General features: G+C 38.9%; 3 protein-coding genes across 6 annotated transcripts; 2 read left to right on the forward strand and 1 right to left on the reverse strand.

The window, feature by feature from the left end:
- The first annotated feature begins 7605 nt into the window (after positions 1-7605).
- On the forward strand, positions 7606-21142 carry LOC143018509 (uncharacterized). The gene is made up of 2 exons (XM_076173913.1): positions 7606-9845; positions 13645-21142. Exon 1 carries the CDS (start codon positions 7919-7921, stop codon positions 8294-8296), a length of 378 nt encoding a protein of 125 aa, XP_076030028.1. The 5' UTR covers positions 7606-7918; the 3' UTR covers positions 8297-9845; positions 13645-21142.
- A 1590-nt stretch (positions 21143-22732) lies between these two features.
- On the reverse strand, positions 22733-50208 carry LOC143018513 (protein LSM12-like). The gene is made up of 6 exons (XM_076173919.1): positions 50021-50208; positions 42758-42894; positions 42438-42547; positions 28983-29127; positions 25859-26016; positions 22733-22775 (listed from the first exon to the last, which is right to left on the reverse strand). The coding sequence occupies exons 1-5, from the start codon at positions 50139-50141 to the stop codon at positions 25915-25917; spliced, it is 615 nt and encodes a 204-aa protein (XP_076030034.1). The 5' UTR covers positions 50142-50208; the 3' UTR covers positions 22733-22775; positions 25859-25914.
- A 90-nt stretch (positions 50209-50298) lies between these two features.
- On the forward strand, positions 50299-114712 carry LOC143018512 (uncharacterized). 4 transcript variants are annotated; one of them, XM_076173914.1, is made up of 14 exons: positions 50299-50440; positions 50550-50701; positions 66582-66677; positions 67421-67524; positions 67643-67766; positions 77886-77993; positions 88967-89043; positions 93816-94008; positions 95988-96127; positions 101142-101339; positions 107728-107910; positions 111680-111814; positions 112388-112516; positions 112645-114712. In XM_076173914.1, exons 3-14 carry the CDS (start codon positions 66587-66589, stop codon positions 112684-112686), a joined length of 1524 nt encoding a protein of 507 aa, XP_076030029.1. In that variant the 5' UTR covers positions 50299-50440; positions 50550-50701; positions 66582-66586; the 3' UTR covers positions 112687-114712. The 4 variants fall into 4 exon arrangements, with proteins under 4 accessions (XP_076030029.1, XP_076030032.1, XP_076030030.1 ...); XM_076173917.1 differs by lacking the exon at positions 107728-107910; XM_076173915.1 differs by lacking the exon at positions 50550-50701.
- The last annotated feature ends 16992 nt before the right edge of the window (positions 114713-131704 follow it).

Consider the following 131704-nt stretch of genomic DNA (forward strand, 5'->3'; position numbering starts at 1 on the left):
GGTAGGCTATTGCACAAATACCTAAACACTATTTTTGCATAGAGCCAAGAATGGGATATCAATTTCAATACCAAAAAATGCAAAATACTGGAAATTGGCTGCAAAAGATAACCCTTAAACTATTTCTTGGAGAGAGAATCCATTACAAAAGCCCTTTGAGCAAATATATGAGCAAATATATCATTCATCTTTATCCTTCTACATTAATTCTAGTCTTTTTTTCCATATTTTTCATAATTGTACCCTAAACTACTGCAAAATTTGCCGACTAGAAACCAGCAATAGCTTTTGAGCTTTTCCATAGGTTTTTCTGGTAAGAAATTTTGGATTGCTGTCTGTGTATGTTTCTATGTCATTTGGAGAAGTACAGCAGAAGAGCAGTTGCTGGTTGTTAGCTCTTATGTGAAAAAGTGGAGGAAAAACAGTCAAAGTTGATTTTAAGAAAGTTTGGGTCTGTTCCAGAAATAAGAAGCTATGCCTCTAGATGAAGATGGATTTGAGGACGGGTAGAGGGGGGACAATTACAAAGGATTACGAAGGATTACAAAGGCGGAGCATGCCGACAGGAGACCTTTTGGTCCATATCTAGGTCGGATGCGAAAAAAAAAATCATAATAATAATAATAGAATAATAAAAAAAAAAACTATAATAATGTATGCAACAAACAAAATACATAAATAAATGCATAGGTATAGTTGAATAGCAAACAAACAGGTAAACAGTAAATAATAATAAATTGGCACATAACTAATAATAAATGAAAATCAAACGACAAATGATAACAAAGCAAAAACAAATAATATAAAATAAATTATAATCATTACAGCATCTTGCTTAGGTGTTTATCTAAATTATTCTTAAAGCTTCGAACTGAACTACATTGCACTACCTGTGCAGGAAGTTTATTCCATTCATTAACTACACGGTTGGCAAAGTTGTTTCTACCTACTTCCAAATTGAATCTATTTCCGGATAGTTTGAGACCATTGTTTCTTGTCTGATTCTCATTCAATGTGAACATTTTGTCACTTTTGATGTTGTCAATTCCCTTTAGAATCTTAAAGACCTGTATCAAATCACCTCTGAGTCAACGCTTTTTTAGGGAAAACAGATTCATATGTTTTAGTCGATTTTCGTATGATTTATTTTTAATATTTGGAATCAGTTTTGTGGCTCGCCGTTGTACTTTTTCCAGTCTGTCAATGTCTTTAATGAGATTCGGTGACCATACAGAAACAGCATATTCCAAATGTGGACGAACTAACGATTTATATAGTTTGTTAATGAGTGATGGACTTTTGAAATCAAAAGATCGCGCAATCAGTCCTAGAATCTTATTTGCTTTCTCAGAGGCTGAAATACACTGCTTGGATGATTTGAGGTCGTTACTGATAATTAAGCCGAGATCTTTTTCACTATCCACTTTTGTTAACGAATTTCCAAATAACTTGTAATCGTACTTACTGTTGTTTTTACCTATGTGCATTACCTTGCATTTACTCGTGTTAGATTTCATTAGCCACTTTTCAGACCATTGCTGTAATTTATCTAAATCTTCTTGAATATCTAATTGGTTTAAGTGATCATTTGCTATTCCGCACAGTTTTGTATCATCAGCAAATATGGAAACAGTAGATTTTAGTCCATGGTCTATATCATTTATATATACTATGAATAGAAGTGGCCCAAGAACGGAACCCTGAGGAACTCCACTTGTAACATTTTTCCATCTAGAAGTTTTTCCATTTAAAACAACTCTTTGTTTTCGACCATTCAACCAATTACTAGTCCAACTTAATAGGCCACCACTTATTCCGTGTAAAGCTAATTTAGTAAGTAGTCTTTCGTGTGGGACGGTATCAAAAGCTTTTGCAAAGTCTAGATATATTAAATCTATATTGATTCTTTTGTCATAATCGATATAACTGTGTTGTAGAATTCGAGTAAGTTAGTCACGCAAGAACGTTTCCATCTGAAACCATGCTGGCTATCATTTATCAAACGGTTACTTTCTAAATGATGTTCGATAGCATCTCTGATGATAGTTTCCATTATTTTTCCTACGATTGAAGTCAAACTTATAGGCCTATAGTTATTTGTTGTTGTTTTTTGTCACCTTTTATGAATATGGGAATAACGTTAGCTAGCCTCCATTCTCTTGGGACATCTCCGGATATGATGGATTTCTTGAAAATAATTTATAATGGAACAACAATCTCATTTTTAATTTCTTTAAGAGTCTTGGATGCCAACCGTCAGGCCCTGGTGTTTTATTAACTTTGAGTTTATCTATACACCATTTATTTTTTTCTTTTGTTATATTTACCGTAGTGAGTAAGTTTACCCTAGACTTTTCACAGGTTTCAGTTTGGAGTTCACTTTGAGGTGTTTCGTTTACGAATACCGAGCTAAAATAATTGTTTAAGATATTACACATTCCTTCATTTGAATATTCAAGTTGACCGTCAGCAGATAATAGTGGACCAATGTGATTCCTAACAACCTTTTAATCTCTAATGTAACTATAGAATTCTTTGGGATTCTCTTTGGATTTATCAGCGATGTTCATTTCGTATTGTCGTTTTCTTTTTCTTGTTGTTGTTGTTTTTTAAATCTCTCTGTATTGTTACATAACTTTCATAGTCATTAGATGCACCCGAGCACTTATATTTCTTATAAGCCTGTCTCTTTTTAGCAATACTTTTTTCAGTTTCTTTGTCGAGCCACTTTGGGCGAGACTGATTTGGGGGACGTCTGTCCTTAAAAGGAATGTAAGTTTGAATCATCTTAGTGAGCGTATTTTGAAATATTTCCCACATCTGATCTACAGGTCTTTCGTTTAATTTTGCCTCCCAATCTGTAAGCTGAAGCTCCTGACGTAGTCCTATGAACTGAGCTTTACTGAAATCGGGTATTTTAGAAACACAAGTATCTATTCTAAAAAAAATTAGGAGTTTGAATCTAAGTTGTGATCGCTTTTTGCAATAGATTCACCGACTTCTACATCAGTTACCATGCTTTCGCGGCTAGTGATCAATAGATCGAGTAAGTTTCCATATCTTGTGGGCTCTTTTACATGCTGAATTAAGTAATTGTCACCAAGAAAATCAATCTAGCGACTACCTATATGGCCATGTTCAAGGGTCATCCAATCAATGTCAGTAAAATTGAAATCATCCATTATCAATAAATCCCGGTTGCAGAAACTAGACGGTTCTTGAAATAACAGTTTGTCGTCTGCTAATGATAATGTCTTTGGCCTATATATTACACCTATATTCATTTTTTGTCCATTTGGGTTAACTCAACCCACAAACTATCGTATGCATCTTGTTTCACTTTCTCTAAAACAAGCGTGAACATTGTTTTTAACGTACAACAGAACACCCCTACCTTTCTTGTGGTTTCTATCCCGATGAAAGTGTTTAAATCCCGCAATATTAAATTGCAGGTCCTCATCGTTGGTCCCAATACACAACTTCACCATACCTGGGATCACAGGCTCCTTACCTTAATACACACTTTACCTTATCCATGTATGCCATTCATTGCCCTCGGCAGCTTTCCTCATCCCCGTTAGTGTTTTCCACACTGCTCTCCCAAATATATAAACAAGACAGTAAAAATTAATCTAAATCAGAGGAGGTTATCAACTTATATGTATCAATAAGAGGCTCCAGTTTATTGGTGTCTATTGACATATACTTTACAAATGAGGATGTTTCAATGACTCATGACTACATCGCTCTAATTTCATTTTTCTTGTTAGTCCAGCATGTGCCTTGTGTCCTACTTCTCAGCTCAATGCAGTTCTGACTTGAACTGTCTTGAAAAACTATTTAATTATAACAAATATTGTAACAAACATTGAGTAGAATCATTCATGAATCCAGTTCACAAATGTGGATATCAAAATAAAAAACTATTATACTGAAAAATGCATGTCCATTGTCCCCAGTATGATCTTCCTATGCAACGATAAAATATGAAGCTGACTGTTTCAATAATTCACATGTAACACAAGTAAAATAGTATTTTGATCTCTGGTCAGCTTTTCTAATATTGAAATACTTTAAATATAATGTACTTTCTTCAGGTCATGTTTTTCACAGGCACAAAATTCATACAAAAAAAGTTACATACACATGTTTGCGTGTGTATATATATATATATCACGTTAAAACCACTGTTGGAGTAGAAAAAAATGAAAACGGGGAATCTATATATTTCTATTGCAAACTGCAATCCTCTTCAGTAGATACAATTAAGAGAGAGCGTGCTACTTAAGTAGCACCCTTGACATGAGAAAGGGGAACATGGGAAGAGGTCTCTACCCTCGGCTCACTCCGTACGTGAGGTCAGGAGGCAAATGTGTTTTTAATAGGTTGGTGATCAAAAGTCCGGAAATTATATCCGGGGACCATTGCCCCTTTGAAATATTCATATTGGGCAATGGTCCCCGGATATAATTTCCGGACTTTTTATCACCAACCTATTAAAAACACATTTGCTCCTAACCTCACATACGGAGTGAGCCGAGGGTAGAGACCTCTTCCCATGTTCCCCTTTCTCATGTCAAGGGTGCTACTTAAGTAGCACGCTCTCTCTTAATTGTATCTACTGAAGAGGATTGCAGTTTGCAATCGAAATATATAGATTCCCCGTTTCCAGTCTTTTCTACTCCAACAGTGGTTTTCACGTGATTGACAAATGTGATTACATTTTTCACCTGTAATATATATATATATATATATATATATATATATATATATATATATAGTATATATGTACGCATGTATGTCTATATTATGTATGTATATATATATATATATATATATGTATCATTGTATGTATATATGCATATACGACCAAGTACCTGTAAATGGTAAACCCACAAGATGGACAGCTGAGAGAATTATCTTCCCACCTGTCTCCAAAACCCATCAACGCTCTTACCTCCACCTCTACATATACAACTAGTCGTCGACTTACGACCACTTTGAGTTATCATGCAATATAAAATATATTTTCCGCCACTGCCCGTGGGCCGCACTCACGTGACTCACCTAATCAGTCTTACGGCAGCAAAGGTCCCGTGCATATCTTGTGTTTACAACCTCTCGGTATTTTCCACTTCTACCACTTGAAATGTCAAAGAGAAAGACTGGTGCTTCTGTCGATAGACCAATCAAGAAAGAGAGGAAGGCTACTGATTTAGAGCTGAAAATGAAGGTCATCAAGCAATTTGGAAAAATGTTAATACCACAACACAGGACCTACAGCTCCCTCCACCGTTCCAGTATCCTGACGGACAAAAGGTGTATATTGGAAGTTCTAAGTCAGCGATACTAGCCAAACAACGGGCCCATTCACGAAATGGAGAAATTACTGATGCTGTGGACTGAAGACCAGATTCGGAAACACATGCCCCTAAGCCTTATAACCATCCAGACAAATGCTATGAATGTGTTCTAGACTTTCCAGGAACGAGTAGGTATGGACTGCACTGGTACTTTTAAACAAAAAATACTGGATGTTTTATTTATAGGAAGGAATAGAGTTTAATTTTATCTCTTTCGCAATGCGTGCCCCACGAGACTGTAGCTTGACTGTAGCGATTCGCCAGGGTCCCGAGGAGAGCGATTGGAGGATCAGGGTACGGAAAGAGTCGGCTACTGAGCCAGATGTCCACGCGTCGGGCAGCTAGGACGTGGAGAGGCTCTGTGGCGATGACTGCGGCTTCGAGGAGGCGACGAAAGAGAGATGACTAATAGGAAAGGTGTTCTTCGTTGGGTTCCGAGGCGATCAGCGCTTCCGACATTTTCTGTCGGCTCCTATATACCAACAAGCGAGACTCGAGGAAGCCTGGCCAGCTTACGTCCTGCGCGCAAATTGGCCGCCAGCGTCGGTGCTCTGTACCATAACTCACAGACGCTACTTTCGGGTACGCACCTTAACCCGCCCCGGCCTATCTCGTGTTGTGCACACCGAATGGCTAAGGGCGAGCCGCCGTGAAACGCAGCTAGTTTAGTCGAGGACAACTGCCTAACATATACTGTATTAAAAAAAAACGCACTATATTGCATGTATTGCAGTTTATATATATATATATATATATATATATATATATATATATATATATATATATATACACTGTTAAACATAACACCATTTTAGCATTTTGATACATTAATTTCCATACCAAGATTTTAAAATTTCTAACACTAGACCTCATTTCAGGGGGGTGGGCTGATACAAACCTTCCAGTCCTCCATTTTTAAAAATGGAAGACTATGAAAGTCTTGTATTTGCCCACCCCCCTGAAATGAGATCTACTGTTAGAAATTTTTGAAATATTAGTAAGAAAATTAATCAGTGTCAAAATGCTGTTGTGTTTAACACAATATATATATATGTATTTATACTAAACTGCTCTGCTCATAATAACTGCTCTCCAAAACTCCATTTATCACACGTTGCCTTAAATGCAGTTGTCATTTGTTTGCACTATATAGACTTTTAGACCATTCCATTGGTCTATGCATCTGTACAGAAAAGAGAATATCTTTTTTAATCTTTGAAGCATTAGATTTTCTTAGTTTATGATTATGCCCTCTTGAGGTTCTCCTGTCCCATACCAAGAGATCATCTCCGTCTGATTTGTTCCCATTTGGCTCTAAAAACTACAATAATTTCACTTCTTATTCTTCAGTCTTCCAAAATTGGCAGTCCCATTGTTTTTTATCTTTCACTAGATTATCTGCCAGGCTAAGGACCATTTTGGTACCTATTTTATTATTGATTTTATTTATTAATTTTTTTCCGCTTGATTATATCCTTTTCTTGTTCGGTGACCCCACTGATACATATTCAAGCCTGGGCCTGATTAGGTTTTCTATGAGCTTTTTCATATTTGCTTCATCCATGTAATGAAAAGCATACCTACAGTAGTTTTTTTGTTGTTTTTTATTAGATTTCCCCAACAATTTTATTTGTTTCTCAAGAGACATGTTGTCCGTGACCACAACCCCATGGTCTTTGTCTATACTGGCTTCGTCTATCTCTGCTACCCATGATATATGTAACAGATGGCCTTTTTGTGCTAGATCCCATTTTGTATATGTACACACACACATTCACACTTGTTGGTTACACAACTTTCCCTTTTTTCTTCTTCTTTTTTTGGTCTATTAATTTAATTGCCCATAATGTCAGGAGCAGAGAGTGAGAGAAATTGAGAGACACAAAGAGAGAGAGTGTATTTACATGGCCATAAACTCACTTTACACATATTTCTTCATTGTATATACAAAGTAGCACTATAACTTACATGGCCTACCATAATATGGGTAGAGATGGTCTTCATGTGTGAGAGCTCAGAAAAAGTATTAGTAGTACTCTTCTAAGTCAGTGAATCATGGAAACTACTGGTGCAGTACCAGCACTGGTATCAGGTTGTGGTGTGGTGATGACCTGGAAGACTGTGTTGGAAAAAAATATATATATATATATATATATATATATATATATATATATATATATATATATATATATATATATATATATATATATATATATATATATATACTCATACACACAGGGTGTTTGGGATAGATTGATAATTTTTTATCTTCTATCATTTCAGAACCATATGAAGGATTTAATAGCGGTAAAATGCAATGGATAGCTGATTCTGTGTACTACTGGTGAGTGTGAGAGCTAGACAGTATGGACAACTGGAAAGCACCAGAATATTGGAAGAGAGTGACCTGCATCATGATGATTAAAAAATTTGGAAATCTTAGCTTCAGCTCAGCCCTCCTTGAATATCATGACATGTGAGCTGGGGAATTGCGATGGAGATGTGGAAGCAGTGGCTGGCAGGAAGGATCATAGCAGGCATTCTGACTCTGCACAATGAAATCCATCAAGAAGCTGCAAAAAAAGATGCAGCAAGATCCAGGCAAGGCAATGTGGACCTTGGCAAGAGAGATGGGCATTGGAATGATGACTATGAAGAAAGCACTGAACAAGGATCTTTGCTACTCCTCATACAAGAGGCACAAGGGCCAACTACTCACTGCCAAGGGCCAAGAGAACTGCCTCACAAAAGCCAAGAAACTCCTCAACAAGGTCAAACACTCATTTGAGCTGGGGGTGCTCTGGTTCTTCTCAGGACCAGTTGCACAATACATAGAACAACAGGTGGCTAGCCTACAGTCTGCACGAAGCCCCGCACTTCATGAAGACCAGGTTCCCTCAAACTGTGAAGGTCTTTGTATGTGTTTCCAGTGAAGGTCATGTCATGGTGCCCAACATCTTTGAAGAGGGACTCAGACTCACTTCAGATACCTATATTGAATTGCTGTCCACTGTTGTCAAATGCTGGGAGGAGAGGGTGGCTGCGGGAAGACTATACGTGTGGCAGCAGGACTCAGCTCCGTGAAAACCCAGAAGTGGCTGTTTGAGAACTTCTGCGACTTCACCAGTCCCAACATCTGGCCCCCCAACTCGCCTGATTGCAACCCTATGGAGTATTATGTGTGGGGCATAGTTGAAAAAGACACCAATTGTACTGCCTGTAACACCAATGATGAGCTGATTGCCAGGATCAAACTAGTGTTCAGGCGTCACTCAAAGTACACCATGAAGGCCGCATGCTGCAAGTTCAGGTCCCAACTGGAAGCCATGGTGGGGGCTCAGGGCAGCTTCTTTGAGTGAGCTGTATTTGGCAAAAGATCCTTTAAGAGATGCACTTTGAATTTTGAGAATACGTACATAAATTTTTGGCAAAGATATGACATTTTTCTTTCCTTTCCAAAAAAGTGTCAAATATATCCGAAACACCTTGTATAAAAGCTTTCCACCAACATACTCCTAATGTTAATTTCTCTTAGTCTCCTGAGGTGTTTATTGTATTGATGAGATGGTTTGATGTAGTGTCAATGTTGAGTTAAAAAGTTATGCACATTGTCTCAAACCTGGGAAAATTTAAGTTCTTTCATCATACCTTGTCACTCTTGTCATCACTGGTCTGAACTCAGTGTCATGGGAGATAAGACTACTATTTACACTTTCACTAGCTTGGGGTTAGCGGTAGCAGCTCCTGCACTAAGTGCTGCTACTCTCCAAAAGGAAATTGCCAATCCCAGATATAATGCATCCATCCTTTTTTACCTTTGTTGGGAATGTAGCCCCATGGGCTGGTACTTGTTTCCTAGATTTAAACTAAGAGATCTCAAGAATAAGCTGGTTTTTGTTACTAGTTTTCAGGATGTTGCAAAACAAGTTCCAATGAAGGTGATTCAAAGAATTAATAGTGAGGATCCATTTGTAAATAAACTTGCCTGATTGTATTCCTAATTTACCTGTTGATCACTTCTTGCAACAAGATATTTTAGATACACAGGCCCTATTTCATATATACACAGGCCCTATTTCAGAACTATCTGAATACAATGTATTGCTCCCTCTATGTGGTTGATGCTTTTGGAGAGATCAACGATGGAAGCCTGTCGATGGTGGCTGTAAGTTAAAAGGTGGAAATGCAGCTGGCATCTGCAACATTAACGTGGAGGTATTGAAAGCTGGAGGTGAGGCAATTATCTGTGGGTTGCATGCTGTACTGTATGCTGTCTGGCAGTTCAGTACCATTCCCTCTGAATAAAAAAAGGGTTTGGTCGTCCGTTTCTGGAAGAGGAAAAGGGACTGAAAGGATTGCAACAACTACCATGGTATTAAACTACTCAGGGTGTCAGGTAGGGTGCTTGCCCATCTATTTCTGACACAGGTTCATTCATATCTGCTATGTTTCAGAGGCCTGAGCAATCTGGGTTCACAACAGGTAAGCCAGGTCCTGGAGCTGCAACGTCTACGTCGTGGGACCACCCCCCAACCCCAAGAGTTGGGGGCCAATCAGCAGCAACCACCCCTGGCCATCAGCTCTACGCAGATGGCACCGATCCCCAAGGAGGAGCTATGCCTACCTGGGGGAGTACCACAATCCTTTTTTCCAACATACAATGTTACGTTTTTTCTGCACTGAGGGGTGATTTTCCGGCGATCACCCCTCTTCTTCTACTTTTAGCCGGAGATGTAGAGAGCAATCCTGGGCCCACCACAAAATACACATGCCCAACATGCTCTAAACCCATTACTTCGAGCAGACAGACAAAGGGCTCAGTTCAGTGCAATATGTGCAAAAACTGGGCCCACCTCACTTGTACAACACTTGCTGACACAAACCAATACACAAACACTTGGACATGTTCTACCTGCCCTCCAGTAACCCCACTCCCACCTCCCCAACCACAGCCAACACCCTTACCCACTCCCAATTTCCCTTTGCCCTTACCCCCGATTAGTACTCCCCTTCCTTTGTCCCCGATCTCTCCTTTCCCCCCTCTGACCCAGATCCTACACCTTCCCCACTACCACCCCAACCTCAACCCCAAACGGCAACATACAACACATACAAAACACACAACATCAACATATTACAACACAACATTGACGGCATTAACACTAAAAAACATGAACTTGAACACTTTCTTAAACAACACAACATACACATTGCGATTTTACAAGAAACAAAACTAAGACACTCACACAAAACACCATCATTTCATAATTACACCACCATCAGACAAGACCGGACTGACGGCAATGGCGGTGGACTCATCACCCTGATCCACCACTCCATCTGTTTTGTGGACACAAGTGCCACAACCAAAATTCTCCTCCCTACCACAGATAACACAACAGAAACCCAATCCATTCGTATCCGCACAGGCAACAATTCAACACTGACAATAGTTAACATGTACATTCCCCCCCAATCATCCCCCACAGTTCCAAACACCTTCAGACCTCAACTTAGCCAACTAACCTCAATCCCCAACCTGATCATGGGTGGTGACTTCAACGCCAAGTCGTCTGCCTGGTATGTTGACAACCCTGACACAGACAGAGGGCTTGATATACAGACTCAATTCGACTCATTGACTATCATGAACAACACGCATAATCATACACATATCCCATACCAAGCCCTCTACACTCCCTCCTCTCCTGATATCACCTTTTGCTCCCCCTGCCTAACCCCAACAACATCATGGAGAGTGGTCGGAGCCCTTGGCTCTGACCACCTTCCAATCATCATCACCACCAAAACAAGATGCACCCCAGCTGGCCACAGACACACTTACACCAATTACAAGAGAGCTAACTGGGAAGCTTTTACTGAAGAGACAGAACAACATTTTGAAACACTTAACAGTACACCAATCACAAACATAAACAATGCTGTGCACACTTTTAATACAATCATACAAAACGCAGACAAGAGATACATCCCTAGAGGCAACAGAAAATCACACAACCCCAACTTCACACCAGAAATCCAAGGCCTCATCAGACAACGTGACACACTTAAACACGATACCCCCACACCTATCCCTCAAAACATAGCAGACCAAATACAAACACTAAACACTGTGATTGCCAATAAAATACATGAACAAAAAACACAAAATTGGCAAAACTTTATCAATACACTTGATCACAAAACAAACACCAGCAAATTGTACAAAACACTCAACAGCATCACACTATCCAACACTAACACTACACGCTCTCACGCAGCAATAATCACAACAACAGATAATCTACCCTCAAACAGACAACAAGCAAACGCACTCATACGTCATTTTGCAGAGACGAGCCATCTTACATCTCAGCCTGACGACCTACGCACCATTCGACGTAAGAAAGACTTCTCCACAGACTCAGACTATACACCCTTCATAGACAGTCAGACAAAACTCATAATGCATAATCTCAAGCACTCATCTGCCTGTGGCCCTGATAACATAAGCAACATCCACCTAAAACACATTGGACCACAAGGTATACACGCACTCACAAACATTGCAAACTACAGCTATTCACACAACACTATACCCGACATCTGGAAGCATGGTCAAATAATCACCATTCCAAAACCGAACAAAGACCCAACAATCCCAACATCGCACCGCCCAATCACACTTCTCTGCACCCCCTCTAAAGTCATTGAACGCCTAATACTTAAACTTGTCACACCATATATTCCCCTTGCTGACTCACAACACGGTTTTAGGCCACTACACTCCACAAACACTCTTCTGACAAACCTCACACAAAGAATTTTAGATGGCATCAATTCAGATAGGCCCCACCACAGAACACTTCTTATAACATTGGACATTAGTAAAGCTTTTGATGCTATCCCCCGCCACAACCTAACAAATAAAATATATAACACAGACATGCACAATAACACCAAAAGATGGCTGGCCAATTATCTGGCAGGCAGGAATGCTCATGTGTCATATAATGGCCAATCATCGCACATCAGAAACATTAAGAACGGAGTACCACAGGGCTCAGTTCTATCCCCCACATTATTTAATCTATACATGCATGACTTACCCACACCAGACACCTCAGAAATACAAATCTCTTCCTACGCAGACGACATAACAATCACATGCACACATCGTAACACAGACAAAGCTGCAGAAATAATCCAGCCTTACCTTGACACACTCAACACATGGTTCATCACAAACAGACTCAAAATAGCTCCAACCAAATCTACAGCAACACTTCTCACCAACTGGACAAAAGAACACAAATACATACCTCATCTCTACATCAACAACACTCTAATACCACACACAAACACACCGAAAATTCTTGGTGTAACATACGATACATCCATGTCTTTCAAACAACACCTCACAAACATAAAAAATGCACACCTAGACTTAACGCACTTAAGTCAATCACTGGAACAACATTTGGACAAAACAAAGAAACTAATATAACAATATACAAACAATGCATACGCTCAGTGATGAATTATGCGAGTCCTGCATGGGCTCCTAATCTCAGCGAGACACACCACAACACCCTTCAAATCATACAAAACAAAGCCCTAAAAACAATTACAGGCTGCACAAATACAACACCTACAGACCATTTACACCATGAAACAAAAGTCCTCAAAGTCAAGGACCACCTCAACATGAGGGGCACACAAACACTTGCTGCAGCCACCACAAACACATCACACCCGCTACACTACATAGCAGAACACCCACACACACCAAGAAACATTAAAACTACACCCAAAGACCTTTATTACGCACAGATACTCTCTTCTCTTCCTCCACAACCACCAAATACCAGCCTCCGGAAACATATTCATAATCATATCACTCACCGCTCCATTAACACACTGAAAGACAACACACTGCTGCATGCCAGACCCCCTGATATCCACCCTTCTGAATCCTCTCTCCCACGAAAGGACAGAGTCCACTTGGCCAGACTGCGATGCGGTCACCACCCAGCACTTCTAAGCTACCAGAAGAGGCTGGACGACCGTGTTGTGAACAGCTGCCCAGGATGTAACACTTCACCCCATACCATACAACACATAATGGAAGACTGCATTATACACAATCATGCACGCAAACAACACAACATACACTCTATAAAGGATTTGTGGGAAAACCCAGTTTCGGCTGTGGCCTTCCTTGGGGAGATGGGACAGCTCGGACAGACAGTCTAGGGAACGACAACAACAACAACAACAGGTAAGCCAGCAACTAATCAGATCCTATTACTTGTGTTTTCGTGAAGCACTGACTTAGTTTCAGCAGTGGTTTCTTACAATTTATGTTGATTTCAAGAAGGCATTATGGGGGTGTTCCAAGATCTGCAGATCTGAGGGATTCCTGCAAGGAATATCAATTTATGTCTGGCTTACACTCTGGGACAGAGAGTACTATATAATATGGAGGTGTGTTAGGCTTCTTTCCTCCTCTTAACTCACAAGTGAGGATAGAGTGCATTGTCTAGGTATTGGATAGAATAGTTGCATTTATTGGCAACACTCAGTTTAATGACCTCATCTCTGCTGATGATGCTGTCCTTGTACAGTTGTTGGTCCTAGTTACAGTCTTCAAACCATTGCACAGAGAGGCAAGACTGCTTGGACTCCAGGTCTCCTGGGCTAAGACCAAAGTCCAGATATTTGCAGGATTACTGGATAACACATTTGTCTGCCCATGCATGTGGCAAAGGATATTGAGGTCTTAGAAAGTTTCACATATGGTCGTGTAGTACATAGCAGTGGTGGGTCATGTCAGGAAATACTTCAAAGGATTGGCATTGCCTGAGTTGTTATTGACACACTCAACTGGAGTATATAGTATTGTCAATATCTATGCAGAGGGATTTAGATTCAAATCTTCAAGTCATTTGTGCTCCTTGTCCTGCTGTATAGCTGTGGGACATAGACATTAAACGCTGATTTGAAGAGGTATCTCAATGTCTTTGGTAGGAAGTGCCTTCAGAGAATCATGGGGTATCCCTGGAATGACATTGTATCAAACAAGACAGTACTGTGAAACTCGGTCTAGGCCTATTAATAGCATAATTTGTAAACATCATCTCCAGCTATATTGGGCATATGGTATGTTTCCTTGATGTTAGTCCCACTCAAAGGGTTGTCTCCAAAGAAACAACCTCCTGATGGAAGAGAAAAAGGGGATGACCACAGAATTCATGGCTGGGGACGAGTTGATCAAACCTGTCAAGAGTTGTTTCAAGTGGGAAAGGTGTCTGTATGAGAACTTACTCAGAGAGATTGTAGGGACTAGCAACAGTGTGTAAGTGAAGCAACGTGCTCCCTGGCATATGCTCTCGGTTGATGATGTGGAATGTCTGACAAAGGAACAGTTATAGTGGGTTGGCTAGCAAGGTTGTTTAATGTGTGCTTAAGGGAGGGATGTATACCATTGGATTGGAAGAATGCATGTTTAGTTCCACTAAACAAGGGAAAAGGATAAGTCAATCTGTTGCCCCTGGTCTCTCTTGTAGACCTGGAGTCTCCAGGAAAATGGCATCAGCCTCTGGGCAGGACCATAAGTCACTTGGGGAAGATATATTGTCATTGTTTGGGGATTCTTAGAATGGTGTATTGTAGTCTAAGGTGTTTTGCATTCTCTGTGTGGTGGTTGCACCTGGGGCAGTTTGAATCTATGACAAAGTCTATTTTGTGTTTGCACTGTCTTAAAGCTGGATGGTGTCCTGAATGTAGTCAAGCCAGTGAGGTTCTAGTCAAGTATGGGAGGATTTTCTCTTATGTGTCTAAGGGTTGTTGTTGGTGTACTGAGTTTAGTGGTCTTTCTTGAAGGGCTCCTTTGGTGATTCTGTGTGTTATGTGTTTTTGAGTGGATGTTTTGTGTGGTATAGGTGATAGGTTGTTATAGATGTTTGAATAGTATGCTGCTGTAGTTTTTTCGTGTCCTGTTGATGGAGCTAGCAAGATGTAGTGTAAAAGCTGTCTGTTGTGTGGGATTCTGGCAAAATTTGTATTCTTGTCATTTTCATATGGTGTTCTATTGGAAGGATTTTGGTTTCTGTATATGTCCATTATGGGTGGTTTTGGTGTACCGTTATTGCTCTCAGTGCTCTATTCTGTAGTGTTTGTGAATTATTTGTGTTTGTCTTGCTGATTGTTAGGAACCATGCTGTGGAGGTATAGTCAAGAACGGTTCTTATAAATTGCTCATAGATGGTTATTAGTTTCTGTTGTCCAAAGTCAGTGCTACTTTTCTTTTTATCTTTTAAGTCGTTGATATGCGGGCTGAAAGTCAAGCAAGTATGAAATGTGAGGCCCAGAATTTTTAAGTTCTTTTCCAGGGGAAGCATTTGGCCATTTAATTTTACTTTAGGGTGATTTTTTTTACTCATGGTTGTATGGAGTGAGCAATACTACTGTTGATTTCTAAGGTGAATCTTCCATTCTGGTCTTTTTTGACCTATTGTTTTAGTTTGTTCAAGCAGGTTTGGGTATTCTTTGCTGCTATTTTGTATTTACTGTGCTGGGTTATTATTGTCAAATCATATATGAAAAACACTTGTGTTTAGTTCTGGTTCTGGACTTTGTAAATCACTCATAAAGAAATTGAACAGTAATGGTGAAAGTATTGCACCTTGACAAACTCCATTGCATAGCATTTTTGTACCTGAGATTTGGTTGTTTTGGGTTACTCCGCATTGTCTTCCTGTCATAAGACTGGTTAAACGCTTCTTGTCATTGTAATGTTTGTCTCAATGTTTATTTTGGAGAATGTATATCAAGGGACCTTGTCAAAAGCCTTGCTTACATCTATAATACGACAACCATAACTGTTCTTTCTAATGGACCTTTTTTTTTTATCAAAGCCTTCCAGCACGTGTGATGTTTGTAAGCAAAAATAAATATATAAATGTAAAAGCTTTAGAGGAATGAGACTGGTAAGTGCATGGATTAGAGGATTAAGAGAGGAAATGAGGGAGTCATTGGGAAATAGTAAAGGTTTGGCAATACATAAAAAAAATTGTAATTGGGCAGATATCTGAACATTTTTTTTGGCAAAAGGATGTCTTTTGGACTTTTATAAATTTGGAGATAGCATATGACAGGGTTGAAGAATGTTATGGGATTCAATGCATATTTATGGGATAGGGGAAAGTGTGCTGAAGGCAGTCAAAATTTAAGATCAAGGTTTTAAGAAGCATGATGGGGTTATGAGGATGGATAGAGTGAGAAATGAAGAGGTGAGGCAGAGTGGAGACAAAAGAGAGCTGACAAGTAGAGTTGATCAAAGAATACTGGGGTGGTTTGGGAAGAGGGAAAGAATGGTTGAAGACTAGCAAAAAGTGTGGAAAGCAGAGGTAGATGAAGTGAACTTGAGGTGAAAATTGAGAATGGCGCTAATGCAGTTCCCTGGATTTAAGGCTAGGACTCACTAGCACTCCCAAGTCTTTTTCATATTCATTTTCCTCTAAAATGGTGTTGTCTAAGTTATACCTATTTTCTGGGTTGTGTAAACCTACATGTAACACAATGCAGTCTGAGATATTGAAGTTCATTGGCCCTTTCACTGACCATGCCAACAATATGTTAAGATCTAACTGCAGTATCCCAGCATCTTCCCCTGATCTAATATAGCATCCTACTTTAGTGTTATCCAGAAATTTAGATCTTTGTCCAAGTTGTTTATACACATAATGAACAATAACAGACCCAAAACCAAGCCCTGGGGAAACCCACTAGTTACACTCCCCCAGTTTGGGCTTTACACCATTAATGGTGACCAGCTCTTTTCTGTCACTGATCCATGCTTTAATCCATTCAAACACTCTTCCTCCTATGCCTTGACTAGGCTACCTCCCTTATAAAGGGGACAGAGCCAGTGTATGTATGAATGTGCAGTCTTCCTCCATTCACTCCTATCCTTGCAATCTTCCCTGCTTGACATTCCTTGTGTGCATCCTCATTCTTTCCATATGCCCAAACCACTTCAGCACTTTTTTATATACTCATTCCACCTGTTCTCCAACCCACCATATTTCTCACTCTATCCATCCTTGTGACATTTACGATCCTCCTCAAACACTCCCTTTTCAGCATCTCTTAAAACCCAGTGTTTTAGGTGCAATTATTCCTTTGCACAATCTTCTCTTTGCATTAATTCCCAAAAACCTATTTCTTCTGAAAATTTTCATTTCACCCAGATATTTCTTTCCTTTATAATTCACCTCTACAGCCACTCCTCTTGTTCACTGCCACACATGACCCCAAGCATGTGACAAACTTGTGAAAATTTTTACCCTATTCCAGCCCATTTCAAGCAACAGTACAGTATTAGTTTGCAAATCTTAACATGAGAACCATAAGTCTTCTCTCTTGAAATGTTGCAAAAACAGACTGATATACTAGGGTTTCCTTTGAAGGTAATTTCATCTGGGATTGGACAAAGTTTCTGGTTCTTGTAGCAGTGGTAAATCACACTTGTTTAACTAGGTGTTGGCCATTGAAAGAAACATTAACCTCTTGAATACAATGATGTCTATGTATGCATTATGAGCCCTGAGTGGGGTATACAAGAATGCCGATGTCAGGTTCCAGATTATATTTATTTGGTTGTAGCTGAGTAACCCCAATATTCTGTGAACAGGCTTCATCATACTTTTCTGTGATGTTATATTTATTCAGGGTGAAAGAGAATGAGTATAACAGCAGTAACTTTATATTTTGTAATGCACGTATTGTGATGCATTATGGTACATCAGGCAACCTAATGTGCACATGAATATTTGACTTGTATTGAAGAGGTTAATAATTAATCTCTGGGTACCAGCTCCTTGCGGCCACACCTCCAGGTGGAAGTGGGAGGTTGTAAGTTACTCTGGTTGATGGGCTGGTGGTTGATTCCTCTACTGGGGCACTGTGCCTTTGGAGGTCTAGACTCCTTCCAATATCTCTATGATGTCACTTGAGGGTGCAGCTCCTCAACACCCACTGCATGGCTTCCAACAAATTAAAGAAAGTAATGTGATGTGATATGGTTTAACGTCACAAACTCCCCCCCTACCAGAAGGCTAGGACGGTGCCCCTCACAAAGGACTTTATAGCGTGGAATTTAATGAACCATGCCCTTGGTTCAACTTCGCTGGTGGCAGGGTTTAAACCGCCATCCCCTCGACCTTCGCCGCAAGTGACGACGACCTAACCCACTCAGCCAGCGAGCTTCCTAAAGAAAGTAATACACCAACATATTATTCATACAAATACACACATACCAAAAGGCTTTCCCCCATTATAAAGTGAGTAATCTAGCTAAACCATACACCCATCTAAATTCCATCTCAGCACCTCATGGTTAAAGGGTCATCTCTCTCCCCTGCCACACTACTTAGGTCATAGGTAATGCAGCAAGATGCAGTGCTTCCATGGCTAGAGCTGATTTACTCCCACTCATTCATTATATAACAAACCTACCCCCTTCATCAACTTGAAAAAATTCATGGAGCAGGAAAGATCATTTCTCATCAGCTCTGTAAATTTATCCTCAGAAACAAACTCTAACTCAGAGATGCATGTGAGAATAACAGACTGGCAGGCAGACACATGCATGCGCACACACACACACAAATGGAGGAAAAGAGATAGAACCCTATGAGCATTGCTCCAACACTGTACAATAGGTAAATACATACACACACACACACACAAAATCCACAAGATTCCATGAACTTACCCAACTCTCACATTACATAAAAACACAGCCCACCAAATGCAACAAGAAAACATCAGCAGCAATCTACTCAAAACAACAACAATTTATCTATCAGTACCCTACAAACCTTCCATACAATTCTATGCAAAAAGAGATCACAAAACAACCGTTCTTAGATAACGATGTCAAACTCCCCTAGAAATCACTCCCAAAACAAGGAAGACAAATACATTGGTACACATATGTGCAAGTCACCACTCTCCCAATGAAACAATCCCAGTGCAGAATCAGTCGGCCAACAGACACCAAATGTCCTGCATGCAACTGCCACATAGAAGACACGAGAGCATAGTATACTACACTGTCCACCACTCACTCCAGACAGCTCAACAAAATCTCCTCACTGAGTGACTTAGGGTTTGTACTGGTACCTTTTGCTGGCTTCCTGAGGGCTATGGGTCTACTGCATGAGACAACCTGGGCAACAGATTGAGTAATTCATCCCATCACGGTTGACAGAAAAAAAAAGAAAAAAAAAAGCAAAGATTAAATTACAACTGGTACAGGAAATATAAACAAGTTTCTAATTCATTAACTTTTAGCAGAAAGAGAAGCTTTGTCCAGCTTCCTTTCCAGCCAAGTTTGTTTATTTCTTTGATTGCTTCACCAAGTTTGAATGATATTCACTATCTTTTTTAGGACCACCTATACTTCCTTTCTTTCATATTCTATTTGTCACACTTCTCACTCTTTAGAATAACATGTTTGAGGTAAAAAATTATGGGAATGATGAAAGTGATAAAAGCTACGAAAATATGAGCGCAAGCTGCCTCTCCTCTGCTATGGCCATTTGACTGAATTACCCACCCTTCATGACTGATGCAAAATAAAAATTCCCTTAGGATGATGTCCCCACAATATACAATAAAACCGTCTTTCGCTTGACTGCACTATAGATCTATAGTTCCAAGGTTTATCACATGCTGTGGGAAAGATTCACATAAATGTTTGCATGTGGTTGTGTGCACGGAAAGTACAAGAACAACCAAATGGAGTCTTCTTTGTGCATGGATTACCTCAGAGCACTGCAATGATGTCTGTAGATCAGTATTAAATAAAAGTACAAATCATCCCCTGAATTCCTAAATAAATGGGAGTGAGAGAAAAACTCCTCCTTGATTAACTTACAACTTTTCTGTCACCTGTCCTCTTTTTGATGAAAATGATCATTCACTCAATGTCCTGCTTTCCTGGGTGAAGTGTGTGTGTGTGTGTATTTACCTGGTTGTATTTTACGTGCAGGGGAGCTATGCTCGTGGTGTCCCGTCTTCATATCTCATTTTATCTAGTGTGTGTGTGTGTGTGTGTGTGTGTGTGTGTGTGTGTGTGTGTGTGTGTGTGTGTCCAAGAATGTATGAGTATATATGTATATGTGTGTGCACATGCATACACATGTGGATTTGCACATATATCTTCAAATTTATACATACATACTATATACATATATGTATATCAAATATATATAACATACATGTATATAAATGTATATACATACAAATATATATAAATACATAGAAAAATATATATATAAATACATATATACACATACATCATATACATATATATATATATATATATATATGGATACACATATATACACACAAATACATTTATGGTGTGTGTGTGTGTTTGTGTGATTCCCCATGGTCTCTGATCATGTGTTGGACTCATGATTGACAGCTATTACCCTCCCGGATGAGAGCTCAGAGCTCGTATATGACCGATCTATGGGTAATGCTGTGACCTTACACACACACACACACAACCAACTCCCTGTTCACGAGAGCTGAAGTAACAGCTCACAGTGCAGCAACACTAAAATTACTTCAGCCCTGGACAGGATTCAAACTGATCGCTGGAGTAGTAGTTGCAAATGCTACCACTGCACTGTCAAGCAGTGTGTGTGTGTGTGTATATATATATATATATGTATATATATTTATATATATTTATATGTGTGTATATATGTATATATATATATATATTTATATATTTATATATATATTTATATATAGTTATATGTGTGTATATATATATTATATATATATTATATATATATATATGTATGATGTAAGCGGAATAGGAATCACAGGAGTCTTAGTCTTGAGTTTATTCCTGACTAGTTTTGCAGGTATGCTTTTTCAAAGGAATAGGTTTACAAACGGGCTGTGGGCATTATATACATGGGGTGTACCTCACCACCTCCCCGAGTTACCATAGTTGGTGACGAGTGTGAACATTACATTGTGGCTAACGTAACAATGATGAAATTTATAATTAAATATGATAACACTAATAACAAAGAAATTAATAGTGTTATCATATTTAATTATAAATTTCATCATTGTTACGTTAGCCACAATGTAATGTTCACACTCGTCACCAACTATGGTAACTCGGGGAGGTGGTGAGGTACACCCCATGTATATAATGCCCACAGCCCGTTTGTAAACCTATTCCTTTGAAAAAGCATACCTGCAAAACTAGTCAGGAATAAACTCAAGACTAAGACTCCTGTGTTTCCTATTCCGCTTACATCAACCTGTCAGAATGTCTCAATATATATGTATATATATGTATATATATATATATGTGTGTGTGTGTATATACATATATGTATATATATATATATATATCTATGTATATATATATATATATACATATACATATATGTACATATGTGTGTATGTATATATAATATATACACACATATGTATATATATATATATATATATATATATGTATACATATATATGTATATATATACATATCTACACACATATATAAACATACACAATGTGTATATATACAAATATATATATTCATATACATATGTACACATGAATAGGTGAGTTCAAATCCATATGCATGCAATATGTACATGTATTTTTTAATATATATATACATACACACATATATTGCTTACCAATATATAATATAAATTCCATATTATATATATATATATATACATTATATATATATATATATATATATATATATATATATATATATATAAATATAAGTACATACATGTATATACATATATGTATACATATTCATATATATATATATATATATATAATACACAACATATATATGCATTATATGTTTTTTAAATATATATCATATATAAAAATATATATCATATATATGTATATACACATATTCTTTTCTCTTTTCAAATATATTTAATCTGAACACAATGATAGTATTACTTTGTCAGTTTTGCAACTTCGTGCAAATCGAAAAAAATAAAATAAAAATAATAATAATAATAATAATAACAAAATAAAAAATAAAAATAATAATGATAATAATAATAATTAACATTTTATTTTCCAACCCAACAGAATGTCTTAAGTAATCACTTGACTGCGTGATGGTTCCTTTCTTCCATCACTCCTTTGCCTTTATTAAATTGATTAACCTTTTTTTCACTTTTTTTTTTCTTAACTTGCATTGGTTGTTTTGCTGACAGTAGAAGAGAGCAGCTGAGGTCTGGCCTAGAGCTCCTAATTAGACAGTGCAAGCAGGGTAGTAAAGGACTTGCACTGTTTAATCTGTATACTAGACACTTCCTCTCTCCATCTTTCCTGTAAAGAAAATTAAATTTTGTTCTACAAAGTGTCTTCACTTAGAAACATATAACTAAATGCAATCCTTTCCAATCCTTTTCTCCATTCAGTATAAAGGAATATTGAAATAAACATGCCAAATATCAAACATAGGAACTTCCTCTTTTTGCATGAAATGAGGCATAATATATATATACACATACACACACACACACACATATATATATATATATATATATATATATATATATATATATACACTTAATGTGCATGGATGTGGTACAGATGAGAGTAAAAGGGAAGAGATAGGCAGTATATTTGTGAAGAAAGATGGATATATTGAGAAAGATATATTGATATGTTGGCATTGAGTGAAACAAGTTGAAAGGGAGGGGTGAGTTTGAGTTTGGGAGTGTAGTTGGATCTTAGAAGTGAAGAGAGGATGAGGGAGAGAAGGGGTGGTTATACTAGTAAGTGAAGAGATAGGTAAGTGTGAGGTGGAGTGGAAGGAGGTTTCTTCAAGGTTAATGTGGATGAAGGTGAAACTGGGAAGGGAGACGTGGGTTTTTTGTAAGTGCATATGGATCTGGTAGTGAGAAGAATGTACAAGAAAGGGAAGCTTTTTGGATAGACTTAAATAAGTGCATAGAGGGATTAGGGAGAAATGTCAATGTAGTGGTATTGGGAGACCTAAATGCTAGGGTAGGAAATGAACCAATTGACGGAGTGGTTGGTAAGTGTGGAGTTCCAGTAAAAAATCATAGTGGAAAGTTGATGGTGGAGATGTGCCTAGAAAAAGAGTTACATACATATACCACAGGATTTTTCCCCCTTACACAGGGGGTAGCCAAAAAGAGAAAGGCATAGAAATCACTCCCACCCATTTCATTTCCCATATATTCCACTCCCCTCCACCCTCCTATCTTGGCACCTCCTGGATGACCGGTCATCCCTGCATCCTGTCCACTGCCCTGGGTCAGAAGCAGTGTCGCAAGACACAGCACATCCACAGCAAGGCCGCTTCATAAATTCAGCGATCCCCCCCTCTCCGTCCCCTCATGCAGGAAAAGAGAAGATGGGGAGAAATCCCTTTGGACTCCATAAATTTTTTTCTCATACATACTTCCTCACCCCCCATCTACCCACTCCCCCTCATGCATCACAGCCTCATCTATACACAACCCTTCTCCATTCACCCCTATCTTCTGTCCTCTCCCATCCTTCCTCTCTTTTGTAAAGCCCCTTTCACCCCATCCATCCATCTCATCCTACGACGCCCCCTCATATTCACTCCTTCCACCTCCGCCTTCCACACTTCTTTTACTAATCTTTCTTCAGTCATTCTTTCCATGTGTCCAAACCATCCTAATATTCTTTAATCAAGCCTATCTCCCAGCTCCTTTTCCACCCCTGTTCTCCCCCTCATTTCTCACTCTATCTAGCCTAGTAACCCCTATCATACTCCTCAGACATTTCATCTCAAACACATTCAAACTCCTTCTCTCTTCCTCTCTCATGTTCCATGTTTCTGCCCCGTACATTGCTGTTGGCACAATCACTCCTTCATATAACCTCCACTTAGCATCCATTCCCAAATGTCTACAGTGTTTCGGAAGAAAGTCAAGCATAAGTACACATGGGAGAGGGTGGTAGATGGAAGAGTGATAGAGAATTAATGGACTATATAGTGGTACCCAGGAATATAGTAGGAAGAGTTAAGGATGTACATGTTCTGAGGGGAGAGAGTGGAGGAACATCAGATCTTTTTTTTGGTGAAGGAAAGTTGAGAGTAGATGATAGAGGAAGAAAGAGGAAAACCACAGAAGATAGGGAGGTGCTTAAAGTGAACTGCTTAAATGAGAAAGAAAAAGAGGAGTACAAGAAGAAGCTGAGAGAGAAGTGGGAGGGAGTGAAGGATAGAGTAGAACTAGGAGTGGAGGAATGGGGATGGTTCAAGGAGGGAGTCACAAGGTGTACAAAGTTGGTGTGTGGAATAAGGATGGGAGGAAATAGAAGGAAGGGTAGTGAGTAGTGGGATGAGGAAGCAAAGAAGGTCATAGAAGAGATGCAAGCTTTCACAGATTGATTACAAAATAGGACGAGTCATATGAGAGGTACAAAGAAAAGAGAAGTAAAACACAAGATAAAGGAGGCAAAGAGAGCAGATGTGAAATGGGGTAAGAGTATGACATAAAATTTTGTAAGTAATAAAAAGATGTTTTGGAAAGGAATTAAGAGAGGAAGAGGAGGCAAATCAAGTAGAGAAGAAAAGGTAAAAGGTGCAGATGGAGAGATGATAATGGAAGAGATGGCAGTAAGAGGAAGATGGGTAGAGTGTTTTAGAGAGTTCTGTCAATTTTATCTTAGCTCCTAGTAGTTGAAGGATACCCCCACTATCCATATCAGAGGGAATGCAACAAGACCGCGCACATCCACAGCAGGGTTCCATTACTTCATATACACAGCAACCTTCGTCCCCTCGTGCGAAAATAGTGAAGACAAAGAAAAATCCCTTTGTGCCGCATAAATTTATAGTCCATTCCCAACCATTCTCTGTTACCACCTATCTCTTGCCTTCTTCCTTCCCTGTTCAACAGAGGCTCCCATCACCTCATTAATCCATCTCATTCTTGGTCTTCCCCTTAAGATCAAGATCACTTCATCCACATTTGCCTTCCACCCTTTTTGCTCGTCTTTCCTCACTCATTCTTTGAATGAGTAATGTGAGTATATACATATTAAATACAAGTTCCTTCTGTAAAACTGATGATGTACACAACATACATACATACATATACCAAGGCTTTTTCCCCCTTACAAGGGAGGTAGCCAAAAAGGAAAAGGCATAAAATCATTCCCACCCATTCCATCCCTAAATACACTCCACACCCCTCCCTCTTATCTTAGCACCTCCTGGATGACGGGTCATCCCTGCACCTTGTCCACTGCCCTGGGTCAGAAGCAGTGTCGCAAGACACAGCACATCCACAGCAAGGCCGCTTCACTAACAGTTAAACTAATACATTCCTCACTATAACTCACATTTTGGTAAATTCAAAATTATACAAACATTAAAATGGAATATAGATATATTTTCTTACCAAGACTACTCTCACATGATCAGCACTAACGATGCATACACAATGGAAAAAAAGACCTAAGTTGACTGTGCTACAGGTTGTGCTTCAGGTACAACTTGGGAACTGGTTCCATTATTGAGACGAACTGCTTGCTGTTGGTCCTTGTGATGTTTCTCCACCTATAAAATACATTACAATTAACTGTGAGCTTTAAAGTTGCTAAAATCTACTTGATGGGGCATAAACAATCTGGTCTTAAATTAGACCCATCAACATCACTTAAATGAACACACTACTATAAAATAAATGACAACTTTAAGTACCTGAAAAGCAAACGCTCACAAGAAAAACATTCAGCCATATTACTATGGCTTGTTGATTCTTTGACCAACATTAACTACACCACAGGCAGGTAAGACAATCTCCACCAAACTGGACTCATAATACTAATACACACCACACTCCTCTCCAACAAAACAAAAACTAAACAATCACTATCAGACAACTGAGCAGAAATAATCACAATCCAAACACAAATAAGGAAAACATACATCATAAACATCTACATACCAACCTCCACATTATCCCCCAAGGCTAAATTCCTCAACTCTTGACTTCCCAATGCAATAATGAATCATATACTGGCAGGTGATATGACATGAAAAATAATCAGTAATCATTATACCAGTCTACACAACCGTCACCTCACAAGAAAACATCTAGTAGACAACATATTAATCATTGACAGAAGAAATCACTTGCCACCTTGCATTTTTAGAAGTCATGTACACATTGACAAAACAATCAACCATGAACACACAAATAAGTTTCCCAATACACTCCATCCATTATTTACTGTATTTGTTATTTAACATATTCATTAATGATCGGCAGTGGACAGGATGCAGGGATGACCTGTCATCCAGGAGGTGCCAAGATAAGAGGGAGGGAGGAGGGTGGAGGGGAGTGGAATATATAGGAAATGGAATGGGTGGGAGTGGTTTCTATGCCTTTTTCTTTTTGGCTACCCCCCATGTAAGGGAGAAAAAGCCTTTGGTATATGTATGTATGTATTAATGATTGATTAGTAAGTAATACTAATTTTTGTTTTACCTTTTCTTCTCTACTTGATTCACCTCCTCTTCCACTCTTAATTCCTTTCCAAAACATCTTTTTATTACTTACAAAATTTTCTGTTATACTCTTGCCCCATTTCACATCTGCTTTCCTCTTTGCCTCCTTTATCTTGCATTTTACTTCACTTTTCTTTGTACCTCTCATATGACTCTCTCGTCCTATTTTGTAACCAATCTGTGAAAGCTTGTTTCTCCTCTTCTACAACCTTCTTTGCTTCCTCATTCCACCTCTCACTACCCTTCCTCTATTTCCTCCCATCCTCCTTGTTCCACACACCAGCTTTGCACTCCTTGTGACTCCCTCCTTGAACCATCCCCATTCCTCCACTCCTAGTTCTACTCTATCCTTCACTCCCTCCCACTTCTCTCTCAGCTTCTTCTTGTACTCCTCTTTTTCTTTCTCATTTAAGCAGTTCACTTTAAGCACCTCCCTATCTTCTGTGGTTTTCCTCTTTCTCCATCTATCCTCCACTCTCCCAACTTTCCTTCCACCAAAAAATTACCTGATATTCCCCCACACTATCCCCTTCGAATATATACAACATTAACTCTTCCTACTATTACTCATACATACACCAAAGGCTTTTTTCTCTCTTATAAGGGAAGTAGCCAAAAAACAAAGTCATAAAAACCACTCCCACCTATCCCATCCCTATTGCACTCCACTTACACCACTATCTTTCCTCCCTCTTATCTTGGCACCTCCTGAATGATGAGTCATCCCTGCATCTCGTCCACTGCCCTGGGTCAGAAGGAGTGTCACATGACACAGCACATCCACAGCAAGGCCACTTCATTAAATTGGTGACCCCCCCTCTCTGTCACCCCTCATACAGAAAAGGAGAAGATGGGGAGAAATCCCTTCGGACTGTGTCAAATTACTTCTCCTACATACTCCCTCACCACCCATCCCCCACCCATTCCATCTCATATATCACAGCATCATCCACATACAACCCTTCTCCATTCACCCCTATCTTCTGTCCTCTCCCATCCTTCCTCAACAGACATTCTCCTCTTTCCCAAAGCCCCTTTTATCCCATCCATCCATCTCATCCTAGGTCAACCCCTCATATTCACTCCTTCCACACCTCTTTTACTAGTCTTTCTTCACTCATTCTTTCCATGTGTCCAAACCATCCCAACACTCTTTCATTAACCCTAACTCCCAACTCCTTTTCCACCCTTGTTCTCCTTCTCACCTCCTCATTTCTCACTCTATCCAGCCTAGTAACCCCTATCATACTTCTCAGACACCTCATCAACTCAATAGACCTAATAAAATTAAATTATGGGAAAACATCAAACAAATCTACATACACACATGTACAAAAATGATGTTTCCACCATTTGTTGTCCCTTCCATCTTAGCTATTTATGGATGAAGGGTCACCCTTGTCCCCCACCCACTGCTCAAGTCAGAAACAATGCAGCATGGCCTAGCACCTCCACAGTAGGGCCTGATAGCCACTGCTGGCTTACCCTCTTCATTTCATTTCATGGCAAACATCCTCCCCCTCCCTTTTATCTACTTGAGAAATTACAGAGCTGATAAGAAGACATCCCTTAGGGCCACATCAATTTCTCATACATTCACAACCACTCTCCACTCACACCTATCGCTTATCCTTTCTTTTCTATCCTTGACAGACTTTCCTCTTGCACCCTATGCACCCATGAACTCCATTCTTGGTCTTACCCTCAATATTCCTCCAACCAAATCTACCTTTCACTGCTCTGTAAATCCTTGAGTGGATAGGGATGGGGGTGAGGGGGATTGTCATATGATGCTGTCAAGGTGCTGTATCAAGTGTGAGACAATATAATATGGGGTGTACGATGGTTGCATCTGGGGCATTTTGTTTATGTGGCCAGGCTATTCTGTGCTGGTATTGTTAAAGTGTTGGACAGCAAAGGGTTTGTCTATGTTTTGACTCAGCTACCCCACCTTAAATGGGGGAAGAGGCCCTAAAAAAAAAAATTAAGTACATAAACTATGTAATACTTACAATTTTCTTGATGTGATTAACTGCTTTCGCACTACCTTCTTTCTTTGGGTCTTTCTCACCCACATTGTTTACAAGGTAGGGTGGTACGATTACCACTTGGTCCATCACCACAATGTTGGCCCCTCGCCAAGAGACTTCATCTATCCTAAAGATACACATCAGAAAGAAGAAATTCAAACAAATGTCATGACCTAATTCTATTACCCACCCCTATAGCATAAACATTTTCTACACCACCCCACCATTATAAAACAAACACATCTTCACTCAATCTGATAATTCTAAATTATTTCAGCATCATTGTCCCACAGGATACCTCATAACAATCATGAATATTTTCACAATTTGTCTGGCATAACCAATCAACATTATTATCCCATCATGCATTTATAATGAGTTACTGACATCCTTACACTAATAGACACACCAGAACCCAATGGTACCACTGTCTCCCTTGGGTACTACTCCTTGCCTTAATCTTGAAGTGCAGAGTATCAGTCAAAAGCCATCAAGTCCATCTTCTCAAAGAATTAAATCATTTACACTTCACTACAACAGATATCATCTGTAACCTATAACCTTCACCCAACCAAAGTTTTCATAAAGTGCAGCTACTACTATCAACTCAGCATGCACCTGCAATATATATATATATATATATATATATATATATATATATATATATATATATATATATATATATATATATATATATGTGTGTGTGTGTGTTTGTGTGTGTGTATATATATATTAGGGTGTAGTGTCACAACCAATTTTGAGGCACATTTCAGGTTTTGTAGAGCAGAGCAGACCATCCAAAATTTGGAAATGAAGAAAAAAAAAAAAAAATGAAAAAACATAATACCCCCTCTTTTGGTGGCCAAATTTTGCTTAAAAATTAGTTTCTCCTTGGGATTAGGCTGGTTGTATTCAGTTATTACAGTTTTCGTCTCTGGAGCTAGAAATGAGCAATTTCCTTACAGGAAGAAAATTCACATTTTACCTCATTATGTTTCTAAGGCTTAAACAATTTTAGATTGAGGAATTCCTCGTTTGTAAACTACTCGGAGGGCACTATAAATTACTCAGTGTGTGATAAATTTCTGAGATATTTACAGAGTATTTCCTATGGAAAGGTATGTCTTCACCTTTTTGAATGTATTATAGATTCCCTTCCTATGCCTCCTTGCTCCTTATCAGGCAGTCATTAATTGGTTTACTGTAGATGAGCTAATACACATCTCCCATCTTTGTGGCAAGCTGTTTGTCATTAGTTATGAATAATTTTTAGTCTACTGTGATTTTCTTGGTTGTGGTAAGAAAAAATGGGAAGGTTATATTCTTTTGACAAGGTGCTAAAACAGAAAAAAGTGAGTAAAGTGTAATTCTTATTTTTACTGGGTAAAGTTATCTGTACCTATTACCTTTTCTTCTCTATTTGATTTGCCTCTTCCTCTCTTAATTTCCTTCCAATACACATTTTTATTACTTTCAAAATTTTTATCATACTCTTACCCCATTTCACATCTGCTTTCCTCTTTGCCTCCTTGATCTTGTACTTTACTTCTCTTCTCTTTGTACCTCTCATATGATTCTCTCATCCTATTTTGTAACCAATCTGTGAATGCTCATTTCTTCTCCTCTACAACCTTCTTTGCTTCATCATCCCACCACTCACTACCCTTCCTTCTATTTCCTCCCATCCTCCTTGTTCCACACACCAACTTTGCACACCTTATGACATCCTCCTTGTTTCACACACCAACTTTGCACACCTTATGACATCCTCCTTGAGACATCCCCATTCCTACTCCACTCCTTGTTCTACTCTATCATTCACTCCCACTCTTCTCTCAGCTTCTTCTTGTACTCCTCTTTTTCTTTCTCATTTAAGCAGTTTACTCAAAGCACCTCCCTACCTTGTCCTTTTCCTCTTCTCCATCTATCCTCCACTCTCAATTTACCTTCCACCAAAAAATTATCTGATATTCCTCCATGCTCTCCCCTTAGAACATGTATATCCAAAACTCTCTATAGTCCATTAAAGCCCTATCTACCACCATTCCATCCATCACCCTCTCCCATGTGTACTTATGCTTTATTTTCTTCCTACTGTATTTGCTATAATCAACTCTCTACACACATCTCCACCATAATCTCTCCATTACGATTTATTCCTGAGCTCCACACTTCCCAACCACTCCATCTATTGGTTCATCTCCTACCCTAGCAGTGAGATCTCCCAATACCATAACATTGATATTTCTATCTAAACTCTCAATGCACTCATTTAAATCTCTCCAGAAAGCCTCCCTTTCCTCTACCCTCTTCTCACTACCAGGCCCATATGCACTTACAAAGACCCACATCTACCTTCCCAGTTTCACCTTCCTCCACATTAACCTTAATGAAACCTCCTTCCACTCAACCACATGTTTACCTATCTCCTCACTAGTATAACCATCCCTTCTCTCCCTCATCCTCTCTTCACTCCTGACACCCTCACAACTACACTACCAAACTAAAACACCCCTCCCTTTCAACTTAGTTTTTTTATTATTTTTATTTCTTTCTTTTCTTTAGGGTGCTACTGAGAGTAGGATGCCTAGTCCTATCCCCATCCCTTTTTTGTCGCCTTTTACAGCTCAAGTTGGAGCACTCGGTGGCAGTATTTTTTTCCCCTACCACAGAGTTTGGCAAAAAAGGAAATAAATAATCAGAGAAGTGATAAAGGACAGTATTAAGTGTGGGTGGACAGCATAACGGAGGGACAGTCACAATAAAATAAAGTAGCATCATTTCTCTATGAATAGAGATTTCCTCTGTCACAGACAAATGATGTGTGGCTCTGGTCTGTAGGGGTGCCCTGTATAAACCCTAAAATATCAGCTGCATGCTACTGAGCAACTTTTAACCCCATTATAACATGCAGCCAACATCCTAGTTAGGGATTCTGTATATAAAAGAAAATAAATCCAAGAGCTACAAAGATGTTATTCCTGAAGCATCCAAGGCCGGGTTAGGGCACTGTTACTTGCAGTAAAGGTCGAGGGGATGGTGGTTCGAATCCTGCCACCAGCGAGGTTGAACCAAGGACATGGTTCATTAAATTCCATGCTACAAAGTCCTCTATGAGGGGCACCATCCTAGCCTTCTGGTAGGGGGGAGTTTGTGACGTACCATATCATCCAAGGCCCTTACTGAGATTTGGAAAAAAGCCAGGATTCCAGTTCAGCTGATCAAGAATGTTAAAACCAAATTGCTCTGACTGGTGGAAGAAGCATCCATAGTATCAAAACAAGGAACAAATGCAAGTAAGAGTAAGAAGTTTATTTCATCACTAGATCAACTTTTTTATATAATAGGCTGCCAGTGTGCTGATCTCTGTGACTGCAAGTGTGAAAAGAACATGAAAATGCCATGCCGAGAACATGAATTTCTTACTGACCAAAGAACTGGACATTACATAAATATTGGACTGGATGTAAAATCAAGTCAAATGACTAGTAAAAGAGGTGTGGAAGGCAGATGTGGAGGGAGTGAACATGAAGGGATGTCCTAGGATGAGGTGGATGGATGGGGTGAAGGGGGCTTTGTGGAAGTGGGGAATGTCTGTTGAGGAAGGACGGGAAAGGACAGAAGACAGGGGTGAATGGAGAATGGTTGTATATGGATGATGTGATGCATGAGGTGGAATGAGCAGGGGGATGTGGGGTGAGGTAGTATGTGTGATCAAATTTTGACGCAGCCCGAAGGGATTTCTCCCCGACTTCTCCTTTATGCATGGGGGGGGGAGGGCGGAGAGAGGGGGTCGCTGATTTGATGAAGCGACCTAGCTGTGGATATGCTGTGTCTTGCGACACTGCTTCTGACCCAGGGCAGTGGACAAGGTGCAGGGATGACCCGTCATCCGGGAGGTGCAAAGATGAGAGGGAGGGTGGAGGGGTGTGGAGTGTATTCAGGGATGGAATGGGTGGGAGTGATTCTATACCTTTTCCTTTTTGGCTACCTCCCTTGTAAGGGGGAAAAAGCCTTGGTATATGTATGTATGTACAGTGCTCGACAAAAGTTCGCGGCGCCTCAGCGAATCTAAACAAAAATGCACAAAAATGTAATTAATCATTATATTTATTGGATTTTTACTCACCTAATACTTGGTTGGGAGTCCTTTGCACTTTAACACAGCCTCAAGACGACGTGGAAGTGAAGGAGCTAGGTTGTGGAGGGTTGTAGGCTCAAAATTATCCCCGATTTCCTGAATGGCTGCCTCGAGCTTGGGTATAGAGCTGACATCTTTGCCTTGTAACCTCTTCTTTATAATGTGCCACAAATTTTCAATTGGGTTCAAATCAGGGTTATTACCTGGCCAGTCCTTTATAAAGTTCACTTCACAGTCGTTGAGCCAAGTAGTGATGGATTTAGCAGTGTGGCAGGGGGCACCGTCCTGCTGAAAAACTGTGGCACCTGTTTTTTCAAATGATTCAGGTAAATTTTCACACAGAAGCTCCAAGTACACGTTTTGGTTCACTTTTAAGTTCTTGGGTAACACTACTAATGACCCCAAGCCCTTGCCGCTGAAACAGCCCCACACCATTAAAGTATCAGGGAATTTGACAGTACCCTTGACGTACTGAGGGTCAAGCGGGTCACTTCCATGTCGCCGGTACACCTTTGCACCACGGTTACAGGTGACACCGAAGGTGGCCTCGTCAGACCACAAAACGTCAAGCCAGTCATCCTCAGTCCAGTGAGAGTATTTCTTGGCAAATTCAATCCTTCTGGCTTTCTGCTTCTTGGTGACAAGTGGCTTAGCAACAGGCTGGTGACTCACGTACCCAAGCTCATGCACCCTTCGTGACACTGTCCTCACAGACACCTCACCAAACACCCCAGGGTTCTGTTCCCTAGAGGCATCTCCTCGTAAGACAGCAAGGGTAGTGAAGGAACAGAACCCTGGGGTGTTTGGTGAGGTGTCTGTGAGGACAGTGTCACGAAGGGTGCATGAGCTTGGGTACGTGAGTCACCAGCCTGTTGCTAAGCCACTTGTCACCAAGAAGCAGAAAGCCAGAAGGATTGAATTTGCCAAGAAATACTCTCACTGGACTGAGGACGACTGGCTTGACGTTTTGTGGTCTGACGAGGCCACCTTCAGTGTCACCTGTAACCGTGGTGCAAAGGTGTACCGGCGACATGGAAGTGACCCGCTTGACCCTCAGTACATCAAGGGTACTGTCAAATTCCCTGATACTTTAATGGTGTGGGGCTGTTTCAGCGGCAAGGGCTTGGGATCATTAGTAGTGTTACCCAAGAACTTAAAAGTGAACCAAAACGTGTACTTGGAGCTTCTGTGTGAAAATTTACCTGAATCATTTGAAAAAACAGGTGCCACAGTTTTTAAGCAGGACGGTGCCCCCTGCCACACTGCTAAATCCATCACTACTTGGCTCAATGACTGTGAAGTGAACTTTATAAAGGACTGGCCAGGTAATAACCCTGATTTGAACCCAATTGAAAATTTGTGGCACATTATAAAGAAGAGGTTACAAGGCAAAGACGTCAGCTCTATACCCAAGCTCGAGGCAGCCATTCAGGAAATCGGGGATAATTTTGAGCCTACAACTCTCCACAACCTAGCTGCTTCACTTCCATGTCGTCTTGAGGCTGTGTTAAAGTGCAAAGGACTCCCAACCAAGTATTAGGTGAGTAAAAATCCAATAAATATAATGATTAATTACATTTTTGTGCATTTTTGTTTAGATTCGCTGAGGCGCCGCGAACTTTTGTCGAGCACTGTATATATATATATATTATATATATAAAAGGTAAAATCAGAGAAGGTCAAATTCAGGAAATAAGAGAAGAGTTGCAAAAAGAAAAGAGGGTAGAGGAAACTCCAATTTCAGATGAAGCCTTGGATGAAGAAATCTTATCATCCGATATTTCTGAAGATGAATGGAAGAAAGTCTTTGCAACAACAGAAAACAATATCATACCAATACCAATAATTGTCATGGAAGTAGATTGGTAATCTGTGTCAAAGAGAGCTGCTGTTGTTATTAGCAGTGCAGCCCTATTCGATTATCGTATTATAAATTCAGAAGCCAACTCCCATGTAATTGACCATCACAAAGTCTGGAAGGCACAACAGAAGTTATGGAGGAATTTTACTGAATCTGAATGTTCGGGAGATAAGAAAATTACTGCTGTTTTTGCTGCTGGTATAAAGCAAAAGAAATTCAAGCTCACTATGTGCTTATAGAACCTGGTACTTTCTATTTAGATCATCTAACTATTGGACGAGGAACAGGTGTAGGTACTGCAGCTGGACCAATGAAATGGCTTGTTGAAAATTATATTAAAGATGAGATAAAGGCAGTGGGAGCTGACAGCACGGCAACTAATACTGGCTACAAGAATGGAGCCATAAGAGGGCTGGAATGTCAATTACATCGTCCTTTACAGTGGATCATCTGCAGCTTGCATCTAAATGAGCTTCTTTTGAGGCACCTGTGCAGGAAATATGTTGGTCCTATTGAAAGTGGAACTCAATGGAAAGGACCACTTCATAAAGCCTTATCCATCTGTGAAACTACCAGTACCACCAAATGGTTTTCAATGTATTGCTAAAAGAGCTCCTTTTCCAGTGTAGACTTGAATGAGCTTAGTCAGGACCAAGCTTACCTGTACAGAATTATCAGTGCTTTATTGCAAGATGATTGAAGGAAATATTGAACTTGGAGCATTGTTTACACCCTCAACCACATCTCCACCTTGAAGCTCTCCCCTAAATTCTCTAGACCCTATTGTATCATTGGACAGATGTCAACAAAAGTTAAAGCACTCAGGTTGCATGATCTCACAGAGACCATATTGCACAAAGACCATATCAAAAGAGTTCCCCATGGCCTCGACATAAAGAATGTTCCTTCACCAATTCATAATACCCCTACAACAGAGGACCATCTCCAATCCTCTCCATTGCTTCCTCCTATTCCTCTCCCATGTTACAATCTTCACAGTCAAGCCACAGCTAAGAGTACATTTTGCCTTGGTGAACGGAAATTATATCTATTTCCACATGTTCTTGAATAAAGTAAATTTCATTTTAATCATTACTATTTACCAATACCACCATTGCTCAAACACTATGTGTATTTATCTTTATGTAAAAATTCTTGTATTAGTTCTTATCTTCCTTGAGTATCAACCTCACTGTGGTCAGTGAGTGGTAGCTGAGCCAAGCATCTGTTGCAAGATGGCTGAAGGAAATATTCAAACCCATAGATGTCCAGTATGCACACACTCATGCATTAGCTACAAGATATCAGATCATGACCTCTCCAGAGAACTCCCATGGGACCACCTATTGTGTTGAACCTCACCATGGTCATTTTGGCTGAGTGTAAGAGGACACCTGCAAGTGCCACTGCCTACTGCAAGTCATCATATGACTGATATATTTTTAATATATGTTCCATGCTTGTATAGATATATAACCTATGCATGGATACATGTCTATAATCAGTTCATGTATTGTACATTGTTGAAGTAGAGTAAGCAGTTGTTGTTGTTGTTGTCGTTCCCTAGACTGTCTGTCCGAGCAGTCCCGTCTCCCCAAGGAAGGCCACAGCCGAAACTGGGTTTTCCCACAAATCCTTTATAGAGTGTATGTTGTGTTGTTTGCATGCATGATTGTGTATAATGCAGTCTTCCATTATGTGTTGTATGGTATGGGGTGAAGTGTTACATCCTGGGCAGCTGTTCACAACACGGTCGTCCAGCCTCTTCTGGTAGCTTAGAAGTGCTGGGTGGTGACCGCATCGCAGTCTGGCCAAGTGGACTCTGTCCTTTCGTGGGAGAGAGGATTCAGAAGGGTGGATATCAGGGGGTCTGGCATGCAGCAGTGTGTTGTCTTTCAGTGTGTTAATGGAGCGGTGAGTGATGTGATTATGAATATGTTTCCGGAGGCTGGTATTTGGTGGTTGTGGAGGAAGAGAAGAGAGTATCTGTGCGTAATAAAGGTCTTTGGGTGTAGTTTTAATGTTTCTTGGTGTGTGTGGGTGTTCTGCTATGTAGTGTAGCGGGTGTGATGTGTTTGTGGTGGCTGCAGCAAGTGTTTGTGTGCCTCTCATGTCGAGGTGGTCCTTGACTTTGAGGACTTTTGTTTCATGGTGTAAATGGTCTGTAGGTGATGTATTTGTGCAGCCTGTAATTGTTTTTAGGGCTTTGTTTTGTATGATTTGAAGGGTGTTGTGGTGCGTCTCACTGAGATTAGGAGCCCATGCAGGACTCGCATAATTCATCACTGAGCGTATGCATTGTTTGTATATTGTTATATTAGTTTCTTTGTTTTGTCCAAATGTTGTTCCTGTGATTGACTTAAGTGCGTTAAGTCTAGGTGTGCATTTGTTTTTTATGTTTGTGAGGTGTTGTTTGAAAGACATGGATGTATCGTATGTTACACCAAGAATTTTCGGTGTGTTTGTGTGTGGTATTAGAGTGTTGTTGATGTAGAGATGAGGTATGTATTTGTGTTCTTTTGTCCAGTTGGTGAGAAGTGTTGCTGTAGATTTGGTTGGAGCTATTTTGAGTCTGTTTGTGATGAACCATGTGTTGAGTGTGTCAAGGTAAGGCTGGATTATTTCTGCAGCTTTGTCTGTGTTACGATGTGTGCATGTGATTGTTATGTCGTCTGCGTAGGAAGAGATTTGTATTTCTGAGGTGTCTGGCGTGGGTAAGTCATGCATGTATAGATTAAATAGTGTGGGGGATAGAACTGAGCCCTGTGGTACTCCGTTCTTAATGTTTCTGATGTGCGATGATTGGCCATTATATGACACATGAGCATTCCTGCCTGCCAGATAATTGGCCAGCCATCTTTTGGTGTTATTGTGCATGTCTGTGTTATATATTTTATTTGTTAGGTTGTGGCGGGGGATAGCATCAAAAGCTTTACTAATGTCCAATGTTATAAGAAGTGTTCTGTGGTGGGGCCTATCTGAATTGATGCCATCAAAAATTCTTTGTGTGAGGTTTGTCAGAAGAGTGTTTGTGGAGTGTAGTGGCCTAAAGCCGTGTTGTGAGTCAGCAAGGGGAATATATGGTGTGACAAGTTTAAGTATTAGGCGTTCAATGACTTTAGAGGGGGTGCAGAGAAGTGTGATTGGGCGGTGCGATGTTGGGATTGTTGGGTCTTTGTTCGGTTTTGGAATGGTGATTATTTTACCATGCTTCCAGATGTCGGGTATAGTGTTGTGTGAATAGCTGTAGTTTGCAATGTTTGTGAGTGCGTGTATACCTTGTGGTCCAATGTGTTTTAGGTGGATGTTGCTTATGTTATCAGGGCCACAGGCAGATGAGTGCTTGAGATTATGCATTATGAGTTTTGTCTGACTGTCTATGAAGGGTGTATAGTCTGAGTCTGTGGGGAAGTCTTTCTTACGTCGAATGGTGCGTCGGTCATCAGGGTGAGATGTAAGATGGCTCGTCTGTGCAAAATGACGTATGAGTGCGTTTGCTTGTTGTCTGTTTGAGGGTAGATTATCTGTTGTTGTGATTACTGCTGCGTGAGAGCGTGTAGTGTTAGTGTTGGATAGTGTGATGCTGTTGAGTGTTTTGTACAATTTGCTGGTGTTTGTTTTGTGATCAAGTGTATTGATAAAGTTTTGCCAATTTTGTGTTTTTTGTTCATGTATTTTATTGGCAATCACAGAGTTTAGTGTTTGTATTTGGTCTGCTATGTTTTGAGGGATAGGTGTGGGGGTATCGTGTTTAAGTGTGTCACGTTGTCTGATGAGGTCTTGGATTTCTGGTGTGAAGTTGGGGTTGTGTGATTTTCTGTTGCCTCTAGGGATGTATCTCTTGTCTGCGTTTTGTATGATTGTATTAAAAGCGTGCACAGCATTGTTTATGTTTGTGATTGGTGTATTGTTAAGTGTTTCAAAATGTTGTTCTGTCTCTTCAGTAAAGGCTTCCCAGTTAGCTCTCTTGTAATTGGTGTAAGTGTGTCTGTGGCCAGCTGGGGTGCATCTTGTTTTGGTGGTGATGATGATTGGAAGGTGGTCAGAGCCAAGGGCTCCGACCACTCTCCATGATGTTGTTGGGGTTAGGCAGGGGGAGCAAAAGGTGATATCAGGAGAGGAGGGAGTGTAGAGGGCTTGGTATGGGATATGTGTATGATTATGCGTGTTGTTCATGATAGTCAATGAGTCGAATTGAGTCTGTATATCAAGCCCTCTGTCTGTGTCAGGGTTGTCGACAAACCAGGCCGACGACTTGGCGTTGAAGTCACCACCCATGATCAGGTTGGGGATTGAGGTTAGTTGGCTGAGTTGAGGTCTGAAGGTGTTTGGAACTGTGGGGGATGATTGGGGGGGAAGAGTAAGCAGTAGATAGTAGAGAATAAATTATATAACATTTTTATTTGGCAAGAGCCACCATTTATATATAAATAGCACCATTGGCAATCACCAGTGTTTTCCTTGTGATTCGAGATGTAGACCAGCCTAGATAGAGTTAAAGAAAACAAACCACAACTTCGTTTGTCTCAATGCCTCCAAAACCAATGTAGACAACAAACAAATCTACAGCTATTAGAAGTGGTATAATTGATGATGCTCTCCTACATATGAAACCAGGGCCAATTTCTCATGCAAGATGGCTCACCAATACCAGCAAAATATGTCGACTTTATATGGCAAAAAAAAAACTAAGAATGACTTGTATGTCTCACAGAGTTTGTCATGTATCATTATGGGCCCAGTTGATTTCACATAAAATTCTCTCTGAAATGTACAGAGGGATCTAAACATCTGGAACAGATCAATCTTTTGCAAATACTTTAACCTGCCAGTGAAGCCATAGCATGGCTAACAATCCAAAGGAATCCCAACTGAGCCCAACCTGAGAACATCCTTTTAACAATGCTGGCAGACTTGATCAGAAGAACAGGAAATTACTTATTGACACAATCATGAAGATCAGAGAAGTTCCTGTGCATGAGGAAGAGATATGTGATTTCAGGCCACCGAAAAATAGACAAGGCTGCTAAGAACCTAACAGTTCTATTTCCCCCTGATTAAAGAGGAGTGCAGAAATGAGCCACTCCTTACAATGCATATATCTAATGCAGACCTGCAAAATATTGTCAACGAGCCACTCTCTAGGTGTGGAGCAGTGTGTGCGAACAGTGATGAAAGCTTCTGGTGAAGTTTATGGAAAAGAAGCCACAGATGGCTACATTCAGGCGGTATTAAAATACCATGACTTCATGCCATCGTTTAAGACAAAGCATGATTTTAATGTATCAATTGACAAATAGTATGTATCAGTTAGATAATAAAAGTTGAACTCCTCATTTGTAATCATCCTTCAGTTAAACTCAACTCTAATGTATTTAGAAGCACTTATAACAACAAAACAACAACTCTGATGGTGTATATCTTTCTGGCTGGAGAGAGAGAGAGACATAGAGAAAAAAATCAACTTTTTCCCACTATGAAATGTGTACTCAAGTGTACAAAACCTGATATGTGCATGCTGATTTATTGGAACTTGTTTATCGATGACCCTAATATATACAGTATATATATATATATATATATATGTATATATATATATATATATATACACATGTATATATATAAATATTTTCACCTTACCAGACATCTACATTTAACATGCATATCAACCGAACATGCACCTAAATTAACATTTGGACCAGTACTTCTCCAATGATGAATAAAATTGTCCAGCATAACTCACAGCAGAATCCTTTAATGTGCCAATAATAACCCAATGCTCCAAAGGAGACTATTAAATTCAACCTCATGCACTGCTGCCCTTTATCTACTTAATCAAATGCCATTACAGCCACAACAAATATCAAGCACCTGGAGCACAGTCCTTCACCAATAATCACATATATCACTATATTACAATCATGGGTGAACAAACAATACACTACAAATAGTACCCCTTGAAAACATGTCCAAGACCATGACCCACATACCTAGTACAAAACAATGTAAAAAATCTTATGAAACTATTGCTGATACATCAGAAAATAAAATTATAATTTTCACCAACTACTTTGGTTATATAAATAAATTAATATACACATATACCATATATATATATATATATATATATATATATATATATATATATATATACACATACATACACATACATACACACACTTAAGTTTAAATATTATGTTGTAACCAGTGTGTAAATATATATATATATCTATATGCAAACACACACACATATATATACATATACATATATATATATACATGCTAATAAATACTAGTGACTAGTGTTCAATTGTGCATGAGTGATAACTGCGAAAGAAAAATGTTATGAAGCAAAGTGCTTTCACATATTTACATCTTTAGTCCAAAGGGATGAAATGGGTGGGAGTGTTTTTATGCCTTTCCCTTTTTGGCTACCTCCCTTGGAAGGGGGGAAAAGCCTTGGTAGATGATGATGATGACTTGTACTTTGCATTGAAGATGTAAATATACAAAAGTGCTTTGCTTTGTTAAGTTATTCATTCCAAGTGATTACTCTTGCATGTGTGTGCGAGTGTGTGTGCATGTGTGTGTGTGTGTGTGTATATATATATATATATATATATATATATATATACAAATATATATATATATATATATATATATATATATATATATATACACATATATATGTATGTATGTGTGTGTGTGTATACAGTGAATCCCCAGTATTCGCAAGGGACAGATTCCAAGACCCATCACAAATGGCGACAAATCGCAGATAACGGACATGCCCCTTAAAATGCTTTAAAATACCTTTTTTATAGTACAAATCTTGTTTTAATTTTTTCATATTACTGTATGATGGAAATAATCTTTAATACTTCATTTTTAAAGTTAACTTTTAAATATAACAATAGATTTTAATAATATTGTAGTAAAATAGACCTGTACTCACCAATAATGAAAAATTGACTGAATCTTGTGCCCTGTTTGGCTACTCTCAAATTGATGCTGGAGATACTGGCATCATACGTCACATTTTCATTGTTGATATCTAAATTCAATATTGGCTTATATACTGTATACTGCTCTTCTGATCCTTTTTAATTAATAAATAAATTTAGAAATTCAATAACAATTTCTGAGCTATAAATTAGGAAAATAAATGTTTTTATGGTTTCAAGTACTTGATCAGAGAATACGTATTAGTTTCCATGAGAAAAGTTGCGGATATGCGGGGTTGTGAATAGTGAGTCGCGGATATGTGGGGTCATGAACAGTGAGTCACAGGTAGGCAGGGATCCACTGATTATATATATATATATATATATATATATATATATATATATATATTTATACACACACACTCTTAGCTTAAATTATATTAGAATGTTGCAATACAATATGCCCTCATCTTGACATAGAATAGGCTTACGTTTTTCTGATGGTGAGGAAAAGTTTTTGACCGTCTGGCGTGACTCCTGACTGCATGGCCTGAAGTAATTTCTGCTTCTCGTCTATGCTACGTTTGGCTCGATTATTAAGCTGCAAACGCAGGGAGTTGCCTTAATGACATACACTGGAAAACCCACTTCAAACCTCAAACCTTGCTCTTCACAAAGACATTGGGCATAACTACACCAGCTCAATATCACACTTAAAAGACCACACATTGCACCAAAAGCACAAATATACAGATATAAATGCATACAAAAGTAATATACATAGTCATCTATATCTATGATGTCAACTCACCTTGCCTAAATTGAGGGAGGGCAAGCTGGGCAAGGCTGCCACTGGTGCTTCCTTCATTACTGTGACTTGAGATACATAACTGAGGTTAACCAATCGTATATCGAACATGGATGGTCGACCACTACTGGATGGACATTCTGTGAGGCTTTCGTTAAGGAATAAACACATAATCCGAGAAGCAATTTTTACTAATTTGATAAATAATGATAATTGTTACCTTCAGTTTCACTGACTGGAAAGTCAAAGTCCCAAAGTGGCTCCAACAGTCTTGGCCAACACCAGAGATTTATCTGTGAAGAAACACTGGACTGTCGGTGTTGTTTTACTATGGTCACTCATTTCTTACAGAATATGGGGAGCGACTAGTTGTTAGCTTTCCTTATGTTATAAAGGTGGGGTAAAAATATAGTTTAAGTCAATAAATAGAGATATCTTGGGCCCAGTCCCGAGAAGAGTGCCAGGGTGAATGTGGCCATGGGCTTTCAAGATAAGCTCAAGTCTAATGATTTCAAACATCTGTACTACAAAACTACCAGATGCAGGTACCTATTGTTGGTCTCATCCTGCAAACTTAAATCATAAAAACTACTTGTAGTTTGATACAACATAATCCTGGTAAGACTTTTCTAGTTGGAAAAGAAAAGAAGGGGGAAAAAAAAGAAGAAAAAAAGTATGTCTTCAAGCTTTTTCAATAACCCAGTAACTAGCACTGGATACCTGCAATTGTTGATCATCCAAAATTTGACAGAATCATCCCCCTGCTGCCTATCTTAAAAACATGTAAACATCATCACCTTGAGATAGAGGTGCAGTGATATCCTTACAGCCCTGGCCCAAGACCTATCAACTTCAACTGTACTTACGTCATCTTCTGTAAGATGAGCTGACAATGCTTCCTTTCTTCGCCTTCTAATATATGCTAGTGACATACAAGAGTCCCACACAAAGATAACACAGAAGTCCAATATTTCCTCCCAAGGAGATCTATGAGCTGACCTTAGACTTTTTTTTTCTTTTTTTTTAGGGGGGGAGGCAGCGGCTGCAGGTTTCCCATCAATGAAACTGGGCAACAATCATTATCATTCAATAACCTATGGAGAATACACTTACCACAGACTCTGGAAATAATAAATAAATAAATCAATCAATAATTAGGTTCAGTGTATATATCATCCACTACTTAATCTAGATTTATTTGCCACACATAAAAAAATATACCCATAAACACAAAGGGGTGGAAATGATGAAACCCTTATGAGGTACACACACACACATATATATATATATACATACATACATACTCCAACGGCTTTCCCCTCCTTAAAAGGGAGATAGCCACAAAACAAAGTCATAAAATCCACTCCCATCCATTCCATCCCCACATACTCCACTCCCATTCACCCCTCTCTCCCTCTTATCTTGGCTCTTCCTGGAGGACAGGTCATCCCTATCTTGCTCACTGCCCTGGATCAGAAGCAATGTAGCAAGACACAGTAAATCCACAGCAAGGCTGCTTCTTTTAATCCGTGACCCCCCTCTCCGTCCCCTCATGCAGAAAAAGAGAAGATGGGGAGAAATCCATTCAGGTACCTGTAATTGGTCCCAAATGGGTTTTAATGTGTATTTACCAAATTGTAGTATACAGGAGAGGAACAATATCATAGGGTCCCATCAACTATTCTCAAATTTATCACATCTAACTTCAAATTCATGTATGGTTCCAACCTGGGCTCTGCTTGCATTGTATGATTCCCAACAACTTGTGAAACAAATTTATACCTTCCAAACCATATAATATAAAGCACTGAGAATACCAACAGGATTAATTAAAACTAATCCAATGAAACACCAGCACATAGAAACAAAAAAAAATCCCCACCACATGGAGATGGTAGGCATAGTTCTATACAAGATTCCTCAACCTTACTCACCCATTTCATTACATCACACAAGTAAAACCAACTAAACACAACAAGCAAAATATGCATACATACACTCAACAGCTTACTACCCACACATCTACAACAACCTACCACCTGCATCACACAACACATCCATTCAAAAACACATCACTCCTGTATCACGAGACAAGCACTCCAAGGCTGACCATCAAATGCTCTTTTACATTAGCCTCAGAAAAATTTCTCCAGGACAAGAGCCACACCAGTAGTTACCCTCAAGTTGACAGCCAAAATCTAAAGGACAATCAAGAAAGAAGCAAATGTGAAGGCCCTGCAATGAGATATGAAACATCTCGATAATTGAGGTAACAAGTGGCTGCTACCATTTAATGTGGATAAGTGTTAGACGATACACACAGGCCATAAAAACCAAGAGGCTGACTACCAGCTAATAGGAAACATGCTTAACAAGACACCACAGGAAAAGCACCTGGGAATCATGGTGTCAAGCAACCTAAAGTTCTTGGTATATATTGCAAAGGTAGCTGCCAAGGCAAACAGTTGGCTGTGTGCAATAAAGAAATATTTTAGTGTGCTCACAGAAGAGATCCTGGTACCACCCTAGTTTTTCACTGGTCTGCCCAATATAGACTATGCAGCACACTCCTGGTCTTCACACTTGGTGAGGGCAGACCCTGAAAAAGAGTGCAGAGAAGTGCAACCAAGTTGATACCAGACCTAACCAGACTATCTTATGAAGATAGGTGCCAATGCCTTGGTTTGCAGACACTGGAGGTCAGAAGAACCATGGGTGACATGATTAAACATATAGACTCATACATGAATATGAAAACATACCTTACACTAGGTTCTTCCAACAACACAAACAACCTAAGAGGGGCACTCCCTGAAGTTCTCCAAGCCTGACCACTGACGGACATCATTAAAAGAGAACTGGTTTGCCATCAGTCACAGAGAAATGGAATCCACTCCCCAAGTGTTATAAATGCCCCTACAAGAGCCACATTTAAAACAAGATATGACAGACATGCTGGACTAGTCTAACTACGCTGGCCAACACGTCTTAGAGATGGGGGGGATATACAAGAAGTCTCTTCCTATTTCCCCACTATCTGTTCATGGGTAAGCACAATTGTGTTCAGGTCATCATCCACCACTGAGATAATACCAACACAGAATAGGCCTGAGGTAAGAGCAAACTGAACATAGATCAGAGGCAAGCATAGGATTTGGCCAGCAAATTCAAAGCATAATTACAGTTTACAAAGAACTCATATGAACCAAAACTTACTTTACTTTCCCTGCATGTTTCTGAGCAATGAGAAATCATAGACATCCTACAGTCATTACAAAACAAAACACTAAGAATAACAGAATGCACAAAAACAACCTAAATTGACCCCCTGCACTCAGAACCCAAGGTTCTTCCCATAGCACATAAAAATGATAGACAAGCAATCCTATATCTGAGCCCTTTATATATCCTTCTCATTACATCACAAAGCACAGCCAATCAGACTCACAAAATATCAATCAATCAAATCAGCCATCCTGAGTCCACTGCTGAACAAAGGCCTCTTACATAACATTCCATAACTCACACGATAGTGCCAACTTCTGCTACATCACTCCTGCAAATTTCTCTATCTTGTCTCTCCACCTTGTCTGGTCTCCCTCTTGCATACTTCCAATCTCATGGCATCCACTCAATAGCACACTTGTTCCACTGCTCATTATTCATTCACACTAATTTACCTTCGCAATTCCACTTCCTCTCTTTCACTACCTCCACTATATCTTTCACTCCAGTCAACTCTCTCACCCAACTTACTCTCTTTCAGTCTCTCAGTGCTATTCCCACCATTAATATCTCCATTCTCCTTAGTTTTGGCTCCATCACTATGCATGAGAAATCACATGAACTTGTGATTTTAAATATGCAGAATAACCACCAAGGAAAATAATAAATTGATGACCAAGCGCTTTCATCAATTTAAGACATCCTCAGGGTACATACAATGGTGAAACAAACATGAGTATATATACAAAGTGGGAGGCAATAGATGGGAACAGGAAAAGGTTGTAAGGGAGTCTCTCATGGTTAATCCATAACATTTGCGGCAGCAGACATTTGGGCCACCACTTTTTTAACAATAAAATTATCAAGTTTGTACATTCCTTGACTTAAATTTAAGTTGTTGACAAATGTATCTTTAATCTGATGGGATTCTATTATATTTCTAGTCAAATATGACTTATTTCTAACAATTTCTTTGGCACCCTCCCAATTAATGCAATGATTAAAATCCCTTAAATGAACAAATAATGTGTTAGACATTTGACCACTCCTGACGCTATACTGATGTTGTTTTAACCTTATTTTTAATTCTTTTCCAGTCTGACCTATATAGCATGTCACAATTTTTACATGGAATTGAATAAATACATCCTTCTTCCTTATCAGGAGAGTTTTTAATTAAAAGGCTTCTAACTGTATTGGAGTTCTTAAATGCTACTTGAATGTTGAAAGTCTGAATATGAAGTACTTTGATGAAATTCTCATGAAAAGGAAGAACAAATAAGTTCCTTACATTAAAGGTTTTACTGGCATTTTCCTCATAGAAAGATCTTTTTGACAGTTTACAAGAATTACCTACGAGGTGCTTAGGATATTTTTATTTTGAAGCAATGTCATATTCTTAAGAATTCATCATCCAAAAACTCTGAACTACAAATTCTATATGCTCTAAGGAACATTGATGATAACACTGACATTTTTCTCCTGTAATAACAAGACAAATAAAAATGTACATATGAAAGGACATTGGTGGGTTTTCTGTAGATATCAAATTTGAAAGACCTTTCATTTCTGTACATCATTACATCAAGGAAAGGTAAATGATAACTTTTTTTCTATTTCCATGGTGAATTTGATAGATGAGACCAAGGCATTAAGTTTAGATAAAAACAAAGTAGGATTATCATTGTCACTCCAAATATATATATATCATCAATGTATCTATACCATAAGAACATATGAATGAAGGAGACTGCAAGAGACCATAAGGCCTACACTAGGCAGCTCCATAAAGTTGTCTAATCGTTTCTTAAAACAACTTATGGTTTCAGTGCTTACTACATGGTTACTAAGTCTATTCCATTTGTCAACCACCCTATTAGTAAACCAATTCTTGCCTATTTCCTTCTTAAATCTAAATTTGTCCAGTTTATAACCATTACTGCAAGTCCTGCCCTGTTGTTATGATGACTTTGTTTGCATCACCTTTGAACACCTCTATTAGATCACCCTGCACTCTGCGTCTTTTGAGAGTGTAAGTTAAGGTGCCTAAGCCTCTCTTCGTAAGGCAAATTTCTGAGTCCATGTATCATTTTTCTCTGTACTGATTCTAGTGAATTGATGTCCATTCTATAAGACGGAGACCAAAACTGTACCACATAGTCAAGGATGGGTCTAACTATTGCTAGATAGAGTTTAATAATTACCTCTGCATTTCTATTCATTACCGTCCTAGCAATGAAACCTAATGCTCTGTTAGCTTTAGTTCTGACGCTAATGCACTGTTTCCTGGTTTTAACCCCTTCCATACGGGGCCGCACACGTAGGCGTCATGGGGAGCGAGTGTATTCGTGAGGCTGCCATATCGGCGTCTTGATTATATTTATTGTAGTCGCCCCTCCATAATGACATTCTTTCTAATTCTTTTGTAATCGCATTTTCTATGGTTATCAAAATTCACGGGTGAAGAGAGAACGATCGATACAAGCGGTGACTATATTTTATGATGCGAGTATTATTACGACACGTCGTACGGCTGGCATTGGCTGCTGCCACCGAGATCTAAGTCCATGACGCCTACGTGTGCGGCACCGTATGGAAGGGGTTAAGATCCAGACTCACTAGAACTCCCAAGTCTCTCTCGCACTCAGTTTTCCCTAAAAGCATGTTATCTGTAACATTATGGGGGAGAATTTTAGGTAATAACTTAAGTTTCAAAAAATTCTATGTAAAGATTGCTGAGAACTGGAGAAAGTGGGTTGCCCATAACCATACCAAATTTTTGTTAGGAATATTTCCCATCAAACACAAACTTTGAATCAACAATACATAATCTAATTAAATCAACGATAGTGGTGGTAGGTATAGCAACTCATGTTTCTTCAGTTCTTCTTCAAGGAACATCAATAAATCAGAAACAGGGACATCAGTAAATAACAAAGTAACATTATATGATGTTACTTTATGGCCTTTAGGGATAGGTTAGGTTAGACCAATTTATTAGATTTCTATTAGTTCGCCTTCGACAACAAACAAAAACAAATATGGCGTCTCAAACTTCACCAACTTTCAAATTGTTGCTAGTTTACCACTTTAAGCAACTTTTTTGTTATTCATTTCTGCCAAGAAAAATATACACAATAATATAATTTACATAATTAATATCTAATTTTCTATTGATATATTGTTTAGGCATGCACTTCTTTAGATTTACCTATTTGGCTCTTCTACACAAACACCTCACCCTACAATCCCACTTTCATCCTCTCCAGACAGCAGCACGTTATGTCCTCCTTGAATAACATGCGGGCCAAGCAAGGAACTGTTCCTGATTATCTGGGGTTGTTGATCTCCTGCATAAGCGACCTGGGGCAATGGATTGATCCATGTTTCACTGCCTAACTCAATTCCAATAAATTCTTGCCAACGAGTCTTTTAAACCACTCCAATCAGCGTTGCGAGTATTTATTTCCCAAAACCACTAGATAACCTCTATAATTTACAAAATGTGAAGTACTTGTTTTACTCTAATTCCTGATGATTCTACTTAGTTATATGGCACTTCTTCAACTGCAAAGGGATAAATGTTCACTACCCACCAGCACTACTATTACTGGGATGTGGATGGAGTACTTCATTCAACAATGTTTATGTACTATCTTCACATGTAACACTTAACACATTCCTTCCTAGATCAAGTTCAATACAATCTCAAGTTTAGTAATCCTAAAGTTCCATCAACAGAAAGGAAAAATCAGCTTTAAAATATTCAAAGTAATTTCAACATTTATTTACTCTTGCAACAGTTATGTTCATGCAAGAACAATTTGGTTGTCAGCCGTCTTCTTTAAATATGCTCATTTGTTCTTAAAACAATCAGTAAAGCATCTATCCGATCACATGGGTTAAATTCATCCACATATGTGTAAACATGATATACTTAACTACAAGAAGACGACTACAAATGTAGAGGTTAAGGTGAAAAGAACAATCAATAAATAGTTATAGCAAATAGTTGTACCACCTAATTATACGAAAGGATACTCAAAGTAAGGATCTTCACGTGCGAATCAAAGGCCAATACTTCTCCCTGTAGCTCTTCTCGAAAACAAGTTTTACAGCTTACAAAGCTGCCGATGTTGAAATATTCGCTACTATCAGCCATTTTGCCTCTCTGGGTTCAAGATGTTCAGGATGTTTATTGTTGTGAAAAACAAAATGTATCGGCGCTCCAATAGACAAACAAATACTCCATGTATACGCTCTGATCCTTAAACGTATAAGATTTAATTCTTATTACAAAATGTAAACAAACTGAACACATTGTTTTCTAAACGTTTCACAAGAGCAGCAGGACGATGAAAATAGACAAATGATTTGAGAGAATTAAATATTTAGGATATTAAGAAAAAGAAAAAATATCACCGAACAAAATTTAAATTAATAAATCGGTAACGAGATAAGGTAAGGGTGAAGTAATAAATATGAGGTAGAAACATGATTGGGTAAAGGTGAATGCAGTACCTATTTATTTACGACCGAATTACTTACCTGATTTACTTTATTCGGTTAGGAGGGTTTATCATCTCACCAGGCCAACGCGCAGTGTCCGCCTCCTGAATTTCTCAGCCCTCACTAAGTTTTGCCCGTCTGGACGTCCAGGGAAGCCTTCCAGTTTGGATTGGGGATCACAAGAAGTTTATATTTCCTCACTTTCTCGATTAGGTAAGCTCGGTTAGGACTTGGGAATTTATCCAGCTGGTGTTTGAAAGAGTCCACTGAGCAACCCTCTTATCTCTGACCTCTCCTAGGGTGCAGTGAAGACTTTAGCCTTTCTGAGTAACTGATATTTTAAATGTTCAATATTTTTAGTGGATTGTCTCTGGATTTTCTCTAACAGATTTATTTCATTTAGCACTGCTTGTATTCCATAGTTGGGAACAGTAGTCATTTTGCTGAAAGAATACATTTTTATCAATGTTCTCCATCCCTTTTGCTTTTAGGTCTTCTCTTTGCCTTCTTTTTTCCAATTTCATACACCTGTCCTCATAGTTAAGGTCTTTGGATCCAGAACTAATTTGCCATTTGATTTCCATTTGTCTCTAAACTTTACCTAATTCCAGTATGTCCTTTCTACAATACAGGAATCATATAACATAAAACATTCAACTCCTTCATCCATGTCATTTATATGGCAAACATGATTGGAGCCAGCACCAACCCTTGTGGAACACCACTTTACACTTATCATTTCTTCCCAATTCAAGTATTTGTCTCTAATTACTACCCTCATTTTTCTCCCAGTAAGGAAGTCTTCCCTCCATTCTAATAATTTACCTCTGATGCCACCTATTGATTCTAATTTTCTTATTAATTTCTTGTGTGGTACTTTGTCAAATGCTTTTTGTAGGTCTAGATAGGCACAGTCTACCCATCCATCCCTCTCTTGTATTATATCTATTAGTCTCAAGTAGAAGCAGATCAGGTTTGTTGTACATGATCTTCTTTGTCTAAATCCAAATGATTTGGGTTTAATATAGATTTTTCTTCCAGGTGTTTAACTGTAGTTAGTTGGATTTTCCTTGTTTCTTCTTGTATATATCAGTACAATGTTTGCATTTTTCCAGTCTTGTGTTACCTTTCTTTCTTTGAGCAAGCATTTGATTATAGTGTATATTTTCTCTGTTAATTCTTGTACGCATTCTTTCAGTATCCAATTTGCAATTCCATCCAGACCATGTGATTTTCTGACATCAAGGTTTTTTATTTGGTCACTGATTTCCTTCTTTGTTACAGTTATTTCCTTCATTGGGGGGGATTTCTGTCTCTCTATTCCCTCAAAGTTAGGTGTGTTCTCAATTGTGAATACCGATTTGAAGTGGTTGATCATAATTTCTGCCATTTCTTGTTCTTTATATTCATGACTTCCTTGGCACAGCTTTTCTATTTCTTTTGTTTTTTAGTTTACCATTCACATATCTGTAAAATAGTTTAGGTTGTTCCTTGCATTTTTCTATCATTTCTTTTTCATAATTTCTCTTTTCTTCTCTGCATATTTTTACATAATTGATTCTTAGTTTGATGTATGTTTGCCATTTGCTATTTTTATTTATTTACTTATATATATATATTTTTTTTTCCATTTTTTCCAGGCTTTGTCTCTTTTATCCTTAGCTTCACTATATTTTTTGTTGTACCAGTTCTTTATGTATGCTCTTTCTTGATTTTGTTGTGGTACATATTTGTTCACCCCCTCATTATAAATTTCTTTTAGTATATTCCATTTCTCTTCCATCCTTGTTTCTTCCTTTAGGAATTTTTCCCAGTTTAATTTTTTTTTTACATTGGTCTTCATATTCTATGTTTCTCATTTCTTCTTAGGTCTATTTGCTCTTTTAATTCAAATTCTATTAGTACATGGTCACTCTTTTCCTACGGCAAGTAAGTAAGACATCCTTAGCTTGCAAGTGTCTTGCACTGTTTTCATTGTATTCTAAGAAGACACTTTTGTCAATGTTCTCTATCTTTTTCTGGTTTTTGTACATTTCAATAAGGTTTCCTCTCAGCCTTCTTTTTTCTAATGTTGTGAGTCCAATTTTTTTTACATTGGTCCTCATTGTTAAGGTTTTTAGATCCAGAACTAATTTTGTCATTTGTGTCTGAACTTTCTCCAATTCTGGTATGTCCTTTCCATAATATGGAGACCAACTTTACACAGTATATTCCAGGTATGGCCTTACTATGGAACAGTTTAGTGCCTTACATACCTCAGTGTCCATTGTATGAAAATTTTCTATAAGGCCAACTATCCAGTTACCTTTTGCCACTGTCTTAGCAATATGCTGTGCCAGTTTAAGGTTCAATAAGGCAAAAATTCTCAAATCTAACCATGTCTGTTTGGTAGTGTAAAAAAAATATATATATACTGGTATATATAGTTTGGCCACTGGGTTTCACCTTAATTTTGACAACTTTGTCACCCCAGATTTCACTTAGAGTCTGTTGTGTTTGTACTCTTGATATATGTGTATATATATATATATATATATATATATATCGCTATAAAGTAATGTCGTAGCACATTGATAAAATAAACTTTTTATCCCACAGTCGGAGAAAAGAAGACACTAATGTCGAACGTTCTGTATATTTCGATCACTAACTGTGACCCTCTTCAGCAGAATGAATACATAGTGGAAGGCATATGCTTATATACAAAAATGTGAGGTGAGAAAAGGAACAAGCTCAGGTTACATGACCGATGCTCCGCAGGTTGCGTGGGGTTTTGTGACCTTGGAGTACATGAGGTAGTGCGTGGCTGACTGCTGAGGTAGTGATGCAGGCAGGTGACCACTGGCCATTTGATATATTAAAATTAGGTAAACATTTTATTAGGGAAGACTCAATATTTTTCCTTTTAAAGCTACATGTTGATCTATAGATTATTTCAGCATCTTCCCAATTCATGCGGTGATTTCTATTGGCAATGTGCTGAAATATCGCGGAATTCAATTGACCATATCTAACAGAATTTTTATGTTCTTTAATTCGAGACTTAAAAGTTTACTATTGGCTGGTAAGTTATGGCTTTTAAGTCTCGATGGAGTTTCCTGATTCACAAAAATCGATACAGGAGAAGTTTTAAAGTTTTTAAAGAATAAATTACAACAATTTCAAAATCAACTCCCACTTTCAGTAAGTAAAATCATAAAATTAACAGAGCTATGTATCAGAACTAATGTTTTCTCTTTCAAAGATAATTTCTATAAACAAAAATATGGTTGTTCGATGGGATCAAATCTTTCTCCAGTATTAGCAAATCTGTATATGGAATATTTTGAATTAGTTTTATTACCTAACATCAAACCACCAGATATGTTTTGGTATAGACACGTTGATGATGTTTTCACGTTATGGAACGATGAATGGGGTTCTTTTAAAGAATTCTTTGACAAACTTAATAATTTGGCCAACAATATAAAATTTAAAGTAGAATGGGAAGTAGATAATAAATTGCCTTTTCTAGACATTTTAATAATAAGAAATCAGAATTGCTTTTCCTTTACAGTTTATAGAAAACCTACCCACACTGGGAGTTACTTGCACTTTTTCAGCTACCATTCGGACAAAACAAAACAAAGTGTTGCTTCGGGCCTATTTTTACGAGCACTAAGAATTTGAAGCTCACAATTTAGGTACAGAAATATTAACCATAAGAAAACAACTTACAAGATTAGGATACCCGGATTGGTTTTTGCAAAAAGCCCTTAGCAAGGCTAAAATAAGTTTCCACAAATCTACTCCCCACTCTACTAACAAACACAAATGGGATAATAAATGTATAAAATTACCCTATAATGATTCCATAAATGAAATGTCCCAATCATTACCTAAAGAAAACATCAATGTCATCTTCAATTATCCTAATACACTGTTTAGGAAAATAGTTAATGTACACCGTAGACCATCAAGTGACATTAACCCAGGTGTATATAAGTTGCCATGCTTAGATTGTGATTCTGTCTATTGGGGACAAACTGGAAGAGATTTGGCAACCAGAATTAAAGAACATAAAAATTCTGTTAGATATGGTCAATTGAATTCCGCAGTATTTCAGCACATTGCCAATAGAAATCACCGCATGAATTGGGAAGATGCTGAAATAATCTATAGATCAACATGTAGCTTTAAAAGGAAAATAATTGAGTCTTCCCTAATAAATTTTTTACCTAATTTTAATATATCAAATGGCCAGTGGTCACCTGACTGCATCACTACCTCAGCAGTCAGCCACGCGCTACCTCATGTACTCCAAGGTCACAAAACCCCACGCGACCTGCGGAGCATCGGTCATGTAACCTGAGCTTGTTCCTTTTCTCACCTCACATTTTTGTATATAAGCATATGCCTTCCACTATGTATTCATTCTGCTGAAGAGGGTCACAGTTAGTGATCGAAATATACAGAACGTTCGACATTAGTGTCTTCTTTTCTCCGACTGTGGGATAAAAAGTTTATATATATATATATATATATTTCCCATTCACATGTAGCCTCCTTTTGTCCCTATTATTTTGCCCTATCAGTCTATGAACACTAATATTTTTCATAACAGATTCATTGGAAGAGTGAGTTAAGTTTGGAAGCTGTGCAGAAAACTGTTTTAGTGAAATTTTACTATCCAGCACTATCTTCAACAGCCTGGGTCTTTTGATGTTGGCCAGGGCTATATAATTAGAGTTGGGTTCCTTCCCCAACCTAAACACTGCCTTCATTTTGTCTCCCAAGTTTACTGGACTAATGCCTCTTTCACTAAAAATTTTGCTCAAAAGCTTTGTGTCCTGGGCTTTCTTCAATATGTCATCCATTGCACCTGATTCTGGAACATTAGCCAACACATTACAGTTCAGTCTTGAGGTCCTATCTTTCTCTAAGTCCCAAGCATGTTTGACTTGTTCCTCAATTCTCTCATTGATTGAACCAGCAATATCTACCTTGACATTTGTTTCAGAGATTTCATATTGCTCCTGGACTTTATCCTCAAACTAATACAGTGTGTGTTTGACTCTACACATTGTCTTAATGGACCCTGTTGCTTCAATATTTCTCTTGATATTATTTTACAATGATTCAAGTCACAGTAGTTGGACATGTTGGGTATTTCTGAAGTTAGTTTTGAGAAAATTTAAGAAGATTCTCTGCTGAGGCCCTTTCATGAAGCATGCACTCAATATCCACAATAATTATATAGTAGTCCATTGCTCCCCCTACCTGAGTTGGTGCACTTTGATTCACAATAACTGCACAAAACTTTCTAGAATTGCAAGCCTTCTGGTGCCCCTGGTGAGTTAATTTTTATTTTATCTATGCCTTCCACTCTGTCACTGGGCCTGAAACTAATATCACTGATAGTATCCACATTTATACTATTTACTATTGGAAACTCGCTGGCCGAGTGGGTTAGAGCGTCATTACTTATGGTTAAAGTTGAGGGGATGGCAGTTCGAACCCTGCCACCAGAGAAGTTGAACCAAGGGCATGGTTCATTAAATTCCACGCTACAAAGTCCTCTGTAAGGGGCACCGTCCTAGCCTCCCGATAGGGAAGGGGGGGTATTTTGTGACATTAAACCGTATCTTTTTTTGAAGAATTCTGCAGGGTTTACACTTGATTTTTTTTTTCTTCTTTTTACTATTTGTTCACAGTACACACTTCTGTATTGTTTTTCTAACATGTTCACAATTTTTTCTGAGTCCTCAACTAGTCCTCCATTTTGATCCTGCAGTTGTCCAATTTTTACACAAGATTTAAGTTTCTTTTGGGTGTATGCAAAGAAGTATTTTATATTGTTCTTTATAGCCATTAATACTTTATCTTCTTCATGCTGCCTTTCTTTTTTATACATTTATTTCAGCTTTGTTTTTATTTCTTTCACTTTGGTCTCAATGTTCTCTCTCCCATTGTCAATATTTGATATTGGTATTTTTAACAGTTTCCTAAGTAGCTTTGTTCTGGCTCTCATGGGAACTTTTCGGTCCCTGAGTATTTTATTTCTATTGTTTAATTCTCTTTTACCATGGATATGTTTCTTGCATAAATTTTTGCACTTGTTCATGAAAGACACTAGCATTTCTTTAATGGTTTTGTAATCACTCATCATAGCCCAGTCAACCCTTTCTAAATCTTTTTCATATTCTTTTCTGGGTGAGTGGGGAATTTTGCTTTTCTTTGTGTTTATTTTGCTAGGTTGGTATTCACTTAGATTAAATTCGTGTATGGTGTTTGCACACACTATTGTTTTGTCCAGTTTCTTCCAGATGTCCACCACTTTGTGTGGAAAACTTTTTTTTTTATATCTCTTCTATAACTATCTTTTTTTATGTCCTCTTGTGTTTCTCTTGTCCCAATTTAGTAAGTCCTCTCTATCAAGGACTTCTGCCTTTCGTGATTCTATAGATGGTAAGTAGGTCACCTCTCTCTCTTCTTTGTTCCAAAGTCGGTAATTTTAATTTAGCCAATCTCTCTTCATATGACAGGTTTGAAAGTGCTGTGGCCATTTTTGTGGTTGCTCTTTGGATTCTTTCAATTTTCTTTATATTTTTGGTACTGGGTGACCATATTGTCACGGCATACTCCAGTCTAGGCCTTATTAGTTTGACTAATATTTTTTTTTTACCATTTCTTCATCTAAATAGGTAAAAGCCACTTTTATTGACCATAGCAAGTTATAAGATTCTCTGACAATTTTATTTATTTGCTTATCAGGGGACAAGTCATTTGAGATAATTAATCCCAGGTCTTTTACCTAGTTGTATTTTACAGGAAGGGGAGCTATGCTTGTGGTGTCCTGTCTTTGTATCTTGCAGTGTCTAGTTTGTATTTACCTATAGGCAATTCACTCAAAGAATCTCAGTCGATCCTACATTTTCGGTTGGCAGCCCTGCTCACCCCTCTCCCGCTGAGCTGGTCGAAACACCAAGCTTTCTTAAAATATATTTATATTTGTTCACTTAGCTCAGTGACTATATTAGTGACACGAATGTTGTGTATATCTAGAGATGAAGCTGTCCTTGTTCACCTATTTCAAAGCTTTCCATCTCAATAGTGCAAAAAAAGAAAGTAATTATAGCAAGTATAAGATCAGGAATATAATTTTATTGTTTTTGTACAGCATTTACTTATTTTTCCTGTGTCCAGTCATTATGAGGCTGGTTGTAAAATTTAACATGTCTTCTGTGATATAAAATAGTCATGAATATGACTGTGCTTTTACATATTCCATAAAGTGACCCATAAAAGAGAAAATGAAAGGTTTATATGATTATCTTTTGATACTGGATGGGTGGCAGGAAACTAGTGTCTTGCTCCCTCCCTCCCTCCACCCCAATCAATATCATGATTCAAAATTGAATATGACTTCAGTACATACCGCCCATGGTTTTTCAATCTCAATTAATTTATGGCTTTCATCATCTCATATTCATTATCTTGAGTCTTTGAATATGGTTGTACCAATGTATATGGTCGGAAGAGTGACACTCAGATCAGATATTGAAATATTTAGATATGAAAAAGTTCCTGAGTTGCATCTTGGCGAAGGGTAAGCAGGGCTGCCAACCGAAAATGCAGGATCGACTGAGATTCTTTGAGTGAATTGCCTATAGTTTTATTATATGGGAAGGAAGCTATGCTCATAGTGACCTATCTTTGTATCTTTCAGCATCAAGTTTGTCCTTAAATTCTTGAATAGTGTGTGTATTTACCTTGTATTTTACAGGAAGGGGAGCTATGCTCGTGGTGTCCCGTCTTCATATCTCATTTTATCTAAACTGTTTTTAAATTCATGTATTGTTTTTGCACACACCACTTTCTCATCTAACTTGTTCCAAGTGTGTGTATTTACCTAGTTGTATTTACCTAGTTGTATTTTACGGGAAGGGGAGCTATGCTCGTGGGGTCCCGTCTTCATATCTCATTTTATCTAAACTATTTTTAAATTCATGTATTGATTTTGCACACACCACTTTCTCATCTAACTTGTTCCAACTGTCTATTGCTCTGTGAGGAAAGCTGTTCTTTTTAAAATCTCTTCTATAGCTGTCTTTTTTTATTTTCTTTCCGTGTCCTCTTGTATTTCTGTCATCCCATTTTATCAGATTCTCTCTATCAGTAATTTCTATGCCTTTCATGATTCTGTAAATAGCTATCAAATCTCCTCTCTCTCTTCTTTGCTCTAGTGTCTGTAGTTTAAGTTTTTGTAGTCTCTCTTCATATGATAGTTTTGAGAGTGTTGGTGCCAGTTTTGTAATTGCTCTTTGTATTCTTTCAAGTTTTTTTTATACATTTTTTTGTACTTGGTGACCATATCGTTGCTGCATATTCCAATCTTGGTCTTATCAGGGTGATTAGGATTTTCCTCACCATTTCTTCATCCAGGTATGTAAATGCCACTTTGATTGTTCTTATTAAATTATAAGTTTCTCCAAAAATCTTATTTATATGTTTCTCAGGTGACATATTATTCATAACAATGACTCCCAGGTCCTTCTCATTTTCTACTTTTTTTATTCCTTCTTCTCCCAAATTATATGATCCTGTTATTCTGTTTTTGCTTTTTCCAAATTCCATTATACTACACTTTTTTGTATTGAACTCCATCTCCCACTTCCTACTCCATTCTTGTACTTTATTTAGATCTCTCTGTAGTGATTCACAATCTTCTTCAGTTTTCACTCTTTTCAGTAATTTTGCATCATCTGCAAAGAAGCTCATATAGCTTTCAATTCCTTCATCCATATCATTAATATATATAGCAAACATTATTGGGGCCAGAACTGTTCCCTGCGGGACACCGCTTATTACTTCATTCCATTTTGAGTGCTGATCTCTTATCACTACTCTCATTTTTCTTTCTTGCAAAAAGTCTTCCATCCAATTTAGCAATTTACCTTGTATTCCTCCTTCATATTCTAATTTCTTAAGCAACTTCTTATGTGGTACTTTGTCAAAAGCTTTTTTTAGGTCTAGAAATGCACAATCAGCCCATCCATCTCTTTCTTGTATTATATCTATTAGCCTTGAATAGAAACATATTAAATTGGTGACGCATGATCGTCCTTGTCTGAATCCAAATTGCCTTGGATTTAGTACGTTGTTTTTTTCCAAGTATTTTACCCATCTACTTTTGATAATTCTTTCACATATTTTTGCTATTGTACTTGTTAGAGAGACTGGTCTATAGTTGGTAGGTTCTTCTTTATTTCCTCCTTTATATATAGGTACTATATTTGCTTTTTTCCAATCTTCTGGAACTTTTCCTTCTTTTAAGGAACTGCTTATTATGCTATGTATTTTGTCTGCCAGTTCATTCCTGCATTCTTTCAGAATCCAGTTTGCTATTTCATCTGGCCCATGCGATTTTCTGACATCAAAATTACCCAAGTGTGTCAATATTTCATTCTTTGTTACTTCTATTTCTTCCATAGGGGGGACTTTTTCCTTCCACTCAATCTCTTCAGGTTGTATATTTTCCCTTGTAAACACTGATTTAAAATGTTTGTTCATAATTTCTGCCATTTCCATTTCCTCAGTGTATTCAACTCCTCCTTGTCTTAATTTCTCTAAGTCTTGTTTGTTTTTCAGTTTATTGTTTACAAATCTGTAGAATAGTTTTGGTTGATTTTTACACTTTTCTATAACATCTTTTTCATATTTTCTTTTTTCCTCTCTGCACTTTTGTACATATTCATTTCTATAACCAGTATATATTTTCCATTTTTCAGGTCTTCTGTCTTTTTTCCATCTGGTCCAGGCTTTCTCTCTTTTGTCCTTTAACTCTCTACAACTTTTGTTGTACCAGCATTTTACATGTTCTTTTTCTTGTTTTTGTCTTGGGACATACTTTTCCACTCCTTTTTTGTAAATTTTTGTCAAAATATTCCATTTCTCTTCCACTGTTGTTTCTTCTTTGTATATTTCTTCCCAGTTTTCTTGTTGGAAGAATTCTCTTATTTTATCAAAGTTTGTTTTTTCATACATCATTCTTCCTTTTCTATATTGTTCATTTCTTTTCATATATTTTTCTTCATTAAGTTCCAGTTCAATCAATATGTGGTCACTTTTACCTATTGGTGTTTTATATTCAATCTTGTCCACTATTCTAGGTTCAGATGTAATTATTAAGTCTAGCCTCGATGGTTCTTCTTCATTTCTATACCTAGTGTTCTCTTGTATCCATTGTGTCATTGAATGGTCAGTAATCATCTCAAGTAGAGCATTTCCCCATGAGTCATCACTACTCTTTACTGTCATTTCTTCCCAGCAGATTTCTTTGCAATTAAAGTCGCCCATCATAACTATTCTTCCTCCGTCTTCCATTATTTTAGTTAATGCTATCTTTGTGTCCTCTAACATACTTTTATGTTCACTCTCCTCCCATGAGGCTGTTTTCGGAGGCACATAATTAATCACAAATTTTCTGCTCTTCTTATCTCGGTCTTCCACTTCTATCATAATCATCTCTACTGTATTCTTTCCATATATGACACCTTTCACGTTTATATCCTTCTTAGTCAGGAACATAACTCCACCCCCTTGTTTTTTCTCTCTGTTTCTAATCCAATAATTGTATGTATCATGTCCTACACTGTTGGGTGGTAGTGGGCCTTTTAATTTTGTTTCTACAATTCCCATTATGTCCGGTTCTTTTTCTTTCAAATAATCATTCAGTTCATTCAATCCTGTTATCAATCCATCTATATTTGTGTAAGACACTCTTAGTTTTCTGCCACTTCCATTGTGTTCTCTGTTTCCCTTATGTTTTTCTTTAGTATGTCGAACTGCTTTATTTTCATGTTCACTACTCTCCAATAGAATCTCTCTTTCTCTGACTCCGTTCTTTCCTCGTTTTTTGCCTTAGCTTCAATTCTTTTCTGCTTTTCTGCCTCTCTTTCCTCCTTATTCATTTCTCTTTTTATCCATACCTTTTTATATTGATCATTTGTTGCTAGTTTCCCCGTCTTGGATAGAATTTTCTCTGCCGTTGTTTGTGACCTGAATTTAATCTTAATTGGTCTGGTCTTATCTGTACTATATTTTCCGAGTCTGAATTTTTCCTCAATTTCCTTTATAATTTCTGGTTCATCTTCCTGGACTAATTTTAATAAACTGCTTACTCTTTCATTTTCCTCCTTGATTCTTGCGGTTCTATCTGGGTTATGTTTCTCTTCCATTCCTAATATAATTATACATTTCTTTTTGTCAGCTAATTCTCTTACTATATTCTCCTTCTGTCTCATCACTTTAATAACTGAGTCTTCATTATGTTCTTTCAATTGCTGTTTGACTATGTCAGTGAATGAAACCTTATTCCCTTCTTGAGTTATTCTCCAATTTTTAGCTTCTGTAGCTATTTTCTCTCTGTTTTCATTACTATTCTTCTTCAATTTCTCATTCTCCTCCTTTACATTTCCTAACTGTCTTTTTAGGTCCTCTATTTCTTCAGTTAAGTTTCTGTTAGCCTTCTCTAGTTGTTCCAACCTTTCAATTCTCTGGAAAATGGAGTCTACGTTACCTAACTTACGCTCCAAGTCCTCGATCACCTTATCAACTCTCTCCTCTAGTCTTATCAGTCGGGGGGGGGGGGTTGTGTCCCCCCCACCCTCTTTAAATCCCTGGAACATATTCTCGTCACTTTCTTCTGTATTGCTCCTCTCTATACTTCTAATCTTTACATTTTTATTAGACATGTCATCCTCACTCAGTCGTTTGTTTACCTTCCGCTTGTCTGGCTGGGCCAAGTCTACTCCCTCCTCATTTCCTTCCATTTCCCTCAGTAATCCCTCCCCTTTTTCTCTTTCCCTACTTTCCCACTACTCCACGAGCAATTTCCCCCCCACCCTGCAAAAACACTAGGCACTTCTCTTTGCGTTGGGATCCACAGACTTCAGTTTTCTTCAGAACGTCATCCAAGCCGTCCATTCGCTGAAGTGTGTGTGTGTGTGTGTGTGTGTATATATATATATATATATATAAACATGCATTGATATTATATATATATATATATACATACATACGAGGCATGTTTTTTAAGTACCATTTTGAAATAAAAATTAAACAAGTAGACTTTTTGTAACAATTTTATTTTTACATGAAAGCCTGTACTGTAATCTACTTTTCAACATAATTACGGAATCATCTGACCATGTTTAAGTTTGTGAGTACAGTATTTGAAATGCCTCCTCTGATTGAGAATGCCGCCGACTGTGAAATACGCACTGTGATTTGTTTTTGTACTGCTAAAGACGTCAAAGCGGCTGAAATTCATCATCAGATCAGTGAAGTGTATGGAGAAAACATTATGAGTGATGGGATGGTGCAGAAATGGGTGAGAGCTTTTAAAGATGGTTGTACAAATGTGCATGATGAGGAACGAAGTGGACGACCTTCACTCATTCACTCGTTCCTCATCATGCACATTTGTACAGCCATCTTTAAAAGATCTCACCCATTTCCACACCATCCCATCACTCATAATGTTTTCTCCATACACTTCACTGATCTGATGATGAATTTCAGCCGCTTTCACGCCTTTAGCAGTAAGAAAATGTATCGCAGCGTATATTTCACAGTCGGCAGCATTCTCAATCAGAGGAGGCATTTCAAATACTCACAAACAAACTTAAACACGATCAGATGATTCCATAATTATGTTGAAAAATAGATTACAGTACTATACAGGCTTTCATGTAAAAATCAAACTGTTACAAAAAATCTACTTGTTTAATTTTTATTTCAAAACGGTACTTAAAAAACACATCTTGCATGTGTATATATATATGTATATATATATATATACATATATATTGTCAGTGTATTTGGGCAGGAGTTTTTCTCTAATGCATGTTTCATTAAAAGTGATGGCTAGTTGTGCATTAATAATTTTCTTAATGGTATTTTCCATATACCTTATTAAGGATTTGTTTTCCTTAGGAAGGAAATTTATGACTTGGCTGTATGTAGTCATATTAGCTAGATCGCGATTTTGGGTTCAAGACCCTTCTTCAGTAGCTATAGGGATAAGAATTAATCCGAAGATTCTAGTAAAGATCTAAGTTTTATACTAGAGTTCCTATACTTGCTAATCACTGGGGGAGGTCACCTGGTATTACGGGCACGTGACATTTCGTCCCTGCCCGTAATACCAGGTGACCTCCCCCAGTGATTAGCAAGTATAGGAACTCTAGTATAAAACTTAGATCTTTACTAGAATCTTCGGATTAATTCTTATCCCTATAGCTACTGAAGAAGGGTCTTGAACCCGAAATCGCGATCTAGCTAATATGACTACATACAGCCAAGTCATAAATTTCCTTCCTAAGGAAAACAAATCCTTAATAAGGTATATGGAAAATACCATTAAGAAAATTATTAATGCACAACTAGCCATCACTTTTAATGAAACATACATATATATATATATATATATATATATATATATATATATATATATATATATATATATATATATATATATATATATATATATATATATACGCTCGACCCTCGATTTAGCGGGCCTCGAATTTGTGGACTTTCCATTTAGCGGACCAAAAAAAAAAACCTGTGTCCGGTAGTAACAGTGAAATTCTGGACAAAGTCCGTAAAATGAAAATTTGTCCGATAGGTGTCCGGTAGTAACAGTCAAATACCGGACAAAGTCCGTAAAATGAAAATTTGTCCGATAGGTGTCCGGTAGTAATGGTCAAATAGTACCGGACAAAGTCCGTAAAATGAAAATTTGTCTGATAGGTGTCCTGTAGTAAGGTATGTGCATGCCTAAACCTTACGGCGTGGTTCAATTTCTTCTTTACTGTATATGTAATGTACATCATTATACATATGTATTGTAGCTTTTTATTACATATCTAATATGTATGTGCACGCCAAAACCTAATGGACAATTTTCTACATAACGGACTTACGTCCGATAGGTGTCCAGTAGTAACATATGTGCATGCTGAAACTTAACGGCATGGTTCAATTTCTTCTTTATATGTAATGTACATCATTATACATATGTACATACATACATACATACATATACCAAGGCTTTTTCCCCCTTTCAAGGGAGGTAGCCAAAAAGGGAAAGGCATAAAATCACTCCCACCCATTTCATCCCTAAATACACTCCACACCCCTCCCGCCCTCCCTCTCATCTGAGCACCTCCTGGATGACGGGTCATCCCTGCACCTTGCCCACCGCCCTGGGTCAGAAGCAGTGTCGCAAGACACAGCACATCCACAGCAAGGCCGCTTCATTTAATCGGCGACCCCCCCCTCTCCGTCCCTCCTTGCATATAAGGAGAGGACGGGGAGAAATCCCTTCGGGCTGCGTCAAAATTTGCTCACACATACCACCTCACCCCCCACCCCCCTGCCCATTCCTCCTCATGCAATCACAACATCATCCATATACAACCATTCTCCACTCACCTCTGTCTTCCGTCCTCTCCCATCCTTCCTCAACAGACATTCCCCTCTTCCCCAAAGCCCCCTTCACCCCATCCATCCACCTCATCCTAGGATGTCCCCTCATGTTCACTCCCTCCACATCTGCCTTCCATACCTCTTTTACTAGTCTTTCTTCACTCATTCTTTCCATGTGTCCAAACCATCCTAATATTCTTTCATCAACCCTATCTCCCAGCTCCTTTTTCACCCCTGTTCTCCTCCTCACCTCCTCATTTCTCACTCTATCTAGCCTAGTAACCCCCACCATACTTCTCAGACACCTCATCTCAAACACATTCAAACTCCTTCTCTCTTCTTCTCTTATGTTCCAAGTTTCTGCCCCATACAGTGCTGTTGGCACAATCACTCCTTCATACAGTCTCCTCTTTGCATCCATTCCTAAATGTCTATTCCTCATTACACTCTTTAATCCACCAAGGCATTTACTCGCTTCTCTCAATCTACATTGTACCTCCACCTTCACTCCACCTTTTCCTTCTACATTTGCACCCAAGTATCTAAAACTATCCACTTCCTCCAGTTGCTCTCCCTTAATGCTCACTTCCAGTCTACTGCCACTTTCACCCCTTGTACATCTCATCGCCTTACTTTTACCCACATTTATCTTTAGCTTTCTTCTATCACATACTCTCTCAAACTCTGCCACCAACTTCCTCAATCCCTCCTCCGATCCTGCCACAAGCGCAGTGTCGTCCGCAAACAACAGCTGGCTCACCTCCCATATGTACTGTAGCTTTTTATTACATATCTAATACATATTTGCACGCCGAAACCTAACTGACAATTTTCTACGTAACGGACTTATGTTTGATAAGTGTCCGGTAGTAACGTATGTGCACACCGAAACCTAATGGCATGGTTCAATTTCTTTTTTTTGTGTAATGTACATCATTATACATATGTACTGTAGCTTTTTATTACATATCTAATATGTACAGTATGTGCACACCGAAACCTAACGGACAATTTTCTACATAACAGACTTATGTCCGGTATCCAGTATTGGTAACAGATGGACCCGATTTTCAAATAATGGACTTTTGCAAATAACGGACAAGGGTCTGCACGCATTTGTCCGTTAAAGTGAGGGTTAACTGTATATATATTATATATATATATATTCTTTTTTTCTCTCTTTTTAATAACTGGCTAGCATTTCACTAAATTGGCTAATTCATATTAAGTAGTCATGAGTTTAAACTTGATATGAGTTGATGCATTTTAGCATTGTGGTCCAACTTTTAAAGACCATATTACAAAGGATGGGAGAAGACAAAGTGATTCATCATCAAACCAAAAAATTCAGAATGCAACTGCAGTCATAAGTCCTTGCCAAAGAGTAACTTAAACCAAAGTTTTTTCCTTTTGTTCTTTTTGTTTTTGATGAGTATTATTTTTCTTGTATTCAACAGATATTTTCAATATTTGTTCAGGATATTCTTGACTTTTAGGGCGAGAGTGGGATAGCCTAGTGTTAGATAATTTTTTGATAGGAGGGAAATTGAAAGTAGAGGAAAAGGGTAGGAGGTAAAGAGATGCTTAGAGTCAGCTGAAGAGTATTATTTTTTCCTAGGTCCAATGGAAAGTGACACCGAGAGTGATGACTCAAGTCTGCCAGCACTTCACCATGACTACAGTGGAACCTCAGATCGGAAAGTGAAAGATTTAGGTATGAAAAAGTTCACGAGTTGCATCGTAGCGAAGGGTTAGCAGGGCTGCCAACTGAAAATGCAGGATCGACTGAGATTCTTTGAGTGAATTGCCTATAATTGTATTATATGGGAAGGAAGCTATGCTCATAGTGACCTGTCTTTGTATCTTTCAGCATCAAGTTTGTTCTTAGATTCTTGAATAGTGTGTGTGTGTGTGTATATATATATATATATATATATATATATATATATATATATATATATATATATATATATATATATATATACACACACACATATATATTCTTTCTTTTTTTCTTCTTTCTTTTTAATAACTGGCTAGCATTTCACTAAATTGGCTTACTCATATCAAGTAGTCATGAGTTTAAACTTGATATGAGTTGATACATTTTAGCATTGTGGTCCAACTTTTAAAGACCATATTACAGAGGATGGGAGAAGACAAGGTGATTCATCTTCAAACCAAACAAATTCAGAATGCAACTGCAATCATAAGTCCTTGCCAAAGAGTAACTTAAACCAAAATTTTTTCCTTTTGTTTTTGTTTTTGTTTTTGATGAGTATTATTTTTCTTATATTCAACAGATATTTTCAATATTTGTTCAAGATATTCTTGACTTTTAGGGCGAGAGTGGGATAGTGTCAGATAATTTTTTGATAGGAGGGAAATTGAAAGTAGAGGAAAAGGGTAGGAGGTAGAGATGCTGAAAGTCAGCTGAAGAGTATTATTTTTTTCCAGGTCCAATGGAAAGTGACACTGATAGTGATGACTCAAGTCTGCCATCACTTCACCATGACTACAGTGGAGCCAAAAATGACTACAGTGGAGCCAAAAAGACAGAGGTAATGGATTTTGTTTTTATTTAACATCACCTGGTGTCACAGAAAAAAATTCACTGCAGTGATTTGCTCATATTAAGTAGTCTCAAGTTTAAACTTAATATTATTTTGTATATTTCAGCATTGTAGTGTTACAACATTTGAAGACCTAATTGCAGATCAAAGAGAAGACAAAAGGATTAGTAATCAAATTAAACAAATTCAGAATTCAACTTCAATTGTTAATCCTCGTAAAGGATATTATGGTAACTTAAACTTCTTATTTTTTCCTGATGTTCTTAATTTTTTTCAATAATTTCTTGTTTTAGAAATGCATGTAAGAGAGCATTAACTGAGAGGATTAGGAGAGGAAAAGCGATAGTAATGAGGAGGAATAGTGTGGGTTTAGGAAAGGTAGATGATGTGTGGAGCAAATATTTGTGGTGAAGTTTTGGCAAATTGTAAGGATGTTCATAGATCTAGAGAAGGTTTATGTCAGGATCAAACATTAAGGGCAGTTGAAAGCTTTTACCTGAATTGCACCACACACTGGGGTATTGACTGCATAGTAACATGTAGCCAATTCTGTAGAAACTGTTCTATGGTGCCCATACAGACCAGAGCCATATCATTTGCCGATGTTTGAGATTAAATCTCTACTCATGGATTAATGATGCTACTTTTGTACTACAGCTGTCCCTTCTTTATGCTCATCCTTTGAAATTGTCCTTCACCACTTTTTTTACACCACCTCTTCTGGATTTTCCTGTGGTGGTGGTGGGGGGGGGATGCTGCCACCATGTTTACCATATGTGTTGAAAGGCAATTAATCCCTTGAGTACCGGATGTGTGTTTTGTGACACCTGCGTGTCACGGTTGAGTGCACCCGCCAGGAACCAAGCGTGCTCCCCGTGACACGCACGTGTCACAGTTATAAGCTGTGTGTATTGAGGGCTCTCAAGGCCCTAGTTTCTGGGTTATTTCTACCCACGTGGTGGCAAGTGTCTGTGTTTACAAACATTTGGCTCCAGCCATTCGTGGGACGGTTTGAAACGTTTGTTTACATAAGGTTGACGGGTCAGTAACGAAGGGGTGAAGTGGGACAGAGTAATGAGACCAGGGATTCTGCTCTGTATGTTCTCCCCACTCTCTCCTCGAAGAACACGGACATTGAGAACTCACTCTACTCTTCCCCTTGATACCACTGCATAGTCCATTAATGCTTTATGAACCATCCTTCCATCCACCACTATCTCCCATGTGTGCTTATCTTGACTCTTTTCTTTCCCTAAACACTGTGTTAGCCATCATAAATTCTTTCTAAACACATCTCTACCATTAACTCTCCACTATGATTTTTACCTTGCACTCCAAACTTACCAACCACTCCATCTGTTGGTTCATCCCCTCCTCTAGCACTGAGATCTCCCAAAACCACTACATTGACATTCCTCCCAAAACTTTGAGCACTCATCTAAATCTATCCAAAAAGCCTCCCTTTCCTCTACACTCTTCTCACTACCAGACCCATATGTACTTACAAAGACCCACATCTCCCTTCCCAATTTCAGCTTCACTCACATTGACCTTGAAGAAATCTCCTTCCACTCCACATGTTTACCTATCGCTTCACTTACCAGTAGAGCCACCCTTCTCTCCCTCGTCCTTTCCTCACTCACGACACCCTCCCCACTATACTCCCAATCTCAAAATCACTCCTCCCTTTCAACTTCGTTTCACTTAATGCCAGTACATCCATCTTCCTTCTCACAAACATACTGCCTATATCTTCCCTTTTACTCTCATCTGGACCACACACACACACACATTAAAAGACCTATACCTTACAGTTCTGTTTGGAAAACTCCTCTCAGACCATTTTATGCCTTGACTTTTCATAGGAATGTACCCATTAGGGTTCCAGAGAGCAGGATGCCTAGTCCATTCGCTCCATCCTGTTTTAGCCACTTTTTATGACCCAAGTGGGAAAACTTGGTGGTAGTATTCTTTCTTCCCCCTACTAGAAGGGACAGAGGTGAAAATATAAATATTTACTTAAAGAAGTGGTATAGGACAAGGGTAAGAGTGGAGAGAGGCAGCATAACTGAGAGATTGTCACAGTACAATAATGTAGCACCATATCCCTATGAGTTGATATTTCCTGTAACACAGACAAATTTATGTGTGGCTCTGGTCCATAGGGGCACCCCATATAGTCCCTGAAGTATCAGGTGCATACTACTAAGCAAATTGATCCACATAATAACATGCAGCCAATACTCCAGAAGGAGAGGCTCCACAACTCTTGTAAAAACGAAAGTAGCAGACAGCCCTTAACAACTTTCCCCAAATCTCATATATCTGCAATACCTCCCACAGTTCCTTCCTGTCTACCCTGTCATAAGCCTTCTCCAAATCCATAAAGGCCCAAGAAAACCTCGTGCCTTTTACCAAAGCCTTCTCATAAATCTGTCTTATCACAAAATTTTTATCCACTAATCCTCTACCTTCCCTAAATCCGCAGTGCTCTTCATTTCATCTCAGACACATTTTAATTTGTCCTTCCTAATTCTATTATATTCAGTCTCCACTCCATGCAGTGTCGTAGGCACAATCACCCCTTCATATAATATTTTTGCATCCATTCCCAATTGCCTATTTCTCATGACACTCTTCAATCCCCCACAAGTCATTTACTTGCTTCCCTCACTCTATAGTTTACTTCTATCCCCACTCCTCCTACTACATGTGACCCAAAGTACTTAAAACTATCCACTTCCTTCAGCCTATCTCCTCTAAGACTTACCTCCAACTTGCTGCCATCGTGTCTCATTGTACATGTCATCACCTTGCTTTTACCCACATTTACTTTCAACTTCCTCCTATCATATAACTTTCCAGACTGCATCACTAACTGCCTTAGACCATCATCTGAACCTGCCACCAGTGCAGGTTCATCTGCAAACAACTGACTTACCTCCCACTTTCTTTCACAATCTCTCTTTCCAATCCCATGCCCATCACCCTCGCATTTATTTCCTGTACCACCCCATCCATGTACACATTGAACATCTATGGTGACATGACACAGACCTGATGTAGCTCAACCTTCACTGCAAAACACTTGCTTTCACCATTCTCAATCCTAACACAAGTTCTTCTACTCTCTTTAAAAACTCCGAGTGCCCATAACAGCTTTTCTCCAATCCCATAATTCTGCAATACCTCCCACAGTACCTTCCTGTCTACCTTGTCATAAGCCATCTCCGGATCCAGTAAGGTCCTAAAAAAATTCTCACAAAGGATTACAAAGGTGGAGCATGCCGACAGGAGACCTTTTGGTCCATATCTAGGTCAGATGCAAAAAATCATAATAATGATAAATAAATGAATAAATAAAACTATAATAATGTAAATAATAAATAAAATACATAAATAAATGCATAGGTATAGTTGAATAATAAACAAAAGGTAAATAATAAATTGACATAAAACTAATAATAAATGAGAATCAATCAAATGATAATAAACAAACAGACAAATGATAACAAAAATAAACAAATAATATGAAATAAATGATAGTCATTACAGTATCTTGCTTAGGTGTTTATCTAAATGATTCTTAAAGCTTCGAACTGAACTACATTGCACTGCCTCTGCAGGAAGTTTATTCCATTCAGCTTGTTGAGTGTAGTTGGGAAGGCTTATGGGAGGGTCTTGATTAAGAGGATTAGGAGAGGAACAGAGGGAGTAATTTGTGAGGAACAGTGTGGGTTTAGGACAGGTAGGGGTTGTGTAGGTTAGATTTTTGTGGTAAGACAGATATGTGAGAAAGCTATAGGAAAAGGTAAGGATGTTTTTTGGGCTTTTATGGATCTGGAAAAGACATACAACAGGGTAGACAGGAAAGCACTGTGGGAGATACTGCAGATATATGGGATAGGAGGAAAGCTGTTAAGAGCAGTCAAGAGTTTTTACGAGAGTGGTAGAGCTTGTGTTGGGATTGGAAATGGAGAGAGTGAATAGTGTGAGGTAAAGGTGGGACTTTGTCAGGGATGTGTCATGTCGCCCTGGCTGTTCAATCTTTACATGGATGGGGTGGTGCAAGAGGTGAATGCAAGGGTAGTGGGTCAGGGGTTGGAGATAATTAAAGAAAATGGAGAAAAGTGGGAGGTGAGCCAGTTGTTGTTTGCTGACGACACTGCACTTGTAGCAGGATCAGAGGAGGGATTGAAGAAGTTAGTGACAGTTTGAGAAGGTGTGTGAAAGAAGGAAGTTGAAGATAAATGTGGGCAAAAGTAAGGTGATGAGATGTACAAGGGGAGGGAGTGACAGCAGGCTGGAAGTGAGCATTAACCACTTCCATACGGTGACGCCTACGTAGGCGTCATGAGGAGCAAGTGGGTACGCGATGATGACGACGTCGGCGTCTTGATTATATTTATTGTAGTCGTACCTACGTAACCTCCATTCTCTCTAAACTGGCTTCATCATATTTTCTATGGTTATCAAAATTCACGAGTGAAAGAGAACGAACGATTGAGCACTGACTTTATTTTTTATAATGCGATTATTATGACGCAACATCGCACGTCGGCCAGCTAATGCTGCCAGACATGTGATGTGCCCCAGAGTGAAGGGGTTAAGGGTGAAAGACTAGAGGAAGTGGATAGTTTTAGATACTTGGGTGAGAATGTGGCAGGAAAGGGAGGAGTGGGGGTGGAGGTAGAATGTAGATTGAGAGAAGCGAGTAAATGCCTTGGTGGATTGAAAAGTCTAATGAGAAATAGACATCTGGGAATGGATACTAAGAGGAGGTTATATGAAGGAGTGATTGTGCCAACAGCATTGTACGTGGTAGAAACATGGAACATGAGAGGAAGAGAGAAGGAATTTGAATGTGTTTGAGATGAAATGTCTGAGAAGTATGATAGGGGTTACTAGGCTGGATAGAGTGAGAAATGAGAAGGTGAGGAGGAGAACAGGGGTGGAAAGGGAACTGGGAGGTAGGGTTGATGAAAGAGTATTGGGATGGTTTGGACACATGGAAAGAATGAGTGAAAGAATTAGTAAAAGAAGTGTGGAAGGCAGAGGTAGAAGGAGTGAATATGAGGGGGCATCCTAGGATGAGATGGATGGATGGGGTGAAAGGGGCATTACAAAAGAGAGGAATGTCTGTTGAGGAAGGACGGGAGAGGACAGAAGATAGGGGTGAATGGAGAGGTGTTGTGTATAGATGATGCTGTGATGCATGAGGGGGGAGTGGGTGGGGGATGGTGAGTGAGGAAGTATGTATGAGAATTTTTTTTTGACACAGCCCAAAGGGATTTCTCCCCGCCTTCTCCTTTTCTGCATGGGGGGACGGAGAGGGGGGGTCACCGAATTTATGAAGCGGCCTTGCTGTGGATGTGCTGTGTCTTGCGACACTGCTTCTGACCCAGGGCAGTGGACAAGATGCGGGGATGATCTGTCATCCAGGAGGTGCCAAGATGGGAGGGAGGGTGGAGGGGAGTGGAATATATAGGAAGTGGAATGGGTGGGAGTGGTTTCTATGCCTTTTTCTTTTTGGCTATCCCCCGTGTAGGGGGAAGAAGCCTTTGGTATATGTATGTATTAATTACACGGCAAAATTGTTTCTACCCACTTCAAAATTAAATCTATTTCCAAACAGTTTTTCCCCCTTGTAAGGGGGAAAAAGCCTTGGTATATGTATGTATGTAAACAGTTTGAGACCATTGTTTCTTGTCTGATTGTCATTCAGTGTGAAAATTTTGTCACTTTTGATGTCAATTCCCTTTAGAATCTTAAAGACCTGTATCAAGTCACCTCGGAGTCCACGCTTTATTAGGGAAAACAGATTCATATGTTTTAGTTGATTTTTGTATGATTTATTTTTTATATTTGGAATCAGTTTTGTGGCTTGCCGATGTACTTTTTCCAATCTGCCTTACCATAAAGATTTGATCCATGGATCCTCTACCTTTCCTAAACCCACACTGTTCCTTATCAATTTTTCCCTTTGTTCCTTTCCTAATCATCTCAATTTAAACCATTCCATATACTTTTCCAACTATGCTCAACAAACTGATCCTTCTAAAACTACAGCTATATAGATAGGTATACAGAACTACAGGTATATAGACATATATAGAATATACAAATTACAATTCCTTTGACTTGGCTACTTTCCTATAAGGGGAAAAAAGTCTATGGTATATAGACATATACCAATAGGCCGGCCCAACCTAGGCATGCCCTCACTCTTCATCCAACCTAGCCCTATTCAACACCCTTTTGTTATCCCTTTTATTAGTTACTGATATAGATTAAGTAAATATCTACAGTGGTAATTTATTTTTGTAAGGAAGGTGTTTTGAATTCTGATTATCATATACAGGCAGTGGGCAGATTTGCCTGGAAAGTTGAAAAAGAGCTCCAGAAATGAGCTAAAAATTCAAGTATGAGGGTGATGGTAAAACACATAGTCACCCCCATGAATAAAATGTGAAGGACTAATTTTTGTCTTAATCATTTATTTCTCATGATTGAGTGAGACAGCAAGAACCTGTGGGGTGTGGAGGGAATATTTGGAAAGATGTTGAGTGTTAATGTACCTGCAAATGCACTTTTACAAATTACAGACTAGAAAAGATGGGTAAATTATTATGGCATGTGACTTGAATGTATGTGGCAGGGTCCAGTATCATACCTCCTAGGCTCTGTAGTAGCTGGGTGGTGGTGGCTTTGGCAACCAGCTGACAGCGAGGTCAGCGGCAGCCAGCACGAGTTCCAGTGGCTAGCAGCAAGAACAGCTGCTCTCCGGGGTTACCATTTGTAGTAGCTGGCTAGGGGGTGCCATTGTTTCTACTACTAAGCACTTGGTGTTAGAGTGTACCAGTAAGAAGAGGTTAAGAAAACTCTTGTTCCTCAATTCTTACCTTTCCTATTTATTAACACAAAATTACAACATAGGTGAGATAACTCACTGGTGAACACAGTCTCTAAGCAAGAAAGGCACATTACACATCAGTCAAAGACAAGGTTACATAATGATAATAGTAACGTGTCACTACAGCTCCCATTTATGGCAGTGTTTATATCGAAAGAAGATATAGACAAAAAGCAAGACAAGAAAGAACTAAGGAAGACAGTACCTATGCACATGCTTTAAATTGTTTTAAGAGATACAAAAAAATAAATAGATGAAATATATACATACATACCAAGGGCTTTTTCCACCTTACAAGGGAGGTAGCCAAAGTCAAAGACATAAATCCATTCCCACCCATTTCATCTCCACACACTCCACTCTCATTCACCATCCCTCCCTCTTTTCTTTGCTTCTGGATGACAGGTCATTCCTGCATCTCGCCCACTGACCTGGGTCAGAAGCAATGCAGCAAGACACAGCACATCCACAGCAAGGTAGCTTCATTTAATTGGTGACCCCCCCACTCTGTCCCCTCGTGTGGAAAAAGAGAAGACAGGGAGAAATCCCATCGGGCTCCTTCAAAATATCATTCACATATACTCCCTCACCCTCATTCCCCACCCACTCCCATGCATCACAGCATCATCCATACATAACCATTCTCCACTCACCCCTATCTTCTGTTTTCTCCCTTCCTCAATAGACATTCCCCTCTTTCCCAATGCCCCATTTACCCCCATCCATCTCATCCTTGGTCACCCCCTCATGTTCAGTCTCTCCACCTCTACCTTCCACACCTCTTTTATTAGTCTTTCTTCACTCATTCTTTCCACATGTTCAAACCATCCCAATACTCTATCATCAACCATATCTCCCAACTCCCTTTCCACCCTCGCCCTCCTCCTCACCTCCTCGGTTCTTACTCTTTTCAGGCAATTCATCTCAAACTTATTTAAGCTCTTCCTCTCTCATGTTCCATGTTTCTGCCCCATACAGTGCTGTTGGTGCAATCACCCCTTCATACAATCTCCTTTTAGGATCCATTCCCAAATGTCTGTTTCTCATTACACTTTTTAATTGTCTCAATCTACATTCTACCTCCACCTCCATTCCTCCTTCTCCCACCACATTCACCCCCAAGTATTTAAAGCTATCCACTTCCTCCAGTCTTTCTCTCTTAACCACTTCAGTATGAGTCAAATTCTTGTGCACAGCATCAGCTGCCATATGTACAATGCATCACACTACTCACATTATAGAATATAAAATCACTGTTGTATTATTCATTCTCTTTTACTCTGAATAATAGTAAACACAGAAAACATGATCAAACCAGTTCACAGAATCTGGGGGTAACATGTACAACTACATACATACATACATATACCAAAGGCTTTTCCCCCTACATGGGAGGTAGCCAAAAAGAAAAAGGCATAGAAACCACTCCTACCAATTCCATTTCCTGTATATTGCACTCCCCTCCACCCTCCTCCCTCCCTCTTATCTTGGCACCTCCTGGATGATGGGTCATCCCTGCATCCTGTCCACTGCCCTGGGTCAGAAGCAGTGTCGCAAGACACAGCACATCCACAGCGAGGCCGCTTCATAAATTTGGTGACCCCCCTCTCCGTCCCTTCATGCAGAAAGGGAGAAGACGGGGAGAAACCCCTTCGGGCTGCGTCAATTTTTTTTTTTTTTTTTTTTTTTTTTTTTTTTTCTCATACATACTTCCTCACCCCCCCATCCCCCACCCACTCCCCCTCATGCATCACAGCATCATCTATACACAACACCTCTCCATTCACCCTTAACTTCTGCCCTCTCCCATCCTTCCTCCACAGACATTCCTCTTTTTTGTAATGCCCCTTTCACCCCATCCATCCATCTCATCCTAGGATGCCCCCTCATATTCACTCCTTCTACCTCTGCCTTCCACACTTCTTTTACTAATCTTTCTTCACTCATTCTTTCCATGTGTCCAAACCATCCTAATACCCTTTCATCAACCCTATCTCCCAGTTCCCTTTCCAGCCCTGTTATCCTCCTCACCTCATTTCTCACTCTACAAAAAATATATAATCAAGACGCCAATGCCAGCATCCTCGTGTACCCACTCACGCCTCATGATGCCTACATCAGTGTCATTGTACTGAAGTGGTTAATATTCACTTCCAGTTTGCTGCCATTCTCTGCCCCTGTACATCTCATCACATTACTTTTACTCACATTTATCTTCAACCTCCTCCTTTCACATACCTTCCTAAACTCTGTCACTAACTTCTTTAATCCCTCCTCTGATTCTGCTATAAGTACGGTGTCATCAGCAAGCAATAGCTGGCTTATCTCTCATTTTTCCCTGTTTTCTTTAACCATCTCCAATCCCTGGCCCATTGTCTTTGCATTTATTAAAACAAAGACGGTACAGGGATATGGTACTGGTGACAACCCTTAAGTGTTGCAAAACAGTAAAATAGCCCTATAAACTGTAGCCCTGGCAAGTGAAAAAAGACCCTTGAAAATAAAGTAGCCCCCAAATTTTGAGTTGATTAGAAAAAGAACCCTTTTTTTCACTACTGTTTTCATTAGGACTAAAGCAGCATTGAAACCACTTCCCTCTTGCCAAAAACTTTATCAGAGCCTGATTTTGAAAACATAAGGTGGAGTGTCGTTTTCTGAGATGCTTAGAATGATGATAATAAGAGAAGTACAGTAATAGTACACTTGCCAGTGAGGTTGTTTAATGTGTGTCTAAAGGAGGGTAGAGTGCCTGAGGACTGGAAGAGTTCCTGTGTAGTTCCACTTTACAAAAGAAAAGGGGACAAGTGTGATTATAATAGTTTTAGAGGGATCAGTTTGTAGAGTGCAATTAGAAAGGCTCATGGGAGGGCTTTGATTAGGGGATTAGGAGAGGAACAGATGAAGTGATTGGTGAAAAGTAGTGTGGGTTTAGGAAAGGTTACAGGACAGAAGCACTGGTTATTAGCAGTAGAATACAAATTCACTGTTTTATGTTGGTCAAGCACTTATTAATAAGCTGTTTAATTGTGACAGTACATAGATGTAGTCACAAAATAACTGGGATGGAGAACCAAAAGCTAGAACTTGATAGGGCAATTAGTTTCCTCCACAACTTTAGTGCTAGAATTATCAATGTTGGCAAACTATTAACAACATCAGTTATGAGTTACATATGGTGTGACCTTGTCCTTGTTTGCCTCATTTTATTTCTTATTTTGTGATCTGTTGATTTGTTTAATTTCCTTACAATTGGATTTGTATATGTTATGCAAAAATTGGAAAGATACTGATTTGTGTATGGTCTAGAGATGTTAATTTTATAAATTTGAATTGTAGTTATATATGTATTGTGATTTCCAAGTGCTACATGCAAACTGAAAATATCCCATTCACAGTAATTTAGGATTGGATATAGTTATTTTTATATACTTTTCAGAGTCACCTCTGCCAGACCTGGGAATCAGAGAGGAAAATACCATACCAAGTCGTCCAGCAGGCAAAAAATTCTTAAATGAAAAGAAAATGCTCTCTGTGTACACTAAAGGTTAGTAAGAAAGAAATTTTGAATTACAGAAGTATATGAAAATCTAAATTTATGTGTGTGAAGGTATTTATATATATATATATTTATATATATATATATATATATATATATATATGTGTGTGTGTGTGTGTATGTGTATGTGTATAGTATGTGTATATGTATTTATGTTTATATATATATATACATACATACATATACCAAAGGCTTTTTACCCCTTACACAGGGGGAAGCCAAAAAGAAAAAGGCATAGAAACCACTCCCACCCATTCCATTTCCTATATATTCCACTCCCCTCCACCCTCCTCTCTCCCTCTTATCTTAGCACCTCCTGGATGACAGGTCATCCCTGCATCCTGTCCAGTGCCCTGGGTCAGAAGCAGTGTCGCATGACACAGCACCTCCGCAGCAAGGCCACTTCATAAATTCGGCGACCCCCCTCTCCCTCCCCTCATGTAGAAAAGGAGAAGACAGGGAGAATCCCTTTGGGCTGCGTCAAATTTTTTCTCATACATACTTCCTCACCCCCCATCTCCCACCCACTCCCCCCTCATACATCACAGCATCATCCATACACAACCCTTCTCCATTCACCCCTATCTTCTGTCCTCTCCCATCCTTCCTCTACAGACATTCCTCTCTTTTGTAATGCCCCTTTCACCCCATCCATCCATCTCATCCTAGGATGCCCCCTCATATTCACTCCTTCCACCTCTTCCTTCCACACTTCTTTTACTAATCTTTCTTCACTCATTCTTTCCATGTGTCCAAACCATCCCAATACTCTTTCATCAACCTTATCTCCCAGCTCCCTTTCCACCCCCGTTCTCCTCCTCACCTCCTCATTTCTCACTCTATCTAGCCTAGTAACCCCTATCATACTTCTCAGACATTTCATCTCAAACACATTCAAACTCCTTCTCTTCCTCTCTCATGTTCCATATTTCTGCCCCGTACAGTGCTGTTGACACAATCACTCCTTCATATAACCTCCTCTTAGCATCCATTCCCAGATGTCTATTTCTCATTAGACTTTTTAATCCACCAAGGCATTGACTCGTTTCTCTCAATCTACATTCTACCTCCACCCTCACTCCTCCCTTTCCTGCCACATTCACACCCAAGTATCTTAAACTATCCACTTTCTCCAGTCTTTCACCCTTAATGCTCTTTATATTCTTTCTAATTTCTTTATATTCTTTATAGCACTGGGTGTCCATAGTGTCGCAGCATACTCCAAGTTTGGTCTTATCAGTGTAACTAATGTTTTCTTGACCATTTACTCATCCAAATAGTCAAAAGCCACTTTCATCAACCTTAGTAAGTTGAAGGTTTCTCCAACTATTTTATTGATATGTTTGTCCAGTGACATGTCTTTACTGATAATTACTCCTAGGTCCCTTTCCAAGCTCACTTTATTTTTTTTACTTCCTCTTCACCAATTTCATAATTCCTCGATATTGTTTTTACTTTTTCCAGACTCCATTATACTACATTTCTTGCTGTTAAAGTTTACTTCCCACTTTTGACTCCATTTCCGAATTTTATCTAGGTCTTTCTGTAGTGATTCACAATCTTCCTCTGTACTTACTTTCCTTAGTATTTTTGCATCATCTGCATAGAAGTTCATTTAACATTCCACACCTTCATCCATGTTATTTATATATATGGCAAACATGATCAGAGCCAATACTGAACCTTGCATAACACCACTTATCATTTCTTCCCAGGTCAAGTATTTGTCTCTAATTACTATCCTCATTTTTCTCCCAGTCAAGAAGTCTTCCATCCATTCCCATAATTTTCCTTTAGTACCACCTATTGATTCCATTTTTCTTATTAGTTTTTTGTGTGTTACTTTTGTAGATCTAGAAAAGAACAGTCCGCCCATCCATCCCTCTCCTGTAGTATTTCTATAAGTCTCAAGTAGAAGCAAATCAAGTTTGTGGTACATGATCTTCCTTGTCTAAATCCAGATTGTGTTTGATTTGGTATATTTTTTTCTTCCAGATGTTTAACCCATCTACTTTTGAGAACTTTTTCACATATTTTTGCTATTGTGCTTGTAAGGGAGATTGGTCTGTAGTTAGTTGGATTTTCCTTGTCCCTTCCTTTATATATTGTTACAATATTTGTATTTTTCCACGTCCTGTGGTACCTTTCCTTCTTTGAGTGAGTATTTAATTATCTTGTATATTTTGTCCATCAACTCATCTATGCATTCTTTTAACATCCAGTTTGTAATTCCATCCGGACTGTGTGATTATCTGACATTAAGGTTTTTTATTTGGTCTCTGATTTCCTTCTGTGTCACAGTTATTTCTTTCATTGGGGGCTCTTTCTCTTTGTATTTCCTCACAGTTTTGTGAACTTTCAATTATGAATACCGATTTGAAATGTTTGTTCATAATTTCAGCCATATCTACATTTTTATATTCATAATTCCCTTGGCGCAGTCTTACTATTTCTTGTTTGTCTTTTAATTTACCATTTACATACCTGTTTACAAGGGAAAAGGGGACAAGTGTGAATGTAGTAATTTCAGAGGGATTAGCCTGTTGAGTGTAGTAGGGAAGGCTTATGGGAGAATCTTAATTGAGAGGATTAGGAGAGGAACAGAAGGAGTAATTGGTGAGGAACAGTGTGGATTTAGGACGGGTAGAGGTTGTGTAGATCAGATCTTTGTGGTAAGACAGATATGTGAGAAAGCTATAGGAAAGGGGAAGGATGTTTTTTGGGCTTTTATGGATCTGGAAAAGGCTTATGATAGGGTAGACAGAAAGGCACTGTGGGAGGTTATGCAGATTTATGGGATAGGAGGAAAGCTTTTGGGAGCTGTCAAGAGTTTTTATGTGAGTAGTAGAGCATGTGTTAGGATTGGAAATGGAGAGAGTGAGTGGTTTGAAGTAAAGGTGGGACTTCGTCAAGGATGCGTTATGTCGCCCTGGCTGTTCAACTTATACATGGATGGGGTGGTGCGAGAGGTGAATGCTAGGGTAGTGAGTCAGGGATTGGAGATGGTTAAAGAAAATGGCGAAAAGTGGGAGGTGAGCCAGCTGTTGTTTGCGGACGACACTGCGCTTGTGGCAGGGTCAGAGGAGGGATTGAGGAAGCTGGTGGCAGAGTTTGGGAGAGTATGTGATAGAAGAAAGCTAAAGATAAATGTGGGTAAAAGTAAGGTGATGAGATGTACAAGGGGTGAAAGTGGCAGTAGACTGGAAGTGAACATTAAGGGAGAGCGACTGGAGGAAGTGGATAGTTTTAGATACTTGGGTGCAAGTGTAGCAGGAAAAGGTGGAGTGAAGGTGGAGGTAGAATGTAGATTGAGAGAAGCGAGTAAATGCCTTGGTGGTTTAAAGAGTGTAATGAGAAATAGACATTTGGGAATGGATGCTAAGAGGAGACTGTATGAAGGAGTGATTGTGCCAACAGCACTGTATGGGGCAGAAACGTGGAACATAAGAGAAGAAGAGAGAAGGAGTTTGAATGTGTTTGAGATGAGGTGTCTGAGAAGTATGGTGGGGGTTACTAGGCTAGATAGAGTGAGAAATGAGGAGGTGAGGAGGAGAACGGGGGTGAAAAAGGATTTGGGAGAGAGGGTTGATGAAAGAATATTAGGATGGTTTGGACACATGGAAAGAATGAGTGAAGAAAGACTAGTAAAGGAGGTATGGAAGGCAGATGTGGAGGGAGTGAACATGAGGGGACGTCCTAGGATGAGGTGGATGGATGGGGTGAAGGGGGCTTTGGGGAAGAGGGGAATGTCTGTTGAGGAAGGAAGGGAGAGGACGGAAGACAGAGGTGAGTGGAGAATGGTTGTATATGGATGATGTTGTGACTGCATGAGGAGGGGTGTTGTAGTATGTGTGAGTAAATTTTGACGCAGCCCGAAGGGATTTCTCCCCGTCCTCTCCTTATATGCAAAGGGGGACGGAGAGGGGGGGTCGCCGATTAAATGAAGCGGCCTTGCTGTGGATGTACTGTGTCTTGCGACACTGCTTCTGACCCAGGGCGGTGGGCAGGGTGCAGGGATGACCCGTCATCCAGGAGGTGCTCAGATGAGAGGAAGGGTGGGAGGGGTGTGGAGTGTATTTAGGGATGAAATGGGTGGGAGTGTTTTTATGCCTTTCCCTTTTTGGCTACCTCCCTTGGAAGGGGGAAAAAGCCTTGGTATATGTATGTAAAATAGTTTAGGTTGTTCCTTGCCTTTTTCTATTATGTCCCTTTCATAGTTTCTCTTTTCATCTCTGCATATTTTTACATAATCATTTCATAGTTTACAAAGGATTACAAAGGCGGAGCATGCCGACAGGAGACCTTTTGGTCCATATCTAGGTCGGGTGTGAAAAAAAAATCATAATAATAAATAAAAACTATAATAATGTAAATATCAAATAAAATACATAAATAAATGCATAGGTATAGTTAAATAATAAACAAACAGGTAAATAGTAAATAATAATAAATTGACATATAACTAATAATAAATGAAAATCAGACAGACAAATGATAACAAAACAAAAACAAATAATATAAAATAAATTATAATCATTACAGCATCTTGCTTAGTTTGATATATATTTGCCACTTACTCTTTTTTTTTTTTCTTTTTTTCTTTTTTTTTCTCCTCGTTTCTTCTCAAATCCCTTTGTTCTTTTAGTTCAAACTGTTAGTAAGTGGTCACTCTTCCCAATTGGGGTTTTGTAATCAATTCTGTCCACAATTTCAGGCTCTTATATAAGTATTAAATCTAGTCTCGATGGTTCCTCATTGTTTCTGTATCTGGTATTTTACACAATGACTCAATGGGAGTCATTGTGTATTCAATGGCCATATCCAGTAGTATGTTTCCCCAGAGGTCTTCTCCACCCTTCACTGTCATTTCCTCCGAACATATTTCTTTTGAGTTAGTCACCCATAATTACTATATTTCCTCCTTTCAGTAAATCAGTACATTCTTTGTGTCTTCCAACAGTTTGGAATGATCACTCTCTACCCAAGACTGTTTTGGGGGGTACATACATTACTACAAATTTTCTACTTTTCATGTCTGTTTTCAACTTTTATCATAATTAATTCCACATTGTTTTTCCTTCTGTTATCTTGGTCACATTTAAGCCTTTCTTAGTCAAAAATATTACTCCACCGTATTTCTCCTTTCTCTTTTTCATCTAATGTGTGCATACATATGAGGCCCCGCGTGTAGAAGTGTCCCATGTGCCAATTTTTAAAATGCCAGAAATCGCTTCCAAAGTTTTGGAAATGTAAAACATGAATAACTTTGTTGTCATTGAAGCTACAAGCATAATGAAAACATTGTTTTAATGTAATTTTTCAAGACAAAACCACTGATGTGAGTTACAGAGATCAAAACAAAAACAAACAACATGTAGACAAACAACCAGCAAAACCAGATGACCTAGATGCTAGGTCATGTTAGGAGCCGGCACGCTATCGTACTCCATGTTTATGTTATCCGGGTCATCAGCATCATATTTGCTGTCGGAGGAAACCAGAGCACCTTGGTTGCGGAGGTCCTGCTGCCGAAGCAACAGGTCCCCCCACCACTGACGATTATCGGCCTGGGTGATGAACTCGTCAGTCAGGTACTGTAGGTCAGTGATCTTCTCCCTCGTGAGCAACCTGTCATATTGGTACTTCACGGGGAGGTTGACTGTAGACAGGTCAAAGAAGTCTGGACTGGAGGCTCTTCTGGATGGTATGAGTTTGACCTTGTGTGCCACTTGATCTGGCACATCAAAGTCATCCTGCAGCATGTAGCCACTTTGTTTTAGGAGCGTTTCAACCATATTGCAGGTCACGTTTTGTCCTTTCCGACATGCTCGGATTGAAGTAGAAGGGCCAAAATAGTGTCATATGTGCGTAACTCAAAACCGGCCATTGTGTCGCATGGGACACTTCTCCATGCGGGGCCTCATATGTTTATGGTATGGTATGCATGGCCTACACTCAAATCCATGTTTCTGCCCCATACAGTGCCATCAGCACAATCACTCTTTCATATAGTCTCCTCTTGGCATCTATTCCCAAATGCCTATTTGTCATTATACTTTTTAATTCACCAAGGTATTTACTTGCTACTCTCAGTCAACAATTTACTTCCACCTCCACTCCTACCTTTCTGCCATATGCAACCCAAAATATCTAAAGCTGTTAACTTACTCCAGCCTCGCTCCTTTAATACTTCCATCTCAATGCCATCCTCTCCCCCTGTACATCTCATCACCTTACTTTTACTCATATTTACCTTTAATTTTCTCCTATTGCATACCCTCCCTATCTCCATTACTAAATACCTTAATCCCTCCTCTGACTGCCACAAGCACAGTGTCATCAGCAAACAACAACTGACCTACTTTTCTCCATTTTCTTTAACCATCTCCAGTCCCCTGCCCATTACCTTTGCAGTGACCTCCCACACCACCCCATCCATGTACATATTGAACAGCCATGGCAACATAACACATCCCTGTCACATTCCCACCTTTACCTCAAACCATTCAGTTGCTCCATATTCAATTCTAACACAGGCTGTACTACTCTCATAAAAACTCTTGACTGCCCTTAAAACAGCTTTCCCCCAATCCTATAAATCTGCAAGGCCTCCCACAGTGCCTTCCTGTCTACCCTGTCATAAGTCTTTTCCAAATTCATAAAGGCCCAAAAAACCATCCTTCCTTTTAGCTAAAGCTTTCTCATGTATATGCCTTACTACAAGAATTTGAAGAATTTTATCTATGCAATCCCTACCTTTCCTAAACCCACACTGGTCCTCAGCAATTACTCCCTCTGATCCTCTCCTAATCCTCTCAATTAAAACCCTCCCATATGCCTTCCCAACTTCAATCAACAAACTGATCCCTCTCAAAATACTACACTCACATTTGTCCTCTTTTCTCTTGTAAAGTAGAACTGTACAGATACTTCTCCAGTCCTCTGGCACTCTGCTCTCCTTTAGACACACATTAAACAACCTCGCTAGCCAGTCCACTATTACTGTACCTCCCTTCTTCAGACACTCCGCATAACACCCATTTAACCCAGGTGCCTTACCTGGTTTCATAATTTTCAAAACTACTTGGACCTCATCTTCCCATATTTCTTCTCCATTTTCCTCTCCCATCATTATCTTAGCACCTCCCACTGCTATCACCATTCCCTCCCTATCCTCCTTCACATTCAACAGCTCTCTAAGATACTCTGCTCATCTTCCCCATACCACCTCTTCTGTTAACATCTGTCCATTTGTACCTTTTACCTCTTCTCAACTTGACTGATTTCCCTTTCCTCTCTTAACATCCTTCCAATTTTTTTTTTTTTATTACTTTCAAATTTTTCTGTCATTTTATATCTGCTCTCCTTTTTTTATTTCCTTTGTCTTATGTTCTGCTTCACTTCTTTTTCTTTGCACCTCTCATATTTGTTTTAATTCTACTTTGCAACCGGTCTGTGAATGCTTGCTTCTCTTCTATTACCTTCTCCACTTCATCACCCCATCACTCACTACCCTTCCTTCTATTCCTTGCCATCCTCCTTGTTCCACATACTATCTTTGCACACCTTGTCACTCCCTCCTTGAAACACTTCTATTCCTCCACTCCTATTTCTACTCCATCCTTCACCACCTCCCACACTTCACTCATCTTCTTGTACCCCTGCTCCGTTTCCTTATCATACAGTTTACTCTAAGTACCTCTCTACCACCTGCCCTTTTCCTCTTTATCCACCTGACCCCCACTCTCAACTTTCCTTCCATGAAAAAAATTATTTTATATTCCCCCTACTCTCTCCCCGAAGAACATGGACATCCAAACCTCCTACTGTTTTTCTGTATGCCACTACATAGTCCCATGTGTACTTATGCTTGACTTTTTTCCTAAACAGTTAGCTATCATCAACTCTCTAAACACATCACCACCATAACTCTCCATCATGATTTTTACCTGGCACTCACACTTCCTTACCATTCCATCTATTGTGTCAACCCCTACCCTAGCATTGAGATCTCCCAAAACCACTACATTGATATTCCTCTCAAAATTCTCTAAGCACTCATTTAAATCTATCCTAAAAAGCTCCCTTTCCTCCACATTCATCTCACTACCAGGCCCATATGCACTTACAAAGACCTATATTTCCCCAGTTTCACCCTCATCCACATTAACCTCCTTACTCCATTGATAAAAACAATGGAGTGCTCTTAGCTTACGTAAGTAAACAACAAAGGCCAGCACAGTTATTTACCTGTTTCATTAACATTAACTTGCATACTTTTGAAACAAACCATAAAGAATTATATATCCTTTTAAAGCTTAAAAAGTGTACTTCACAGTGATATACATATAAAATACTATAATGAACATGGGTGAGCACATTAAAAAAAAAAAAAAATAGTTCAAATCTTGACAAGCCAATGAAAAACAGACTCACTTTTCTGCTGTGCGGTAATGCAACTGGTGATTTCAAGGTCAAACCATTGCTTTACAAAAGTTTTCAAAAGAATTAATGTTATGAAAAGTAAATTGCCTGTAATGTGGCGAACTAATACGAAGGCTTGGGTGACCAGACAATTTTTTACAGAATGGATTCATGAGGTTTACCTCAAGTGTTAGAAGATACTTGTAAGAAAAAAAATTCCCTCTAAAATGCCTTCTCATGTTGGATAATGCTCTTGCTCACCCTCCAGGTTTGGAGAATGACTTAGTTAGTGAGTCTGATTTTGTTAAGGTCAAATTCCTGCTACCTAACACAACACCTCTAATCCGGCCTATGGATCAACAGGTCATAGCTAACTTTAAGAAACATTATGCTAAAGCCATGATTCGTGTTTCAATATCATGAATTGTGTTAATCTTATTGATAATGCATGGAACCAAGTGAGTACTAGAACCATGAATTCAGCATGGCAGAACCTTTGGCCAGGCTGTGTACCAGAGAGAGACTTTGAGGGGTTTGAAACTGTTGAATCTGCTGCTCCTGTTGAGGACAATGCTATTGTTGAAGAGATTGTTTCTCTGGGAAAAAGTATGGGCTTGGATGTCGACAGTGAAGATATTGAAGAGCTAGTGGAAGATCACAATACTGAGCTTACCACTGAAGAGCTTGAAAATGAACATCAAAAGAAATTGGCTGAGGAACAGTCTTCTTCTGAGGAGGAAAGAATAGAAGATATGCCAAGTTCTTTAATCAAAGAAATTTGTGCTAAATGGGGTGATGTTCAAAATTTTGTAGAAAAATACCACCCAGACACTGTGGTAGCACACAGAGCAGTAAATCTTTTCAATGACAATGTTATGTCACATTTCAGAAAAAATTTACAGTGCAAGCTAAAACGACAAACATTGGAAAGGTTTGTAGTGAAAGAAAAAAGGAAAGAAACCCAAGAGAAAGATTTACCTAAGCCAAAGAGAAGAAAAGAAACACCCGAACAAGAATCACCAGAAGTTTTTTATGGAAGGGGATTCCCCTTCCAACCAATAACTTGCCCCTTTCCCTCCCTCATCTCCATCCACCTTGCCATTACATCGCAGCCAAAAGGGTACAGTACATACATTACATAATAACTGTACAGTGTTGCTTTGTCATTACACTTACTTCTGTTATGTTTTTTGTTTGATTTACACTTTTATGTTTTATTTATTATATGATATATAAAATGTAATTAGGTAAATAACCATTCATCTGGTGATTGGGAATGAATTAATCTCTTTTACATTATTTGTAATGGGAAAATGTTATTCAGTTTTAGAACAAATTTTTGGAACAAATCATGCTCGAAAACCGAGGTTTGAATGTGTGTGTGTATATATATATATATATACAGTATATATATATATATATATATATATATATATATATATATATATATACAGACGCTCCTCTACTTATGTTCATTCGTTTTTCGATTTTACGTTTGAACTGACTAAAAAAAAATTGTAAAAAAAAAAAAAAAAAAATTGAGTGAATTTTTTAGTTTAGCACGCTCTCCGTAGTTCAAGCGATACTTACGCATGACGCTGCGTCCATTGTTTACATGGCACAAACCACAGACTGAATGTGCCTTGCCTCCTCCTCCTCCACCATCTCAATTTATGTTGCTTGAATTTAATTTATTTGAAATTAATTTTATTATTTTACAATGTTATGTGTGTAATTAATGATTTAGGGGTGTTTTATAAGATACAGTAATAGAATTTACGGATGTATAGTACAGTAACAACTTACGTTCATTTTCAACTTACGTTCAGCCGTTTGGAACGTAACTAAAAGATAAGTTGAGGAGCGTCTGTATATATATATATATATATATATATATATATATATATATATATATATATATATATATATATACACGATATGGTTTAACATCACAAACTCCCCCCTATCGGAAGGATAGGACAGTGCCCCTCAGAGGGCTTTTGTAGTGTGGAATATAATGAACCATGCCCTTGGTTCAACTTCGCCAGTGGCAGGACTCGAACCGCCATTCCCTCGACCTTCGCCACAAGTAACGACGCCCTAACCCACTCAGCCACACACACACACGCACACACATGTATACATATATATTTATGTGTATATATGTATGTATACTGTTTATACTCTTATACTGCAAGTTTTTATGATGATTTTTTTAATCAAAAAAATATTGGGGTCATATTATACACAGGTAATGTTATTTGAATGTGTTAAAATATATATATATATATACATACAGTGAGACCTCTCATTAACGGACGTTAATTAGCTGTGTTTGCGGTGTTTTCGCTGTGTTTTCGGTGCTGTTGTTTAGTGCGTGCAATCACTATGCCACCCAAAAACCACTCCAAAACAGTGAAAACACCGCAAACACAGCTAATTAACGCCCGTTAATGAGAGGTCTCACTGTATGTATATATATATATCTATATATATTATTATTATATATATTGTAAATTCTATGTTGATTATTTCAGAAAGTCTGCAATGCGAAGTATACGATAAAATGAGTACGAGTGAAGTTCATAAACATATCAGAATGAAACTGTTTCAGGTTAGTTTGAACATGCTTATGATAAATAGTGTAAGTGTCTGTTGGTCAAATTGGTCTTTTGTTTTAAGAAGAGTGTGAATTTTCACATGGTGGCACTAAGACAGTAGAGATAATGAGGAGTTCCCCCTAGAAAGCACAGCCTTCACAGACTACATTACATACATATACCAATACCGTGTGACTGAGTGGTGTCAAATTGGACTCTACGGCAGCCCTGGCTGCCCTCAACCTGTGGGTGAGATTGCGGGTAAATTGAAGCAGGTGACCAAAATGATCCAAAATCCAAAAAATCTCAAAGGAATTTAGCTGAAAATCCGAATGTGAATGATTTGGTCCAAACTTGCCCCACAAAAAGAGAGTCGTACACAATGCACAGCAAGGTAGACATGAGCAGCCTGAGCCCAAGGGCGTGGCAGTAGCACCCCTCCAAAATTTGGCCTTTTCACCCAGTATTCATTTCAGGGCCTCTGGCACCAATACCGTTGGTATGAGTGGTGTCAAATTGGACTCCACGGCAGCCCTGGCTGCTCTCGACCTGTGGGTGAGATGGCGGGTAAATCGGAGCAGGTGACCAAAATGACCCAAAATCCCCAAAAAATTAAAATATGTCTTACCACAAAAATCTGATATACACAACCTATACCTGTCCTAAAGCCACACTGTTCCTCACCAATTGCTCCCTCTGTTTCTCTCCTAATCCTCTCAATCAAGACCCTCCCATAAGCCTTCCCAACTACACTTAACAAGCTAATCCCTTTGAGACTACATTACAATCAAGAAAAAAAAAAAAAACAGAACAGAAAAGTGGATAACACATATATACAAATGTATACAATTGTTCAACAAAATAAAAGAATCTAAAAAGTGACTCGCAAGCACTACAGTCAAGGTAATCACCATTCAAGTAGTAAAAATGTAACATAAATCAGGCTACATTTCACCTACCACATCACCACAACGGTATTGATTCAAACTCCAACCACTCAGTGGCCTAACAAACTTTGTATTAGATAAAGATCTCAGTGCACAGCACTGCATGGCTACACACACACACACACATTGAGATACGAAGACGGGACACACGAGCATAGCTCCCCTTCCCGTAAAATACAACTAGGTAAATACACACACGATCATCGGATTGAAGGCAAAGAATGGAACTCTGGGGGGGGGGGGACACAATTTTTGTAGATTTCAACAACGAGGGAGTACCTGTGTTGTATTAGTAGGAAAGGGGAAAGCTTGTGGTGTAGTGGGAAGGTGAAGAAAAAGGATATGGGAAGGGATTGTTGAGGAAAATGGAAAAAAAATGAGGAAGGGGATGAACGGGCCCCAGACGTCAGAAGGGGTGTAAACAAGAGATGTGCAGACGACACAGCTGAAAATGAACAAGTCGGTAAAGGCATTAGAATTAGAAATATTGATAAGAGCAGTGCAATAGAAAGTGGAGATAATTATTTCTATGGATTTAATGAGGGAGGAGATGACAACCTACCCCGATTAGCAAGTCTACAGGTAAAACTAACAAAAATAAATGAATCATGGGAGGTTAGGTTTAGCCAACTCACACTAATTACACAAAGAGTTGATAAATTGGAAGAACTAAAGAAGGAGAACCAAAATCTAAATAAAGAAATAGAAGAATTAAAAAGTTAAAAGAAGTAAAGGATGAGAATGAGAAATTAAAGAGGAATAATAAAGAGAATAAAGAGTCCATAGCAAAAAAGGTAAGTGGTTGGAAAAAAATTCAGGAGGATAATAAAATTGAATTTAGGGATATAGTGAAACAACAGATAAAGGAACACACTAAGGACACAATTATATTATTAAAGTGATGAGAGAGAATATAGTAAGAGACTTAGCAGATAAAAGGAAATTTATAATTATATTAGTAATGGAAGAGAAGCGTAATCCAAATAGGACTACAAGAGTAAGAGATGAGGAAGAAAAAGTAAACAAGGTATTAAAAGTATTTCAAGAAGATGAACAGGAAATAGGGAAAGAAATAGAAGAAATATATATAGGGAAATACAGTATAGACAAGACCAGACTAATTATTTTGATGCAGCAGGAAGGGACTTCTCCCTGTCTGAGGGGAGGGGGGTCACCACGTAAGTGAAGCAGCCCTGCTGCAGATGTGCTTTGTCTTGCTGCATTGTTTCTAACCTGGGCTCTGGGCAGGAGACAAGGACAACCCTCCATCTACAAGAAGCTAAGATGAGAGGAAAACAAGGCTGGTGGGTGGAATTGGGTGCGTGCCTTGACTTGGCTACTTCCCTCATAAGTGTGAAGAAGCCCTTTTATATAGATAGAATTGAGAGGATTAGGAGAGAAATTAGGGTGAAACAAACTGGGTTTACGAAAAGTAAAGGATGCATGGATCAAATTTTCTGATAAGGCAGATATGTGGGAAATTTTTGGCAAAAGGTAAGGATGTTCTTTGGGCTTTTATGAATCTGGGGAAGGTTTATGACTAGGTTGACAAGAAGGAATTGTCATATGTTTTGCAGATGGATAGAGAGAAAGGTGTGAGGGCTGTCAAAATCCTTTAAGTGAATAGTAGAGCTTGTGTTACAGTTGGGAATGGTGAAAATTGGTGGCTTGAGGTAAAGTTAGGACTGTGTCAAGATTATGTTATGTCACCATGGCTGTTTAATGTATACATGGATGGGGTAGCACAGGAGGTAAATCCGAGGGTGAAGGGCAGGGGATTGGAGATGATTAGAGTGGAGGGAAGTGAGAGGTGAGCCAGTTGTTTGCTGATGGCATTGCACTTGTGGTGGGTCAGAGGAGGGTCTAAGGCATTTAGTGATGAAGTTCAGGAAGGTATGTGGTTGGAGAAAGTTGAAAGTAAATGTGGGTAAAAGTAAAGTGATAAGATGGACAAGGGGTGAAGGTGGCAGCAAGTTGGAGATAAATTTTAAAGGAGAGAAGCCAGAGGAAGTGGCTAGTTTTAAGTATTTAGGGTCAGATGTAGCAGGTAATGGAAGAGTTGGAGATGAAGGTAAACTGTAGTGAGGGAAGCAAGTAAATGTCTTTTGGGGAAAGTAAAAGTGTTCTGAGAAATAGATATCTGGTGAGAAGACTGTATGAATGGTTGATTGTGTATATGACACAGTACAGGGCTGAGACTTAGAATGTAAGTGAGGCAGAAATAAGAAATGAAATGTGTGAGAAATATGGTGGGTGTTACAAGGATGGATAGAGTGAGAAATGAGTTGAAGAGGAAAGTGTTGGTGGAAAGGGAGCTGACAGATAGGACTGATGAAAGAGCACTTGTGTGGTTTGGGAAAATAAAAAGAATTAATAAAGATAGACTAGAAAAAGAGTGTGGAAGGCAATGATGGAATGAATTTGAGGGGGAGACTAAGAATGAGCTGTCTGTTGAGTAGGGAATGGAGAAGGCTAGAGATAGGTGCGAATAGAAAATGATTATGAATGGATGATAAGTTGATGCAGCCTAATGGGATTTCTCCTCATCTCTATTATGTGTGAGAGGACAAGTACAGAGGGTTACCATGTAAATGAAGCATTGGGGGTAAGCTAGCATCAGCTGTCCGTATCTGATGTAGATTGTTCTTGTTGTTCCCTAGAGTGTATGTTGTGTTGTTTGTGTGCGTGATTGTGTATAATGCAGTCTTCCATGATGTGTTGAATAGTATTGGGTGAAGGGTTACATCCTGAGCATTTGTCCACAATGTAGATATGCTTTGTCTTGCTGCATTGCACCCAGACAATGGGCAGGGGGCAGGAATGGCCTTTCATCCATTCATGGCCTCTCAACCACCCATTTACTACCCTATCCCGTGTATACTTGTGCTTGGTTTTCTTTTTAAACACTTCTTGCTATCAACTTTCTTCCAAACACATCTTAATAGCAACTCTCCACTATAATTCTTCCCTAGCACCCCAAACATCCCTACCACTCCATCTATTGGCTCATATCGTACTGTAGCATTAAGATCCCCCAAGTTCACTTCATTTAATGACCTCTTTATTAGGACTCTCACTGTCTACCCACACCATCTCATGACTTGAATTTTTTAGGAGAAACATATAAAGAGCAGGATCCCTTGTCTCATCACCCCCATTCCATTTTGTCACCTTTTACAATATGACTGGGAAACACCGTCGCAGAATTCTTCCCCACCTCTCCACCATAGGGGGATACCCCTCACTACAGGGGTATCCCACCACCACCATCACTGGGGAAGTATTCACCTTGGTCTTTGGATCACGTGTAGGACTCGTGATCGACAGCCATTTCCCTCCCGGAAGAGAGCTCAGAGCTCATATGACCAATCTATGGGTAATGCTATGACCTTACACGCGCACACACCCCCAACTCCCCGCCCACAAGAGTCAGAGTAACGACCTGAAGCGCAGCGATACCAAAATAATTTCGTCCCTGGGCAGGATTCAAACCAGGTACTGCTGCACCTCCATACTGGCAGTCCACTACTCTATCAACTGCGCCACCGAGTCGTGTAGTGATAACCTTATCAAAATCTTTCTTTTAATCCAGTCAGACAAGTCCATTCTTGGAGTAAATTAGTTACTTTTGAATGAAAGCTCAATGAATTGGAAACACATGATCTTCCTTGCTGAAGCCAGATTGGTTTTCCAAAAGTATTTTTTTTTTTCCTCTTGTAAATATTTTCACTAACTTTCTCATTATTTCACACATTTTTGCTACCACTGGTCATAAGTCAACAATTTAGTGTGTGTGCATAATAGATTTTATTTCCTTATACTGGTTCTTTCTATTTCAGCGTGAATATACACAGCGAAAGACTGTTAATGGATTGATTCAATACATGTTCCACCTGATGTGCTGTCTGGAGGAATCAGATGCTGAGCTACAACTCGCCACTTACCAGACTTTGATTTATATTCTGCAAAATAATTCCCATGACTTCCTGGATGCCCTTGGAGATGAATTAATATTTGTGTTGACAAATTATGGTTAGTATGTCATTGTTGTTATTTCTTAAAATAATTTGAATGTGATTGCCAGAGTGCACCAGATTCAGGGGTCATAGTGTATTGTAGGCCATCATAAGATTGAATTTTCTTTATGAATTTTAGAAATAACATTTAGAGATTAGAACTGTCTTAAATAAGGTTCAAAATTATTTCAACTTCACTGAACAAACTGATCCCTCTGAAACTCACATTTGTCTCTTGTTTCCTTTGTCAAGTGGTACTATACAACCACTAATCCAGTTCCTCCCAGCTTCCTTCATAGTCAACAATTCAATGAAATATTCTATCATTCTTTCCTTTACTACCTTTGCTTCCATTAACATCTGTCCATGTACACCCTTTGTCTTTTCCTCTCTACCTGATTTGCCCAACCTCATTCACTGCATTTCCTTCCAAAACATTTTTTATTCTTTTCAATTTTTTTCTGTCAAACTCCTACTCCATTTTACATGTGCCTCTTTGCCTCCCTCATGTTGTGTTGTGTGTCTCCTCATTCCTTCTTGTACCTCTTATGTGCTTCTCTAGTTTTGCTTTGCAACCAGTTCACATATGTTCACTTCTTTACTTCCACCACTGCCTTCACCTTTTCTTCTGTTCCTTCCTATCCTCTTCAACACACACAACATATTTGCACCTTTTGTCACTTTCCCCTTGAAACCTACTCATTCTTCTTCTCTTAGTTCCACTTTATCGCCTGCCACCTCCCACATTTCTCAGCCTCTCCTGGTATTCTTTTTCCTTTTCCTTCTCATTCAATTTGTTAAATCTCAGCACCTCTCAACATCCCATCCTTTTCCTCCACTCTTAATTTCCCTTCTACCAAAAAGAGATCTGACACTCCACAACACTCTCCCCTAAAAATATGAATGTCCAGAACTCTTCCAGTCCTTCCTTTGGATACTACATAGTCCATTGATGCCCTATCAACTATCCCACAACCACTTGTTTCCATGGATACTTATGTTTGCCTTCCTTCTTAAACACAATGTTTGCTATCATCAGCTCCCTTTCTAAACCTGTTTCCAACATCATTTCTTCACAATGATTTTTACCTGGCACCTGAAGTCTCTATTGCTGTGTGTGTATTTACCTAGTTGTATCTTACGGGAAGGGAGCTATGCTCGTGGTGTCCTGTCTTTGTATCTCACAGTGTCTAGTTTGCTCTTCAATTCATGTATAGTTTTTGTACACACTATTGTTTTATCCAGTTTTTCTTCTGATAGGTAATCATTTAGTTCTTTTAATCCTGAGGTTAATCTGTCTATATTAGTATAAACCACTTTTAATTTTCTACTATCTCCATCTTGTCTGTTCCTTTCATTTCTTTTTCTTGAATATGCCATTTTTCAGTCTCAAGTCATACTCTCCTATAGAACTTTTTTAAGCTGAGCTTATTAATGTCTTTTCTCTTTCTCTTTCCTCATCATTCATGTCTCTTTTTATCCATATACTTTTATAGTGTTCACTTCTTGCTAACTTTCCTGTTTTTGCTAATATTTCTTCCACTGCCTTTTGTGTGTATTTACCTAGTTGTATTTTATGGGACGAGAGCTATGCTTGTTGTGACCCGTTTTCGTATCTCTCCACATCCAATTTATTTTTGAACTCGTGTATAGTTCTGGCATTCACTGTTTCACTGTTTAGTTTGTTCCAGACATTGATCACTGTGTGTATTCTCACTTCCTTTCTCCACCAGCAACCATTCCCATCCTTTTCCTAATGCTAGCAGGTAACAAAAATCAATCAATCACTAATAAAGCACAGAAAGTAATCCAACGTGTCTTCCCAGAGAGATCTGTAGGAGTACCTCATGATTGGCTGCTGTGGGTCCATACATTGAAACTTGATGCAACAGTTATCATTATTATTGATAGTATTATTATTATTATTATGAATTGCAAAATGCTGAGACTTGTTTAAACAAAACTAAATAAATTAAAACTTTATTTTATTTTTAGGGGCAGAACCTCATATTATGTACAAGGATGAAAATTGCATTAAAGGGTACAATCCTGTCAGAAAAAGGTTACAATCAAGGAAGCAACAGATGGAAGAGCAAGAAACAATTCGCACAATTCCAAAAAGGAGTTTTAGTCTGGTACGTCATGATTTCTGTGTGTAGTTGTTGTGCACAAAATTATATGTACATCATTCATAGGGATCAGTCTATTAAGTGTAGTTGGTAAAGTGTATGAGAGAGTGGTGAGAGGATTAAGACTGGAACAGGAAATAATTGGGGAAGAGCAGTGTGAGTTTAGGAGAGGAAGAGGGTGAGTAATCAAACTTTTGCAGTAAAACAGATATAGGTGAAGTTTGACAAAGGATATATTTTAGGCTTTCATGGGTTTGGAGAAGGCATGTGATGGTTGGCAGAGGCATTATGGAATATTTTGAGGATGTACAGGATAGGGGAAAGTCTGGCAGTCAAAAGTTTTTACTTTAGTAGGGCTTGTCTGAGAGTCAGGAATGGAAACAATGAGGTGAAGGTAGGGCTGTGCCATGGTAGTGTAATTTCACCATTGTTCTTCATGGTGTGTATGGATGGAATGGTGAGGGTGGTTGATGCACAGTTGTTGGCTAGGGGTTTGCAGTTGGTGAGTACAACGAGTGGAGAAGAGTAGAGGTGAGCCACTTGTTTGTAAATGGTACTGCTCGTATCTGAGTCAGGATAGACTGAAGAAATTGGTGATAGTTTTGGAAAGTATGTAAGGGGAGAAGACTGAAAGTAAATGTTGATAAAAGTAAGAGGATGAGATTTACAAGGAGAGATCATAATGATGTGCTGGAGTAGAGTTCAAAGGGTGAGAGGCTAGGAATTGTTTCAAGTATTTGAGGTCACATGTGGCAGTGAATGAAGGATTAAGGGTGGGGGTGAATTATAATGTAATGGGAAGAATGAAAATTATGAGGTTGTATGATGAAGTGATTGTGCATAGGCTTTGAATTTGAATGAGGCAGAAAAGAAGAGTTTGAATGTGTGTGAGATGAATTGCTTGAGAAGTATGGTAGGTGTTACATGGATGGATAGGATGAGGAATGTGGTGGTGAGGCAGAAAACAAGAGTGGATAGGGTAGATAAGAGTGCTGAGATAGTTTGAACATATGGAAAGAATAAGTAAGGAAAGACTAGTAAAAACTATATTTTATTGATTTATTTTATTTATTATTATTACCCGTCTGGGGTATTGGCTGCTTGTTATCGTGGCAAAGTAGCATGCAGTTGATACTTTAGGGTCTATATGGGGCACCCCTATGGACCAGAGCCACACATCATTTTGTCTATGATAGAGGAAAACTCTGTTCATAGAGAAATGATGACACTTTTATACTACGACTGTCCCTCCGTTATGCTGTCCCCCAACCCCTTGCTGCTGTCCTGTACCATTTCTCTGAGTATTCTTTTTCTGTGGTGGGGGAAAAGAATACTGCCACTAAGTATTCCCACTTGGATCGTAAGAGGCGAGAAGAAAGGGACGGGGATTGGGACTAGGCATCCTTCTCCTTGTAGCCCCACAGGGGACATTTCCTAAACGAAAAAGTAAAGGCATAAGAGGGTCTGGAAGTTTTCAGACCAGCACCCTAAGGTTTGGGTCTTTTAATGTGCGTGGATGTGGTACAGATGAGAGTAAAAGGGAAGAGATAGGTAGTATGTTTGTGAGAAGAAAGATGGATGTGTTGGCTTTGAGTGAAACTAAGTTGAAAGGGAAGGGTGAGTGTAAGTTTGGGAGTGTAAGTGGGAGGTTATCAGGAGTGAAGAGAGGGCAAGGGAGGGAAGGGGTGGCTATTCTAGTAAGTGAAGAGATAGGTAAACGTGTAGTGGAGTGGAAGGAAGTTTCCTCAAGGATAATGTGGATGAAGGTGAAACTGGGAAAGGAGATGTGGGTCTTTGTAAGTGCATATGGGCCTGGCAGTGAGAAGAGTGTAGAAGAAAGGGAGGCCTTTTGGATAGATTTAAATGAGTGCATAGAGGATTTAGGAAGAAATGTCAATGTAATAGTACTGGGAGACCTTAACCCCATCCATACAGTGCCGCATACGTAGGCGGCATGAGGAGCAAGTGGATACGCGAGGCTGCCATATCGGCATCTTGATTATATTTATTGTAGTTGCCCCTGCGTAATGACATACTCTCTAAACTGTCTTCATCACATTTTCTATGGTTATCAAAATTCACGGGTGAAAGAGAGAACGATCAATATAAGCGGTGACTATATTTTATTATGCGAGTATTATTACGACACATCGTACGTCTGGCAGCTAATGCTGCCCGCGAGATTTTGGCCCGTACTGAAGAGGTTAATGCTAGGGTAGGAAAAGGTCCAATCAATGGAGTGGTTGGGAAATGTGGAGTTCCAGGAAAGAATCGTAGTGGAGAGTTGATGGTGGAAATGTGTCTAGAAAGAGAGTTGATGATAGCAAATACAGTGTTTCGGAAGAAAGTCAAGCATAAGTACACATGGGAGAGGGTGGTGGAGGGAAGGGTGGTAGGTAGAGCGCTAATAGATTATGTAGTGATAAATAGGATTATGATAGGAAGAGTTAAGGATGTACATGTGCTAAGGGGAGAGGGTGGGGGAATATCAGATCATTTTTTGGTGGAAGGTAAGTTGAGAGTGGAGGATAGATGGAGAAAGAGGAAAGGGACGAAAGGTAGGGAGGTTCTTAGAGTGAACTCTTTGAATGAAAAGGAAAAGGAGAAGGAGTACGAAAAGAAGCTGAAGGAGGAGTGGGAGGGAGTGAAGGAGGAATGGGGATGGTTCAAGGAGGGAGTCATAAAGTGTGCAAGGATGGTGTGTGGAACAAGAAGGACAGGGGGAAATAGAAGAAAGGGTAGTGAATGGTGGGATGAGGAAACAAAGAAGGTTGTAGAAGAGAAGAAGCGAGCTTTCACAGATTGGTTACAAAATAGGACGAGGGAGTCATATGAGAGGTACAATGAAAAGAAAAGAGAAGTAAAGCAAAAGGTAAATGAGGCAAAGAGGAGAGCAGATGTGAAATGGGGTAAGAGTATGACAGAAAATTTTGAAAGTAATAAAAAGATGTTTTGGAAAGAAATTAAGAGAGGAAGAGGAGGCGAATCAAGTAGAGAAGAAAAGGTAAAAGGTGCAGATGGAGAGATGATAATGGAAGAGAAGGCAGTAAAGGGAAGATGGGCAGAATATTTTAGGGAGTTGCTAAATGTGAAGGAGGATAGGGAGGGAAAGATAGTTGCAGTGGGAAATGCGAAGAAAATGAGAGTGATGAGTGAGGAGAATGGAGGAGAAATAAGGAAGGATGAGGTGAAGGCAGTTGTTAAGATGATGAAAGCAGGTAAGGCACCTGGTCTGGATGGATGCCATGCAGAATGTCTGAAAAAGGGAGGTACAGTGATGGTGGACTGGTTGGTGAGGTTATTTAATGTTTGCTGGAGAGAGGGTAGAGTGCCGGAGGACTGGAGGAGTGCCTGTATAGTTCCTCTTTACAAGGGAAAAGGGGACAAGTGTGAATATAGTAGTTTCAGTGGGATTAGCTTGTTAAGTGTAGTTGGGAAGGCTTATGGGAGGATCTTGATTGAGAGGATTAGGAGAGGAACAGAAGGAGTAATTGGTGAGGAACAGTGTGGATTTAGGACAGGTAGAGGTTGTGTAGATCAGATCTTTATGGTAAGACAGATATGTGAGAAAGCTATAGGAAAGGGGAAGGATGTTTTTTGGGCTTTTATGGATCTGGAAAAGGCTTATGAAAGGGTAGACAGAATGGCACTGTGGGAGGTTATGCAGATATATGGGATAGGAGGAAAGCTTCTGGGAGCTGTCAAGAGTTTTTATGAGAGTAGTAGAGCTTGTGTCAGGATTGGAAATGGAGAGAGTGAGTGGTTCGAGGTAAAGGTGGGACTTCGTCAAGGATGCGTTATGTCGCCCTGGCTGTTCAACTTATACATGGATGGGGTGGTGTGAGAGGTAAATGCAAGGGTAGTGGGTCAGGGATTGGAGATGGTTAAAGAAAATGGAGAAAAGTGGGAGGTGAGCCAGCTGTTGTTTGCTGACGACACTGCGCTTGTGGCAGGATCGGAGGAGGGACTGAGGAAGTTGGTGACAGAGTTTGGGAGAGTATGTGATAGAAGAAAGATAAAGATAAATGTGGGTAAAAGTAAGGTGATGAGATGTACAAGGGGTGAAAGTGGCAGTAGACTGGAAGTGAGCATTAAGGGAGAGCGACTGGAGGAAGTGGATAGTTTTAGATACTTGGGTGCAAATGTGTCAGGAAAAGGTGGAGGTAGAATGTAGATTGAGAGAAGCAAGTAAATGCCTTGGTGGATTGAAGAGTGTAATGTGGAATAGACATTTGGGAATGGATGCTAAGAGGAGACTGTATGAAGGAGTGATTGTGCCCTGTCTTCTCCTTTTATGCATGGGGGGATGGAGAGGGAGGGGGTCGCTGATTTAATGAAGTGGCCTTGCTGTGGATGTGCTGTGTCTTGCGACACTGCTTCTGACCCAGGGCAGTGGACAAGATGCAGGGATGACCTATCATCCAGGAGGTGCCAAGATAAGAGGGTGGAGGAGAGTGGAGTGTGATGGGGATGTAATGGGTGGGAGTGGTTTTTATGCCTTTGTTTTTTGGCTACTTCCCTTATAAGGGGGAAAAAAGCCTTTGGTATATGTATGTATGTAGTTGTAGCTGAGTGACCCCCATATTCTGTGAAATGGCTTGATCATATTTTCTGTGATTATTAATATTCAGAGTGAAAGAGAATGAGTAATACAGCTGTAACTTTATATTTTATAATGCAAGTATTGTGATGCATCATCGTACATCACGCAGTTGATGCTGCCTGCAAGAATTTGACTCATATTAAAGAGGTTAATGGAGGTACCCAAGACACACCATCCAACACCTGTTTGTTTTCCTTTTTATCATACCTTCCTGTATATAGATATATACAATGTAAATATTAAACAGGAAGGAGTGAAATGGGCAAGGATGCCCCTCTCCTATGGCTATCCACCTTGCTTTATATATAATAGCATGCAGGAAAAGACAGGTGTTACTTAATGCAAAAGTGACTGGCAGAAACCAATAATCTAATGTGCTGTGCCTTTACCTAGTCTAATTACTATATGTGTCCTCAGATGCTGCAGACGATATCTGTTGTGCTACAAGGTGCAAGTGGACCACCAGAATGTTTGGAGGACTTGAGCATTATTGTGGCAAACATGCTTGCACTAAGCATGGACCCCTATGTTTTTCAAATGAGCCAAGTTTCCCTTTACATTATGGCCTGTGTTGGACATGCACTTGAACTGATACCTAGATCACCTTTTGTAAAGGTAGGTTTGTATTTTCTCTTACTACAAAGTTATTGTATTGAATCCTTTTGGTAAGATCACATATATTCATCTAAAATGCATAGACTCAAATGCAATAAAGGATGTGATTGGTACTTAATTACTCCTGGATGGACAATGAAATTCCAGTAATTTGGGAAAAAAACAGTATCCTACAGACCACCCTCAGTACTATTTGCTATATCTTAACTGATAGATTGTTAGCAGAAAGAAACATAACTAAACTACACACCTCTTGCAAATCAACCTTGATTTGAAGAGGACAACTCAACCAGTATGGTGCTTACTAACATTATCCAGCAAGTGTTGGGTGGATTCAACAAACAGAACCAGAAAGAACAGTTAAGGTAGCAGTAGACATAAACAATTCATTTGATATTTCCCAGGCACATGCTGTCCCCCCATAAAAAAGAATAATAATGATAAAAAAAAAAAAATCATAAAGACATGATCCACAGAAATGGAAAAAAAAAAATCATAAAGATAGACATTCACTAGGACAGTAATATAACAGACAAAGAAAAAAAGAAGAAAAAATTATAGACATCCACAGCAATAACAAGAAATGGCTAAGATACATTTTAGCTGGCAGAAATGCTATTTGTCTATATATCAAGATCTTTTTCCCCTTATAAGGGAGGTAGACAAGTCAAAGGCATGTACCTACTCCCACCCATTCCACTCCCCTCCACCACCCTTTCCTCCCTCTCATCTTAGCTCCTCATGGTTGACAGGTCATCCATGTATCCTGCCCACTGTCCTGGGTCAGAAGCAATGCTGCAAGACACAGCACATCCACAGCAAGGCCACTTCACTTAATCGGCGACCATCCCTTTCTGTCCCTTCATGCAGAAAAAGAGAAGATGGAGAAATCCCTTCAGGTTGCATCAAAATATCCTTTACACACACACACATTCCTTAACCCCCCATCCCCTACTCACTCCCTTCTTTGCATCACATTATCATCTATACATAGCCATTCTCCATTCATCCCTATCTGCCTTCTTCCTTTCTTGCTCAATGCCCCTTTTACCTCATCCATCCATCTCATCCTCAGTCATCCCCTCATATTCACTCCACCCACTTCGGCCTTCCACCTGATTTTACTAATCTTTCTTCACTCATTCTTTCAATATGTGTAAACCATCCCAATACTCTTTCATGAGCCCTATCTGGCATCTCTTTTTCCACCCCTGCTCTCCTCTTCACCTCATTTCCCATTCTATTCAACCTTGTAACCCCTATCATACTTCTCAGACATTTCATCTCAAACACATTCAAATTTTTCCTTTCTGCCTCACTTAAACTCCATGTCTCCACCCCATACACAATCATCCCATCATATAATCTCTTCTGTGTATCCATTCCCAAATGCCTATTTCTCATTACACTTTTTGATAAGTTACTTACTTCTCTCAATCTATAGTTTACCTCCACTCCTTCCTTTCCAGCCACATGTGACTCCAAGTATCTAAAGCTATCCACTTCCTCCAGCCAGACTTGCCTCCAAATTGCTGCCATCCTCTCCCCTTGTACATCTCACCTTTTACCCATGTTTACCTTCAACTTTTTCCTATTGCATACCTTCCCAAACTCCATCACTAACTCCCATACTTCCTCTTCTGACCTTGCCACAAACGCAGTGTCATCAGCAAACAACAACCCACTTTTCTCCATTTTCTTTAACCATCTTCAATCCCATGCTCATTACCCTCACATTTACCCCCTGTACCACTCCATCCATGTACACATTGAACAGCCCTGGCAACATGACACATCCCTGATGGAGTTCCACCTTTACCTCAAACCACTCACTTGCTCCATTTCTAACTATAACACAGGTTCTACTACTCATGTAAAAACTCTTGACTGCCCTTAACAGCTTTCCCCCAATCCCATATACACTGTATCTGCAAAACTTCCCACAGTACCTTCCTCTCCACCCTGTCATAAACCATTTCCAAATCCATAAATGCCCCAAAAATATACTTTCCGATTGCTAAATCTTTCTCACATACCAGTCTTACCACAAATATCTGATCCATGCAACCCTTACCTTTCCTAAACCAACACTGTTCCTCACCAATTACTCCCTCTGTTCATCTCCAAATCCTCTCAATTAAAACCTTCCCATAAGCCATCCTAACTACACTCAACCAATTGATCCCTATAAAACTACTACACTCACATTTGTCCCCTTTTCCCTTGTAAAGTGGAACTATACAGGAACTCCTCCAGTCCTCTGGAACTCTACCCTCCCTTAGACACACATTAAACAACCTCACTAGCCAGTCCACTATTACTGCACCTCCCTTCTTCAGATACTACATGACATCCGTCTTGTACCTCATCTTTTCCTATTTTCCTCCATTTTCCTCACCCATCACTATCATTTTCTTAGTGCCTCCTACTGCTACCACCAATCCTTTCCTATCCACCTCCACATTTAGCAATCTCTAAAATACTCTGCTTATCTTACCCTTACTGCCTCGTTTTCTGTTATCATCCATCCATCTGCACCTTTTACCTTTTCTTCTCTTCTTAATTCGCCTCCCCTTCCTCTCTTAATTTCATTCTAAAGCATTTTTTATTACTTTAAAAAATTTCTGTCATATTCCTCCCCATTTTACATATGCCCTCCTTTTCACCTCTTTTAGCATATGTTGTGTTTCTCTCTCTCTCTTTCTCACTCTCTTTTTTTTTCTCACCACTCCTACATCTTCTCTATCCTTCACCACTTCCCACACCTCTCTCAGCTTCTACTTGTACTCCTCCTCCCTTTCCTCCTCATTTTAACAGTTCATTCTAAGCACCTCCCTACCTTCTGTCCTTTTCCTCTCTCTCCATCTATCCTTCACTCTCAACATACCTTCCACTAAAAAAATTATCTGTTATTACCCCACTCTGAAAAATTTTTGTGTATGTGAGAAAATTTTTAAAGATAGATAAAGCATCTTGAATATTAATCCTTTATTACAAGCCTGCTAAGTTTTTACTCGATAGTGACTGATGTGCTGCATTAACCACTTCAATACGGGACTTAAATCTCGCGGGCAGCAGCCAATGCCAGCCGTACGACGTAACGAAATAATATTCGCATCATAAAATATAGTCGCCGCTTATATCGATCGTTCTCTCTTTCACCCGCGAATTTTGAAAACCACAGAGAATGGGATTAAGGGCGCATTTGGGAGAATGTAAAAACACAGGGGCGACTACAATAAATATAATCAAGACGCCGATATGGCAGCGTCGCGAATCCACTTGCTCCTCATGACGCCTACGTGTGCGGCACCGTATGGAAGGGGTTAAAGAGAGATGGATGGACTGTGCATATCTGGATTTAGAGAAAGCTTTTGACAAAATGCCACATAAGAGATTGATATGGAAATTAGAAAACCTAGGAGGCTTAGCAGAAACATAATAGAATGGATAAGAAGTTTCTAAAAAGATAGATTTGTGACAACAGTAGTACATACATACATGCATATACCAACAGCTTTTTCCCCCCTACAAGGGAGGTAGGCAAAGTCAAAGGCATAAATCCTCTTCCACCCATTTCATCCCCACATACTCCACTCCCATTCACCACCTCTCCCTCCCTCTTTTCTTGGCTCCTCCTGGATGACGGGTCATCCCTACATCTCGCCCACTGTCAAAACCAATGGAGCAGGACACAGCACATCCACAGCAAGGCCACTTCATTTAATCGGTGATACCCCATCTCTGTCCCCTCATGCAGAAAAAGAGAAAATGGGGAGAAATCCCTTCAGGCTCCATCGAAGTATCATTCACACATACTCCTTAGCCCTCCTCCCATCCCCCACCCACTCCCTTCCATGAATCACAGCATCATCTATACACAACTATTCTCCACTTACACATATCTTCTGTTTTCTCCCTTCCTTCCTCAGCAGACATTCCCCTCTTTCCCAATGCCCCTTTTTCTCCATCTTTCCATCTCATCCTTGGTCACCCCCTTATGTTCACTCCCTCCACCTCTGCCTTCCACACCTCTTTTACTAATCTTTCTTCACTCATGCTTTCCATGTGTTCAAGCCATGCCAATAACAGTAGTGGGAGATAAAAAGTCAGAATGGAGTAAAGTAACCAGAGATGTACTATGGGGCTTAGTTTCGGCTCCTGTAATTTTCCTTGTATTTCTTAATGACATGACAAAAGGAATGAATAGCCATGCATAATTATTTGCTGATGATACATGAAGAATGTAAGAAATGAGGAGGATTGTATAATGTTGCAAAGGGACCTGGATAATGTAAATTAGTGGAGTCGGGAGTGTCATATTGATTTTAACACAAAGAAATGCAAAAGTACAAAATGAGAAATGAATTAATAACAAAATTGCAGGAGGAAAAGAACCTAGGTATCGTAATCAAAGACAACTTATAACCTGAAACATATGTGAGGAAAATAACAGGTAAGATCTCTTATCTGTTCGTAGATAAAAGGCTTGCAGTCTGCCCCATGTTGGGCAGCCAAATGTTAGGCTCGTTGATGGCAAACTCTAATGGAGAGATAGTTTGTTTTATTTAGCAATGAATGTTGGGTGCCAATGGGAGGTGGGGGATGATGCGACTGCGAGGGAGGTGACAACTGTGTTTCAAGATGCGTCCCCAGGCAATCTGCTTGCAAGGAAGCAAGGGGGGTGAGAAAGCAGAATCAGGAAGCCAGGCTCACATATGATACTCTGAGGTGATCTGGTTGCTGGGGAGGTGATAAAGCAAGGAGCAGTGAGCTAGACTCACTTATGATGCTCCAAGGCAATTTCTTTACAGGTGAGGTGAGAAAGCAAGGAGCAGCGAGCCATCCTCATGTATGATGCTCTGAGGTGATCTGAATCTTCAGTGTTGGTCCATCCTTTATATACACAGGCAGGTCATGATCCATGCTCCTAATTGGCTTGGGGTCAAGTGTGAGGCGAGGGAAATCAGATGTGAAAACGTTCTCAGGCCACTGACTCACGTAGATAGTGGGTATGAGGTGGGTATCACATGTGAATTCCATCAAAAGGGGTTTGTGGTGCCTCACGTGGCAGATCCTTGGCACTGATTAATTAGTCATCCAGCTGGCCCCATGAGCGATTCCCTTGGGAGGCCTTGGAGGACAAATGTGGGCAGAGAAGAGGTGAGGACCAGGAGTCAGGATTACTCCTAACAGAGTACTATTTTACCACATGGATGAGGACATGATGAAGAAAATCAGTGAAAGCTTGATAAGGCTCAGATTGACAAGAAGTTGTAGCAAAAACAAAACTGAAAAAAAAAAAAAATTATTTAAAAAATGTATGGAAGTATAACTTTCCACTCATAAATGTAGACTTATGGAATAAGTAACATGAAAATATAACCTAAGCTAGCACTCTAAAATAATTCAAGGCAAGATTTGACAAATGGAGGAAAGGAGATAGACCCCATGAGCATTACTACAATTTTGTATACTACAATTAGATAAATACATGTGCACACCGATAAGGTCAAGACTGGAGTACACAACAACACTGGTCACCCAGTACCAAAAAGAATATAAGGAAAATTGAAAGAATCCAAAGAGCAACAATGAAGATGGCCCTCACACTTTCAGAACTGTCATACGAAGAGAGATTGTCAAAACTAGAGTTACAGACCCAGGAACAAATAAGAGAAAGAGGAGACTTGTTGACTATCTATAGAATAATGAGAGGTATGGAAGTCCTTGATAGAGAGGACTTACTAAATTGGGATACGAGAAATACAAAGGGACATGGGAGGAAGCTCAAAAAGGACAGTTATAGTAGAGACCTTGTTATAGGGGTGGCCATTGAAACACTTGAGTAAATAAATAAGTAATTTTACAGCACTACAAGAACAAGCATGCGGCCAGTTTGGAGGCAGAACCAAGACTGCCTGCTTGGGGAATGGTAAGCTTAGCTTGGGCACGCTAAGCCAGATGGGATATCTCAAATGATCAAGCACAATACATGGTTCCCATTTATAGGCATATTTACAAAATACAAATAATATATAGAATAACAATAATGTACAATACACAATACTTGTACAATGCTGCATGTAATCACAACATGTACACAATGGTATCATACCATTACAACTTGAAAAAGAACAGCTTTCCCCAGTGGTGGATGTATAGAACAAACCGGACAAAAAGATAGTGTGTGCAAAAATCATACACAAATTTAAGAACAATTTAGACACTGTGAGATACAGAGATGGGACACCATGAGCATAGCTCCCCTTCCCGTAAGGTACAATTTTGTAAATACACACACACACACCACACACACACACGTTAATGTTGAGTTATATGATTAAATTTTTATCACAGCTCTTTCATTTGATTGTAACATTTGCAGGTGATGCACTTCCTTATACATGATGTGTACAATGAAGAGGATGAAATGTACCACAATATTGCATACATAAGCCTACATTCACCGCAGACAGAGAAGGGACATAAATTGTTTGCATCATTATCATATGTAGCACTACAGCATTTGCTTGATCTTCCGAAGTTAGATGTCATGGATATTATTGAGGTAATAGAAGTTTGGTCACTATTTTCTTTTGAAATAGAAAACAAGATATTTTTATATGATTATTATCTAATTCCCTAATTGTATCACTAAATTATAATGTACTGGAAAGGAGGTATGGTTCTGTTGTCCTTTCTCTTTGTTTCTATACATCAGACTTAGCTGTACATTTGTTTTTTGTTTTAGATTGAATTATTCACTTTTAGGCTGTTCCACAAACTGATGTTTCTATATGGATTTTTTCTTTTCTTTCTTTTTCTTTCTTCATGCATGTAGTCAAAACTAGAGTTCTTCTTTATCATTTTTATCCACCCCTTTCATTGATCTAAACACTGCAATCATAACATCTCCACTTCTCTTTCTCTCCCTCTTTCTCTTTCTCCTCTCTTGCTCTCTCCCCCTTCTCTTTCTCTCTCTTTTTCTCCTCTCTTGCTCTCTGTCTTTCTCTCTCTCCTTCTCTGTATATCTATCTTCTCTCTCTCTCTCCTCCCCTCTTTCTCTCTTTACTCTTTCTCTCCTGTATCTCTTAATCCTCTCTCTTTCTCTTGGGTATCTCTCAATCCTGTCTCTCCTGTATCTCTTTTATCTCAATCTCTATCTCTCTCATGTTCTTCTCTCCCTCCCTCCTCTATCTTTCTCCCTCTTTCTCTCTTCACTCTCCACTTTATCTCTCATTCTCCACTCTCTCTCTCTCTCTCTCTCTCTCTCTCTCTCTCTCTCTCTCTCTCTCTCTCTCTCTCTCTCTCTCTCTCTCTCTCTCTCTCTCTCTCTCTCTCTCTCTCTCTCTCTCTCTCTCTCTCTCTCTCTCTCTCTCTCTCTCTCTCTCTCTCTCTCTCTCTCTCTCTCTCTCTCTCTCTCTTTTAAAGGATGTTAAATGCAGTCAAGAGTTTTTATGAGAGTAGTAGAGCCTACATTAGGATTGGAAATTGAGTGAGTACATGGTTTGAGGTAAAAGTGGATCTGTGTCAGGGATGTGTCATGTCTCCATGGCTGTTCACTGTGTACATGGATGGGGTGGTATGGAAGGTAAATGTGAGGATAATGGGCAGGAGATTGGACATAATTAGAGATAGTGGAGAGAAGTGGGAAGTCAGCCAGTTGTTGTTTGTGAATGACACTGCGCTTGTGGCAGGGTCATAGGGGTGATTAAGGCAATTCGTGACAGAGTTTAGGAAGTTATTTTGTAGGGAAAAGATGATGAGATGTACAACAGGAGAGGATGGCAGCAAGTTGGACGTCTTAAAGGAGAGAGGCTAGAGGAAGTGGATAGTTTTAAGTATTTGGGGTCACACATGGCAGGATATTGAAGACTGGGAGTGGAGGTGAACTGTAGATTGAGAGAGTAAGTAAATAACCTGGGGGATTGAAAAGTATCATGAGAAATAGGCATCTGGGAATAGATGTGAAGAAAAGATTATATGAAGTAATGGATACTTGGAGTTTTGAGTGAAGCTGAAAGGAGTTTAAGTGTGTTTGAGATGAAGTGTCCGAGCAGTATGATAGGGGTTACAAGTGTTGAATAGAGTGAGGAATAAGGAAGTGAGGAGGAGAGGGGGTGGAAAGGGAGCTGGCAGATAGGACTAATGAAAGATTATTGGGATGGTTTGGACACATGGAATGAATAAATGAAGAGAGAGTAGCAAAAGAGGCATGGAAGACAGAAGCAGATGGAGTGAACTTGAGGGGAGAATTGAGGATTAAATGGATGGATGGGGTGAAAGGGGCTAAGCAGGAGGAAAATGTCTTTTGAGTAGATAAGGGAGAAGGCAGGGAATAGGGGTGAGTGGAGGATGGTGGTGTATGCATGATGTTTTGTCATAGCTCATAGGGATTTAATTTCTCCTCATCTTCTCTATTTACCACATGAGGAGACAAGGAGGGAAGGTGATCACATAAATGAAATTACCCTACTGTGGATATCCTGAGTCTTGCTGCATTGCTTCTGATCCAGGCAGTGGGCAGGAGACCGGGATGACCCTTCATCCATGAGGAGCTAAGATAAGAGGGAAACAAGAGTAGTGGATGGGAATGAAATGGGTGCAAGTGGGTGCATACTTTACTTTGGCTACCTCCCATGTAAATTGGAAGAATCCCATGGTATATAGACAGGTTGGCAGATATATTTGTGGGTGGTATTTAGATATTTAAAGTATTGAATGATGTTTTCTTTAATTCTGTGATCATTATTTCCACTGTATTGTCTATAAATGATTGTTTAGTTTCTTTAGGTTTGTTTTATGGTATGTTCTTGTGTATAAGTATTGTGTCCACCCTTATGTTGTGTTTTGTCCTCTGTGGTGTAGTCTGTGAAGGCTGGTACTGATCTGTGGTGAGAATTGAATTTAATGTATGTGTATTATTATGTTTGTGTAGGAATTACTGCAGCTCTACATGTTTATATATGATTCCATTAATGTTTGTCGGTATGTTTAGCTGAGTGCTGAAGTAATAGTAATTGGTTGACTAAAAGATATTTATATATGTATATATATATATATATATATATATATATATATAAACATATATATATATAAACATAAACATATATATATATACATAAACATATATATACACAGGTACTCCTCGTTTAACAACCTACTCGGTTAACGACAACTCGGAGTAACGTGGGCTTTATGACGTCGTTTAACGTAAATCTCCCGAAGTTACGACGTCGTGTACGATAATTAAGTTGGCTGAGGCAAATTTGTATGATGTTGTAAATGAACTTGTACGGTGGATATTAGCTGTGAGGTAAAGTGTTCTGAAGCTTAGGTCTACATTACCATCCTGCAAGCTGCAAAAACTACCTGGGGTACAGTGTATACCGGTAGTGGTAAATTTTTAGTTTCGACCATGGGCGCAATATAACAATAGAAAATTAATTATTAATTTTGTAAATTATAACGTATCAACGTAATATGCAATTTTGTGAGCGGAAATGAAAAAAAAATGCTAAAACAGATTTCGTAAGTAACGAAGTCATGTCGGACGAATGGTACACCATGTTTGTTATGATAGATGCCGATGTCGAAGAAATGAAAGGATGATAAATTAATTCGTCTAACCTAAACTAAACTAACCTAACCTGTGTTTAATAAATCACTACCTGCAAATTAAATGTCATCCGGCTCGTCCTCGTTGTCGTCGTCGTGAGAGACGTTGGCAGACGACAAGATGGCGTCCCGAGCCTATGCTACCGACTTTGTTCATTAGCATATTTTCTTGTAGCAAGGTATTTTTTACTTTCATTTCCGCCCACAAAATTGCATATTACGTTGATACATTTTAATTTACAAAATTAATAGTTAATTTTTATTGCTATATTGCGCCCATGGTCAAAACTAAAAAAATACCCCGGTATTCAATATGGAATGTCAGCATACGCGGATTTGGTCATATACGGTAATTTTAGGAACCTAACCACCGTAAATAAACAGTAAATAAAGCTTTAATGTACTGTATAAAAGAGGGAAAATACATGAAAATATACATGTATTGCTGGACATTGTACATACAGTACATGTATGTATATGTATACACTTTCGCTTAACGACCAATTCAGTTAACGACGGCGCGCTGGTCCCAATTGTCGTCATTAAACGAGGAGTACCTGTATATATATATATATATATATATATATATATATATATATACAGTATATATATATATATATATATATATATATATAGTATATACAGTATATATATATATATATATATATATATATATATATATACAGTATATATTTATTTATTTATTTCTCTCTCCTCAGGTAGTAGAGTTAAAAGATCTACTTTGCAAAAATAGAAGGTTCATAGAAGAGAAATTTAGTTTCTATCAACTTCATTCCTTCATACAACTGATGGTGTGTTGTGTTGGCCATGGGCCTCTCTGCCCAGCAGAAAGGGTAAGTTTAAGTGTTACTCTGCATTAGTCTGATCTCTTCCTGTGAAGGTACACCCTTTACCTGAAGAAAGTTCAGTATGTTATTAGGTTAATGGAATTAAACAAATAATTCCGACAGTTGTCCCCAGACTCAAACCCAAGACTTGCACATGGCAGGTCATCGCTCTTCCAACTACGCTACTGAGACTATAAGATTCTTCAACCTCGGGGTTAACCTAGTCTCGGTAGCATAGTTGGAAGAGCGATGACCTGCCACGTGCAAGTCTCGGGTTCAAGTCTGGAGACAACTGTTGGAATTATTTGATTGACATCATCGCCATTGGCGATTGTATTCAATTAATGGAATTAATTGAGATTGACTTAATCCCTCCAGTTTGAGGGCTGCTGCTTACATTAATTGAATCAGTGGGCAGTAGTCAAAACTAAATCTAAGATACCTCTTCAGTTCAAAGGATAAATTAATCACTTTCTTTCCTAAGCATTCAGTAGAAACATGTCTAGTTTGATGAGAAGCATAATCTATATGTCTTATTCACTTTGAGGTCTCACACTATTTCTTGCAATCCCTTACCAGCAATGTTTAAGAAAGGTACAAGAAATGGTGACAGAAATTACAAGCAGTTGTCGCTTCAGGGAAGAACCTCCAGCAACACGTCTTCGTGCTTTTGTTAAACAAATTGTGTCAAAGTGGACATACATATCTGTAAGTAGACTTTAAGTCTTTTGTGATACTTGTGAATTAGAATTGTTTACTTGCTTGTGTATTGTGATTAAGCATAAATTTATATAATACTAAATCTTGTTGTGCACTGATTGATAATTTTCTTTCAGAACCCAGAAACTCAACAAAACATACGTGGCCTCACAGCGTAGGTATGGAGTTTTGATACTGAGATAGAAGTGTCAACAAGGTCAAGAAACTGAAGAGATTTCATCTTTTGCACCTCTGCTTCAGCATCAAACCTGCACTGCTTCTGACCCAGGGCAGTAGGCAAGACGCAGGGATGACCCGTCATCCAGGAGGAGCCAAGTTAAGAGGAAGGGAATGGGGTGGATGGGAGTGGAGTATGTGGGGATGGAATGGGTGGCAGTGGTTTTTATGACTTCTGTTTTTTGGCTATCTCCCTTGTAAGGGAGGAAAAAGCCTTTGGTATATATGTAAAGGGCTATCCATGATAACCCATTCTCCAATTTATGGTGCCCAAATCAGATTTCCCCCCCCTCCTTATACTGTGTGTGTATGAGGGTGGGGGTGTGGGGGGAGAGGTTAATGTGGTATTGATATTTTGGTATCAGTCAGTCAGATTTTTTTTTTTTTTTCGAGTATCATGCATTTTATTACACCACAACTGAAAACTATATAAAGTTCATTTAATACATACATACATATACCAAAGGCTCCCCCTAACAAGGGAGGTAGCAAAAAAAAAAAGGCATAAAATCTACTCCCACCCATTCCATCCCCACACACTCCACTCCCATTCACCCCCTCTCTCCCTTTTATCTAGGCTCCTCGTGGATGACAGGGCATCCTTGCATCTTGCCCACTGCCCTGGGTCAGAAGTAGTGTCGCAAGACACAGCACATCCACAGCAAGGCCACTTCATTAAATCAGCGACCCCTCCTCCATCTCCTCATGCAGAAAAAAAGAGAAAATGGGGAGAAATCCCATTGGGCTGTGTCAAATTATTTTTTCACACATACTCCTTTACCCCCCATCCTCCACACACTCCCTTTCATGCATCACAGCATCATCCATACACAACCATTCTCCATTCACCCCTATCTTCTGTCTTCTCCCTTCCTTCCTTCCTGAACAGACATTCCCCTCTTTCCCAATGCCCCTTTTACCCCATCCATCCATCTCATCCTTGGTTACCCCCTCATGTTCACCCCTGGTACCTCTGCTTTCCATACCTCTTTTACTAATGTTTCTTCACTCATGCTTTCCATGTGTCTGAACCATCCTAGTACTTTTTATCAACCCTATCTCCCAACTCCCTTTCCACCCCTATTCTCCTCTTCACCCTGTTTCTTACTCTATCCAGCCTAGTAACCCCTTTCATACTTCTGAGGCAGATCATCTCAAACACAAATTCCTCCTCTTTTATGTTCCATGTTTCTGCCCCATACAGTACTGTCAGCACAATCACTCCTTCATACTCTTAGCATCCATTCCCAAATGTCTATTTCTCAATTCACTTTTTAATCCCCCAAGGCATTTACTTGCTTCTTTCAATCTACATTCTACCTCCTCCTCCACTCCTCCATTTCCTACCACATTTCCACCCAAGTATCTAAAACTAGCCACTTCTTCCAGTCTCTCTCACTTCCTGTCTGCTGCCACTTTCTACCCTTGTACATCTCATCACCTTACATTTACCTACATTTATCTTACAAAGGATTACAAAGGCGGAGCATGCCGACAGGAGACCTTTTGTTCCATATCTAGGTTGGATGCAAAAAAATCCTAATAATGATAAATGAATTAATAAATAAAAAGTATAATAATGTAAATAATAAATAAAATACATAAATAAATGAATAGGTATAGTTCAATAATAAACAAACAGGTAAATAGTAAATAATAATAAATTGACATATACTGGTAACTAATAATAAATGAGAAACAGACAAATGATAAAATATATATATATATATATAGGTTGGATGCAAAAAATCCTAATAATGATAAATAAATTGATTAATAGATAAAAAGTATAATAATGTAAATAATGAATAAAATACATAAATAAATGAATAGGCATAGTAAATAAACAGGTAAATAGTAAATAATAATAAATTGACATATAACTAATAATAAATGAGAAACAGACAAATGATAACAATATATATATATATATATATATATATATCTAAGTCTAAATAAAGATGTTCTTCTAAAAAAACGCTGTGGAAGTTGGGGACAGGTGGTATTACGGTGACGCTTTGTCCTAAAAATATTCTTGAAAAAGTGCTTGGGTAAGTCGGGGTCAGGTGGTATTCTTCTTCTTCTTCCTCTTTTTCTTCTTTGCGTTCTTCTTCTTCTTCTTCCTCTTTTTCTTCTTTGCGTTCTTCTTCTTCTTCTTCCTCGCGTTCTTCGCATTTTTCTTCGCATTCTTCTTTCTCGCGTTCTTCTTCCTCGCATTCTTCTTCGCATTCTACTTCTTGTTCTTCTTCACATTCTTCATGCTGGGGATCCCGTGTTGGGATTCCGCCCCGAGGCCGAGGCCGAAGGGGAAAACGAGGGATTAGAGCGCAGAAAGCTGCGGCCATAGGCCGCTGTTTGCGCAGCCAAGCCTCCGGCGAAGCCGGGGAGGGCGAAGCCCGCGGCTTGTATATATGTATATATATATATATATATATAATAAATGATAATCATTGCAGCATATTGCTTAGGTGTTTATCTAAATGATTCTTAAAGCCTTAAGGCCTTAGCCCTTCATTCTTCTTCAGAGGCATAAGTGTAATTTTTGTGATAAGAATCATAAAAGTAATAACTTATGGTATTTTGAAGCTTTCATCAACTTATTGGGTAGTGGCTATTCCAAATGCTAAATTGCATTTTAGATGTTTGGGGAAGGATCACCTGTCAAGGGGTTGCAAAGCCACTATGTGAAATTACAAAGGATTACAAAGGCAGAGCATGCCGACAGGAGACCTTTTGGTCCATATGTAGAGGAAGACATAATGTTTAGTGTTGCTCTGGCAGTAAGCCTAGTATGAATAATGATAGTCAAGGTCATCTTTCTGTGAATCATAGCAATCTTAGTGTAGGCCTAAGGACTGCCACTAATACCACAAAACCTTGTGTAGATAATGATGAAAATGTAACTCAAGATGATGTAATTCATTTTAGGCTTAGACCTATGTCTAATGCAAATGATACCTCTTCTCTAACATGTAGTGTGTTGCAGATGGCAAAGGTCAAGGTTTGGAGTACAAAGGGTATGTGTGAAGCTACTATATGTTTTGACACTGGCTCTAATAGATTTTAAGTTTCTAATAAATTTATAAAGAAAATCAAGCCTAAATGGTGTGTGTTACTCCATAACTGCCTCTGAAATATCTGCCATTTGTGCACCATTGTTCTGCCTTAATGTTCCTAATAAAGCTATAAGGGAATTTTCTTCTTTAAGTTAGCTGATGATTGCATGGATAATCAACATGTGACTGTTGATATTTTAATAGGTCTAAATGCTTATTGGAGATTCATGGTAACTAATAAATATGTACAGTTTGGAAAATTAGATGCACTATTTTTATTCAGATAATGCTAAAATGTAGGTGTTTCTCAATTATTGCATCATCATTATGACCCTCAGGCTCCTTGGTGGAAATTTATTGTACCTTGTGCTCCATGGTGGGGAGGTTGGTGGGATCATCTTATTAGGTCAGTTAAGCAAGTCCTCAAGTAAAACATTGGGTAAAAAATAAATGTCTAGAAGTGAACTAGAAACTACATGAAGTGGAGGCTTGCTTAAATTCTAGGCCTTTGACATTTTTGGGTGAAGAGATTGATATAGATAATCTATTAACCCCTTCACATTTTCTTATTGGTTGTACTGCAGGTTTTCAGCCTGAAAATATTTGTCAATATCCCTCCTGTGTTTCTTCCAAGGATTTATGCATGAGAGAATTTGCCCAACAAAGGCAGCTGGAGAAATCTTGGGAAATATGAAATTCTGAATATATAAGAAATTTACCATGTACTATTAAAGGTTTTACATCTGTGATTTAAAGGAAGACTTTGTAGTGTTGGTCAGTGAAGATAATGTCCCTAGGTTGTCCTGACCTATTTATTATTGTGAAATTATTTCCAGGTAAGGATGGTTTTATAAGAAGTGTTGATGTTAAAATTTCCAAAGGTGTTATCAATAGACCTGTACAAAAATTACATGATCTTGAGATTGCAAGATGTGATGTGTCTTGCTGCATTGCCTCTGACCCAGGGCAGTGGACAAAATGGAGGGATGACCCATTATCCAGGAGGAGCCAAGATAAGAGGGAGGAAGGAAGGGTTGTGAATGAGAGTGGAGTGGGTGGGAGTGGATTTATGCCTTTTGAATTTGGCTACCTCCCTTGTAAGGTGGGAAAAAGCCTTTGGTATTTGTATGTGTGTACAACTGTAAGTCACCCAGGTAGGGACCATTTAGGTTTAGTAAAATATGGGGACTATTGTACAGGGTGTGGGAGGAATAGTCATGTCCCTTTTCCACAGGACAGGAAATGTTAAGACCACCTTTGTCTTCTTTCCATCTAATCTTCTTTCTCCAACCTCTGCTTGCAAACTAATAATATAGTCTGCAACTGAAACTCTCTGCTTCCTAATTGATAATATAGTCTGTAACTTAAACTATCTGAAGTTTAATCTAGTTTCAAACACTGCCATATATGTCCATTTTGTATGTCACACATTTCCACCCTCCCCTTTTTCTTTTTTGTCTTCTATCTGTCAATCAATATATTAAGTGTTTCATCCCCTTATAAGGAAGGTAGGCAAGTCAAAGGCAAATACCTACTCCCATCCACAACCCTTTCTTCCCTCTCATCTTAGCTCCTCATGAATGACAGGTTATCCCCGTACCCAGCCCACTGCCCTGGGTTATATATATATAAAATTGCAGCACATCCAAAGCAAGGCCACTTCACTTAATCAATGAACCCCCCCACTCCCAGTTCCCATATGCAGAAAAGGAGAAGACAGGGAGAAATCCCTTCAGCTGCATCAAAATATCATTCATACATAACCACTTCCTTCCCCACTCCCATCCCCTCCCTTCCTTGCATAACAGTATCAACAATACACAGTCATTCTCCACTCACCCATATCTCCTGCCTTCCCCCTTACTTGCTCAACAGACATTCCCCTCTTCCTCAGTGCCCCTTTTACCCCATCTAACATTATTATTATTATTATCCCTTTTACCATCATCATAATTATTATTATTACTGTTATTATCTTTATTATTGTCATTACTATTAATAGAAATAATACATATACCAACAGGTTTTTCTCCCATTCACCACCCCTCCTTCCCTCTTTTCTTCGCTCCTCCTGGATGAGGGGTCATCGCTGCATCTTGCCCATTGCCCTGGGTCAGAAGCAATGCAGCAAGACACAGCACATCCACAACAACGCTGCTTCATTTAATCAGCAACACCCCTCTATGTCTCTGTAAGAGGCCTGTAGATTGAGGTAGAGGGGTAGAAGTAAAGGAATTCAAATTTTATTACCTGAATTTTTTTAAACAATGGCCGAGAGGAAGTTGCAGAGTTGCATATTTTTGCTTGCTGTCCAATGTTTTGTAAATTTAGGCTAGAGTATCGATAGAAGTGATGAAGTGATGAAATGTATACATTAAGCCACATTCCGCTTGCGACAGAAGTGCTTGCATAAACAGTATTGTTTGAGACAGTATAACAGCCTTTCTGATTGGAGAAAAGGGTGGAGGAGGAGAGAAATAATTGGTGCACAGAGGTAAAGTCACGCCCTTAAAGGGTGGCACTTATTTGAAACGTTCAAAGTTATTGGATGAATTAAATAGTGACATAGAAGCAGACTTGGCTTGGTGGGTGTACAAAGATCCCAGGTGGGAGTCCCTTGGTGTAGCTTGAATAACCAAGTGTAATTGATGAGAAAGAAAAGAAGAAAAACTATATATCCATTTTAATTCACCCCCATCAAGAAACATTACTTGTTACAGAAGATTTGGTGGAAACATACTTAAGAGAAGGAAGTGGCATGGGGCCTACAGATGAATAACATAAGTGACTAAAGTGTTAGTGGCAACGGAGCTAACAGTCTCCTTATGCAGAAAAAGAGATGGGGAGAAATTCCTTTGGGCTGTGTCAAAATATTCACACATAACCACTCCCTAACCCTCTCATCCCCCACCCACCCCATTCCATGCATCACAGTATCATTCATAGACAACCATTCTCCTCTCACCCCTATCTTCTGTCTTCTCCCTTCCTCAACAGACATTCCCCTCTTTCTCAGTGCCCCTTTTACCCCATCCATCCACCTCATCCTTGGTCACCCCCTCCTCTTCACTCCATCCACCTCTGCCTACCACACCTCTTTTATACATCTTTCTTCACTCATTCTCTCCATGTGTCCAACCCATCCCAATACTCTTTCATCAACCCTATCTCCCAGCTCCTTTTCCACCCCCACTCTCCTTGTTTCTCTATCCAGCCTAGTAACCCCTACCATACTTTATCAGACATTTCATCTCAAGCACACTTAAACTCTTCCTCTCTTATGCATCATATTTCTACCCTATACAGTGCTGTCAGCACAATCACCCCTTTATACAATATCTTCTTAATACTTATTCCCAAATGTCTGTTTCTCATTACACACTTTAATCCCCCAAAGCCCTTACTTGCTTCTCTCAATCTACATTCTACCTCCGCTCCTCCCCTTCCTGCCACATGTGCCCCCAAGTATATATAGCTATCCACTTCCTCCAGCCTCTCTCCCTTAATACTTCCATTTTGCTGCCATCCTCTTCCATTGTACATCTCATCACCTTACTTTTACCTTCAACTTCCTCCTTTCGCACATTTTCCCAAACCCTGTCACTAATTTACCTTAATCCTCCCCTAGATCCTGCTACAAGCACATATCAGCAAACAACCACAGGCTCTTTTCCCATTTTCTTTAACCATATCCAATCCCTGGTCCATTACCCTTGCATTTACCCCCTGCACTAGTGCTGGGCAAATACCGCTAATTTCAATATCGAAATTATTGGTGAACAACAATGCAGTTACCGAAATTACCGACAGTTTACCGGTAAAAGACTCGTGAGGTAGTAGTGACGTCACAAGTTCGAGTCGAGTTCGAAAAATCAATGTTTTTGTCCTTTAATAAGCTATATCTCTGGTTTTATTTTACATATTATTTTATTATTGTTATGTCATTGTAAAGGGAAAAGGTCATACTTTAATTGGTGCTACTATAGTATGCTATCTAGTATCTACCGCGCGAGTGAGTGAATGGAGGGTGGGTGTGGTGTATACATTTTCGTTCGTGTCTGCATGCATGGGTTCATGTTTGGAGGTGGTAGTGGTAGGCAGCTACCGGTAAAGTTACAGGTTTTATCCAACAACCTTAACGATAGCTTACCGGCAAACATTCTGCTACCGTTAAAGCTTCGTTAACCGATAACTCGATAAGCTATACCATAACATTCAGAGAGCGGTAACTTCGGTAAGCACGTCTCGGCTTGGTGGTACCGAGTGACGATGGTGACAGGCTTTCACCACCGTCACTCAGTACCACCAAGCCGAGACGTGCTTACCGAAGTTACCGCTCTCTGAGTGTTATGGTATAGCTTATCGAGTTATCGGTTAACGAAGTTTTACCGGTAGCAGAATTTTTGTCGGTAAGCTATCATTAAGTTTGTTGCCGATAAAACCGGTAATTTCACCGGTAGCTGCCCACCACTACCCTGCACCAACCCATCCATTATTGAACTACGATCCAATTAAAATGCTGATGGAATGAAAATTGTGCCTCAGTGCTCTATGTTACCAGCTGATCTACAATATGTGGCGGAGAAAGTCACCAGCGTGGTTAAGTTAAACAATACGGAAATATTTACAGTTTTTATTAGATCGACTCAGCCATGACTGGACACTACAAGAGGTGAACGCCAACTGCCTTCTGCCGTAAGCCTGGGGGCTGGGCCTGGCATAGGGTATGGGTATGATACTGACACACTTCTGGCACCCTGTTGCCAGGTGGAACTTGTAGGTAGGATTATATACATACATATATATATATATATATATATATATATATATATATATATATATATATATATATATACGTATAACACGAAGACATAAGGGAAACACTACATAAATGAGGAACCTGCATGCATAATAAGGTAACGTTATACAAAATGCATGAATGCGTACAGGTAACAATTATGTATTGACTGATCTACATAGGTCTAAACTACATAAAGCGATCACATAATGACTGCGCAGCTACATACATAAAACAATTACTATATAGGGATTAATTACTACATATACTATCCAGGTTCTTGTCATTATGATGCTTATCTGCACTTCATTCTTTGCCAAATAAATTTATTATAATTATCATCAAAAACAAGTTCAGGTCCGCCTCAAGATAAATATATTTTTGAAGTCGGGTGGCTACAAAATTAAAACGGTAAAACCAATAATAAGATAATAGACTTACCGGTGTCATCAACCATTCACCCATTGGCCAATGGAGCAGGGATGCCGTTTTGTGGGAATTTCCCACAAATTTGTGGGAGAAATTTGCTCACATGGGATGTTTAGTGGGAGGACTTTAACACCTCAATATCTGTGGGATTTTTTTTTTTTTTTTTTTTTTTTTTTTTTGTTTTTGTTGAAGGTGGGGGGGTGGCATTGGTGCTCTCATAAATTCGTATTTCGTGTTGCCACTCCTTGTGTTTTCCTTCTAGATCTAGTATTTTTTGCTTTGATCTTGGAGTCTTGTAGGGTTTTTTTTTTCTGAAAACACCATAAATCTTGTAGTTTTTCATTAACCAAGATAAAAATGTGACAAGTGCCCTAAATTTGTAGATAAATAGGCACTGGTAAAGAAATTAAGACTACCGAATACCGATTATATTCTAGCTAAGTCTACCCTAATACGGAAAACATCACATTTAATCTTTATTGCTTAATGTCTAGTTGTATGATGTATGTATACGTACAGAACCTATAGAGGTAAAGAAGGAGAACGTTTTGCACGTCTCACGGGGCCGCAAGCGTGATTTCACATAGAATGTGTGAGAGCGGGCAGTGGAGAGTAGGACCAACGTACAGAACGAATTACGAAATTTGAATTGAGTGCGCAGTAAGACTCGGACGTACCAAACGTAGACCTTAAGTGACGACATACAGTTTATATAAAGTAGGTGGACAGGAACAATCACTTTTTACCGTTTAGTACCTCAAGGGATGCAAAAGCAGACACCATTTATATAACTGTCAAAAACTGTTTGATGGAAGATGGATTAGATGTTAACAAATTGATAGGTATAGGCACAGATGGGGCAAATTCAATTGTAGGTCGTCATCACTCACTCATAACATTATTGAAGAATGACAACCCTGAAATAACTCTTATTAGATGTGTACGTCATTCCCTGCATCTAGCTGCAAGTAAGGCATATGAAAACCTCCCCACTGTTCTTGATTTTTTAGTTAGAGAGACACACACATGGTTCTCTAATAGTCCATATAGGATCAACAAATATACAAAGTTGTATAAAGTTCTTGAGCATCGTGTATCCAAGAAAGTGCCTGGTAGTGGTGGGCAGCTACCGGTAAAGTTACCGGTTTTATCGGTAACAACCTTAACGGTAGCTTACCGGCAAAAATTCTGCTACCGTTAAGGTTCCGTTAACCGATAAGCTATACCATAACACTCGGAGAGCGGTAAGCACGTCTCGGCTTGGTGGTACTGAGTGACGGTACTGACGGTAGTGGTGGGCAGCTACCGATAGTTACGGGTTTTATCGGTAACAACCTTGACGGTAGCTTACCAGCAAAAATTCTGCTACCGTTAAGGCTCCGTTAACCGATAAGCTATACCATAACACTCAGAGAGCGGTAAGCACGTCTCGGCTTGATGGTACTGAGTGACAATACTGACGGCCCACTGTACCGCTAATTTTACCGGTTAAACTTTTACCATTAAGCAAGTATGTACCGCTAAGGTCTTGGTAATTATTTTACCATTAAAACCGTTTGTTTTTTTGTTTTTTTGGGGGGGGGCATTTTTGTCAATTTCTCAATAGAATTAATGTTATTTCTGTGATCAGCATACGAAATTATATTAATTGTGAAAGTTTCATCGAAAAATTCCGCGTCGCCAAATGAAGACTCATATATGTATATATATATGCTAGTGTTACGGGCGGGCTGGTTAGTGAAGAGACGTTACGTATAACGGATAAGTGCTTAAGAACCAGCTCACTTCTAGAAGTCACTGTAGGACTGAACTATCTGGTCAGGGCCTAGATAATTCGTAAGACTAGAAGTAAAGGTAACAAAGAAGATTCCAGGAAAGGAATATTAAACTAGCGATAAAACTAGTAAACGAAATTATTAATATGGAAAATATTTACAGGCAATCAACACAAAAGAGAATGGGCAGTAGGGTCAATGGGACCGTTACATGATTATAAGAATATGGAAATTATCGTTCAAATAAGAAACACAAGATACGTATACAATATGGTACTATCTAAGTACAAAGAGATCAGGAACATGCATCAGAATAAGTAATAAGTACAAATATAAGTAAAGTAATGCAATGTATATCAGACACGTAATGTAGGCAAAAAGGGTGATCACTTTACACCAATCGTCTCATGAGTCTAAACTTCCAGTTTTTATCAAGAGATAAGATATGCGAGAAAATGACGAGGAGTGAGCGATTTCCACCGCTTATATACCATTGGACCGGAAGCGGGATACTTCCGGGTGAGTGTTCGGGAGAGCGAAAGGAGGGGAGGAGGGTAAGTTAACACACGTCAACATGGGTAGTTTTAAGACCCTCGACTCGCTTGAACAATCTACTTATTTAGTAACTGTCAAATCTGTGCGCTCCGAACTATTCAGGATTTCGCTTGTCTGTTTGTTCTACAAGAGTGCGCACCTCTCTCCGCACGTAGGCAAGATTACATATAGTGGACGGGCGTTACTGCTTAACATTGTTACAATACATACATAGACAAGAAATATGAACATAGTTATGTAATACAAAGGAACACAATTCTATAACATAATTACACATATGACGTAATATCTAATATTACGTTACACCTCCACCGTTTAGGAAAGCTTTTCACTTTCTGTTGAAAAGCTATGTTCTAGAAAGGACGTCGGCTAAAACATTAAAGACGCCTTTTATATGATGAATTGTTAGATTAAAGGGTTGGAGAAATAAACTCCAACGTGTAAGTCTCGGATTCTTGTTTTTCATAGTCTGTAGGAACTTTAAGGGGTTGTGATCCGAATATACTTGAATGGTAGTTGAGGAACCCAGGTAGACTTCGAAGTGGATAAGGGCCTGGACCAAAGCGAGCGTCTCCTTCTCAATTGTTGAGTAGTTCTTCTGCGCAGGGGACAGCTTCTTGCTGTAGTAGGCGATAGCGTGAAGAACTTCATTGTGTTCTTGCAAGAGGGCGGCACCGATACCGGTGTCGCTGGCGTCGACTTGCAGAAGAAAGGGTCGTTGGAAATCGGGTGCCCTTAGAACTGGTGCGTTAGTGAGAAGGGACTTCAGGTTTTTGAAGGCCGTCTCACAGGTAGGTGTCCACACGAAGTCGTGGTCTTTTCTCAACAGGTCAGTCAATGGTTCTGCTACATCTGAAAAATTTGGACAAAAACGGCGATAATAGCCACTCATTCCAAGGAATCGACATACCTCTCTACGATTAGTGGGTGTTGGTACATCATTGATGGCTTTTATCTTGGCGTCTATTGGAAACACTTGGGAATTTCCAACTTTAAATCCCAAATAGGGGACCTGTGTATGTCCGAAATCACATTTGGACAAATTGATGGTAAGGTTTGCTTGTTCTGCTCTATAAAAGAAATTATTTAGGTGTTCAATGTGTTCTGTCCAAGACTGACTAAATATTATCACATCATCTAGATAAGTTTTTACTCCTGGCAATCCTGCAACAAGATTACTTATCATTCTTTGGTAAGTGGCAGGGGCATTTTTAAGCCCAAATGGCATTGCTCTGAATTGGAACAATCCCTCTTCCGTAATGAAAGCGGTAACTTCTCTTGAGCGAGGGTGTACAGGGATTTGATAGTATCCCCTTAACATATCCAACTTGGATACATACTTGGCAGTTCCTAGACTGTCTATGATATCATCTATCCTAGGGATAGGAAAAGCATCGGCCTTAGTATGGGCATTGATTTTCCTGTAGTCAATGCACAGGCGATAAGAATTGTCAGATTTAGGGACAAGAATGCAAGGAGATGCCCAAGGACTACTGGAGGGTTCAATTATTCCCTGTTGAAGCAGTGTTTATTTCTGCTTTTATGAACTCCTTCTTTTTTGGATTGACTCTATAAGGGCTTGTTTGATAGCCCTTGGCGAGTCTAGAATTATTTCATGTTCTATCAAAGAAGTGAATCTTGGGGAATCTAGAAATAATTTTGGAAAACTTCTTAAGAGAGAAAGAATGTCTTTACCTTGTTTCTCAGATAAGTGTCCTACTTTTATCTGAAGATTTTGTAGTATCTGAGAGTTTTCCAAGGGAATCTCAGGAGGATTAGGCAGGTTATCAGGAGGCTCTTCCGATTCTATTGTGGTAGAGCTGCAAATTGGAATTGGATCTCTGGAATGATAAGGTTTTAAGGTATTTATGTGACAGAGACGGGAACTCTTTCTTCTGTCTGGAGTTTTGATTATGTAGTTGAGATCACTGGCTCTGGACAAGACTTCATAGGGTCCTTTGTATTTAGCCTGCAATGGATCTCCTGGTATGGGAAGATAAAGTAACACTTGATCTCCTGGAGAGAAAGTTCTAAGTTTAGAATTTTTATCATACCGACCTTTCATTACTCGTTGAGCATTCGTCAAGTTCTCTCTTGCCAACTTCCAAGCTTCTAACAACTTCTCGGTGACCTGGGACACGTATTTCAAAGAAGGAACAGGTGGTTCTTCTTTCATCCATTGTTCATGAAGTATCTTTAGGGGACCACGGACTTCATGACCGAAGACTAATTCTGACGGGCTGAATCCAAGGCTTTCTTGAATTGTTGTTCGGGTGGCGAACAACAAAAAGGGGAGTCCGTCTTCCCAATTTCGAGTGTTCTCACCACAGAAGATTCTTAACATTGTCTTGAGCGTTTGGTGAAAGCGCTCTAGAGCACCTTGTGATTGAGGATGATAGGCGGAGGAAGTTACATGATTTATACCTAGTGTTACAAGAGTTTCTCTAAACTTGTTGGAAAGAAAATTACTTCCTTGATCACTTTGAATGTTCTTAGGAAATCCTACCATAGTGAAATATTTCAACATTTCTCTGATTATGTTTTGAGCTTTAATATTTTTCAAAGGAATTGCTTCTGGAAAACGAGTGCTCATACACATGATTGTGAGAATGTACTGATTTCCTTTACTTGAAGGAGGTAAAGGTCCTACACAGTCAATAAGAACTTTTTTAAATGGCTCTTCCATTACAGGAATGGGATGGAGTGGAGCTTCTACAATTTTCTGGTTGGGCTTACCTACAAGTTGACATGTATGACATGTTTTACAATATTGGGCAACATCTTTGACAACCGTGGGCCAATGGAAATGTTGGGTTATGTTGAACAAGGTCTTTCTTACCCCTAAGTGACCTGCTAAGGGAGTATCATGAGCCAATCTTAGAACATTATTCCTGAAACCAAGAGGGAGGACTATTTGATTCCTTACTTGCCATGGCTGGTCAGCGGTTGCGGTGGATGCTCTCCATTTTCGCATTAGGACTCCGTTTTCTATATAGAAACCTCGTGACATATTTTCAACTTCTTCTGGAGATGAAACAATCTCGTACAAATTTTTAAGAGAAGGATCTGACTTCTGTTCTTTGATTAATTCTGCTCTAGATAGAGAAACTGGTGAAGAAGAAGATGGGTCAGTTTGGGAGAATAGGGATTCTAAATTATAGGTCTCCTCTTCAGATTTCTTGTACTGAGATCTGGTTACAGCACAAGCGGGAAACAACTGTAAGTTATCTGAAGGTTCTACTGAGGTCTTAGGGTTATTTGTTATTAAGGGAGAAATGACTTTGCTTCCAGCGATGTCATTGGCCAACAATAAGGATATTCCTACTATGGGAAGAGAGTATACTACTGCTACTTTAACCATTCCGGTTGTTAAATCAGACCGCAAGAAAACATTATGTAATGGACATTTTACAATTCCTCCAACTCCTTCTATCAATATATCATAACCTGTATATGACTCACCCAGATTCTGCAAGACAGAATTTAAAATCAGACTTTGCTTTGCTCCTGTGTCTCGGAGTATGGAAATAGGATATTGTTGTGAACTACTACTATGAGATATAGTTCCTGAAGATACAAATGGGGGTTCTACATTACTTGACAATACCGGCTTCTTTGGTAGTGTATCCTGAATAGAGGATTTTGAATCGTCTGATTTTATATTACTTACAAGAGTTGGTGTCTTATTGGAGTATGAGGGTGTCAGTCTCTTTCTGCAATTAGAAATGTGATGGCCAACCTGTTTACAATATGAACAAGTTACAGGGGGATTAGTCTTAAACCTTTCCATTCTTTGCCAAGGTTGGTTTGGAGGATATTGATTGAAATCAGACCTGTAACTGAAATGTGATGGGCTAGACTGATTTTCAAAGCGTTTCTTTGGGGACCAAGGATCAGAGTATTTTGTTGAATCTGGAATATATGACTTTGACTTTTGGGAATCCATTTGTCTTGACTTAGGTTTATGATTTAGTGTGAATTCATCAGCCAATACAGCAGCTTTAGTTAAAGTTTCGGGAACATGATCATCTATAAAAATCCTAAGATCTGTCTCTAAGGTATTCTTAAACTGCTCCAATAAAATCAACTGTTTAAGTCTATCTAAGGTGTCCGTTTCACTAGCCAAACACCACCTATTGAATAACCTCTCTTGTTGAGCCGCATATTCTACATATGTTAACTGAGGTGTCTTCCTATAATTTCGGAATTTCTGTCTATAGGCCTCTGGTATTAGTTCATAAGCTTTTAAAATACAAGCTTTCATATTATCATACTCGCTTTCTGCTTCTGAAAGAGAAGTATAAATTTGCTGAGCCTTACCCTTAAATTGTGTTTGAATGATTAATGGCCAATTTTCTTTAGGGATTTGTAACTGTTGCGCCAATTTTTCCCACTGAAGAAAGAAAATTTCTGGCTCTCCCTCTGAAAATTGGGGTAGAAGTTTTACATACTTTGAAATATCTATATGACCTTCCTGAACTACGGGTTGTCTATCAACAATCCTAGCTTCTACTTCTGCCTTCTTTAATTCTAACTCTGCCAATTTGACTTTAGTTTCGTTCTCTCTTTCTATTTGTTTCACTTTAGCTTCCTCTTCTCTAGCTCTAAATTCTGCCTCAATTTGCATTTGTTTCAGTTTAGTTTCCTCCTCTTTAGCTACTTGTTTCGCTTTAGCTTCCTCTTCTCTAGCTCTAAATTCTGCCTCAATTTGCATTTGTTTCAGTTTAGCTTCCTCAATTTCTACTCTCCTGACCTTTAATTCAATCTCCTTAATCTTAAGTTCGGTTAGTCGTGCCTCTATTTCTAACCTATTTGAAGGAATTTGTATAGCTGTAATCTCTTCTGGAGATAAGATCTCATCTTCGATCAGATTTTCAACGAGTTCCTGAAGTATTTTTTTCTTTCGCAAACTTGTATCAATGTCTACTCCAAAGTGCTTGCCTATTTCTATCAAAGTGTCTTTAGTTTGTTTCTTTAAGAAACTTACCTTGGGATTTTGAACGAATTCTTGAATTATATCATCCATCTCTATAAGAATGTGTTAAATACCTTATAAAATATCCTTGGCAAGGGTCGCCACTTTGTTACGGGCGGGCTGGTTAGTGAAGAGACGTTACGTATAACGGATAAGTGCTTAAGAACCAGCTCACTTCTAGAAGTCACTGTAGGACTGAACTATCTGGTCAGGGCCTAGATAATTCGTAAGACTAGAAGTAAAGGTAACAAAGAAGATTCCAGGAAAGGAATATTAAACTAGCGATAAAACTAGTAAACGAAATTATTAATATGGAAAATATTTACAGGCAATCAACACAAAAGAGAATGGGCAGTAGGGTCAATGGGACCGTTACATGATTATAAGAATATGGAAATTATCGTTCAAATAAGAAACACAAGATACGTATACAATATGGTACTATCTAAGTACAAAGAGATCAGGAACATGCATCAGAATAAGTAATAAGTACAAATATAAGTAAAGTAATGCAATGTATATCAGACACGTAATGTAGGCAAAAAGGGTGATCACTTCACACCAATCGTCTCATGAGTCTAAACTTCCAGTTTTTATCAAGAGATAAGATATGCGAGAAAATGACGAGGAGTGAGCGATTTCCACCGCTTATATACCATTGGACCGGAAGCGGGATACTTCCGGGTGAGTGTTCGGGAGAGCGAAAGGAGGGGAGGAGGGTAAGTTAACACACGTCAACATGGGTAGTTTTAAGACCCTCGACTCGCTTGAACAATCTACTTATTTAGTAACTGTCAAATCTGTGCGCTCCGAACTATTCAGGATTTCGCTTGTCTGTTTGTTCTACAAGAGTGCGCACCTCTCTCCGCACGTAGGCAAGATTACATATAGTGGACGGGCGTTACTGCTTAACATTGTTACAATACATACATAGACAAGAAATATGAACATAGTTATGTAATACAAAGGAACACAATTCTATAACATAATTACACATATGACGTAATATCTAATATTACGTTACACTAGTGATGAAAATGCCAATATGCTTCTGTTTCTAAATAAGAATATGAACTAATTTGTATGAAAAGATAATTGAGGAAATAAATAAAAAATATGCTAACAATGAAATCTAATATATCCTTGAGTATTCACCTTGGTCTTTGGATCACGTGCTGGGCTAATTTGTATGATATAAGTATTAAAACAAGGGAACATTAAAAGCAGTTTTTAGGAAAACATCTATTACAAATTAGTCAGTATAGGTTAGTTTTTAAGAAAACATTTATTACAATTTAGTCAAAGCTTTATATGTGTATGTGTGTGTATTAACAAAACTCCCACTCCCACATGCACCCTCCAAACATAGACCCATGCATGCAGAGGCGGACAAAAGTTTATACACCACACCCACCCTCAGACACCCTCCTTTCACTCACTTGCGCGGTAGATAGCATACTAAAGTAGCACCAATTAAAGTATGACTTTTTCCCTTTACAATGACATAACAATCAAAATAATATGTAAAATAGAACCAGACATATAGCTTATTAAAGGACAAAAACATTGATTTTTCAGGAGAGACAGTTAAACTGGGAGGCTGGATACTGTAGATAGGCAGCATACTTCTACCTCTAACTTTGATAACGCACTGATATCTATAAAATTCAAAATCATGTGTTTACTGTTGAGAATCATAGCTTGCTTCCGATTGGTGGGAGGAGTTGCCAGATATCTCCATAAACACAATATCGTAAACAAAATAGAACTGGCTATCGAAATTTTTACTTTATTTCAATATACAGAATATGCAATGGGGTTGTGACTACACACCATAGTAGGATGAAATTTGTTTAAAGATTTAAGTCATAAAGGCGACTACTACCTCACGAGTCTTTTACCGGTAAAATACCGGTAATTCCGGTAACGGCATTGTTGTTTACCGGTAATTCCGGTACTGAGATTAGCGGTATTTGCCCAGCACTAGTGCCTGGGTTAGCTAGCACACGTTGGTTGTCCCGTTTGGAGGCAATCAGTGTTATCCTTGCTTGATCGATGGGACTCCCTAACTGCATTTTGAAATGTGCGAAACAAGTGAGCGTTGCTACACAGCAAAACATATCTAAGTATACAATGATCATCATAATAAGTTGTACCTTTTATATGTTCGGAAAGTACTTAAGGAGGTGGTGAGAGTCAACACACTTTTCCAATGGCAAAATGTTGAGGTAGCTAAACTTACTGAAGACCTGATCGATATGTATCGTAATATTATGCATATGGTGGTAGAATCACCTCACTTATCAAAATGTGCCAAAGATCTCCCTTCTTTAGAATTTCAGAATTATATTTTGCCTTTGAATGCTATCAATTTTGGTTATGAATTCAACAAATTTCCAGACTTTTGTACCTTAACCAATAAACAGATGATTAACATCAAAGAGAAATGTAAAGAGTTTGTACTTGAGTTGATTAATCAAGTGCAGCTGCGCCTGCCAGATAATGTTAACACCCTACTTCTTTTACAGAAATTGCATCCTCGTGTAGGCACTTCTCAAATCAAGGGTTCTATCGCAAGTATTGCTTCCAGGTACAGATCTATAGTCAGATATATAGATGAACTAGAAAATGAATGGGGTGTACTTAACCTTGAGCAATGGCCAAAATCATGTTTGGAAAGCAGTGTTGCATATTGGGCAGAGATATATGAAAAACTAGATTCTGCAGGTAACCGGAAGTTCCCTAATATTTATGCCTTCGCCTTGGCATTATTGTCTTTGCCTTTCTCAAATGCAAATGTGGAAAGGGTATTTTCGGTTATGAACATCGTGCACTCAAAAGGAACAAATTTAGTGTAAAATCCGTTGAGGCTATTTTGCAAATTAGGTATGGCTTGTCTCTTCAGGGTTTATCTTGTGTTGACTTTATTCCCACTGAAGACATGTAGAACTTTTTTGCTAAGGCTGAAAAAAAACACGAGAAAATCAAGATATTGTTTATTTGGAAGTAGACATAGAATGAAATTGTGTTTTGATTTTTTTTTTTTTTATAATTTCAATGCAGTTTTAGAAGAAATTACAACTTAATTTCAATGTAAAAGACAATACTTTATTTTTATTCTGAAATATATCTTTCATACAAAAGTAAACTTGTTATTATAACTGCTTACCATTATTTTTGTTTAGAATTTGATTAAATATATGTTGCAGTGAACTTACTTGTGTTTATAATAATTCCTTTTTTGTGGGAAAAAAATATGGGAATTCAGATTTCCTTGTGGGAATTTTGTGGGAAAAAAACTCACTCATTTGTGGGAACTGGCATGGATCACAGTGGCAACACTGCAATGGAGTTCAGATTAAAAGTTCCAAC

The sequence above is a fragment of the Oratosquilla oratoria genome, chromosome 35 (genome assembly GCF_046742065.1).
Source record: "Oratosquilla oratoria isolate Oo_2021 chromosome 35, ASM4674206v1, whole genome shotgun sequence".
Taxonomy (NCBI): domain Eukaryota; kingdom Metazoa; phylum Arthropoda; class Malacostraca; order Stomatopoda; family Squillidae; genus Oratosquilla; species Oratosquilla oratoria.

Excerpts from the sequence above, each read along its gene's own strand:
- LOC143018512 (XM_076173914.1), top strand. The coding sequence starts at position 66,587 with ATGGAAAGTGACACCGAGAGTGATGACTCAAGTCTGCCAGCACTTCAC. Across the intron at positions 77,994-88,966 it reads GCTCTCTGTGTACACTAAAG|AAAGTCTGCAATGCGAAGTA; the intron begins GTTAGTAAGAAA and ends TGATTATTTCAG. Across the intron at positions 112,517-112,644 it reads CAAAGTGGACATACATATCT|AACCCAGAAACTCAACAAAA; the intron begins GTAAGTAGACTT and ends ATTTTCTTTCAG.
- LOC143018509 (XM_076173913.1), top strand. The coding sequence starts at position 7,919 with ATGAAATCCATCAAGAAGCTGCAAAAAAAGATGCAGCAAGATCCAGGC.
- LOC143018513 (XM_076173919.1), bottom strand. The coding sequence starts at position 50,141 with ATGGCTGATAGTAGCGAATATTTCAACATCGGCAGCTTTGTAAGCTGT. Across the intron at positions 42,548-42,757 it reads CCTCCCTCAATTTAGGCAAG|CTTAATAATCGAGCCAAACG; the intron begins GTGAGTTGACAT and ends CTGCGTTTGCAG. Across the intron at positions 29,128-42,437 it reads TTCCTCACCATCAGAAAAAC|GATAGATGAAGTCTCTTGGC; the intron begins GTAAGCCTATTC and ends GTGTATCTTTAG.